The sequence below is a fragment of the Mesoplodon mirus genome, assembly GCF_964341445.2.
Source record: "Mesoplodon mirus genome assembly, chromosome: 4".
Taxonomy (NCBI): domain Eukaryota; kingdom Metazoa; phylum Chordata; class Mammalia; order Artiodactyla; family Ziphiidae; genus Mesoplodon; species Mesoplodon mirus.
Genome location: NC_138979.1, coordinates 39,147,219 through 39,291,397, shown reverse-complemented (window position 1 = coordinate 39,291,397; position 144,179 = coordinate 39,147,219).

Below are 144,179 nucleotides of genomic sequence, written 5' to 3'. Positions count from 1 at the left end.
CAAAAGTCTACAAAGAATAAATGCCGAAGGGGTTTTAGAGAACTGTGTACCCTTTAGCTGCTGGTGGGATGTAACCTGGTAAGAGCCAGTAGTGAGAACAGAATGGAGGTGCGTTTAAAGGTAAAAATTGAGCTACCATGTGATCTGGTAGGCCCACTGCTGGGCCTATCACCTGGGTAGACCAGAATCAAAAAGACACAGGCTGGCAATCCTGCACTGCAACAACATGTACCATAGCCAAGACCTGGAAGAAACCAAAATGTCCATCAACAGAAAAATGCACCAAGAAGAAGTCGTCCATGTACCCAGTGGAGTATTAACCATGAAGAAGCATGGAACAGTGCCGCTGGCAACACCATAGAAGGATCTAGAGATAATCACCCAACTTGAAGTAAGAAAGAAACCGAAAGACAGATATCCTATGACATCACTTATAGGTGTTACCTAAAAATTGATACCCATAAAATAATTTCCAAGAGAAGGACACGCATAGATTCAGAAAACCAAATTATGTTTAACCAAATGGAAAGGTGTAAGGAATATGTGAATTAGGATATGGGGGTTAGCAGACATGTACTAATACATATGAAATATATAATCACAAAATACCTATGGAATACGAAGAGAGGTCTACTCCACACTCTATAATAACATACACGGGATAGGATCCAAAGAGGAATAGACAGATACATTGATATGATGAAGCAGAATCTGTACACCTAGGAGAATCTACAATTTTATCAAATTTGCTCTGATAATGAATAAAAATTAAAGTTAAAAAACAAACAAAAATGTAGGAGCTAGAAGTTCTTGGGGGTTTGCACTGGCACATTCCACTCTAATTTGCAGCTTACTAACACGACTTCCAGGAAAGCTCTGTTGCCCAAAACCCAGAGTTAGAAATGCAGAAATGCTGCCGCCTTGTGGCCAGTTCCTGCAAGAGCGGCTTTAAACCCACAGCTAATGGTCACTTAACACTCACAAGGACTCAGGGCTGTAAAGGACACCTCCCGTCAAAAAGTGTCCTGAGGTAGGGAATGGCCAAAAAAAAATTCAAAACTGGCAAATTTTTCAAGGAGGTCGTATGGAGAGGTAAGTTTTACTCACTCTTTTTCAAAAAAGAGGAAAATGGATAAAAGCTCAACATCAGGAATTATTAGCCTCATGCAAATCTAACCTACAGAAAGGTTTCAACTCACACATGTCAAGTACCATCAGCAAAAAGTCTACAAACAATTAATGCCGAAGGGGTTTTAGAGAAATGGGTACCCTCTAGCTGCTGGTGAGATGTAAAGGGGTAACAGCCAATAATGAGCAGAGAAAGGAGCTGCGTTTATAAGTAAAAATTAGCCACCATTCCATTCAGCAGGCCCACTGCTGAGCCTCTCACCTGAGAAGACCAGAGTCGAGAAGGCACAGGCTTCAACAGCTGCACTGCAGCAATTTTCATAATAGCCAAGACACAGAAGCAACCATAATGTCCATCACCAGATGAATGGATAAAGAAGAAGTGGTCCATGTACACGATGGAATATTAGCCATGGAAAACAATGAAGCACTGCTCTTTGAGGCACCATAGATGAGCCTAGAGATAATCACAGAACATGAGGTAAATCGGAAAGCAAAAGACATATCTTCTGATATCACTTATAGGCATTATCTAACAACTGACACAAATGAACATATTTCCACAGAGAAAGAAACTCACAGACATAGAAAACACACTATGCTTATCTAAAAGGAAAGGTGCGGGGAATGGAAAAATTAAGATTAGGGTTACCATACATGTACAAATACCTATTAAATACATCTATCAAAACGACCGACCATATAACAAGAGAGGTCTACGGAACACCCTGAAATAATTTACATGGGAGGAGGATGTGTATATGATTATACATACATACATACATATATATATATATATATATATATATATATATATATGTAGTGTACAAATGAACCAGATTGTGTGCACCTAGGACAAACAATATTCTAATCATTACCCCGATGAAAAACATTCAAACAATGAACAAGAAGTAATGTGACATAAACTTATGGGGGTTTTTCCTGGCACATTCCATTGTAATTTTCAACCTAGGAACAGGACTTCCAGAAAGGCTCAGCTGTCCTAGTAACCAGATTGGGGAATGGAGAAATGCTGCCGCCTTGTGGCCGTTTCCCTCAACAGCAGCTTTAAACCCAGTGCTAAAGGTCACTAAATATTCACACTCATTGCAGGCCTGTAAATGACACCTGCCCTCAAAAAAATTCCTGGGGTCAAAAATCGAGCAAAAAATTCAAAAGAGGGCAACCTTCAAAGATAAGAATTTCAAGAGGTTTATTGTACCCACCGTTTTTTTCCTGTTTTTGTTTCACAGAAATTTTAAAAGGCGTGGGAAAATGATGAACATTAGGAATAATTAAAGACATGCAAATCCAACTTACAAAAACCTATCAGCTCACACCAGTCACAATGGCCATCAGCAAAAATTCTGCAAACAATAAATGCTGAAGGGGTTGTAGAGACATGCCTACCCTTGGTTCAACATGGGACATGGTAAGAGCCAGTAATGAAAACACAAAGGAGGTGCCTTGAAAAGGTAAATATTGAGCTACCATTCAATCAGGAATACCCACTGCTGGACCTATCACCTGAGAGGATGAGAATCAAAAGGCCACAGGCTGGACTTCACTGGTGGCGCAGTGGTTGAGAGCCCGCCTGCCGATGCAGGGGACACGGGTTCGTGCCCCGGTCCGGGAAGATCCCACATGCCGTGGAGCGGCTGGTCCCGTGAGCTATAGCTGCTGGGCCTGCGTGTCCGGAGGCTGTGCTCCGCAACGGGAGAGGCCACCGCAGTGAGAGGCCTGCGTACCACAAAAAAAAAGACACAGGCTGGCAATCCTGCACTCCGGCAATATTTACCATAGCCAACACTTGGAAGCAACGAACATGTCCATCAACAGAGGAATGCACAAAGAAGAAATGGTCCATGTACACAATGGAATATGACTCCAATAAAAAAATATAAATGCAATTTAGAAAAGCAACATAAGTAAGGAGACATCAGCTTTTGGGGATTTATCCGGGCACATTCCACTCTAATTTATAACCGAGGAACACCACTGGCAGGTAGGTCACTTTCCCACATTACCAGATTGGGAAAGCCGAAATGCAGCCACCCTCTGGCCGTTACCTGCAACAGCAGCTTTAAAACCTGTGCTAAGGGTCACTTCATATGCACCAGTACTAGAGGGCTGTAAATGAAACCTGCCCTCAAAATGTCTTGAGGGAGGTAATGGCCAAAATAATTCAAAATGTCACACATAGTTCAAGAAAACAATTTGAAGGGGTAAGCTGTACTCACAGTTATAAGGAAAAAAGGACATGCCAGAAAGCTCAATTTCAAGGGATTATGAGATGCATGCAAATCTAACCACAAATAGGTATCAGCTCACACTAGTCAGAATAAACCTCAGCAAAAAAACTACAAACAATAAATGCTGAAGGTGTTATGGAGAAGTGCATACCCTCAACTTTAAGTGGGACGTAACCTGGTAAGAGCCATAATGAGAACAGAATGGAGGTGCCTTTACAAGGTAAACATTTTGCTACCATATGATGCACAAGGCCCAATCCTGGGCCTATAACCTAAGAAGGCAGAATTGGAAAGTCACAGGCAGGCAAATGTGCATTGCCGCAGTATTAAAATAGCCAAGACGTGGAAGCAACCAAAAAGTCCATCAACAGATGAGTGGACAAAGAAGAACTGGTACATGTACAGATGGAATATTAGCCAAGGAGAAAAAGGACACAATGCCATTTGCAGCACCGTAGATGAGTCTAGAGGTAATCACACAACCTGTAGTAAGTCACAAAGAGAAAGACACATATCGTATGATATCACTTATAGGTGTTACCTAAAAATTGATATCAGTGAAGGTATTTCCACACAGAAGGGGAATCACAGATTCATTAAACAAACTTATGGTTCACCAATGGAAAGGTGTGAGAATTGGATCCATTTGGATATTGGGGTTAACAGACATATACAAACATAGGTGAAATATATAATCACCCAAATCCTACAGAATACCAAGAGAAGACTACTCAACATTCTGTCATAACGTACATGGGAAAAGGATCCCAGGAGAGTAGACATATGTATATGTGTAAAAGAATCACATCTTGCACACCTAGAACAAGCCAAACATTGTAATCAAAGTGGCTGTGATAAAAAAATAAAAATTAAATTGAAAAAAGGAGCAAGAAGTAGTGAGACATAAACTTAAGGGGCTTTTCCCTGGCACATTCCATTCTAACTTACAACCTAGAACACGACTTCCATTGAGGTCCTGTGGCCCTAGTTACCAGATTTGGTAAAGGAGAACTGCTGCCACCTCGTGGCCGTTTCACAGAACAGCAGCTTTAAACCCAGCACTAATGGTCAGTTGATATTCAAAATACTTCCGGGCCTGTAAATGACACCTGCCCTGCAAACAAATGCTGGGGTCCAATACCGACCAAAAAATTCAAAAGACCTCCACATTTCAAAAAGACAGTTTCAAGAGGCATATTTTACACACATTTGTGTTCTGTTTCTTTTTTTTCTTTTATTTTGTTAAAAAAAACGGGAAGGGAAAAAGGCTGAACATCAGGAATTAATAAAGCCACGCAAATCCAGTGTACAAAAGCGTTCACCTCACAGCCGTCAGAATGATCATCAGCAAACAAAAGTCTACAAAGAATAAATGCCGAAGGGGTTTTAGAGAACTGTGTACCCTTTAGCTGCTGGTGGGATGTAACCTGGTAAGAGCCAGTAGTGAGAACAGAATGGAGGTGCGTTTAAAGGTAAAAATTGAGCTACCATGTGATCTGGTAGGCCCACTGATGGGCCTATCACCTGGGTAGACCAGAATCAAAAAGACACAGGCTGGCAATCCTGCACTGCAACAACATGTACCATAGCCAAGACCTGGAAGAAACCAAAATGTCCATCAACAGAAAAATGCACCAAGAAGAAGTCGTCCATGTACCCAGTGGAGTATTAACCATGAAGAAGCATGGAACAGTGCCGCTGGCAACACCATAGAAGGATCTAGAGATAATCACCCAACTTGAAGTAAGAAAGAAACCGAAAGACAGATATCCTATGACATCACTTATAGGTGTTACCTAAAAATTGATACCCATAAAATAATTTCCAAGAGAAGGACACGCATAGATTCAGAAAACCAAATTATGTTTAACCAAATGGAAAGGTGTAAGGAATATGTGAATTAGGATATGGGGGTTAGCAGACATGTACTAATACATATGAAATATATAATCACAAAATACCTATGGAATACGAAGAGAGGTCTACTCCACACTCTATAATAACATACACGGGATAGGATCCAAAGAGGAATAGACAGATACATTGATATGATGAAGCAGAATCTGTACACCTAGGAGAATCTACAATTTTATCAAATTTGCTCTGATAATGAATAAAAATTAAAGTTAAAAAACAAACAAAAATGTAGGAGCTAGAAGTTCTTGGGGGTTTGCACTGGCACATTCCACTCTAATTTGCAGCTTACTAACACGACTTCCAGGAAAGCTCTGTTGCCCAAAACCCAGAGTTAGAAATGTAGAAATGCTGCCGCCTTGTGGCCAGTTCCTGCAAGAGCGGCTTTAAACCCACAGCTAATGGTCACTTAACACTCACAAGGACTCAGGGCTGTAAAGGACACCTCCCATCAAAAAGTGTCCTGAGGTAGGGAATGGCCAAAAAAAAATTCAAAACTGGCAAATTTTTCAAGGAGGTCGTATGGAGAGTAAGTTTTACTCACTCTTTTTCAAAAAAGAGGAAAATGGATAAAAGCTCAACATCAGGAATTATTAGCCTCATGCAAATCTAACCTACAGAAAGGTTTCAACTCACACATGTCAAGTACCATCAGCAAAAAGTCTACAAACAATTAATGCCGCAGGGGTTTTAGAGAACTGGGTACCCTCTAGCTGCTGGTGAGATGTAAAGGGGTAACAGCCAATAATGAGCAGAGAAAGGAGCTGCGTTTATAAGTAAAAATTAGCCACCATTCCATTCAGCAGGCCCACTGCTGAGCCTCTCACCTGAGAAGACCAGAGTCGAGAAGGCACAGGCTTCAACAGCTGCACTGCAGCAATTTTCATAATAGCCAAGACACAGAAGCAACCATAATGTCCATCACCAGATGAATGGATAAAGAAGCAGTGGTCCATGTACACGATGGAATATTAGCCATGGAAAACAATGAAGCACTGCTCTTTGAGGCACCATAGATGAGCCTAGAGATAATCACAGAACATGAGGTAAGTCGGAAAGCAAAAGACATATCTTCTGATATCACTTATAGGCATTATCTAACAACTGACACAAATGAACATACTTCCACAGAGAAAGAAACTCACAGACATAGAAAACACACTATGCTTATCTAAAAGGAAAGGTGCGGGGAATGGAAAAATTAAGATTAGGGTTACCATACATGTACAAATACCTATTAAATACATCTATCAAAACGACCGACCATATAACAAGAGAGGTCTACGGAACACCCTGAAATAATTTACATGGGAGGAGGATGTGTATATGATTATACATACATACATACATACATATATATATATATATATATATATATATATATATACATATGTAGTGTACAAATGAACCAGATTGTGTGCACCTAGGACAAACAATATTCTAATCATTACCCCGATGAAAAACATTCAAACAATGAACAAGAAGTAATGTGACATAAACTTATGGGGGTTTTTCCTGGCACATTCCATTGTAATTTTCAACCTAGGAACAGGACTTCCAGAAAGGCTCAGCTGTCCTAGTAACCAGATTGGGGAATGGAGAAATGCTGCCGCCTTGTGGCCGTTTCCCTCAACAGCAGCTTTAAACCCAGTGCTAAAGGTCACTAAATATTCACACTCATTGCAGGCCTGTAAATGACACCTGCCCTCAAAAAAATTCCTGGGGTCAAAAATCGAGCAAAAAATTCAAAAGAGGGCAACCTTCAAAGATAAGAATTTCAAGAGGTTTATTGTACCCACCGTTTTTTTCCAGTTTTTGTTTCACAGAAATTTTAAAAGGCGTGGGAAAATGATGAACATTAGGAATAATTAAAGACATGCAAATCCAACTTACAAAAACCTATCAGCTCACACCAGTCACAATGGCCATCAGCAAAAATTCTGCAAACAATAAATGCTGAAGGGGTTGTAGAGACATGCCTACCCTTGGTTCAACATGGGACATGGTAAGAGCCAGTAATGAAAACACAAAGGAGGTGCCTTGAAAAGGTAAATATTGAGCTACCATTCAATCAGGAATACCCACTGCTGGACCTATCACCTGAGAGGATGAGAATCAAAAGGCCACAGGCTGGACTTCACTGGTGGCGCAGTGGTTGAGAGCCCGCCTGCCGATGCAGGGGACACGGGTTCGTGCCCCGGTCCGGGAAGATCCCACATGCCGTGGAGCGGCTGGTCCCGTGAGCTATAGCTGCTGGGCCTGCGTGTCCGGAGGCTGTGCTCCGCAACGGGAGAGGCCACGGCAGTGAGAGGCCTGCGTACCACAAAAAAAAAAGACACAGGCTGGCAATCCTGCACTCCGGCAATATTTACCATAGCCAACACTTGGAAGCAACGAACATGTCCATCAACAGAGGAATGCACAAAGAAGAAATGGTCCATGTACACAATGGAATATGACTCCAATAAAAAAATATAAATGCAATTTAGAAAAGCAACATAAGTAAGGAGACATCAGTTTTGGGGATTTATCCGGGCACATTCCACTCTAATTTATAACCGAGGAACACCACTGGCAGGTAGGTCACTTTCCCACGTTACCAGATTGGGAAAGCCGAAATGCAGCCACCCTCTGGCCGTTACCTGCAACAGCAGCTTTAAAACCTGTGCTAAGGGTCACTTCATATGCACCAGTACTAGAGGGCTGTAAATGAAACCTGCCCTCAAAATGTCTTGAGGGAGGTAATGGCCAAAATAATTCAAAATGTCACACATAGTTCAAGAAAACAATTTGAAGGGGTAAGCTGTACTCACAGTTATAAGGAAAAAAGGACATGCCAGAAAGCTCAATTTCAAGGGATTATGAGATGCATGCAAATCTAACCACAAATAGGTATCAGCTCACACTAGTCAGAATAAACCTCAGCAAAAAAACTACAAACAATAAATGCTGAAGGTGTTATGGAGAAGTGCATACCCTCAACTTTAAGTGGGACGTAACCTGGTAAGAGCCATAATGAGAACAGAATGGAGGTGCCTTTACAAGGTAAACATTTTGCTACCATATGATGCACAAGGCCCAATCCTGGGCCTATAACCTAAGAAGGCAGAATTGGAAAGTCACAGGCAGGCAAATGTGCATTGCCGCAGTATTAAAATAGCCAAGACGTGGAAGCAACCAAAAAGTCCATCAACAGATGAGTGGACAAAGAAGAACTGGTACATGTACAGATGGAATATTAGCCAAGGAGAAAAAGGACACAATGCCATTTGCAGCACCGTAGATGAGTCTAGAGGTAATCACACAACCTGTAGTAAATCACAAAGAGAAAGACACATATCGTATGATATCACTTATAGGTGTTACCTAAAAATTGATATCAGTGAAGGTATTTCCACACAGAAGGGCAATCACAGATGCATTAAACAAACTTATGGTTCACCAATGGAAAGGTGTGAGAATTGGATCCATTTGGATATTGGGGTTAACAGACATATACAAACATAGGTGAAATATATAATCACCCAAATCCTACAGAATACCAAGAGAAGACTACTCAACATTCTGTCATAACGTACATGGGAAAAGGATCCCAGGAGAGTAGACATATGTATATGTGTAAAAGAATCACATCTTGCACACCTAGAACAAGCCAAACATTGTAATCAAAGTGGCTGTGATAAAAAAATAAAAATTAAATTGAAAAAAGGAGCAAGAAGTAGTGAGACATAAACTTAAGGGGCTTTTCCCTGGCACATTCCATTCTAACTTACAACCTAGAACACGACTTCCATTGAGGTCCTGTGGCCCTAGTTACCAGATTTGGTAAAGGAGAACTGCTGCCACCTCGTGGCCGTTTCACAGAACAGCAGCTTTAAACCCAGCACTAATTGTCAGTTGATATTCAAAATACTTCCGGGCCTGTAAATGACACCTGCCCTGCAAACAAATGCTGGGGTCCAATACCGACCAAAAAATTCAAAAGACCTCCACATTTCAAAAAGACAGTTTCAAGAGGCATATTTTACACACATTTGTGTTCTGTTTCTTTTTTTTCTTTTATTTTGTTAAAAAAAACGGGAAGGGAAAAAGGCTGAACATCAGGAATTAATAAAGCCACGCAAATCCAGTGTACAAAAGCGTTCACCTCACAGCCGTCAGAATGATCATCAGCAAACAAAAGTCTACAAAGAATAAATGCCGAAGGGGTTTTAGAGAACTGTGTACCCTTTAGCTGCTGGTGGGATGTAACCTGGTAAGAGCCAGTAGTGAGAACAGAATGGAGGTGCGTTTAAAGGTAAAAATTGAGCTACCATGTGATCTGGTAGGCCCACTGATGGGCCTATCACCTGGGTAGACCAGAATCAAAAAGACACAGGCTGGCAATCCTGCACTGCAACAACATGTACCATAGCCAAGACCTGGAAGAAACCAAAATGTCCATCAACAGAAAAATGCACCAAGAAGAAGTCGTCCATGTACCCAGTGGAGTATTAACCATGAAGAAGCATGGAACAGTGCCGCTGGCAACACCATAGAAGGATCTAGAGATAATCACCCAACTTGAAGTAAGAAAGAAACCGAAAGACAGATATCCTATGACATCACTTATAGGTGTTACCTAAAAATTGATACCCATAAAATAATTTCCAAGAGAAGGACACGCATAGATTCAGAAAACCAAATTATGTTTAACCAAATGGAAAGGTGTAAGGAATATGTGAATTAGGATATGGGGGTTAGCAGACATGTACTAATACATATGAAATATATAATCACAAAATACCTATGGAATACGAAGAGAGGTCTACTCCACACTCTATAATAACATACACGGGATAGGATCCAAAGAGGAATAGACAGATACATTGATATGATGAAGCAGAATCTGTACACCTAGGAGAATCTACAATTTTATCAAATTTGCTCTGATAATGAATAAAAATTAAAGTTAAAAAACAAACAAAAATGTAGGAGCTAGAAGTTCTTGGGGGTTTGCACTGGCACATTCCACTCTAATTTGCAGCTTACTAACACGACTTCCAGGAAAGCTCTGTTGCCCAAAACCCAGAGTTAGAAATGCAGAAATGCTGCCGCCTTGTGGCCAGTTCCTGCAAGAGCGGCTTTAAACCCACAGCTAATGGTCACTTAACACTCACAAGGACTCAGGGCTGTAAAGGACACCTCCCGTCAAAAAGTGTCCTGAGGTAGGGAATGGCCAAAAAAAAATTCAAAACTGGCAAATTTTTCAAGGAGGTCGTATGGAGAGGTAAGTTTTACTCACTCTTTTTCATAAAAGAGGAAAATGGATAAAAGCTCAACATCAGGAATTATTAGCCTCATGCAAATCTAACCTACAGAAAGGTTTCAACTCACACATGTCAAGTACCATCAGCAAAAAGTCTACAAACAATTAATGCCGCAGGGGTTTTAGAGAACTGGGTACCCTCTAGCTGCTGGTGAGATGTAAAGGGGTAACAGCCAATAATGAGCAGAGAAAGGAGCTGCGTTTATAAGTAAAAATTAGCCACCATTCCATTCAGCAGGCCCACTGCTGAGCCTCTCACCTGAGAAGACCAGAGTCGAGAAGGCACAGGCTTCAACAGCTGCACTGCAGCAATTTTCATAATAGCCAAGACACAGAAGCAACCATAATGTCCATCACCAGATGAATGGATAAAGAAGAAGTGGTCCATGTACACGATGGAATATTAGCCATGGAAAACAATGAAGCACTGCTCTTTGAGGCACCATAGATGAGCCTAGAGATAATCACAGAACATGAGGTAAGTCGGAAAGCAAAAGACATATCTTCTGATATCACTTATAGGCATTATCTAACAACTGACACAAATGAACATATTTCCACAGAGAAAGAAACTCACAGACATAGAAAACACACTATGCTTATCTAAAAGGAAAGGTGCGGGGAATGGAAAAATTAAGATTAGGGTTACCATACATGTACAAATACCTATTAAATACATCTATCAAAACGACCGACCATATAACAAGAGAGGTCTACGGAACACCCTGAAATAATTTACATGGGAGGAGGATGTGTATATGATTATACATACATACATACATACATATATATATATATATATATATATATATATATGTAGTGTACAAATGAACCAGATTGTGTGCACCTAGGACAAACAATATTCTAATCATTACCCCGATGAAAAACATTCAAACAATGAACAAGAAGTAATGTGACATAAACTTATGGGGGTTTTTCCTGGCACATTCCATTGTAATTTTCAACCTAGGAACAGGACTTCCAGAAAGGCTCAGCTGTCCTAGTAACCAGATTGGGGAATGGAGAAATGCTGCCGCCTTGTGGCCGTTTCCCTCAACAGCAGCTTTAAACCCAGTGCTAAAGGTCACTAAATATTCACACTCATTGCAGGCCTGTAAATGACACCTGCCCTCAAAAAAATTCCTGGGGTCAAAAATCGAGCAAAAAATTCAAAAGAGGGCAACCTTCAAAGATAAGAATTTCAAGAGGTTTATTGTACCCACCGTTTTTTTCCAGTTTTTGTTTCACAGAAATTTTAAAAGGCGTGGGAAAATGATGACCATTAGGAATAATTAAAGACATGCAAATCCAACTTACAAAAACCTATCAGCTCACACCAGTCACAATGGCCATCAGCAAAAATTCTGCAAACAATAAATGCTGAAGGGGTTGTAGAGACATGCCTACCCTTGGTTCAACATGGGACATGGTAAGAGCCAGTAATGAAAACACAAAGGAGGTGCCTTGAAAAGGTAAATATTGAGCTACCATTCAATCAGGAATACCCACTGCTGGACCTATCACCTGAGAGGATGAGAATCAAAAGGCCACAGGCTGGACTTCACTGGTGGCGCAGTGGTTGAGAGCCCGCCTGCCGATGCAGGGGACACGGGTTCGTGCCCCGGTCCGGGAAGATCCCACATGCCGTGGAGCGGCTGGTCCCGTGAGCTATAGCTGCTGGGCCTGCGTGTCCGGAGGCTGTGCTCCGCAACGGGAGAGGCCACCGCAGTGAGAGGCCTGCGTACCACAAAAAAAAAGACACAGGCTGGCAATCCTGCACTCCGGCAATATTTACCATAGCCAACACTTGGAAGCAACGAACATGTCCATCAACAGAGGAATGCACAAAGAAGAAATGGTCCATGTACACAATGGAATATGACTCCAATAAAAAAATATAAATGCAATTTAGAAAAGCAACATAAGTAAGGAGACATCAGCTTTTGGGGATTTATCCGGGCACATTCCACTCTAATTTATAACCGAGGAACACCACTGGCAGGTAGGTCACTTTCCCACGTTACCAGATTGGGAAAGCAGAAATGCAGCCACCCTCTGGCCGTTACCTGCAACAGCAGCTTTAAAACCTGTGCTAAGGGTCACTTCATATGCACCAGTACTAGAGGGCTGTAAATGAAACCTGCCCTCAAAATGTCTTGAGGGAGGTAATGGCCAAAATAATTCAAAATGTCACACATAGTTCAAGAAAACAATTTGAAGGGGTAAGCTGTACTCACAGTTATAAGGAAAAAAGGACATGCCAGAAAGCTCAATTTCAAGGGATTATGAGATGCATGCAAATCTAACCACAAATAGGTATCAGCTCACACTAGTCAGAATAAACCTCAGCAAAAAAAACTACAAACAATAAATGCTGAAGGTGTTATGGAGAAGTGCATACCCTCAACTTTAAGTGGGACGTAACCTGGTAAGAGCCATAATGAGAACAGAATGGAGGTGCCTTTACAAGGTAAACATTTTGCTACCATATGATGCACAAGGCCCAATCCTGGGCCTATAACCTAAGAAGGCAGAATTGGAAAGTCACAGGCAGGCAAATGTGCATTGCCGCAGTATTAAAATAGCCAAGACGTGGAAGCAACCAAAAAGTCCATCAACAGATGAGTGGACAAAGAAGAACTGGTACATGTACAGATGGAATATTAGCCAAGGAGAAAAAGGACACAATGCCATTTGCAGCACCGTAGATGAGTCTAGAGGTAATCACACAACCTGTAGTAAGTCAGAAAGAGAAAGACACATATCGTATGATATCACTTATAGGTGTTACCTAAAAATTGATATCAGTGAAGGTATTTCCACACAGAAGGGCAATCACAGATGCATTAAACAAACTTATGGTTCACCAATGGAAAGGTGTGAGAATTGGATCCATTTGGATATTGGGGTTAACAGACATATACAAACATAGGTGAAATATATAATCACCCAAATCCTACAGAATACCAAGAGAAGACTACTCAACATTCTGTCATAACGTACATGGGAAAAGGATCCCAGGAGAGTAGACATATGTATATGTGTAAAAGAATCACATCTTGCACACCTAGAACAAGCCAAACATTGTAATCAAAGTGGCTGTGATAAAAAAATAAAAATTAAATTGAAAAAGGGAGCAAGAAGTAGTGAGACATAAACTTAAGGGGCTTTTCCCTGGCACATTCCATTCTAACTTACAACCTAGAACACGACTTCCATTGAGGTCCTGTGGCCCTAGTTACCAGATTTGGTAAAGGAGAACTGCTGCCGCCTCGTGGCCGTTTCACAGAACAGCAGCTTTAAACCCAGCACTAATGGTCAGTTGATATTCAAAATACTTCCAGGCCTGTAAATGACACCTGCCCTGCAAACAAATGCTGGGGTCCAATACCGACCAAAAAATTCAAAAGACCTCCACATTTCAAAAAGACAGTTTCAAGAGGCATATTTTACACACATTTGTGTTCTGTTTCTTTTTTTTCTTTTATTTTGTTAAAAAAAACGGGAAGGGAAAAAGGCTGAACATCAGGAATTAATAAAGCCACGCAAATCCAGTGTACAAAAGCGTTCACCTCACAGCCGTCAGAATGATCATCAGCAAACAAAAGTCTACAAAGAATAAATGCTGAAGGGGTTTTAGAGAACTGTGTACCCTTTAGCTGCTGGTGGGATGTAACCTGGTAAGAGCCAGTAGTGAGAACAGAATGGAGGTGCGTTTAAAGGTAAAAATTGAGCTACCATGTGATCTGGTAGGCCCACTGATGGGCCTATCACCTGGGTAGACCAGAATCAAAAAGACACAGGCTGGCAATCCTGCACTGCAACAACATGTACCATAGCCAAGACCTGGAAGAAACCAAAATGTCCATCAACAGAAAAATGCACCAAGAAGAAGTCGTCCATGTACCCAATGGAATATTAACCATGAAGAAGCATGGAACAGTGCCGCTGGCAACGCCATAGAAGGATCTAGAGATAATCACCCAACTTGAAGTAAGAAAGAAACCGAAAGACAGATATCCTATGACATCACTTATAGGTGTTACCTAAAAATTGATACCCATAAAATAATTTCCAAGAGAAGGACACGCATAGATTCAGAAAACCAAATTATGTTTAACCAAATGGAAAGGTGTAAGGAATATGTGAATTAGGATATGGGGGTTAGCAGACACGTACTAATACATATGAAATATATAATCATAAAATACCTATTGAATACGAAGAGAGGTCTACTCCACACTCTATAATAACATACACGGGATAGGATCCAAAGAGGAATAGACAGATACATTGATATGATGAAGCAGAATCTGTACACCTAGGAGAATCTACAATTTTATCAAATTTGCTCTGATAATGAATAAAAATTAAAGTTAAAAAACAAACAAAAATGTAGGAGCTAGAAGTTCTTGGGGGTCTGCACTGGCACATTCCACTCTAATTTGCAGCTTACTAACACGACTTCCAGGAAAGCTCTGTTGCCCAAAACCCAGAGTTAGAAATGTAGAAATGCTGCCGCCTTGTGGCCAGTTCCTGCAAGAGCGGCTTTAAACCCACAGCTAATGGTCACTTAACACTCACAAGGACTCAGGGCTGTAAAGGACACCTCCCGTCAAAAAGTGTCCTGAGGTAGGGAATGGCCAAAAAAAATTCAAAACTGGCAAATTTTTCAAGGAGATCGTATGGAGAGGTAAGTTTTACTCACTCTTTTTCAAAAAAAGAGGAAAATGGATAAAAGCTCAACATCAGGAATTATTAGCCTCATGCAAATCTAACCTACAGAAAGGTTTCAACTCACACATGTCAAGTACCATCAGCAAAAAGTCTACAAACAATTAATGCCGCAGGGGTTTTAGAGAACTGGGTACCCTCTAGCTGCTGGTGAGATGTAAAGGGGTAACAGCCAATAATGAGCAGAGAAAGGAGCTGCGTTTATAAGTAAAAATTGAGCCACCATTCCATTCAGCAGGCCCACTGCTGAGCCTCTCACCTGAGAAGACCAGAGTCGAGAAGGCACAGGCTTCAACAGCTGCACTGCAGCAATTTTCATAATAGCCAAGACACGGAAGCAACCATTATGTCCATCACCAGATGAATGGATAAAGAAGAAGTGGTCCATGTACACGATGGAATATTAGCCATGGAAAACAATGAAGCACTGCTCTTTGAGGCACCATAGATGAGCCTAGAGATAATCACAGAACATGAGGTAAGTCGGAAAGCAAAAGACATATCTTCTGATATCACTTATAGGCATTATCTAACCACTGACACAAATGAACATATTTCCACAGAGAAAGAAACTCACAGACATAGAAAACACACTATGCTTATCTAAAAGGAAAGGTGCGGGGAATGGAAAAATTAAGATTAGGGTTACCATACATGTACAAATACCTATTAAATACATCTATCAAAACGACCGACCATATAACAAGAGAGGTCTACGGAACACCCTGAAATAATTTACATGGGAGGAGGATGTGTATATGATTATACATATATATATATATATATATATATATATATATATATATATATATGTAGTGTACAAATGAACCAGATTGTGTACACCTAGGACAAACAATATTCTAATCATTACCCCGATGAAAAACATTCAAACAATGAACAAGAAGTAATGTGACATAAACTTATGGGGGTTTTTCCTGGCACATTCCATTGTAATTTTCAACCTAGGAACAGGACTTCCAGAAAGGCTCAGCTGTCCTAGTAACCAGATTGGGGAATGGAGAAATGCTGCCGCCTTGTGGCCGTTTCCCTCAACAGCAGCTTTAAACCCAGTGCTAAAGGTCACTAAATATTCACACTCATTGCAGGCCTGTAAATGACACCTGCCCTCAAAAAAATTCCTGGGGTCAAAAATCGAGCAAAAAATTCAAAAGAGGGCAACCTTCAAAGATAAGAATTTCAAGAGGTTTATTGTACCCACCGTTTTTTTCCTGTTTTTGTTTCACAGAAATTTTAAAAGGCGTGGGAAAATGATGAACATTAGGAATAATTAAAGACATGCAAATCCAAATTACAAAAACCTATCAGCTCACACCAGTCACAATGGCCATCAGCAAAAATTCTGCAAACAATAAATGCTGAAGGGGTTGTAGAGACATGCCTACCCTTGGTTCAACATGGGACATGGTAAGAGCCAGTAATGAAAACACAAAGGAGGTGCCTTGAAAAGGTAAATATTGAGCTACCATTCAATCAGGGATACCCACTGCTGGACCTATCACCTGAGAGGATGAGAATCAAAAGGCCACAGGCTGGACTTCACTGGTGGCGCAGTGGTTGAGAGCCCGCCTGCCGATGCAGGGGACACGGGTTCGTGCCCCGGTCCGGGAAGATCCCACATGCCGTGGAGCGGCTGGTCCCGTGAGCTATAGCTGCTGGGCCTGCGTGTCCGGAGTCTGTGCTCCGCAACGGGAGAGGCCACCGCAGTGAGAGGCCTGCGTACCACAAAAAAAAAGACACAGGCTGGCAATCCTGCACTCCGGCAATATTTACCATAGCCAACACTTGGAAGCAACGAACATGTCCATCAACAGAGGAATGCACAAAGAAGAAATGGTCCATGTACACAATGGAATATGACTCCAATAAAAAAATATAAATGCAATTTAGAAAAGCAACATAAGTAAGGAGACATCAGCTTTTGGGGATTTATCCGGGCACATTCCACTCTAATTTATAACCGAGGAACACCACTGGCAGGTAGGTCACTTTCCCACGTTACCAGATTGGGAAAGCAGAAATGCAGCCACCCTCTGGCCGTTACCTGCAACAGCAGCTTTAAAACCTGTGCTAAGGGTCACTTCATATGCACCAGTACTAGAGGGCTGTAAATGAAACCTGCCCTCAAAATGTCTTGAGGGAGGTAATGGCCAAAATAATTCAAAATGTCACACCTAGTTCAAGAAAACAATTTGAAGGGGTAAGCTGTACTCACAGTTATAAGGAAAAAAGGACATGCCAGAAAGCTCAATTTCAAGGGATTATGAGATGCATGCAAATCCAGCCACAAATAGGTATCAGCTCACACTAGTCAGAATAAACCTCAGCAAAAAAACTACAAACAATAAATGCTGAAGGTGTTATGGAGAAGTGCATACCCTCAACTTTAAGTGGGACGTAACCTGGTAAGAGCCATAATGAGAACAGAATGGAGGTGCCTTTACAAGGTAAACATTTTGCTACCATATGATGCACAAGGCCCAATCCTGGGCCTATAACCTAAGAAGGCAGAATTGGAAAGTCACAGGCAGGCAAATGTGCATTGCCGCAGTATTAAAATAGCCAAGACGTGGAAGCAACCAAAAAGTCCATCAACAGATGAGTGGACAAAGAAGAACTGGTACATGTACAGATGGAATATTAGCCAAGGAGAAAAAGGACACAATGCCATTTGCAGCACCGTAGATGAGTCTAGAGGTAATCACACAACCTGTAGTAAGTCACAAAGAGAAAGACACATATCGTATGATATCACTTATAGGTGTTACCTAAAAATTGATATCAGTGAAGGTATTTCCACACAGAAGGGCAATCACAGATGCATTAAACAAACTTATGGTTCACCAATGGAAAGGTGTGAGAATTGGATCCATTTGGATATTGGGGTTAACAGACATATACAAACATAGGTGAAATATATAATCACCCAAATCCTACAGAATACCAGGAGAAGACTACTCAACATTCTGTCATAACGTACATGGGAAAAGGATCCCAGGAGAGTAGACATATGTATATGTGTAAAAGAATCACATCTTGCACACCTAGAACAAGCCAAACATTGTAATCAAAGTGGCTGTGATAAAAAAATAAAAATTAAATTGAAAAAGGGAGCAAGAAGTAGTGAGACATAAACTTAAGGGGCTTTTCCCTGGCACATTCCATTCTAACTTACAACCTAGAACACGACTTCCATTGAGGTCCTGTGGCCCTAGTTACCAGATTTGGTAAAGGAGAACTGCTGCCGCCTCGTGGCCGTTTCACAGAACAGCAGCTTTAAACCCAGCACTAATGGTCAGTTGATATTCAAAATACTTCCGGGCCTGTAAATGACACCTGCCCTGCAAACAAATGCTGGGGTCCAATGCCGACCAAAAAATTCAAAAGACCTCCACATTTCAAAAAGACAGTTTCAAGAGGCATATTTTACACACATGTGTGTTCTGTTTCTTTTTTTTCTTTTATTTTGTTAAAAAAAACGGGAAGGGAAAAAGGCTGAACATCAGGAATTAATAAAGCCACGCAAATCCAGTGTACAAAAGCGTTCACCTCACAGCCGTCAGAATGATCATCAGCAAACAAAAGTCTACAAAGAATAAATGCTGAAGGGGTTTTAGAGAACTGTGTACCCTTTAGCTGCTGGTGGGATGTAACCTGGTAAGAGCCAGTAGTGAGAACAGAATGGAGGTGCGTTTAAAGGTAAAAATTGAGCTACCATGTGATCTGGTAGGCCCACTGATGGGCCTATCACCTGGGTAGACCAGAATCAAAAAGACACAGGCTGGCAATCCTGCACTGCAACAACATGTACCATAGCCAAGACCTGGAAGAAACCAAAATGTCCATCAACAGAAAAATGCACCAAGAAGAAGTCGTCCATGTACCCAATGGAATATTAACCATGAAGAAGCATGGAACAGTGCCGCTGGCAACGCCATAGAAGGATCTAGAGATAATCACCCAACTTGAAGTAAGAAAGAAACCGAAAGACAGATATCCTATGACATCACTTATAGGTGTTACCTAAAAATTGATACCCATAAAATAATTTCCAAGAGAAGGACACGCATAGATTCAGAAAACCAAATTATGTTTAACCAAATGGAAAGGTGTAAGGAATATGTGAATTAGGATATGGGGGTTAGCAGACATGTACTAATACATATGAAATATATAATCACAAAATACCTATGGAATACGAAGAGAGGTCTACTCCACACTCTATAATAACATACACGGGATAGGATCCAAAGAGGAATAGACAGATACATTGATATGATGAAGCAGAATCTGTACACCTAGGAGAATCTACAATTTTATCAAATTTGCTCTGATAATGAATAAAAATTAAAGTTAAAAAACAAACAAAAATGTAGGAGCTAGAAGTTCTTGGGGGTCTGCACTGGCACATTCCACTCTAATTTGCAGCTTACTAACACGACTTCCAGGAAAGCTCTGTTGCCCAAAACCCAGAGTTAGAAATGTAGAAATGCTGCCGCCTTGTGGCCAGTTCCTGCAAGAGCGGCTTTAAACCCACAGCTAATGGTCACTTAACACTCACAAGGACTCAGGGCTGTAAAGGACACCTCCCGTCAAAAAGTGTCCTGAGGTAGGGAATGGCCAAAAAAAATTCAAAACTGGCAAATTTTTCAAGGAGATCGTATGGAGAGGTAAGTTTTACTCACTCTTTTTCAAAAAAGAGGAAAATGGATAAAAGCTCAACATCAGGAATTATTAGCCTCATGCAAATCTAACCTACAGAAAGGTTTCAACTCACACATGTCAAGTACCATCAGCAAAAAGTCTACAAACAATTAATGCCGAAGGGGTTTTAGAGAACTGGGTACCCTCTAGCTGCTGGTGAGATGTAAAGGGGTAACAGCCAATAATGAGCAGAGAAAGGAGCTGCGTTTATAAGTAAAAATTGAGCCACCATTCCATTCAGCAGGCCCACTGCTGAGCCTCTCACCTGAGAAGACCAGAGTCGAGAAGGCACAGGCTTCAACAGCTGCACTGCAGCAATTTTCATAATAGCCAAGACACGGAAGCAACCATAATGTCCATCACCAGATGAATGGATAAAGAAGAAGTGGTCCATGTACACGATGGAATATTAGCCATGGAAAACAATGAAGCACTGCTCTTTGAGGCACCATAGATGAGCCTAGAGATAATCACAGAACATGAGGTAAGTCGGAAAGCAAAAGACATATCTTCTGATATCACTTATAGGCATTATCTAACCACTGACACAAATGAACATATTTCCACAGAGAAAGAAACTCACAGACATAGAAAACACACTATGCTTATCTAAAAGGAAAGGTGCGGGGAATGGAAAAATTAAGATTAGGGTTACCATACATGTACAAATACCTATTAAATACATCTATCAAAACGACCGACCATATAACAAGAGAGGTCTACGGAACACCCTGAAATAATTTACATGGGAGGAGGATGTGTATATGATTATACATATATATATATATATATATATATATATATATATATATATATATGTAGTGTACAAATGAACCAGATTGTGTACACCTAGGACAAACAATATTCTAATCATTACCCCGATGAAAAACATTCAAACAATGAACAAGAAGTAATGTGACATAAACTTATGGGGGTTTTTCCTGGCACATTCCATTGTAATTTTCAACCTAGGAACAGGACTTCCAGAAAGGCTCAGCTGTCCTAGTAACCAGATTGGGGAATGGAGAAATGCTGCCGCCTTGTGGCCGTTTCCCTCAACAGCAGCTTTAAACCCAGTGCTAAAGGTCACTAAATATTCACACTCATTGCAGGCCTGTAAATGACACCTGCCCTCAAAAAAATTCCTGGGGTCAAAAATCGAGCAAAAAATTCAAAAGAGGGCAACCTTCAAAGATAAGAATTTCAAGAGGTTTATTGTACCCACCGTTTTTTTCCTGTTTTTGTTTCACAGAAATTTTAAAAGGCGTGGGAAAATGATGAACATTAGGAATAATTAAAGACATGCAAATCCAAATTACAAAAACCTATCAGCTCACACCAGTCACAATGGCCATCAGCAAAAATTCTGCAAACAATAAATGCTGAAGGGGTTGTAGAGACATGCCTACCCTTGGTTCAACATGGGACATGGTAAGAGCCAGTAATGAAAACACAAAGGAGGTGCCTTGAAAAGGTAAATATTGAGCTACCATTCAATCAGGGATACCCACTGCTGGACCTATCACCTGAGAGGATGAGAATCAAAAGGCCACAGGCTGGACTTCACTGGTGGCGCAGTGGTTGAGAGCCCGCCTGCCGATGCAGGGGACACGGGTTCGTGCCCCGGTCCGGGAAGATCCCACATGCCGTGGAGCGGCTGGTCCCGTGAGCTATAGCTGCTGGGCCTGCGTGTCCGGAGTCTGTGCTCCGCAACGGGAGAGGCCACCGCAGTGAGAGGCCTGCGTACCACAAAAAAAAAGACACAGGCTGGCAATCCTGCACTCCGGCAATATTTACCATAGCCAACACTTGGAAGCAACGAACATGTCCATCAACAGAGGAATGCACAAAGAAGAAATGGTCCATGTACACAATGGAATATGACTCCAATAAAAAAATATAAATGCAATTTAGAAAAGCAACATAAGTAAGGAGACATCAGCTTTTGGGGATTTATCCGGGCACATTCCACTCTAATTTATAACCGAGGAACACCACTGGCAGGTAGGTCACTTTCCCACGTTACCAGATTGGGAAAGCCGAAATGCAGCCACCCTCTGGCCGTTACCTGCAACAGCAGCTTTAAAACCTGTGCTAAGGGTCACTTCATATGCACCAGTACTAGAGGGCTGTAAATGAAACCTGCCCTCAAAATGTCTTGAGGGAGGTAATGGCCAAAATAATTCAAAATGTCACACATAGTTCAAGAAAACAATTTGAAGGGGTAAGCTGTACTCACAGTTATAAGGAAAAAAGGACATGCCAGAAAGCTCAATTTCAAGGGATTATGAGATGCATGCAAATCCAGCCACAAATAGGTATCAGCTCACACTAGTCAGAATAAACCTCAGCAAAAAAACTACAAACAATAAATGCTGAAGGTGTTATGGAGAAGTGCATACCCTCAACTTTAAGTGGGACGTAACCTGGTAAGAGCCATAATGAGAACAGAATGGAGGTGCCTTTACAAGGTAAACATTTTGCTACCATATGATGCACAAGGCCCAATCCTGGGCCTATAACCTAAGAAGGCAGAATTGGAAAGTCACAGGCAGGCAAATGTGCATTGCCGCAGTATTAAAATAGCCAAGACGTGGAAGCAACCAAAAAGTCCATCAACAGATGAGTGGACAAAGAAGAACTGGTACATGTACAGATGGAATATTAGCCAAGGAGAAAAAGGACACAATGCCATTTGCAGCACCGTAGATGAGTCTAGAGGTAATCACACAACCTGTAGTAAGTCAGAAAGAGAAAGACACATATCGTATGATATCACTTATAGGTGTTACCTAAAAATTGATATCAGTGAAGGTATTTCCACACAGAAGGGCAATCACAGATTCATTAAACAAACTTATGGTTCACCAATGGAAAGGTGTGAGAATTGGATCCATTTGGATATTGGGGTTAACAGACATATACAAACATAGGTGAAATATATAATCACCCAAATCCTACAGAATACCAGGAGAAGACTACTCAACATTCTGTCATAACATACATGGGAAAAGGATCCCAGGAGAGTAGACATATGTATATGTGTAAAAGAATCACATCTTGCACACCTAGAACAAGCCAAACATTGTAATCAAAGTGGCTGTGATAAAAAAATAAAAATTAAATTGAAAAAAGGAGCAAGAAGTAGTGAGACATAAACTTAAGGGGCTTTTCCCTGGCACATTCCATTCTAACTTACAACCTAGAACACGACTTCCATTGAGGTCCTGTGGCCCTAGTTACCAGATTTGGTAAAGGAGAACTGCTGCCGCCTCGTGGCCGTTTCACAGAACAGCAGCTTTAAACCCAGCACTAATGGTCAGTTGATATTCAAAATACTTCCGGGCCTGTAAATGACACCTGCCCTGCAAACAAATGCTGGGGTCCAATACCGACCAAAAAATTCAAAAGACCTCCACATTTCAAAAAGACAGTTTCAAGAGGCATATTTTACACACATTTGTGTTCTGTTTCTTTTTTTTCTTTTATTTTGTTAAAAAAAACGGGAAGGGAAAAAGGCTGAACATCAGGAATTAATAAAGCCACGCAAATCCAGTGTACAAAAGCGTTCACCTCACAGCCGTCAGAATGATCATCAGCAAACAAAAGTCTACAAAGAATAAATGCTGAAGGGGTTTTAGAGAACTGTGTACCCTTTAGCTGCTGGTGGGATGTAACCTGGTAAGAGCCAGTAGTGAGAACAGAATGGAGGTGCATTTAAAGGTAAAAATTGAGCTACCATGTGATCTGGTAGGCCCACTGATGGGCCTATCACCTGGGTAGACCAGAATCAAAAAGACACAGGCTGGCAATCCTGCACTGCAACAACATGTACCATAGCCAAGACCTGGAAGAAACCAAAATGTCCATCAACAGAAAAATGCACCAAGAAGAAGTCGTCCATGTACCCAATGGAATATTAACCATGAAGAAGCATGGAACAGTGCCGCTGGCAACGCCATAGAAGGATCTAGAGATAATCACCCAACTTGAAGTAAGAAAGAAACCGAAAGACAGATATCCTATGACATCACTTATAGGTGTTACCTAAAAATTGATACCCATAAAATAATTTCCAAGAGAAGGACACGCATAGATTCAGAAAACCAAATTATGTTTAACCAAATGGAAAGGTGTAAGGAATATGTGAATTAGGATATGGGGGTTAGCAGACACGTACTAATACATATGAAATATATAATCACAAAATACCTATGGAATACGAAGAGAGGTCTACTCCACACTCTATAATAACATACACGGGATAGGATCCAAAGAGGAATAGACAGATACATTGATATGATGAAGCAGAATCTGTACACCTAGGAGAATCTACAATTTTATCAAATTTGCTCTGATAATGAATAAAAATTAAAGTTAAAAGACAAACAAAAATGTAGGAGCTAGAAGTTCTTGGGGGTCTGCACTGGCACATTCCACTCTAATTTGCAGCTTACTCACACGACTTCCAGGAAAGCTCTGTTGCCCAAAACCCAGAGTTAGAAATGTAGAAATGCTGCCGCCTTGTGGCCAGTTCCTGCAAGAGCGGCTTTAAACCCACAGCTAATGGTCACTTAACACTCACAAGGACTCAGGGCTGTAAAGGACACCTCCCGTCAAAAAGTGTCCTGAGGTAGGGAATGGCCAAAAAAAATTCAAAACTGGCAAATTTTTCAAGGAGATCGTATGGAGAGGTAAGTTTTACTCACTCTTTTTCAAAAAAAGAGGAAAATGGATAAAAGCTCAACATCAGGAATTATTAGCCTCATGCAAATCTAACCTACAGAAAGGTTTCAACTCACACATGTCAAGTACCATCAGCAAAAAGTCTACAAACAATTAATGCCGAAGGGGTTTTAGAGAACTGGGTACCCTCTAGCTGCTGGTGAGATGTAAAGGGGTAACAGCCAATAATGAGCAGAGAAAGGAGCTGCGTTTATAAGTAAAAATTGAGCCACCATTCCATTCAGCAGGCCCACTGCTGAGCCTCTCACCTGAGAAGACCAGAGTCGAGAAGGCACAGGCTTCAACAGCTGCACTGCAGCAATTTTCATAATAGCCAAGACACGGAAGCAACCATTATGTCCATCACCAGATGAATGGATAAAGAAGAAGTGGTCCATGTACACGATGGAATATTAGCCATGGAAAACAATGAAGCACTGCTCTTTGAGGCACCATAGATGAGCCTAGAGATAATCACAGAACATGAGGTAAGTCGGAAAGCAAAAGACATATCTTCTGATATCACTTATAGGCATTATCTAACCACTGACACAAATGAACATATTTCCACAGAGAAAGAAACTCACAGACATAGAAAACACACTATGCTTATCTAAAAGGAAAGGTGCGGGGAATGGAAAAATTAAGATTAGGGTTACCATACATGTACAAATACCTATTAAATACATCTATCAAAACGACCGACCATATAACAAGAGAGGTCTACGGAACACCCTGAAATAATTTACATGGGAGGAGGATGTGTATATGATTATACATACATATATATATATATATATATATATATATATATATATATATATATATATATGTAGTGTACAAATGAACCAGATTGTGTACACCTAGGACAAACAATATTCTAATCATTACCCCGATGAAAAACATTCAAACAATGAACAAGAAGTAATGTGACATAAACTTATGGGGGTTTTTCCTGGCACATTCCATTGTAATTTTCAACCTAGGAACAGGACTTCCAGAAAGGCTCAGCTGTCCTAGTAACCAGATTGGGGAATGGAGAAATGCTGCCGCCTTGTGGCCGTTTCCCTCAACAGCAGCTTTAAACCCAGTGCTAAAGGTCACTAAATATTCACACTCATTGCAGGCCTGTAAATGACACCTGCCCTCAAAAAAATTCCTGGGGTCAAAAATCGAGCAAAAAATTCAAAAGAGGGCAACCTTCAAAGATAAGAACTTCAAGAGGTTTATTGTACCCACCGTTTTTTTCCTGTTTTTGTTTCACAGAAATTTTAAAAGGCGTGGGAAAATGATGAACATTAGGAATAATTAAAGACATGCAAATCCAAATTACAAAAACCTATCAGCTCACACCAGTCACAATGGCCATCAGCAAAAATTCTGCAAACAATAAATGCTGAAGGGGTTGTAGAGACATGCCTACCCTTGGTTCAACATGGGACATGGTAAGAGCCAGTAATGAAAACACAAAGGAGGTGCCTTGAAAAGGTAAATATTGAGCTACCATTCAATCAGGGATACCCACTGCTGGACCTATCACCTGAGAGGATGAGAATCAAAAGGCCACAGGCTGGACTTCACTGGTGGCGCAGTGGTTGAGAGCCCGCCTGCCGATGCAGGGGACACGGGTTCGTGCCCCGGTCCGGGAAGATCCCACATGCCGTGGAGCGGCTGGTCCCGTGAGCTATAGCTGCTGGGCCTGCGTGTCCGGAGTCTGTGCTCCGCAACGGGAGAGGCCACCGCAGTGAGAGGCCTGCGTACCACAAAAAAAAAGACACAGGCTGGCAATCCTGCACTCCGGCAATATTTACCATAGCCAACACTTGGAAGCAACGAACATGTCCATCAACAGAGGAATGCACAAAGAAGAAATGGTCCATGTACACAATGGAATATGACTCCAATAAAAAAATATAAATGCAATTTAGAAAAGCAACATAAGTAAGGAGACATCAGCTTTTGGGGATTTATCCGGGCACATTCCACTCTAATTTATAACCGAGGAACACCACTGGCAGGTAGGTCACTTTCCCACGTTACCAGATTGGGAAAGCCGAAATGCAGCCACCCTCTGGCCGTTACCTGCAACAGCAGCTTTAAAACCTGTGCTAAGGGTCACTTCATATGCACCAGTACTAGAGGGCTGTAAATGAAACCTGCCCTCAAAATGTCTTGAGGGAGGTAATGGCCAAAATAATTCAAAATGTCACACATAGTTCAAGAAAACAATTTGAAGGGGTAAGCTGTACTCACAGTTATAAGGAAAAAAGGACACGCCAGAAAGCTCAATTTCAAGGGATTATGAGATGCATGCAAATCCAGCCACAAATAGGTATCAGCTCACACTAGTCAGAATAAACCTCAGCAAAAAAACTACAAACAATAAATGCTGAAGGTGTTATGGAGAAGTGCATACCCTCAACTTTAAGTGGGACGTAACCTGGTAAGAGCCATAATGAGAACAGAATGGAGGTGCCTTTACAAGGTAAACATTTTGCTACCATATGATGCACAAGGCCCAATCCTGGGCCTATAACCTAAGAAGGCAGAATTGGAAAGTCACAGGCAGGCAAATGTGCATTGCCGCAGTATTAAAATAGCCAAGACGTGGAAGCAACCAAAAAGTCCATCAACAGATGAGTGGACAAAGAAGAACTGGTACATGTACAGATGGAATATTAGCCAAGGAGAAAAAGGACACAATGCCATTTGCAGCACCGTAGATGAGTCTAGAGGTAATCACACAACCTGTAGTAAGTCAGAAAGAGAAAGACACATATCGTATGATATCACTTATAGGTGTTACCTAAAAATTGATATCAGTGAAGGTATTTCCACACAGAAGGGCAATCACAGATGCATTAAACAAACTTATGGTTCACCAATGGAAAGGTGTGAGAATTGGATCCATTTGGATATTGGGGTTAACAGACATATACAAACATAGGTGAAATATATAATCACCCAAATCCTACAGAATACCAGGAGAAGACTACTCAACATTCTGTCATAACATACATGGGAAAAGGATCCCAGGAGAGTAGACATATGTATATGTGTAAAAGAATCACATCTTGCACACCTAGAACAAGCCAAACATTGTAATCAAAGTGGCTGTGATAAAAAAATAAAAATTAAATTGAAAAAAGGAGCAAGAAGTAGTGAGACATAAACTTAAGGGGCTTTTCCCTGGCACATTCCATTCTAACTTACAACCTAGAACACGACTTCCATTGAGGTCCTGTGGCCCTAGTTACCAGATTTGGTAAAGGAGAACTGCTGCCACCTCGTGGCCGTTTCACAGAACAGCAGCTTTAAACCCAGCACTAATGGTCAGTTGATATTCAAAATACTTCCGGGCCTGTAAATGACACCTGCCCTGCAAACAAATGCTGGGGTCCAATACCGACCAAAAAATTCAAAAGACCTCCACATTTCAAAAAGACAGTTTCAAGAGGCATATTTTACACACATTTGTGTTCTGTTTCTTTTTTTTCTTTTATTTTGTTAAAAAAAACGGGAAGGGAAAAAGGCTGAACATCAGGAATTAATAAAGCCACGCAAATCCAGTGTACAAAAGCGTTCACCTCACAGCCGTCAGAATGATCATCAGCAAACAAAAGTCTACAGAGAATAAATGCTGAAGGGGTTTTAGAGAACTGTGTACCCTTTAGCTGCTGGTGGGATGTAACCTGGTAAGAGCCAGTAGTGAGAACAGAATGGAGGCGCGTTTAAAGGTAAAAATTGAGCTACCATGTGATCTGGTAGGCCCACTGATGGGCCTATCACCTGGGTAGACCAGAATCAAAAAGACACAGGCTGGCAATCCTGCACTGCAACAACATGTACCATAGCCAAGACCTGGAAGAAACCAAAATGTCCATCAACAGAAAAATGCACCAAGAAGAAGTCGTCCATGTACCCAGTGGAATATTAACCATGAAGAAGCATGGAACAGTGCCGCTGGCAACACCATAGAAGGATCTAGAGATAATCACCCAACTTGAAGTAAGAAAGAAACCGAAAGACAGATATCCTATGACATCACTTATAGGTGTTACCTAAAAATTGATACCCATAAAATAATTTCCAAGAAAAGGACACGCATAGATTCAGAAAACAAATTATGTTTAACCAAATGGAAAGGTGTAAGGAATATGTGAATTAGGATATGGGGGTTAGCAGACACGTACTAATACATATGAAATATATAATCACAAAATACCTATGGAATACGAAGAGAGGTCTACTCCACACTCTATAATAACATACACGGGATAGGATCCAAAGAGGAATACACAGATACATTGATATGATGAAGCAGAATCTGTACACCTAGGAGAATCTACAATTTTATCAAATTTGCTCTGATAATGAATAAAAATTAAAGTTAAAAAACAAACAAAAATGTAGGAGCTAGAAGTTCTTGGGGGTTTGCACTGGCACATTCCACTCTAATTTGCAGCTTACTAACACGACTTCCAGGAAAGCTCTGTTGCCCAAAACCCAGAGTTAGAAATGTAGAAATGCTGCCGCCTTGTGGCCAGTTCCTGCAAGAGCGGCTTTAAACCCACAGCTAATGGTCACTTAACACTCACAAGGACTCAGGGCTGTAAAGGACACCTCCCGTCAAAAAGTGTCCTGAGGTAGGGAATGGCCAAAAAAAATTCAAAACTGGCAAATTTTTCAAGGAGATCGTATGGAGAGGTAAGTTTTACTCACTCTTTTTCAAAAAAGAGGAAAATGGATAAAAGCTCAACATCAGGAATTATTAGCCTCATGCAAATCTAACCTACAGAAAGGTTTCAACTCACACATGTCAAGTACCATCAGCAAAAAGTCTACAAACAATTAATGCCGAAGGGGTTTTAGAGAACTGGGTACCCTCTAGCTGCTGGTGAGATGTAAAGGGGTAACAGCCAATAATGAGCAGAGAAAGGAGCTGCGTTTATAAGTAAAAATTGAGCCACCATTCCATTCAGCAGGCCCACTGCTGAGCCTCTCACCTGAGAAGACCAGAGTCGAGAAGGCACAGGCTTCAACAGCTGCACTGCAGCAATTTTCATAATAGCCAAGACACGGAAGCAACCATAATGTCCATCACCAGATGAATGGATAAAGAAGAAGTGGTCCATGTACACGATGGAATATTAGCCATGGAAAACAATGAAGCACTGCTCTTTGAGGCACCATAGATGAGCCTAGAGATAATCACAGAACATGAGGTAAGTCGGAAAGCAAAAGACATATCTTCTGATATCACTTATAGGCATTATCTAACCACTGACACAAATGAACATATTTCCACAGAGAAAGAAACTCACAGACATAGAAAACACACTATGCTTATCTAAAAGGAAAGGTGCGGGGAATGGAAAAATTAAGATTAGGGTTACCATACATGTACAAATACCTATTAAATACATCTATCAAAACGACCGACCATATAACAAGAGAGGTCTACGGAACACCCTGAAATAATTTACATGGGAGGAGGATGTGTATATGATTATACATACATACATACATATATATATATATATATATATATATATATATGTAGTGTACAAATGAACCAGATTTTGTACACCTAGGACAAACAATATTCTAATCATTACCCCGATGAAAAACATTCAAACAATGAACAAGAAGTAATGTGACATAAACTTATGGGGGTTTTTCCTGGCACATTCCATTGTAATTTTCAACCTAGGAACAGGACTTCCAGAAAGGCTCAGCTGTCCTAGTAACCAGATTGGGGAATGGAGAAATGCTGCCGCCTTGTGGCCGTTTCCCTCACAGCAGCTTTAAACCCAGTGCTAAAGGTCACTAAATATTCACACTCATTGCAGGCCTGTAAATGACACCTGCCCTCAAAAAAATTCCTGGGGTCAAAAATCGAGCAAAAAATTCAAAGGGGGCAACCTTCAAAGATAAGAATTTCAAGAGGTTTATTGTACCCACCGTTTTTTTCCTGTTTTTGTTTCACAGAAATTTTAAAAGGCGTGGGAAAATGATGAACATTAGGAATAATTAAAGACATGCAAATCCAAATTACAAAAACCTATCAGCTCACACCAGTCACAATGGCCATCAGCAAAAATTCTGCAAACAATAAATGCTGAAGGGGTTGTAGAGACATGCCTACCCTTGGTTCAACATGGGACATGGTAAGAGCCAGTAATGAAAACACAAAGGAGGTGCCTTGAAAAGGTAAATATTGAGCTACCATTCAATCAGGGATACCCACTGCTGGACCTATCACCTGAGAGGATGAGAATCAAAAGGCCACAGGCTGGACTTCACTGGTGGCGCAGTGGTTGAGAGCCCACCTGCCGATGCAGGGGACACGGGTTCGTGCCCCGGTCCGGGAAGATCCCACATGCCGTGGAGCGGCTGGTCCCGTGAGCTATAGCTGCTGGGCCTGCGTGTCCGGAGTCTGTGCTCCGCAACGGGAGAGGCCACGGCAGTGAGAGGCCTGCGTACCACAAAAAAAAAGACACAGGCTGGCAATCCTGCACTCCGGCAATATTTACCATAGCCAACACTTGGAAGCAACGAACATGTCCATCAACAGAGGAATGCACAAAGAAGAAATGGTCCATGTACACAATGGAATATGACTCCAATAAAAAAATATAAATGCAATTTAGAAAAGCAACATAAGTAAGGAGACATCAGCTTTTGGGGATTTATCCGGGCACATTCCACTCTAATTTATAACCGAGGAACACCACTGGCAGGTAGGTCACTTTCCCACGTTACCAGATTGGGAAAGCCGAAATGCAGCCACCCTCTGGCCGTTACCTGCAACAGCAGCTTTAAAACCTGTGCTAAGGGTCACTTCATATGCACCAGTACTAGAGGGCTGTAAATGAAACCTGCCCTCAAAATGTCTTGAGGGAGGTAATGGCCAAAATAATTCAAAATGTCACACATAGTTCAAGAAAACAATTTGAAGGGGTAAGCTGTACTCACAGTTATAAGGAAAAAAGGACACGCCAGAAAGCTCAATTTCAAGGGATTATGAGATGCATGCAAATCCAGCCACAAATAGGTATAAGCTCACACTAGTCAGAATAAACCTCAGCAAAAAAACTACAAACAATAAATGCTGAAGGTGTTATGGAGAAGTGCATACCCTCAACTTTAAGTGGGACGTAACCTGGTAAGAGCCATAATGAGAACAGAATGGAGGTGCCTTTACAAGGTAAACATTTTGCTACCATATGATGCACAAGGCCCAATCCTGGGCCTATAACCTAAGAAGGCAGAATTGGAAAGTCACAGGCAGGCAAATGTGCATTGCCGCAGTATTAAAATAGCCAAGACGTGGAAGCAACCAAAAAGTCCATCAACAGATGAGTGGACAAAGAAGAACTGGTACATGTACAGATGGAATATTAGCCAAGGAGAAAAAGGACACAATGCCATTTGCAGCACCGTAGATGAGTCTAGAGGTAATCACACAACCTGTAGTAAGTCACAAAGAGAAAGACACATATCGTATGATATCACTTATAGGTGTTACCTAAAAATTGATATCAGTGAAGGTATTTCCACACAGAAGGGCAATCACAGATTCATTAAACAAACTTATGGTTCACCAATGGAAAGGTGTGAGAATTGGATCCATTTGGATATTGGGGTTAACAGACATATACAAACATAGGTGAAATATATAATCACCCAAATCCTACAGAATACCAGGAGAAGACTACTCAACATTCTGTCATAACATACATGGGAAAAGGATCCCAGGAGAGTAGACATATGTATATGTGTAAAAGAATCACATCTTGCACACCTAGAACAAGCCAAACATTGTAATCAAAGTGGCTGTGATAAAAAAATAAAAATTAAATTGAAAAAAGGAGCAAGAAGTAGTGAGACATAAACTTAAGGGGCTTTTCCCTGGCACATTCCATTCTAACTTACAACCTAGAACACGACTTCCATTGAGGTCCTGTGGCCCTAGTTACCAGATTTGGTAAAGGAGAACTGCTGCCACCTCGTGGCCGTTTCACAGAACAGCAGCTTTAAACCCAGCACTAATGGTCAGTTGATATTCAAAATACTTCCGGGCCTGTAAATGACACCTGCCCTGCAAACAAATGCTGGGGTCCAATACCGACCAAAAAATTCAAAAGACCTCCACATTTCAAAAAGACAGTTTCAAGAGGCATATTTTACACACATTTGTGTTCTGTTTCTTTTATTTCTTTTATTTTGTTAAAAAAAACGGAAAGGGAAAAAGGCTGAACATCAGGAATTAATAAAGCCACGCAAATCCAGTGTACAAAAGCGTTCACATCACAGCCGTCAGAATGATCATCAGCAAACAAAAGTCTACAAAGAATAAATGCTGAAGGGGTTTTAGAGAACTGTGTACCCTTTAGCTGCTGGTGGGATGTAACCTGGTAAGAGCCAGTAGTGAGAACAGAATGGAGGTGCGTTTAAAGGTAAAAATTGAGCTACCATGTGATCTGGTAGGCCCACTGCTGGGCCTATCACCTGGGTAGACCAGAATCAAAAAGACACAGGCTGGCAATCCTGCACTGCAACAACATGTACCATAGCCAAGACCTGGAAGAAACCAAAATGTCCATCAACAGAAAAATGCACCAAGAAGAAGTCGTCCATGTACCCAGTGGAGTATTAACCATGAAGAAGCATGGAACAGTGCCGCTGGCAACACCATAGAAGGATCTAGAGATAATCACCCAACTTGAAGTAAGAAAGAAACCGAAAGACAGATATCCTATGACATCACTTATAGGTGTTACCTAAAAATTGATACCCATAAAATAATTTCCAAGAGAAGGACACGCATAGATTCAGAAAACCAAATTATGTTTAACCAAATGGAAAGGTGTAAGGAATATGTGAATTAGGATATGGGGGTTAGCAGACATGTACTAATACATATGAAATATATAATCACAAAATACCTATGGAATACGAAGAGAGGTCTACTCCACACTCTATAATAACATACACGGGATAGGATCCAAAGAGGAATAGACAGATACATTGATATGATGAAGCAGAATCTGTACACCTAGGAGAATCTACAATTTTATCAAATTTGCTCTGATAATGAATAAAAATTAAAGTTAAAAAACAAACAAAAATGTAGGAGCTAGAAGTTCTTGGGGGTTTGCACTGGCACATTCCACTCTAATTTGCAGCTTACTAACACGACTTCCAGGAAAGCTCTGTTGCCCAAAACCCAGAGTTAGAAATGTAGAAATGTTTCCGCCTTGTGGCCAGTTCCTGCAAGAGCGGCTTTAAACCCACAGCTAATGGTCACTTAACACTCACAAGGACTCAGGGCTGTAAAGGACACCTCCCGTCAAAAAGTGTCCTGAGGTAGGGAATGGCCAAAAAAAATTCAAAACTGGCAAATTTTTCAAGGAGATCGTATGGAGAGGTAAGTTTTACTCACTCTTTTTCAAAAAAGAGGAAAATGGATAAAAGCTCAACATCAGGAATTATTAGCCTCATGCAAATCTAACCTACAGAAAGGTTTCAACTCACACATGTCAAGTACCATCAGCAAAAAGTCTACAAACAATTAATGCCGCAGGGGTTTTAGAGAACTGGGTACCCTCTAGCTGCTGGTGAGATGTAAAGGGGTAACAGCCAATAATGAGCAGAGAAAGGAGCTGCGTTTATAAGTAAAAATTAGCCACCATTCCATTCAGCAGGCCCACTGCTGAGCCTCTCACCTGAGAAGACCAGAGTCGAGAAGGCACAGGCTTCAACAGCTGCACTGCAGCAATTTTCATAATAGCCAAGACACAGAAGCAACCATAATGTCCATCACCAGATGAATGGATAAAGAAGAAGTGGTCCATGTACACGATGGAATATTAGCCATGGAAAACAATGAAGCACTGCTCTTTGAGGCACCATAGATGAGCCTAGAGATAATCACAGAACATGAGGTAAGTCGGAAAGCAAAAGACATATCTTCTGATATCACTTATAGGCATTATCTAACAACTGACACAAATGAACATATTTCCACAGAGAAAGAAACTCACAGACATAGAAAACACACTATGCTTATCTAAAAGGAAAGGTGCGGGGAATGGAAAAATTAAGATTAGGGTTACCATACATGTACAAATACCTATTAAATACATCTATCAAAACGACCGACCATATAACAAGAGAGGTCTACGGAACACCCTGAAATAATTTACATGGGAGGAGGATGTGTATATGATTATACATACATACATACATACATACATATATATATATATATATATATATATATATATATATATATATATATATATATATATATATATATATATATATATAGTGTAGTGTACAAATGAACCAGATTTTGTGCACCTAGGACAAACAATATTCTAATCATTACCCCGATGAAAAACATTCAAACAATGAACAAGAAGTAATGTGACATAAACTTATGGGGGTTTTTCCTGGCACATTCCATTGTAATTTTCAACCTAGGAACAGGACTTCCAGAAAGGCTCAGCTGTCCTAGTAACCAGATTGGGGAATGGAGAAATGCTGCCGCCTTGTGGCCGTTTCCCTCAACAGCAGCTTTAAACCCAGTGCTAAAGGTCACTAAATATTCACACTCATTGCAGGCCTGTAAATGACACCTGCCCTCAAAAAAATTCCTGGGGTCAAAAATCGAGCAAAAAATTCAAAAGAGGGCAACCTTCAAAGATAAGAATTTCAAGAGGTTTATTGTACCCACCGTTTTTTTCCTGTTTTTGTTTCACAGAAATTTTAAAAGGCGTGGGAAAATGATGACCATTAGGAATAATTAAAGACATACAAATCCAACTTACAAAAACCTATCAGCTCACACCAGTCACAATGGCCATCAGCAAAAATTCTGCAAACAATAAATGCTGAAGGGGTTGTAGAGACATGCCTACCCTTGGTTCAACATGGGACATGGTAAGAGCCAGTAATGAAAACACAAAGGAGGTGCCTTGAAAAGGTAAATATTGAGCTACCATTCAATCAGGGATACCCACTGCTGGACCTATCACCTGAGAGGATGAGAATCAAAAGGCCACAGGCTGGACTTCACTGGTGGCGCAGTGGTTGAGAGCCCGCCTGCCGATGCAGGGGACACGGGTTCGTGCCCCGGTCCGGGAAGATCCCACATGCCGTGGAGCGGCTGGTCCCGTGAGCTATAGCTGCTGGGCCTGCGTGTCCGGAGGCTGTGCTCCGCAACGGGAGAGGCCATGGCAGTGAGAGGCCTGCGTACCACAAAAAAAAAGACACAGGCTGGCAATCCTGCACTCTGGCAATATTTACCATAGCCAACACTTGGAAGCAACGAACATGTCCATCAACAGAGGAATGCACAAAGAAGAAATGGTCCATGTACACAATGGAATATGACTCCAATAAAAAAATATAAATGCAATTTAGAAAAGCAACATAAGTAAGGAGACATCAGCTTTTGGGGATTTATCCGGGCACATTCCACTCTAATTTATAACCGAGGAACACCACTGGCAGGTAGGTCACTTTCCCAAGTTACCAGATTGGGAAAGCCGAAATGCAGCCACCCTCTGGCCGTTACCTGCAACAGCAGCTTTAAAACCTGTGCTAAGGGTCACTTCATATGCACCAGTACTAGAGGGCTGTAAATGAAACCTGCCCTCAAAATGTCTTGAGGGAGGTAATGGCCAAAATAATTCAAAATGTCACACATAGTTCAAGAAAACAATTTGAAGGGGTAAGCTGTACTCACAGTTATAAGGAAAAAAGGACATGCCAGAAAGCTCAATTTCAAGGGATTATGAGATGCATGCAAATCCAACCACAAATAGGTATCAGCTCACACTAGTCAGAATAAACCTCAGCAAAAAAAACTACAAACAATAAATGCTGAAGGTGTTATGGAGAAGTGCATACCCTCAACTTTAAGTGGGACGTAACCTGGTAAGAGCCATAATGAGAACAGAATGGAGGTGCCTTTACAAGGTAAACATTTTGCTACCATATGATGCACAAGGCCCAATCCTGGGCCTATAACCTAAGAATGCAGAATTGGAAAGTCACAGGCAGGCAAATGTGCATTGCCGCAGTATTAAAATAGCCAAGACGTGGAAGCAACCAAAAAGTCCATCAACAGATGAGTGGACAAAGAAGAACTGGTACATGTACAGATGGAATATTAGCCAAGGAGAAAAAGGACACAATGCCATTTGCAGCACCGTAGATGAGTCTAGAGGTAATCACACAACCTGTAGTAAGTCAGAAAGAGAAAGACACATATCGTATGATATCACTTATAGGTGTTACCTAAAAATTGATATCAGTGAAGGTATTTCCACACAGAAGGGCAATCACAGATTCATTAAACAAACTTATGGTTCACCAATGGAAAGCTGTGAGAATTGGATCCATTTGGATATTGGGGTTAACAGACATATACAAACATAGGTGAAATATATAATCACCCAAATCCTACAGAATACCAAGAGAAGACTACTCAACATTCTGTCATAACGTACATGGGAAAAGGATCCCAGGAGAGTAGACATATGTATATGTGTAAAAGAATCACATCTTGCACACCTAGAACAAGCCAAACATTGTAATCAAAGTGGCTGTGATAAAAAAATAAAAATTAAATTGAAAAAAGGAGCAAGAAGTAGTGAGACATAAACTTAAGGGGCTTTTCCCTGGCACATTCCATTCTAACTTACAACCTAGAACACGACTTCCATTGAGGTCCTGTGGCCCTAGTTACCAGATTTGGTAAAGGAGAACTGCTGCCACCTCGTGGCCGTTTCACAGAACAGCAGCTTTAAACCCAGCACTAATGGTCAGTTGATATTCAAAATACTTCCGGGCCTGTAAATGACACCTGCCCTGCAAACAAATGCTGGGGTCCAATACCGACCAAAAAATTCAAAAGACCTCCACATTTCAAAAAGACAGTTTCAAGAGGCATATTTTACACACATTTGTGTTCTGTTTCTTTTTTTTCTTTTATTTTGTTAAAAAAAACGGGAAGGGAAAAAGGCTGAACATCAGGAATTAATAAAGCCACGCAAATCCAGTGTACAAAAGCGTTCACCTCACAGCCGTCAGAATGATCATCAGCAAACAAAAGTCTACAAAGAATAAATGCCGAAGGGGTTTTAGAGAACTGTGTACCCTTTAGCTGCTGGTGGGATGTAACCTGGTAAGAGCCAGTAGTGAGAACAGAATGGAGGTGCGTTTAAAGGTAAAAATTGAGCTACCATGTGATCTGGTAGGCCCACTGATGGGCCTATCACCTGGGTAGACCAGAATCAAAAAGACACAGGCTGGCAATCCTGCACTGCAACAACATGTACCATAGCCAAGACCTGGAAGAAACCAAAATGTCCATCAACAGAAAAATGCACCAAGAAGAAGTCGTCCATGTACCCAATGGAATATTAACCATGAAGAAGCATGGAACAGTGCCGCTGGCAACGCCATAGAAGGATCTAGAGATAATCACCCAACTTGAAGTAAGAAAGAAACCGAAAGACAGATATCCTATGACATCACTTATAGGTGTTACCTAAAAATTGATACCCATAAAATAATTTCCAAGAGAAGGACACGCATAGATTCAGAAAACCAAATTATGTTTAACCAAATGGAAAGGTGTAAGGAATATGTGAATTAGGATATGGGGGTTAGCAGACACGTACTAATACATATGAAATATATAATCACAAAATACCTATGGAATACGAAGAGAGGTCTACTCCACACTCTATAATAACATACACGGGATAGGATCCAAAGAGGAATAGACAGATACATTGATATGATGAAGCAGAATCTGTACACCTAGGAGAATCTACAATTTTATCAAATTTGCTCTGATAATGAATAAAAATTAAAGTTAAAAGACAAACAAAAATGTAGGAGCTAGAAGTTCTTGGGGGTCTGCACTGGCACATTCCACTCTAATTTGCAGCTTACTCACACGACTTCCAGGAAAGCTCTGTTGCCCAAAACCCAGAGTTAGAAATGTAGAAATGCTGCCGCCTTGTGGCCAGTTCCTGCAAGAGCGGCTTTAAACCCACAGCTAATGGTCACTTAACACTCACAAGGACTCAGGGCTGTAAAGGACACCTCCCGTCAAAAAGTGTCCTGAGGTAGGGAATGGCCAAAAAAAATTCAAAACTGGCAAATTTTTCAAGGAGATCGTATGGAGAGGTAAGTTTTACTCACTCTTTTTCAAAAAAAGAGGAAAATGGATAAAAGCTCAACATCAGGAATTATTAGCCTCATGCAAATCTAACCTACAGAAAGGTTTCAACTCACACATGTCAAGTACCATCAGCAAAAAGTCTACAAACAATTAATGCCGAAGGGGTTTTAGAGAACTGGGTACCCTCTAGCTGCTGGTGAGATGTAAAGGGGTAACAGCCAATAATGAGCAGAGAAAGGAGCTGCGTTTATAAGTAAAAATTGAGCCACCATTCCATTCAGCAGGCCCACTGCTGAGCCTCTCACCTGAGAAGACCAGAGTCGAGAAGGCACAGGCTTCAACAGCTGCACTGCAGCAATTTTCATAATAGCCAAGACACGGAAGCAACCATTATGTCCATCACCAGATGAATGGATAAAGAAGAAGTGGTCCATGTACACGATGGAATATTAGCCATGGAAAACAATGAAGCACTGCTCTTTGAGGCACCATAGATGAGCCTAGAGATAATCACAGAACATGAGGTAAGTCGGAAAGCAAAAGACATATCTTCTGATATCACTTATAGGCATTATCTAACCACTGACACAAATGAACATATTTCCACAGAGAAAGAAACTCACAGACATAGAAAACACACTATGCTTATCTAAAAGGAAAGGTGCGGGGAATGGAAAAATTAAGATTAGGGTTACCATACATGTACAAATACCTATTAAATACATCTATCAAAACGACCGACCATATAACAAGAGAGGTCTACGGAACACCCTGAAATAATTTACATGGGAGGAGGATGTGTATATGATTATACATACATATATATATATATATATATATATATATATATATATATATATATATATATATGTAGTGTACAAATGAACCAGATTGTGTACACCTAGGACAAACAATATTCTAATCATTACCCCGATGAAAAACATTCAAACAATGAACAAGAAGTAATGTGACATAAACTTATGGGGGTTTTTCCTGGCACATTCCATTGTAATTTTCAACCTAGGAACAGGACTTCCAGAAAGGCTCAGCTGTCCTAGTAACCAGATTGGGGAATGGAGAAATGCTGCCGCCTTGTGGCCGTTTCCCTCAACAGCAGCTTTAAACCCAGTGCTAAAGGTCACTAAATATTCACACTCATTGCAGGCCTGTAAATGACACCTGCCCTCAAAAAAATTCCTGGGGTCAAAAATCGAGCAAAAAATTCAAAAGAGGGCAACCTTCAAAGATAAGAACTTCAAGAGGTTTATTGTACCCACCGTTTTTTTCCTGTTTTTGTTTCACAGAAATTTTAAAAGGCGTGGGAAAATGATGAACATTAGGAATAATTAAAGACATGCAAATCCAAATTACAAAAACCTATCAGCTCACACCAGTCACAATGGCCATCAGCAAAAATTCTGCAAACAATAAATGCTGAAGGGGTTGTAGAGACATGCCTACCCTTGGTTCAACATGGGACATGGTAAGAGCCAGTAATGAAAACACAAAGGAGGTGCCTTGAAAAGGTAAATATTGAGCTACCATTCAATCAGGGATACCCACTGCTGGACCTATCACCTGAGAGGATGAGAATCAAAAGGCCACAGGCTGGACTTCACTGGTGGCGCAGTGGTTGAGAGCCCGCCTGCCGATGCAGGGGACACGGGTTCGTGCCCCGGTCCGGGAAGATCCCACATGCCGTGGAGCGGCTGGTCCCGTGAGCTATAGCTGCTGGGCCTGCGTGTCCGGAGTCTGTGCTCCGCAACGGGAGAGGCCACCGCAGTGAGAGGCCTGCGTACCACAAAAAAAAAGACACAGGCTGGCAATCCTGCACTCCGGCAATATTTACCATAGCCAACACTTGGAAGCAACGAACATGTCCATCAACAGAGGAATGCACAAAGAAGAAATGGTCCATGTACACAATGGAATATGACTCCAATAAAAAAATATAAATGCAATTTAGAAAAGCAACATAAGTAAGGAGACATCAGCTTTTGGGGATTTATCCGGGCACATTCCACTCTAATTTATAACCGAGGAACACCACTGGCAGGTAGGTCACTTTCCCACGTTACCAGATTGGGAAAGCCGAAATGCAGCCACCCTCTGGCCGTTACCTGCAACAGCAGCTTTAAAACCTGTGCTAAGGGTCACTTCATATGCACCAGTACTAGAGGGCTGTAAATGAAACCTGCCCTCAAAATGTCTTGAGGGAGGTAATGGCCAAAATAATTCAAAATGTCACACATAGTTCAAGAAAACAATTTGAAGGGGTAAGCTGTACTCACAGTTATAAGGAAAAAAGGACACGCCAGAAAGCTCAATTTCAAGGGATTATGAGATGCATGCAAATCCAGCCACAAATAGGTATCAGCTCACACTAGTCAGAATAAACCTCAGCAAAAAAACTACAAACAATAAATGCTGAAGGTGTTATGGAGAAGTGCATACCCTCAACTTTAAGTGGGACGTAACCTGGTAAGAGCCATAATGAGAACAGAATGGAGGTGCCTTTACAAGGTAAACATTTTGCTACCATATGATGCACAAGGCCCAATCCTGGGCCTATAACCTAAGAAGGCAGAATTGGAAAGTCACAGGCAGGCAAATGTGCATTGCCGCAGTATTAAAATAGCCAAGACGTGGAAGCAACCAAAAAGTCCATCAACAGATGAGTGGACAAAGAAGAACTGGTACATGTACAGATGGAATATTAGCCAAGGAGAAAAAGGACACAATGCCATTTGCAGCACCGTAGATGAGTCTAGAGGTAATCACACAACCTGTAGTAAGTCAGAAAGAGAAAGACACATATCGTATGATATCACTTATAGGTGTTACCTAAAAATTGATATCAGTGAAGGTATTTCCACACAGAAGGGCAATCACAGATGCATTAAACAAACTTATGGTTCACCAATGGAAAGGTGTGAGAATTGGATCCATTTGGATATTGGGGTTAACAGACATATACAAACATAGGTGAAATATATAATCACCCAAATCCTACAGAATACCAGGAGAAGACTACTCAACATTCTGTCATAACATACATGGGAAAAGGATCCCAGGAGAGTAGACATATGTATATGTGTAAAAGAATCACATCTTGCACACCTAGAACAAGCCAAACATTGTAATCAAAGTGGCTGTGATAAAAAAATAAAAATTAAATTGAAAAAAGGAGCAAGAAGTAGTGAGACATAAACTTAAGGGGCTTTTCCCTGGCACATTCCATTCTAACTTACAACCTAGAACACGACTTCCATTGAGGTCCTGTGGCCCTAGTTACCAGATTTGGTAAAGGAGAACTGCTGCCACCTCGTGGCCGTTTCACAGAACAGCAGCTTTAAACCCAGCACTAATGGTCAGTTGATATTCAAAATACTTCCGGGCCTGTAAATGACACCTGCCCTGCAAACAAATGCTGGGGTCCAATACCGACCAAAAAATTCAAAAGACCTCCACATTTCAAAAAGACAGTTTCAAGAGGCATATTTTACACACATTTGTGTTCTGTTTCTTTTTTTTCTTTTATTTTGTTAAAAAAAACGGGAAGGGAAAAAGGCTGAACATCAGGAATTAATAAAGCCACGCAAATCCAGTGTACAAAAGCGTTCACCTCACAGCCGTCAGAATGATCATCAGCAAACAAAAGTCTACAGAGAATAAATGCTGAAGGGGTTTTAGAGAACTGTGTACCCTTTAGCTGCTGGTGGGATGTAACCTGGTAAGAGCCAGTAGTGAGAACAGAATGGAGGCGTGTTTAAAGGTAAAAATTGAGCTACCATGTGATCTGGTAGGCCCACTGATGGGCCTATCACCTGGGTAGACCAGAATCAAAAAGACACAGGCTGGCAATCCTGCACTGCAACAACATGTACCATAGCCAAGACCTGGAAGAAACCAAAATGTCCATCAACAGAAAAATGCACCAAGAAGAAGTCGTCCATGTACCCAGTGGAATATTAACCATGAAGAAGCATGGAACAGTGCCGCTGGCAACACCATAGAAGGATCTAGAGATAATCACCCAACTTGAAGTAAGAAAGAAACCGAAAGACAGATATCCTATGACATCACTTATAGGTGTTACCTAAAAATTGATACCCATAAAATAATTTCCAAGAAAAGGACACGCATAGATTCAGAAAACAAATTATGTTTAACCAAATGGAAAGGTGTAAGGAATATGTGAATTAGGATATGGGGGTTAGCAGACACGTACTAATACATATGAAATATATAATCACAAAATACCTATGGAATACGAAGAGAGGTCTACTCCACACTCTATAATAACATACACGGGATAGGATCCAAAGAGGAATAGACAGATACATTGATATGATGAAGCAGAATCTGTACACCTAGGAGAATCTACAATTTTATCAAATTTGCTCTGATAATGAATAAAAATTAAAGTTAAAAAACAAACAAAAATGTAGGAGCTAGAAGTTCTTGGGGGTTTGCACTGGCACATTCCACTCTAATTTGCAGCTTACTAACACGACTTCCAGGAAAGCTCTGTTGCCCAAAACCCAGAGTTAGAAATGTAGAAATGCTGCCGCCTTGTGGCCAGTTCCTGCAAGAGCGGCTTTAAACCCACAGCTAATGGTCACTTAACACTCACAAGGACTCAGGGCTGTAAAGGACACCTCCCGTCAAAAAGTGTCCTGAGGTAGGGAATGGCCAAAAAAAATTCAAAACTGGCAAATTTTTCAAGGAGATCGTATGGAGAGGTAAGTTTTACTCACTCTTTTTCAAAAAAGAGGAAAATGGATAAAAGCTCAACATCAGGAATTATTAGCCTCATGCAAATCTAACCTACAGAAAGGTTTCAACTCACACATGTCAAGTACCATCAGCAAAAAGTCTACAAACAATTAATGCCGAAGGGGTTTTAGAGAACTGGGTACCCTCTAGCTGCTGGTGAGATGTAAAGGGGTAACAGCCAATAATGAGCAGAGAAAGGAGCTGCGTTTATAAGTAAAAATTGAGCCACCATTCCATTCAGCAGGCCCACTGCTGAGCCTCTCACCTGAGAAGACCAGAGTCGAGAAGGCACAGGCTTCAACAGCTGCACTGCAGCAATTTTCATAATAGCCAAGACACGGAAGCAACCATAATGTCCATCACCAGATGAATGGATAAAGAAGAAGTGGTCCATGTACACGATGGAATATTAGCCATGGAAAACAATGAAGCACTGCTCTTTGAGGCACCATAGATGAGCCTAGAGATAATCACAGAACATGAGGTAAGTCGGAAAGCAAAAGACATATCTTCTGATATCACTTATAGGCATTATCTAACCACTGACACAAATGAACATATTTCCACAGAGAAAGAAACTCACAGACATAGAAAACACACTATGCTTATCTAAAAGGAAAGGTGCGGGGAATGGAAAAATTAAGATTAGGGTTACCATACATGTACAAATACCTATTAAATACATCTATCAAAACGACCGACCATATAACAAGAGAGGTCTACGGAACACCCTGAAATAATTTACATGGGAGGAGGATGTGTATATGATTATACATACATACATACATATATATATATATATATATATATATATATGTAGTGTACAAATGAACCAGATTTTGTACACCTAGGACAAACAATATTCTAATCATTACCCCGATGAAAAACATTCAAACAATGAACAAGAAGTAATGTGACATAAACTTATGGGGGTTTTTCCTGGCACATTCCATTGTAATTTTCAACCTAGGAACAGGACTTCCAGAAAGGCTCAGCTGTCCTAGTAACCAGATTGGGGAATGGAGAAATGCTGCCGCCTTGTGGCCGTTTCCCTCACAGCAGCTTTAAACCCAGTGCTAAAGGTCACTAAATATTCACACTCATTGCAGGCCTGTAAATGACACCTGCCCTCAAAAAAATTCCTGGGGTCAAAAATCGAGCAAAAAATTCAAAGGGGGCAACCTTCAAAGATAAGAATTTCAAGAGGTTTATTGTACCCACCGTTTTTTTCCTGTTTTTGTTTCACAGAAATTTTAAAAGGCGTGGGAAAATGATGAACATTAGGAATAATTAAAGACATGCAAATCCAAATTACAAAAACCTATCAGCTCACACCAGTCACAATGGCCATCAGCAAAAATTCTGCAAACAATAAATGCTGAAGGGGTTGTAGAGACATGCCTACCCTTGGTTCAACATGGGACATGGTAAGAGCCAGTAATGAAAACACAAAGGAGGTGCCTTGAAAAGGTAAATATTGAGCTACCATTCAATCAGGGATACCCACTGCTGGACCTATCACCTGAGAGGATGAGAATCAAAAGGCCACAGGCTGGACTTCACTGGTGGCGCAGTGGTTGAGAGCCCACCTGCCGATGCAGGGGACACGGGTTCGTGCCCCGGTCCGGGAAGATCCCACATGCCGTGGAGCGGCTGGTCCCGTGAGCTATAGCTGCTGGGCCTGCGTGTCCGGAGTCTGTGCTCCGCAACGGGAGAGGCCACGGCAGTGAGAGGCCTGCGTACCACAAAAAAAAAGACACAGGCTGGCAATCCTGCACTCCGGCAATATTTACCATAGCCAACACTTGGAAGCAACGAACATGTCCATCAACAGAGGAATGCACAAAGAAGAAATGGTCCATGTACACAATGGAATATGACTCCAATAAAAAAATATAAATGCAATTTAGAAAAGCAACATAAGTAAGGAGACATCAGCTTTTGGGGATTTATCCGGGCACATTCCACTCTAATTTATAACCGAGGAACACCACTGGCAGGTAGGTCACTTTCCCACGTTACCAGATTGGGAAAGCCGAAATGCAGCCACCCTCTGGCCGTTACCTGCAACAGCAGCTTTAAAACCTGTGCTAAGGGTCACTTCATATGCACCAGTACTAGAGGGCTGTAAATGAAACCTGCCCTCAAAATGTCTTGAGGGAGGTAATGGCCAAAATAATTCAAAATGTCACACATAGTTCAAGAAAACAATTTGAAGGGGTAAGCTGTACTCACAGTTATAAGGAAAAAAGGACACGCCAGAAAGCTCAATTTCAAGGGATTATGAGATGCATGCAAATCCAGCCACAAATAGGTATAAGCTCACACTAGTCAGAATAAACCTCAGCAAAAAAACTACAAACAATAAATGCTGAAGGTGTTATGGAGAAGTGCATACCCTCAACTTTAAGTGGGACGTAACCTGGTAAGAGCCATAATGAGAACAGAATGGAGGTGCCTTTACAAGGTAAACATTTTGCTACCATATGATGCACAAGGCCCAATCCTGGGCCTATAACCTAAGAAGGCAGAATTGGAAAGTCACAGGCAGGCAAATGTGCATTGCCGCAGTATTAAAATAGCCAAGACGTGGAAGCAACCAAAAAGTCCATCAACAGATGAGTGGACAAAGAAGAACTGGTACATGTACAGATGGAATATTAGCCAAGGAGAAAAAGGACACAATGCCATTTGCAGCACCGTAGATGAGTCTAGAGGTAATCACACAACCTGTAGTAAGTCAGAAAGAGAAAGACACATATCGTATGATATCACTTATAGGTGTTACCTAAAAATTGATATCAGTGAAGGTATTTCCACACAGAAGGGCAATCACAGATGCATTAAACAAACTTATGGTTCACCAATGGAAAGGTGTGAGAATTGGATCCATTTGGATATTGGGGTTAACAGACATATACAAACATAGGTGAAATATATAATCACCCAAATCCTACAGAATACCAGGAGAAGACTACTCAACATTCTGTCATAACATACATGGGAAAAGGATCCCAGGAGAGTAGACATATGTATATGTGTAAAAGAATCACATCTTGCACACCTAGAACAAGCCAAACATTGTAATCAAAGTGGCTGTGATAAAAAAATAAAAATTAAATTGAAAAAAGGAGCAAGAAGTAGTGAGACATAAACTTAAGGGGCTTTTCCCTGGCACATTCCATTCTAACTTACAACCTAGAACACGACTTCCATTGAGGTCCTGTGGCCCTAGTTACCAGATTTGGTAAAGGAGAACTGCTGCCACCTCGTGGCCGTTTCACAGAACAGCAGCTTTAAACCCAGCACTAATGGTCAGTTGATATTCAAAATACTTCCGGGCCTGTAAATGACACCTGCCCTGCAAACAAATGCTGGGGTCCAATACCGACCAAAAAATTCAAAAGACCTCCACATTTCAAAAAGACAGTTTCAAGAGGCATATTTTACACACATTTGTGTTCTGTTTCTTTTATTTCTTTTATTTTGTTAAAAAAAACGGAAAGGGAAAAAGGCTGAACATCAGGAATTAATAAAGCCACGCAAATCCAGTGTACAAAAGCGTTCACCTCACAGCCGTCAGAATGATCATCAGCAAACAAAAGTCTACAAAGAATAAATGCTGAAGGGGTTTTAGAGAACTGTGTACCCTTTAGCTGCTGGTGGGATGTAACCTGGTAAGAGCCAGTAGTGAGAACAGAATGGAGGTGCGTTTAAAGGTAAAAATTGAGCTACCATGTGATCTGGTAGGCCCACTGATGGGCCTATCACCTGGGTAGACCAGAATCAAAAAGACACAGGCTGGCAATCCTGCACTGCAACAACATGTACCATAGCCAAGACCTGGAAGAAACCAAAATGTCCATCAACAGAAAAATGCACCAAGAAGAAGTCGTCCATGTACCCAGTGGAGTATTAACCATGAAGAAGCATGGAACAGTGCCGCTGGCAACACCATAGAAGGATCTAGAGATAATCACCCAACTTGAAGTAAGAAAGAAACCGAAAGACAGATATCCTATGACATCACTTATAGGTGTTACCTAAAAATTGATACCCATAAAATAATTTCCAAGAGAAGGACACGCATAGATTCAGAAAACCAAATTATGTTTAACCAAATGGAAAGGTGTAAGGAATATGTGAATTAGGATATGGGGGTTAGCAGACATGTACTAATACATATGAAATATATAATCACAAAATACCTATGGAATACGAAGAGAGGTCTACTCCACACTCTATAATAACATACACGGGATAGGATCCAAAGAGGAATAGACAGATACATTGATATGATGAAGCAGAATCTGTACACCTAGGAGAATCTACAATTTTATCAAATTTGCTCTGATAATGAATAAAAATTAAAGTTAAAAAACAAACAAAAATGTAGGAGCTAGAAGTTCTTGGGGGTTTGCACTGGCACATTCCACTCTAATTTGCAGCTTACTAACACGACTTCCAGGAAAGCTCTGTTGCCCAAAACCCAGAGTTAGAAATGTAGAAATGTTTCCGCCTTGTGGCCAGTTCCTGCAAGAGCGGCTTTAAACCCACAGCTAATGGTCACTTAACACTCACAAGGACTCAGGGCTGTAAAGGACACCTCCCGTCAAAAAGTGTCCTGAGGTAGGGAATGGCCAAAAAAAATTCAAAACTGGCAAATTTTTCAAGGAGATCGTATGGAGAGGTAAGTTTTACTCACTCTTTTTCAAAAAAGAGGAAAATGGATAAAAGCTCAACATCAGGAATTATTAGCCTCATGCAAATCTAACCTACAGAAAGGTTTCAACTCACACATGTCAAGTACCATCAGCAAAAAGTCTACAAACAATTAATGCCGCAGGGGTTTTAGAGAACTGGGTACCCTCTAGCTGCTGGTGAGATGTAAAGGGGTAACAGCCAATAATGAGCAGAGAAAGGAGCTGCGTTTATAAGTAAAAATTAGCCACCATTCCATTCAGCAGGCCCACTGCTGAGCCTCTCACCTGAGAAGACCAGAGTCGAGAAGGCACAGGCTTCAACAGCTGCACTGCAGCAATTTTCATAATAGCCAAGACACAGAAGCAACCATAATGTCCATCACCAGATGAATGGATAAAGAAGAAGTGGTCCATGTACACGATGGAATATTAGCCATGGAAAACAATGAAGCACTGCTCTTTGAGGCACCATAGATGAGCCTAGAGATAATCACAGAACATGAGGTAAGTCGGAAAGCAAAAGACATATCTTCTGATATCACTTATAGGCATTATCTAACAACTGACACAAATGAACATATTTCCACAGAGAAAGAAACTCACAGACATAGAAAACACACTATGCTTATCTAAAAGGAAAGGTGCGGGGAATGGAAAAATTAAGATTAGGGTTACCATACATGTACAAATACCTATTAAATACATCTATCAAAACGACCGACCATATAACAAGAGAGGTCTACGGAACACCCTGAAATAATTTACATGGGAGGAGGATGTGTATATGATTATACATACATACATACATACATACATACATATATATATATATATATATATATATATATATATATATATATATATATATATATATATATAGTGTAGTGTACAAATGAACCAGATTGTGTACACCTAGGACAAACAATATTCTAATCATTACCCCGATGAAAAACATTCAAACAATGAACAAGAAGTAATGTGACATAAACTTATGGGGGTTTTTCCTGGCACATTCCATTGTAATTTTCAACCTAGGAACAGGACTTCCAGAAAGGCTCAGCTGTCCTAGTAACCAGATTGGGGAATGGAGAAATGCTGCCGCCTTGTGGCCGTTTCCCTCAACAGCAGCTTTAAACCCAGTGCTAAAGGTCACTAAATATTCACACTCATTGCAGGCCTGTAAATGACACCTGCCCTCAAAAAAATTCCTGGGGTCAAAAATCGAGCAAAAAATTCAAAAGAGGGCAACCTTCAAAGATAAGAATTTCAAGAGGTTTATTGTACCCACCGTTTTTTTCCTGTTTTTGTTTCACAGAAATTTTAAAAGGCGTGGGAAAATGATGACCATTAGGAATAATTAAAGACATACAAATCCAACTTACAAAAACCTATCAGCTCACACCAGTCACAATGGCCATCAGCAAAAATTCTGCAAACAATAAATGCTGAAGGGGTTGTAGAGACATGCCTACCCTTGGTTCAACATGGGACATGGTAAGAGCCAGTAATGAAAACACAAAGGAGGTGCCTTGAAAAGGTAAATATTGAGCTACCATTCAATCAGGGATACCCACTGCTGGACCTATCACCTGAGAGGATGAGAATCAAAAGGCCACAGGCTGGACTTCACTGGTGGCGCAGTGGTTGAGAGCCCGCCTGCCGATGCAGGGGACACGGGTTCGTGCCCCGGTCCGGGAAGATCCCACATGCCGTGGAGCGGCTGGTCCCGTGAGCTATAGCTGCTGGGCCTGCGTGTCCGGAGGCTGTGCTCCGCAACGGGAGAGCCCATGGCAGTGAGAGGCCTGCGTACCACAAAAAAAAAGACACAGGCTGGCAATCCTGCACTCTGGCAATATTTACCATAGCCAACACTTGGAAGCAACGAACATGTCCATCAACAGAGGAATGCACAAAGAAGAAATGGTCCATGTACACAATGGAATATGACTCCAATAAAAAAATATAAATGCAATTTAGAAAAGCAACATAAGTAAGGAGACATCAGCTTTTGGGGATTTATCCGGGCACATTCCACTCTAATTTATAACCGAGGAACACCACTGGCAGGTAGGTCACTTTCCCAAGTTACCAGATTGGGAAAGCCGAAATGCAGCCACCCTCTGGCCGTTACCTGCAACAGCAGCTTTAAAACCTGTGCTAAGGGTCACTTCATATGCACCAGTACTAGAGGGCTGTAAATGAAACCTGCCCTCAAAATGTCTTGAGGGAGGTAATGGCCAAAATAATTCAAAATGTCACACATAGTTCAAGAAAACAATTTGAAGGGGTAAGCTGTACTCACAGTTATAAGGAAAAAAGGACATGCCAGAAAGCTCAATTTCAAGGGATTATGAGATGCATGCAAATCCAACCACAAATAGGTATCAGCTCACACTAGTCAGAATAAACCTCAGCAAAAAAAACTACAAACAATAAATGCTGAAGGTGTTATGGAGAAGTGCATACCCTCAACTTTAAGTGGGACGTAACCTGGTAAGAGCCATAATGAGAACAGAATGGAGGTGCCTTTACAAGGTAAACATTTTGCTACCATATGATGCACAAGGCCCAATCCTGGGCCTATAACCTAAGAATGCAGAATTGGAAAGTCACAGGCAGGCAAATGTGCATTGCCGCAGTATTAAAATAGCCAAGACGTGGAAGCAACCAAAAAGTCCATCAACAGATGAGTGGACAAAGAAGAACTGGTACATGTACAGATGGAATATTAGCCAAGGAGAAAAAGGACACAATGCCATTTGCAGCACCGTAGATGAGTCTAGAGGTAATCACACAACCTGTAGTAAGTCAGAAAGAGAAAGACACATATCGTATGATATCACTTATAGGTGTTACCTAAAAATTGATATCAGTGAAGGTATTTCCACACAGAAGGGCAATCACAGATTCATTAAACAAACTTATGGTTCACCAATGGAAAGCTGTGAGAATTGGATCCATTTGGATATTGGGGTTAACAGACATATACAAACATAGGTGAAATATATAATCACCCAAATCCTACAGAATACCAAGAGAAGACTACTCAACATTCTGTCATAACGTACATGGGAAAAGGATCCCAGGAGAGTAGACATATGTATATGTGTAAAAGAATCACATCTTGCACACCTAGAACAAGCCAAACATTGTAATCAAAGTGGCTGTGATAAAAAAATAAAAATTAAATTGAAAAAAGGAGCAAGAAGTAGTGAGACATAAACTTAAGGGGCTTTTCCCTGGCACATTCCATTCTAACTTACAACCTAGAACACGACTTCCATTGAGGTCCTGTGGCCCTAGTTACCAGATTTGGTAAAGGAGAACTGCTGCCACCTCGTGGCCGTTTCACAGAACAGCAGCTTTAAACCCAGCACTAATGGTCAGTTGATATTCAAAATACTTCCGGGCCTGTAAATGACACCTGCCCTGCAAACAAATGCTGGGGTCCAATACCGACCAAAAAATTCAAAAGACCTCCACATTTCAAAAAGACAGTTTCAAGAGGCATATTTTACACACATTTGTGTTCTGTTTCTTTTTTTTCTTTTATTTTGTTAAAAAAAACGGGAAGGGAAAAAGGCTGAACATCAGGAATTAATAAAGCCACGCAAATCCAGTGTACAAAAGCGTTCACCTCACAGCCGTCAGAATGATCATCAGCAAACAAAAGTCTACAAAGAATAAATGCCGAAGGGGTTTTAGAGAACTGTGTACCCTTTAGCTGCTGGTGGGATGTAACCTGGTAAGAGCCAGTAGTGAGAACAGAATGGAGGTGCGTTTAAAGGTAAAAATTGAGCTACCATGTGATCTGGTAGGCCCACTGATGGGCCTATCACCTGGGTAGACCAGAATCAAAAAGACACAGGCTGGCAATCCTGCACTGCAACAACATGTACCATAGCCAAGACCTGGAAGAAACCAAAATGTCCATCAACAGAAAAATGCACCAAGAAGAAGTCGTCCATGTACCCAGTGGAGTATTAACCATGAAGAAGCATGGAACAGTGCCGCTGGCAACACCATAGAAGGATCTAGAGATAATCACCCAACTTGAAGTAAGAAAGAAACCGAAAGACAGATATCCTATGACATCACTTATAGGTGTTACCTAAAAATTGATACCCATAAAATAATTTCCAAGAGAAGGACACGCATAGATTCAGAAAACCAAATTATGTTTAACCAAATGGAAAGGTGTAAGGAATATGTGAATTAGGATATGGGGGTTAGCAGACATGTACTAATACATATGAAATATATAATCACAAAATACCTATGGAATACGAAGAGAGGTCTACTCCACACTCTATAATAACATACACGGGATAGGATCCAAAGAGGAATAGACAGATACATTGATATGATGAAGCAGAATCTGTACACCTAGGAGAATCTACAATTTTATCAAATTTGCTCTGATAATGAATAAAAATTAAAGTTAAAAAACAAACAAAAATGTAGGAGCTAGAAGTTCTTGGGGGTTTGCACTGGCACATTCCACTCTAATTTGCAGCTTACTAACACGACTTCCAGGAAAGCTCTGTTGCCCAAAACCCAGAGTTAGAAATGCAGAAATGCTGCCGCCTTGTGGCCAGTTCCTGCAAGAGCGGCTTTAAACCCACAGCTAATGGTCACTTAACACTCACAAGGACTCAGGGCTGTAAAGGACACCTCCCGTCAAAAAGTGTCCTGAGGTAGGGAATGGCCAAAAAAAAATTCAAAACTGGCAAATTTTTCAAGGAGGTCGTATGGAGAGGTAAGTTTTACTCACTCTTTTTCAAAAAAGAGGAAAATGGATAAAAGCTCAACATCAGGAATTATTAGCCTCATGCAAATCTAACCTACAGAAAGGTTTCAACTCACACATGTCAAGTACCATCAGCAAAAAGTCTACAAACAATTAATGCCGCAGGGGTTTTAGAGAACTGGGTACCCTCTAGCTGCTGGTGAGATGTAAAGGGGTAACAGCCAATAATGAGCAGAGAAAGGAGCTGCGTTTATAAGTAAAAATTAGCCACCATTCCATTCAGCAGGCCCACTGCTGAGCCTCTCACCTGAGAAGACCAGAGTCGAGAAGGCACAGGCTTCAACAGCTGCACTGCAGCAATTTTCATAATAGCCAAGACACAGAAGCAACCATAATGTCCATCACCAGATGAATGGATAAAGAAGAAGTGGTCCATGTACACGATGGAATATTAGCCATGGAAAACAATGAAGCACTGCTCTTTGAGGCACCATAGATGAGCCTAGAGATAATCACAGAACATGAGGTAAGTCGGAAAGCAAAAGACATATCTTCTGATATCACTTATAGGCATTATCTAACAACTGACACAAATGAACATATTTCCACAGAGAAAGAAACTCACAGACATAGAAAACACACTATGCTTATCTAAAAGGAACGGTGCGGGGAATGGAAAAATTAAGATTAGGGTTACCATACATGTACAAATACCTATTAAATACATCTATCAAAACGACCGACCATATAACAAGAGAGGTCTACGGAACACCCTGAAATAATTTACATGGGAGGAGGATGTGTATATGATTATACATACATACATACATATATATATATATATATATATATATATATATATATGTAGTGTACAAATGAACCAGATTGTGTGCACCTAGGACAAACAATATTCTAATCATTACCCCGATGAAAAACATTCAAACAATGAACAAGAAGTAATGTGACATAAACTTATGGGGGTTTTTCCTGGCACATTCCATTGTAATTTTCAACCTAGGAACAGGACTTCCAGAAAGGCTCAGCTGTCCTAGTAACCAGATTGGGGAATGGAGAAATGCTGCCGCCTTGTGGCCGTTTCCCTCAACAGCAGCTTTAAACCCAGTGCTAAAGGTCACTAAATATTCACACTCATTGCAGGCCTGTAAATGACACCTGCCCTCAAAAAAATTCCTGGGGTCAAAAATCGAGCAAAAAATTCAAAAGAGGGCAACCTTCAAAGATAAGAATTTCAAGAGGTTTATTGTACCCACCGTTTTTTTCCAGTTTTTGTTTCACAGAAATTTGAAAAGGCGTGGGAAAATGATGAACATTAGGAATAATTAAAGACATGCAAATCCAACTTACAAAAACCTATCAGCTCACACCAGTCACAATGGCCATCAGCAAAAATTCTGCAAACAATAAATGCTGAAGGGGTTGTAGAGACATGCCTACCCTTGGTTCAACATGGGACATGGTAAGAGCCAGTAATGAAAACACAAAGGAGGTGCCTTGAAAAGGTAAATATTGAGCTACCATTCAATCAGGAATACCCACTGCTGGACCTATCACCTGAGAGGATGAGAATCAAAAGGCCACAGGCTGGACTTCACTGGTGGCGCAGTGGTTGAGAGCCCGCCTGCCGATGCAGGGGACACGGGTTCGTGCCCCGGTCCGGGAAGATCCCACATGCCGTGGAGCGGCTGGTCCCGTGAGCTATAGCTGCTGGGCCTGCGTGTCCGGAGGCTGTGCTCCGCAACGGGAGAGGCCACGGCAGTGAGAGGCCTGCGTACCACAAAAAAAAAGACACAGGCTGGCAATCCTGCACTCCGGCAATATTTACCATAGCCAACACTTGGAAGCAACGAACATGTCCATCAACAGAGGAATGCACAAAGAAGAAATGGTCCATGTACACAATGGAATATGACTCCAATAAAAAAATATAAATGCAATTTAGAAAAGCAACATAAGTAAGGAGACATCAGCTTTTGGGGATTTATCCGGGCACATTCCACTCTAATTTATAACCGAGGAACACCACTGGCAGGTAGGTCACTTTGCCACGTTACCAGATTGGGAAAGCCGAAATGCAGCCACCCTCTGGCCGTTACCTGCAACAGCAGCTTTAAAACCTGTGCTAAGGGTCACTTCATATGCACCAGTACTAGAGGGCTGTAAATGAAACCTGCCCTCAAAATGTCTTGAGGGAGGTAATGGCCAAAATAATTCAAAATGTCACACATAGTTCAAGAAAACAATTTGAAGGGGTAAGCTGTACTCACAGTTATAAGGAAAAAAGGACATGCCAGAAAGCTCAATTTCAAGGGATTATGAGATGCATGCAAATCTAACCACAAATAGGTATCAGCTCACACTAGTCAGAATAAACCTCAGCAAAAAAAACTACAAACAATAAATGCTGAAGGTGTTATGGAGAAGTGCATACCCTCAACTTTAAGTGGGACGTAACCTGGTAAGAGCCATAATGAGAACAGAATGGAGGTGCCTTTACAAGGTAAACATTTTGCTACCATATGATGCACAAGGCCCAATCCTGGGCCTATAACCTAAGAAGGCAGAATTGGAAAGTCACAGGCAGGCAAATGTGCATTGCCGCAGTATTAAAATAGCCAAGACGTGGAAGCAACCAAAAAGTCCATCAACAGATGAGTGGACAAAGAAGAACTGGTACATGTACAGATGGAATATTAGCCAAGGAGAAAAAGGACACAATGCCATTTGCAGCACCGTAGATGAGTCTAGAGGTAATCACACAACCTGTAGTAAGTCACAAAGAGAAAGACACATATCGTATGATATCACTTATAGGTGTTACCTAAAAATTGATATCAGTGAAGGTATTTCCACACAGAAGGGCAATCACAGATTCATTAAACAAACTTATGGTTCACCAATGGAAAGGTGTGAGAATTGGATCCATTTGGATATTGGGGTTAACAGACATATACAAACATAGGTGAAATATATAATCACCCAAATCCCACAGAATACCAAGAGAAGACTACTCAACATTCTGTCATAACGTACATGGGAAAAGGATCCCAGGAGAGTAGACATATGTATATGTGTAAAAGAATCACATCTTGCACACCTAGAACAAGCCAAACATTGTATTCAAAGTGGCTGTGATAAAAAAATAAAAATTAAATTGAAAAAAGGAGCAAGAAGTAGTGAGACATAAACTTAAGGGGCTTTTCCCTGGCACATTCCATTCTAACTTACAACCTAGAACACGACTTCCATTGAGGTCCTGTGGCCCTAGTTACCAGATTTGGTAAAGGAGAACTGCTGCCACCTCGTGGCCGTTTCACAGAACAGCAGCTTTAAACCCAGCACTAATGGTCAGTTGATATTCAAAATACTTCCGGGCCTGTAAATGACACCTGCCCTGCAAACAAATGCTGGGGTCCAATACCGACCAAAAAATTCAAAAGACCTCCACATTTCAAAAAGACAGTTTCAAGAGGCATATTTTACACACATTTGTGTTCTGTTTCTTTTTTTTCTTTTATTTTGTTAAAAAAAACGGGAAGGGAAAAAGGCTGAACATCAGGAATTAATAAAGCCACGCAAATCCAGTGTACAAAAGCGTTCACCTCACAGCCGTCAGAATGATCATCAGCAAACAAAAGTCTACAGAGAATAAATGCTGAAGGGGTTTTAGAGAACTGTGTACCCTTTAGCTGCTGGTGGGATGTAACCTGGTAAGAGCCAGTAGTGAGAACAGAATGGAGGTGCGTTTAAAGGTAAAAATTGAGCTACCATGTGATCTGGTAGGCCCACTGCTGGGCCTATCACCTGGGTAGACCAGAATCAAAAAGACACAGGCTGGCAATCCTGCACTGCAACAACATGTACCATAGCCAAGACCTGGAAGAAACCAAAATGTCCATCAACAGAAAAATGCACCAAGAAGAAGTCGTCCATGTACCCAGTGGAGTATTAACCATGAAGAAGCATGGAACAGTGCCGCTGGCAACACCATAGAAGGATCTAGAGATAATCACCCAACTTGAAGTAAGAAAGAAACTGAAAGACAGATATCCTATGACATCACTTATAGGTGTTACCTAAAAATTGATACCCATAAAATAATTTCCAAGAGAAGGACACGCATAGATTCAGAAAACCAAATTATGTTTAACCAAATGGAAAGGTGTAAGGAATATGTGAATTAGGATATGGGGGTTAGCAGACATGTACTAATACATATGAAATATATAATCACAAAATACCTATGGAATACGAAGAGAGGTCTACTCCACACTCTATAATAACATACACGGGATAGGATCCAAAGAGGAATACACAGATACATTGATATGATGAAGCAGAATCTGTACACCTAGGAGAATCTACAATTTTATCAAATTTGCTCTGATAATGAATAAAAATTAAAGTTAAAAAACAAACAAAAATGTAGGAGCTAGAAGTTCTTGGGGGTTTGCACTGGCACATTCCACTCTAATTTGCAGCTTACTAACACGACTTCCAGGAAAGCTCTGTTGCCCAAAACCCAGAGTTAGAAATGTAGAAATGTTGCCGCCTTGTGGCCAGTTCCTGCAAGAGCGGCTTTAAACCCACAGCTAATGGTCACTTAACACTCACAAGGACTCAGGGCTGTAAAGGACACCTCCCGTCAAAAAGTGTCCTGAGGTAGGGAATGGCCAAAAAAAATTCAAAACTGGCAAATTTTTCAAGGAGATCGTATGGAGAGGTAAGTTTTACTCACTCTTTTTCAAAAAAGAGGAAAATGGATAAAAGCTCAACATCAGGAATTATTAGCCTCATGCAAATCTAACCTACAGAAAGGTTTCAACTCACACATGTCAAGTGCCATCAGCAAAAAGTCTACAAACAATTAATGCCGCAGGGGTTTTAGAGAACTGGGTACCCTCTAGCTGCTGGTGAGATGTAAAGGGGTAACAGCCAATAATGAGCAGAGAAAGGAGCTGCGTTTATAAGTAAAAATTAGCCACCATTCCATTCAGCAGGCCCACTGCTGAGCCTCTCACCTGAGAAGACCAGAGTCGAGAAGGCACAGGCTTCAACAGCTGCACTGCAGCAATTTTCATAATAGCCAAGACACAGAAGCAACCATAATGTCCATCACCAGATGAATGGATAAAGAAGAAGTGGTCCATGTACACGATGGAATATTAGCCATGGAAAACAATGAAGCACTGCTCTTTGAGGCACCATAGATGAGCCTAGAGATAATCACAGAACATGAGGTAAGTCGGAAAGCAAAAGACATATCTTCTGATATCACTTATAGGCATTATCTAACAACTGACACAAATGAACATATTTCCACAGAGAAAGAAACTCACAGACATAGAAAACACACTATGCTTATCTAAAAGGAAAGGTGCGGGGAATGGAAAAATTAAGATTAGGGTTACCATACATGTACAAATACCTATTAAATACATCTATCAAAACGACCGACCATATAACAAGAGAGGTCTACGGAACACCCTGAAATAATTTACATGGGAGGAGGATGTGTATATGATTATACATACATACATATATATATATATATATATATATATATATATATATATATATATATATGTAGTGTACAAATGAACCAGATTGTGTGCACCTAGGACAAACAATATTCTAATCATTACCCCGATGAAAAACATTCAAACAATGAACAAGAAGTAATGTGACATAAACTTATGGGGGTTTTTCCTGGCACATTCCATTGTAATTTTCAACCTAGGAACAGGACTTCCAGAAAGGCTCAGCTGTCCTAGTAACCAGATTGGGGAATGGAGAAATGCTGCCGCCTTGTGGCCGTTTCCCTCAACAGCAGCTTTAAACCCAGTGCTAAAGGTCACTAAATATTCACACTCATTGCAGGCCTGTAAATGACACCTGCCCTCAAAAAAATTCCTGGGGTCAAAAATCGAGCAAAAAATTCAAAAGAGGGCAACCTTCAAAGATAAGAATTTCAAGAGGTTTATTGTACCCACCGTTTTTTTCCTGTTTTTGTTTCACAGAAATTTTAAAAGGCGTGGGAAAATGATGACCATTAGGAATAATTAAAGACATGCAAATCCAACTTACAAAAACCTATCAGCTCACACCAGTCACAATGGCCATCAGCAAAAATTCTGCAAACAATAAATGCTGAAGGGGTTGTAGAGACATGCCTACCCTTGGTTCAACATGGGACATGGTAAGAGCCAGTAATGAAAACACAAAGGAGGTGCCTTGAAAAGGTAAATATTGAGCTACCATTCAATCAGGGATACCCACTGCTGGACCTATCACCTGAGAGGATGAGAATCAAAAGGCCACAGGCTGGACTTCACTGGTGGCGCAGTGGTTGAGAGCCCGCCTGCCGATGCAGGGGACACGGGTTCGTGCCCCGGTCCGGGAAGATCCCACATGCCGTGGAGCGGCTGGTCCCGTGAGCTATAGCTGCTGGGCCTGCGTGTCCGGAGGCTGTGCTCCGCAACGGGAGAGGCCACGGCAGTGAGAGGCCTGCGTACCACAAAAAAAAAAGACACAGGCTGGCAATCCTGCACTCCGGCAATATTTACCATAGCCAACACTTGGAAGCAACGAACATGTCCATCAACAGAGGAATGCACAAAGAAGAAATGGTCCATGTACACAATGGAATATGACTCCAATAAAAAAATATAAATGCAATTTAGAAAAGCAACATAAGTAAGGAGACATCAGCTTTTGGGGATTTATCCGGGCACATTCCACTCTAATTTATAACCGAGGAACACCACTGGCAGGTAGGTCACTTTGCCACGTTACCAGATTGGGAAAGCCGAAATGCAGCCACCCTCTGGCCGTTACCTGCAACAGCAGCTTTAAAACCTGTGCTAAGGGTCACTTCATATGCACCAGTACTAGAGGGCTGTAAATGAAACCTGCCCTCAAAATGTCTTGAGGGAGGTAATGGCCAAAATAATTCAAAATGTCACACATAGTTCAAGAAAACAATTTGAAGGGGTAAGCTGTACTCACAGTTATAAGGAAAAAAGGACATGCCAGAAAGCTCAATTTCAAGGGATTATGAGATGCATGCAAATCTAACCACAAATAGGTATCAGCTCACACTAGTCAGAATAAACCTCAGCAAAAAAAACTACAAACAATAAATGCTGAAGGTGTTATGGAGAAGTGCATACCCTCAACTTTAAGTGGGACGTAACCTGGTAAGAGCCATAATGAGAACAGAATGGAGGTGCCTTTACAAGGTAAACATTTTGCTACCATATGATGCACAAGGCCCAATCCTGGGCCTATAACCTAAGAAGGCAGAATTGGAAAGTCACAGGCAGGCAAATGTGCATTGCCGCAGTATTAAAATAGCCAAGACGTGGAAGCAACCAAAAAGTCCATCAACAGATGAGTGGACAAAGAAGAACTGGTACATGTACAGATGGAATATTAGCCAAGGAGAAAAAGGACACAATGCCATTTGCAGCACCGTAGATGAGTCTAGAGGTAATCACACAACCTGTAGTAAGTCACAAAGAGAAAGACACATATCGTATGATATCACTTATAGGTGTTACCTAAAAATTGATATCAGTGAAGGTATTTCCACACAGAAGGGCAATCACAGATTCATTAAACAAACTTATGGTTCACCAATGGAAAGGTGTGAGAATTGGATCCATTTGGATATTGGGGTTAACAGACATATACAAACATAGGTGAAATATATAATCACCCAAATCCCACAGAATACCAAGAGAAGACTACTCAACATTCTGTCATAACGTACATGGGAAAAGGATCCCAGGAGAGTAGACATATGTATATGTGTAAAAGAATCACATCTTGCACACCTAGAACAAGCCAAACATTGTATTCAAAGTGGCTGTGATAAAAAAATAAAAATTAAATTGAAAAAAGGAGCAAGAAGTAGTGAGACATAAACTTAAGGGGCTTTTCCCTGGCACATTCCATTCTAACTTACAACCTAGAACACGACTTCCATTGAGGTCCTGTGGCCCTAGTTACCAGATTTGGTAAAGGAGAACTGCTGCCACCTCGTGGCCGTTTCACAGGACAGCAGCTTTAAACCCAGCACTAATGGTCAGTTGATATTCAAAATACTTCCGGGCCTGTAAATGACACCTGCCCTGCAAACAAATGCTGGGGTCCAATACCGACCAAAAAATTCAAAAGACCTCCACATTTCAAAAAGACAGTTTCAAGAGGCATATTTTACACACATTTGTGTTCTGTTTCTTTTTTTTCTTTTATTTTGTTAAAAAAAACGGGAAGGGAAAAAGGCTGAACATCAGGAATTAATAAAGCCACGCAAATCCAGTGTACAAAAGCGTTCACCTCACAGCCGTCAGAATGATCATCAGCAAACAAAAGTCTACAGAGAATAAATGCTGAAGGGGTTTTAGAGAACTGTGTACCCTTTAGCTGCTGGTGGGATGTAACCTGGTAAGAGCCAGTAGTGAGAACAGAATGGAGGTGCGTTTAAAGGTAAAAATTGAGCTACCATGTGATCTGGTAGGCCCACTGCTGGGCCTATCACCTGGGTAGACCAGAATCAAAAAGACACAGGCTGGCAATCCTGCACTGCAACAACATGTACCATAGCCAAGACCTGGAAGAAACCAAAATGTCCATCAACAGAAAAATGCACCAAGAAGAAGTCGTCCATGTACCCAGTGGAGTATTAACCATGAAGAAGCATGGAACAGTGCCGCTGGCAACACCATAGAAGGATCTAGAGATAATCACCCAACTTGAAGTAAGAAAGAAACTGAAAGACAGATATCCTATGACATCACTTATAGGTGTTACCTAAAAATTGATACCCATAAAATAATTTCCAAGAGAAGGACACGCATAGATTCAGAAAACCAAATTATGTTTAACCAAATGGAAAGGTGTAAGGAATATGTGAATTAGGATATGGGGGTTAGCAGACATGTACTAATACATATGAAATATATAATCACAAAATACCTATGGAATACGAAGAGAGGTCTACTCCACACTCTATAATAACATACACGGGATAGGATCCAAAGAGGAATAGACAGATACATTGATATGATGAAGCAGAATCTGTACACCTAGGAGAATCTACAATTTTATCAAATTTGCTCTGATAATGAATAAAAATTAAAGTTAAAAAACAAACAAAAATGTAGGAGCTAGAAGTTCTTGGGGGTTTGCACTGGCACATTCCACTCTAATTTGCAGCTTACTAACACGACTTCCAGGAAAGCTCTGTTGCCCAAAACCCAGAGTTAGAAATGTAGAAATGTTGCCGCCTTGTGGCCAGTTCCTGCAAGAGCGGCTTTAAACCCACAGCTAATGGTCACTTAACACTCACAAGGACTCAGGGCTGTAAAGGACACCTCCCGTCAAAAAGTGTCCTGAGGTAGGGAATGGCCAAAAAAAATTCAAAACTGGCAAATTTTTCAAGGAGATCGTATGGAGAGGTAAGTTTTACTCACTCTTTTTCAAAAAAGAGGAAAATGGATAAAAGCTCAACATCAGGAATTATTAGCCTCATGCAAATCTAACCTACAGAAAGGTTTCAACTCACACATGTCAAGTGCCATCAGCAAAAAGTCTACAAACAATTAATGCCGCAGGGGTTTTAGAGAACTGGGTACCCTCTAGCTGCTGGTGAGATGTAAAGGGGTAACAGCCAATAATGAGCAGAGAAAGGAGCTGCGTTTATAAGTAAAAATTAGCCACCATTCCATTCAGCAGGCCCACTGCTGAGCCTCTCACCTGAGAAGACCAGAGTCGAGAAGGCACAGGCTTCAACAGCTGCACTGCAGCAATTTTCATAATAGCCAAGACACAGAAGCAACCATAATGTCCATCACCAGATGAATGGATAAAGAAGAAGTGGTCCATGTACACGATGGAATATTAGCCATGGAAAACAATGAAGCACTGCTCTTTGAGGCACCATAGATGAGCCTAGAGATAATCACAGAACATGAGGTAAGTCGGAAAGCAAAAGACATATCTTCTGATATCACTTATAGGCATTATCTAACAACTGACACAAATGAACATATTTCCACAGAGAAAGAAACTCACAGACATAGAAAACACACTATGCTTATCTAAAAGGAAAGGTGCGGGGAATGGAAAAATTAAGATTAGGGTTACCATACATGTACAAATACCTATTAAATACATCTATCAAAACGACCGACCATATAACAAGAGAGGTCTACGGAACACCCTGAAATAATTTACATGGGAGGAGGATGTGTATATGATTATACATACATACATATATATATATATATATATATATATATATATATATATATGTAGTGTACAAATGAACCAGATTGTGTGCACCTAGGACAAACAATATTCTAATCATTACCCCGATGAAAAACATTCAAACAATGAACAAGAAGTAATGTGACATAAACTTATGGGGGTTTTTCCTGGCACATTCCATTGTAATTTTCAACCTAGGAACAGGACTTCCAGAAAGGCTCAGCTGTCCTAGTAACCAGATTGGGGAATGGAGAAATGCTGCCGCCTTGTGGCCGTTTCCCTCAACAGCAGCTTTAAACCCAGTGCTAAAGGTCACTAAATATTCACACTCATTGCAGGCCTGTAAATGACACCTGCCCTCAAAAAAATTCCTGGGGTCAAAAATCGAGCAAAAAATTCAAAAGAGGGCAACCTTCAAAGATAAGAATTTCAAGAGGTTTATTGTACCCACCGTTTTTTTCCTGTTTTTGTTTCACAGAAATTTTAAAAGGCGTGGGAAAATGATGACCATTAGGAATAATTAAAGACATGCAAATCCAACTTACAAAAACCTATCAGCTCACACCAGTCACAATGGCCATCAGCAAAAATTCTGCAAACAATAAATGCTGAAGGGGTTGTAGAGACATGCCTACCCTTGGTTCAACATGGGACATGGTAAGAGCCAGTAATGAAAACACAAAGGAGGTGCCTTGAAAAGGTAAATATTGAGCTACCATTCAATCAGGGATACCCACTGCTGGACCTATCACCTGAGAGGATGAGAATCAAAAGGCCACAGGCTGGACTTCACTGGTGGCGCAGTGGTTGAGAGCCCGCCTGCCGATGCAGGGGACACGGGTTCGTGCCCCGGTCCGGGAAGATCCCACATGCCGTGGAGCGGCTGGTCCCGTGAGCTATAGCTGCTGGGCCTGCGTGTCCGGAGGCTGTGCTCCGCAACGGGAGAGGCCACGGCAGTGAGAGGCCTGCGTACCACAAAAAAAAAAGACACAGGCTGGCAATCCTGCACTCCGGCAATATTTACCATAGCCAACACTTGGAAGCAACGAACATGTCCATCAACAGAGGAATGCACAAAGAAGAAATGGTCCATGTACACAATGGAATATGACTCCAATAAAAAAATATAAATGCAATTTAGAAAAGCAACATAAGTAAGGAGACATCAGCTTTTGGGGATTTATCCGGGCACATTCCACTCTAATTTATAACCGAGGAACACCACTGGCAGGTAGGTCACTTTGCCACGTTACCAGATTGGGAAAGCCGAAATGCAGCCACCCTCTGGCCGTTACCTGCAACAGCAGCTTTAAAACCTGTGCTAAGGGTCACTTCATATGCACCAGTACTAGAGGGCTGTAAATGAAACCTGCCCTCAAAATGTCTTGAGGGAGGTAATGGCCAAAATAATTCAAAATGTCACACATAGTTCAAGAAAACAATTTGAAGGGGTAAGCTGTACTCACAGTTATAAGGAAAAAAGGACATGCCAGAAAGCTCAATTTCAAGGGATTATGAGATGCATGCAAATCCAACCACAAATAGGTATCAGCTCACACTAGTCAGAATAAAGCTCAGCAAAAAAAACTACAAACAATAAATGCTGAAGGTGTTATGGAGAAGTGCATACCCTCAACTTTAAGTGGGACGTAACCTGGTAAGAGCCATAATGAGAACAGAATGGAGGTGCCTTTACAAGGTAAACATTTTGCTACCATATGATGCACAAGGCCCAATCCTGGGCCTATAACCTAAGAAGGCAGAATTGGAAAGTCACAGGCAGGCAAATGTGCATTGCCGCAGTATTAAAATAGCCAAGACATGGAAGCAACCAAAAAGTCCATCAACAGATGAGTGGACAAAGAAGAACTGGTACATGTACAGATGGAATATTAGCCAAGGAGAAAAAGGACACAATGCCATTTGCAGCACCGTAGATGAGTCTAGAGGTAATCACACAACCTGTAGTAAGTCACAAAGAGAAAGACACATATCGTATGATATCACTTATAGGTGTTACCTAAAAATTGATATCAGTGAAGGTATTTCCACACAGAAGGGGAATCACAGATTCATTAAACAAACTTATGGTTCACCAATGGAAAGCTGTGAGAATTGGATCCATTTGGATATTGGGGTTAACAGACATATACAAACATAGGTGAAATATATAATCACCCAAATCCCACAGAATACCAAGAGAAGACTACTCAACATTCTGTCATAATGTACATGGGAAAAGGATCCCAGGAGAGTAGACATATGTATATGTGTAAAAGAATCACATCTTGCACACCTAGAACAAGCCAAACATTGTAATGAAAGTGGCTGTGATAAAAAAATAAAAATTAAATTGAAAAAAGGAGCAAGAAGTAGTGAGACATAAACTTAAGGGGCTTTTCCCTGGCACATTCCATTCTAACTTACAACCTAGAACACGACTTCCATTGAGGTCCTGTGGCCCTAGTTACCAGATTTGGTAAAGGAGAACTGCTGCCACCTCGTGGCCGTTTCACAGAACAGCAGCTTTAAACCCAGCACTAATGGTCAGTTGATATTCAAAATACTTCCGGGCCTGTAAATGACACCTGCCCTGCAAACAAATGCTGGGGTCCAATACCGACCAAAAAATTCAAAAGACCTCCACATTTCAAAAAGACAGTTTCAAGAGGCATATTTTACACACATTTGTGTTCTGTTTCTTTTTTTTCTTTTATTTTGTTAAAAAAAACGGGAAGGGAAAAAGGCTGAACATCAGGAATTAATAAAGCCACGCAAATCCAGTGTACAAAAGCGTTCACCTCACAGCCGTCAGAATGATCATCAGCAAACAAAAGTCTACAGAGAATAAATGCTGAAGGGGTTTTAGAGAACTGTGTACCCTTTAGCTGCTGGTGGGATGTAACCTGGTAAGAGCCAGTAGTGAGAACAGAATGGAGGTGCGTTTAAAGGTAAAAATTGAGCTACCATGTGATCTGGTAGGCCCACTGATGGGCCTATCACCTGGGTAGACCAGAATCAAAAAGACACAGGCTGGCAATCCTGCACTGCAACAACATGTACCATAGCCAAGACCTGGAAGAAACCAAAATGTCCATCAACAGAAAAATGCACCAAGAAGAAGTCGTCCATGTACCCAGTGGAGTATTAACCATGAAGAAGCATGGAACAGTGCCGCTGGCAACACCATAGAAGGATCTAGAGATAATCACCCAACTTGAAGTAAGAAAGAAACCGAAAGACAGATATCCTATGACATCACTTATAGGTGTTACCTAAAAATTGATACCCATAAAATAATTTCCAAGAGAAGGACACGCATAGATTCAGAAAACCAAATTATGTTTAACCAAATGGAAAGGTGTAAGGAATATGTGAATTAGGATATGGGGGTTAGCAGACATGTACTAATACATATGAAATATATAATCACAAAATACCTATGGAATACGAAGAGAGGTCTACTCCACACTCTATAATAACATACACGGGATAGGATCCAAAGAGGAATAGACAGATACATTGATATGATGAAGCAGAATCTGTACACCTAGGAGAATCTACAATTTTATCAAATTTGCTCTGATAATGAATAAAAATTAAAGTTAAAAAACAAACAAAAATGTAGGAGCTAGAAGTTCTTGGGGGTTTGCACTGGCACATTCCACTCTAATTTGCAGCTTACTAACACGACTTCCAGGAAAGCTCTGTTGCCCAAAACCCAGAGTTAGAAATGCAGAAATGGTGCCGCCTTGTGGCCAGTTCCTGCAAGAGCGGCTTTAAACCCACAGCTAATGGTCACTTAACACTCACAAGGACTCAGGGCTGTAAAGGACACCTCCCGTCAAAAAGTGTCCTGAGGTAGGGAATGGCCAAAAAAAAATTCAAAACTGGCAAATTTTTCAAGGAGGTCGTATGGAGAGGTAAGTTTTACTCACTCTTTTTCAAAAAAGAGGAAAATGGATAAAAGCTCAACATCAGGAATTATTAGCCTCATGCAAATCTAACCTACAGAAAGGTTTCAACTCACACATGTCAAGTACCATCAGCAAAAAGTCTACAAACAATTAATGCCGCAGGGGTTTTAGAGAACTGGGTACCCTCTAGCTGCTGGTGAGATGTAAAGGGGTAACAGCCAATAATGAGCAGAGAAAGGAGCTGCGTTTATAAGTAAAAATTAGCCACCATTCCATTCAGCAGGCCCACTGCTGAGCCTCTCACCTGAGAAGACCAGAGTCGAGAAGGCACAGGCTTCAACAGCTGCACTGCAGCAATTTTCATAATAGCCAAGACACAGAAGCAACCATAATGTCCATCACCAGATGAATGGATAAAGAAGAAGTGGTCCATGTACACGATGGAATATTAGCCATGGAAAACAATGAAGCACTGCTCTTTGAGGCACCATAGATGAGCCTAGAGATAATCACAGAACATGAGGTAAGTCGGAAAGCAAAAGACATATCTTCTGATATCACTTATAGGCATTATCTAACAACTGACACAAATGAACATATTTCCACAGAGAAAGAAACTCACAGACATAGAAAACACACTATGCTTATCTAAAAGGAAAGGTGCGGGGAATGGAAAAATTAAGATTAGGGTTACCATACATGTACAAATACCTATTAAATACATCTATCAAAACGACCGACCATATAACAAGAGAGGTCTACGGAACACCCTGAAATAATTTACATGGGAGGAGGATGTGTATATGATTATACATACATACATATATATATATATATATATATATATATATATATATATATATATATGTAGTGTACAAATGAACCAGATTGTGTGCACCTAGGACAAACAATATTCTAATCATTACCCCGATGAAAAACATTCAAACAATGAACAAGAAGTAATGTGACATAAACTTATGGGGGTTTTTCCTGGCACATTCCATTGTAATTTTCAACCTAGGAACAGGACTTCCAGAAAGGCTCAGCTGTCCTAGTAACCAGATTGGGGAATGGAGAAATGCTGCCGCCTTGTGGCCGTTTCCCTCAACAGCAGCTTTAAACCCAGTGCTAAAGGTCACTAAATATTCACACTCATTGCAGGCCTGTAAATGACACCTGCCCTCAAAAAAATTCCTGGGGTCAAAAATCGAGCAAAAAATTCAAAAGAGGGCAACCTTCAAAGATAAGAATTTCAAGAGGTTTATTGTACCCACCGTTTTTTTCCTGTTTTTGTTTCACAGAAATTTTAAAAGGCGTGGGAAAATGATGAACATTAGGAATAATTAAAGACATGCAAATCCAACTTACAAAAACCTATCAGCTCACACCAGTCACAATGGCCATCAGCAAAAATTCTGCAAACAATAAATGCTGAAGGGGTTGTAGAGACATGCCTACCCTTGGTTCAACATGGGACATGGTAAGAGCCAGTAATGAAAACACAAAGGAGGTGCCTTGAAAAGGTAAATATTGAGCTACCATTCAATCAGGGATACCCACTGCTGGACCTATCACCTGAGAGGATGAGAATCAAAAGGCCACAGGCTGGACTTCACTGGTGGCGCAGTGGTTGAGAGCCCGCCTGCCGATGCAGGGGACACGGGTTCGTGCCCCGGTCCGGGAAGATCCCACATGCCGTGGAGCGGCTGGTCCCGTGAGCTATAGCTGCTGGGCCTGCGTGTCCGGAGTCTGTGCTCCGCAACGGGAGAGGCCACGGCAGTGAGAGGCCTGCGTACCACAAAAAAAAAAGACACAGGCTGGCAATCCTGCACTCCGGCAATATTTACCATAGCCAACACTTGGAAGCAACGAACATGTCCATCAACAGAGGAATGCACAAAGAAGAAATGGTCCATGTACACAATGGAATATGACTCCAATAAAAAAATATAAATGCAATTTAGAAAAGCAACATAAGTAAGGAGACATCAGCTTTTGGGGATTTATCCGGGCACATTCCACTCTAATTTATAACCGAGGAACACCACTGGCAGGTAGGTCACTTTCCCACGTTACCAGATTGGGAAAGCCGAAATGCAGCCACCCTCTGGCCGTTACCTGCAACAGCAGCTTTAAAACCTGTGCTAAGGGTCACTTCATATGCACCAGTACTAGAGGGCTGTAAATGAAACCTGCCCTCAAAATGTCTTGAGGGAGGTAATGGCCAAAATAATTCAAAATGTCACACATAGTTCAAGAAAACAATTTGAAGGGGTAAGCTGTACTCACAGTTATAAGGAAAAAAGGACATGCCAGAAAGCTCAATTTCAAGGGATTATGAGATGCATGCAAATCCAACCACAAATAGGTATCAGCTCACACTAGTCAGAATAAACCTCAGCAAAAAAAACTACAAACAATAAATGCTGAAGGTGTTATGGAGAAGTGCATACCCTCAACTTTAAGTGGGACGTAACCTGGTAAGAGCCATAATGAGAACAGAATGGAGGTGCCTTTACAAGGTAAACATTTTGCTACCATATGATGCACAAGGCCCAATCCTGGGCCTATAACCTAAGAAGGCAGAATTGGAAAGTCACAGGCAGGCAAATGTGCATTGCCGCAGTATTAAAATAGCCAAGACGTGGAAGCAACCAAAAAGTCCATCAACAGATGAGTGGACAAAGAAGAACTGGTACATGTACAGATGGAATATTAGCCAAGGAGAAAAAGGACACAATGCCATTTGCAGCACCGTAGATGAGTCTAGAGGTAATCACACAACCTGTAGTAAGTCACAAAGAGAAAGACACATATCGTATGATATCACTTATAGGTGTTACCTAAAAATTGATATCAGTGAAGGTATTTCCACACAGAAGGGCAATTACAGATTCATTAAACAAACTTATGGTTCACCAATGGAAAGGTGTGAGAATTGGATCCATTTGGATATTGGGGTTAACAGACATATACAAACATAGGTGAAATATATAATTACCCAAATCCCACAGAATACCAAGAGAAGACTACTCAACATTCTGTCATAACGTACATGGGAAAAGGATCCCAGGAGAGTAGACATATGTATATGTGTAAAAGAATCACATCTTGCACACCTAGAACAAGCCAAACATTGTATTCAAAGTGGCTGTGATAAAAAAAATAAAAATTAAATTGAAAAAAGGAGCAAGAAGTAGTGAGACATAAACTTAAGGGGCTTTTCCCTGGCACATTCCATTCTAACTTACAACCTAGAACACGACTTCCATTGAGGTCCTGTGGCCCTAGTTACCAGATTTGGTAAAGGAGAACTGCTGCCACCTCGTGGCCGTTTCACAGAACAGCAGCTTTAAACCCAGCACTAATGGTCAGTTGATATTCAAAATACTTCCGGGCCTGTAAATGACACCTGCCCTGCAAACAAATGCTGGGGTCCAATACCGACCAAAAAATTCAAAAGACCTCCACATTTCAAAAAGACAGTTTCAAGAGGCATATTTTACACACATTTGTGTTCTGTTTCTTTTTTTTCTTTTATTTTGTTAAAAAAAACGGGAAGGGAAAAAGGCTGAACATCAGGAATTAATAAAGCCACGCAAATCCAGTGTACAAAAGCGTTCACCTCACAGCCGTCAGAATGATCATCAGCAAACAAAAGTCTACAGAGAATAAATGCCGAAGGGGTTTTAGAGAACTGTGTACCCTTTAGCTGCTGGTGGGATGTAACCTGGTAAGAGCCAGTAGTGAGAACAGAATGGAGGTGCGTTTAAAGGTAAAAATTGAGCTACCATGTGATCTGGTAGGCCCACTGATGGGCCTATCACCTGGGTAGACCAGAATCAAAAAGACACAGGCTGGCAATCCTGCACTGCAACAACATGTACCATAGCCAAGACCTGGAAGAAACCAAAATGTCCATCAACAGAAAAATGCACCGAGAAGAAGTCGTCCATGTACCCAGTGGAGTATTAACCATGAAGAAGCATGGAACAGTGCCGCTGGCAACACCATAGAAGGATCTAGAGATAATCACCCAACTTGAAGTAAGAAAGAAACCGAAAGACAGATATCCTATGACATCACTTATAGGTGTTACCTAAAAATTGATACCCATAAAATAATTTCCAAGAGAAGGACACGCATAGATTCAGAAAACCAAATTATGTTTAACCAAATGGAAAGGTGTAAGGAATATGTGAATTAGGATATGGGGGTTAGCAGACATGTACTAATACATATGAAATATATAATCACAAAATACCTATGGAATACGAAGAGAGGTCTACTCCACACTCTATAATAACATACACGGGATAGGATCCAAAGAGGAATAGACAGATACATTGATATGATGAAGCAGAATCTGTACACCTAGGAGAATCTACAATTTTATCAAATTTGCTCTGATAATGAATAAAAATTAAAGTTAAAAAACAAACAAAAATGTAGGAGCTAGAAGTTCTTGGGGGTTTGCACTGGCACATTCCACTCTAATTTGCAGCTTACTAACACGACTTCCAGGAAAGCTCTGTTGCCCAAAACCCAGAGTTAGAAATGTAGAAATGCTGCTGCCTTGTGGCCAGTTCCTGCAAGAGCGGCTTTAAACCCACAGCTAATGGTCACTTAACACTCACAAGGACTCAGGGCTGTAAAGGACACCTCCCGTCAAAAAGTGTCCTGAGGTAGGGAATGGCCAAAAAAAAATTCAAAACTGGCAAATTTTTCAAGGAGATCGTATGGAGAGGTAAGTTTTACTCACTCTTTTTCAAAAAAGAGGAAAATGGATAAAAGCTCAACATCAGGAATTATTAGCCTCATGCAAATCTAACCTACAGAAAGGTTTCAACTCACACATGTCAAGTACCATCAGCAAAAAGTCTACAAACAATTAATGCCGCAGGGGTTTTAGAGAACTGGGTACCCTCTAGCTGCTGGTGAGATGTAAAGGGGTAACAGCCAATAATGAGCAGAGAAAGGAGCTGCGTTTATAAGTAAAAATTAGCCACCATTCCATTCAGCAGGCCCACTGCTGAGCCTCTCACCTGAGAAGACCAGAGTCGAGAAGGCACAGGCTTCAACAGCTGCACTGCAGCAATTTTCATAATAGCCAAGACACAGAAGCAACCATAATGTCCATCACCAGATGAATGGATAAAGAAGAAGTGGTCCATGTACACGATGGAATATTAGCCATGGAAAACAATGAAGCACTGCTCTTTGAGGCACCATAGATGAGCCTAGAGATAATCACAGAACATGAGGTAAGTCGGAAAGCAAAAGACATATCTTCTGATATCACTTATAGGCATTATCTAACAACTGACACAAATGAACATATTTCCACAGAGAAAGAAACTCACAGACATAGAAAACACACTATGCTTATCTAAAAGGAAAGGTGCGGGGAATGGAAAAATTAAGATTAGGGTTACCATACATGTACAAATACCTATTAAATACATCTATCAAAACGACCGACCATATAACAAGAGAGGTCTACGGAACACCCTGAAATAATTTACATGGGAGGAGGATGTGTATATGATTATACATACATACATATATATATATATATATATATATATATATATATATATATATATGTAGTGTACAAATGAACCAGATTGTGTGCACCTAGGACAAACAATATTCTAATCATTACCCCGATGAAAAACATTCAAACAATGAACAAGAAGTAATGTGACATAAACTTATGGGGGTTTTTCCTGGCACATTCCATTGTAATTTTCAACCTAGGAACAGGACTTCCAGAAAGGCTCAGCTGTCCTAGTAACCAGATTGGGGAATGGAGAAATGCTGCCGCCTTGTGGCCGTTTCCCTCAACAGCAGCTTTAAACCCAGTGCTAAAGGTCACTAAATATTCACACTCATTGCAGGCCTGTAAATGACACCTGCCCTCAAAAAAATTCCTGGGGTCAAAAATCGAGCAAAAAATTCAAAAGAGGGCAACCTTCAAAGATAAGAATTTCAAGAGGTTTATTGTACCCACCGTTTTTTTCCTGTTTTTGTTTCACAGAAATTTTAAAAGGCGTGGGAAAATGATGACCATTAGGAATAATTAAAGACATGCAAATCCAACTTACAAAAACCTATCAGCTCACACCAGTCACAATGGCCATCAGCAAAAATTCTGCAAACAATAAATGCTGAAGGGGTTGTAGAGACATGCCTACCCTTGGTTCAACATGGGACATGGTAAGAGCCAGTAATGAAAACACAAAGGAGGTGCCTTGAAAAGGTAAATATTGAGCTACCATTCAATCAGGGATACCCACTGCTGGACCTATCACCTGAGAGGATGAGAATCAAAAGGCCACAGGCTGGACTTCACTGGTGGCGCAGTGGTTGAGAGCCCGCCTGCCGATGCAGGGGACACGGGTTCGTGCCCCGGTCCGGGAAGATCCCACATGCCGTGGAGCGGCTGGTCCCGTGAGCTATAGCTGCTGGGCCTGCGTGTCCGGAGTCTGTGCTCCGCAACGGGAGAGGCCACGGCAGTGAGAGGCCTGCGTACCACAAAAAAAAAAGACACAGGCTGGCAATCCTGCACTCCGGCAATATTTACCATAGCCAACACTTGGAAGCAACGAACATGTCCATCAACAGAGGAATGCACAAAGAAGAAATGGTCCATGTACACAATGGAATATGACTCCAATAAAAAAATATAAATGCAATTTAGAAAAGCAACATAAGTAAGGAGACATCAGCTTTTGGGGATTTATCCGGGCACATTCCACTCTAATTTATAACCGAGGAACACCACTGGCAGGTAGGTCACTTTCCCACGTTACCAGATTGGGAAAGCCGAAATGCAGCCACCCTCTGGCCGTTACCTGCAACAGCAGCTTTAAAACCTGTGCTAAGGGTCACTTCATATGCACCAGTACTAGAGGGCTGTAAATGAAACCTGCCCTCAAAATGTCTTGAGGGAGGTAATGGCCAAAATAATTCAAAATGTCACACATAGTTCAAGAAAACAATTTGAAGGGGTAAGCTGTACTCACAGTTATAAGGAAAAAAGGACATGCCAGAAAGCTCAATTTCAAGGGATTATGAGATGCATGCAAATCCAACCACAAATAGGTATCAGCTCACACTAGTCAGAATAAAGCTCAGCAAAAAAACTACAAACAATAAATGCTGAAGGTGTTATGGAGAAGTGCATACCCTCAACTTTAAGTGGGACGTAACCTGGTAAGAGCCATAATGAGAACAGAATGGAGGTGCCTTTACAAGGTAAACATTTTGCTACCATATGATGCACAAGGCCCAATCCTGGGCCTATAACCTAAGAAGGCAGAATTGGAAAGTCACAGGCAGGCAAATGTGCATTGCCGCAGTATTAAAATAGCCAAGACGTGGAAGCAACCAAAAAGTCCATCAACAGATGAGTGGACAAAGAAGAACTGGTACATGTACAGATGGAATATTAGCCAAGGAGAAAAAGGACACAATGCCATTTGCAGCACCGTAGATGAGTCTAGAGGTAATCACACAACCTGTAGTAAGTCACAAAGAGAAAGACACATATCGTATGATATCACTTATAGGTGTTACCTAAAAATTGATATCAGTGAAGGTATTTCCACACAGAAGGGCAATCACAGATTCATTAAACAAACTTATGGTTCACCAATGGAAAGGTGTGAGAATTGGATCCATTTGGATATTGGGGTTAACAGACATATACAAACATAGGTGAAATATATAATTACCCAAATCCCACAGAATACCAAGAGAAGACTACTCAACATTCTGTCATAACGTACATGGGAAAAGGATCCCAGGAGAGTAGACATATGTATATGTGTAAAAGAATCACATCTTGCACACCTAGAACAAGCCAAACATTGTAATCAAAGTGGCTGTGATAAAAAAATAAAAATTAAATTGAAAAAAGGAGCAAGAAGTAGTGAGACATAAACTTAAGGGGCTTTTCCCTGGCACATTCCATTCTAACTTACAACCTAGAACACGACTTCCATTGAGGTCCTGTGGCCCTAGTTACCAGATTTGGTAAAGGAGAACTGCTGCCACCTCGTGGCCGTTTCACAGAACAGCAGCTTTAAACCCAGCACTAATGGTCAGTTGATATTCAAAATACTTCCGGGCCTGTAAATGACACCTGCCCTGCAAACAAATGCTGGGGTCCAATACCGACCAAAAAATTCAAAAGACCTCCACATTTCAAAAAGACAGTTTCAAGAGGCATATTTTACACACATTTGTGTTCTGTTTCTTTTTTTTCTTTTATTTTGTTAAAAAAAACGGGAAGGGAAAAAGGCTGAACATCAGGAATTAATAAAGCCACGCAAATCCAGTGTACAAAAGCGTTCACCTCACAGCCGTCAGAATGATCATCAGCAAACAAAAGTCTACAGAGAATAAATGCTGAAGGGGTTTTAGAGAACTGTGTACCCTTTAGCTGCTGGTGGGATGTAACCTGGTAAGAGCCAGTAGTGAGAACAGAATGGAGGTGCGTTTAAAGGTAAAAATTGAGCTACCATGTGATCTGGTAGGCCCACTGATGGGCCTATCACCTGGGTAGACCAGAATCAAAAAGACACAGGCTGGCAATCCTGCACTGCAACAACATGTACCATAGCCAAGACCTGGAAGAAACCAAAATGTCCATCAACAGAAAAATGCACCAAGAAGAAGTCGTCCATGTACCCAATGGAATATTAACCATGAAGAAGCATGGAACAGTGCCGCTGGCAACACCATAAAAGGATCTAGAGATAATCACCCAACTTGAAGTAAGAAAGAAACCGAAAGACAGATATCCTATGACATCACTTATAGGTGTTACCTAAAAATTGATACCCATAAAATAATTTCCAAGAGAAGGACACGCATAGATTCAGAAAACCAAATTATGTTTAACCAAATGGAAAGGTGTAAGGAATATGTGAATTAGGATATGGGGGTTAGCAGACATGTACTAATACATATGAAATATATAATCACAAAATACCTATGGAATACGAAGAGAGGTCTACTCCACACTCTATAATAACATACACGGGATAGGATCCAAAGAGGAATAGACAGATACATTGATATGATGAAGCAGAATCTGTACACCTAGGAGAATCTACAATTTTATCAAATTTGCTCTGATAATGAATAAAAATTAAAGTTAAAAAGCAAACAAAAATGTAGGAGCTAGAAGTTCTTGGGGGTTTGCACTGGCACATTCCACTCTAATTTGCAGCTTACTAACACGACTTCCAGGAAAGCTCTGTTGCCCAAAACCCAGAGTTAGAAATGTAGAAATGCTGCTGCCTTGTGGCCAGTTCCTGCAAGAGCGGCTTTAAACCCACAGCTAATGGTCACTTAACACTCACAAGGACTCAGGGCTGTAAAGGACACCTCCCGTCAAAAAGTGTCCTGAGGTAGGGAATGGCCAAAAAAAAATTCAAAACTGGCAAATTTTTCAAGGAGATCGTATGGAGAGGTAAGTTTTACTCACTCTTTTTCAAAAAAGAGGAAAATGGATAAAAGCTCAACATCAGGAATTATTAGCCTCATGCAAATCTAACCTACAGAAAGGTTTCAACTCACACATGTCAAGTACCATCAGCAAAAAGTCTACAAACAATTAATGCCGCAGGGGTTTTAGAGAACTGGGTACCCTCTAGCTGCTGGTGAGATGTAAAGGGGTAACAGCCAATAATGAGCAGAGAAAGGAGCTGCGTTTATAAGTAAAAATTAGCCACCATTCCATTCAGCAGGCCCACTGCTGAGCCTCTCACCTGAGAAGACCAGAGTCGAGAAGGCACAGGCTTCAACAGCTGCACTGCAGCAATTTTCATAATAGCCAAGACACAGAAGCAACCATAATGTCCATCACCAGATGAATGGATAAAGAAGAAGTGGTCCATGTACACGATGGAATATTAGCCATGGAAAACAATGAAGCACTGCTCTTTGAGGCACCATAGATGAGCCTAGAGATAATCACAGAACATGAGGTAAGTCGGAAAGCAAAAGACATATCTTCTGATATCACTTATAGGCATTATCTAACAACTGACACAAATGAACATATTTCCACAGAGAAAGAAACTCACAGACATAGAAAACACACTATGCTTATCTAAAAGGAAAGGTGCGGGGAATGGAAAAATTAAGATTAGGGTTACCATACATGTACAAATACCTATTAAATACATCTATCAAAACGACCGACCATATAACAAGAGAGGTCTACGGAACACCCTGAAATAATTTACATGGGAGGAGGATGTGTATATGATTATACATACATACATATATATATATATATATATATATATATTTATATATATATACATATGTAGTGTACAAATGAACCAGATTGTGTGCACCTAGGACAAACAATATTCTAATCATTACCCCGATGAAAAACATTCAAACAATGAACAAGAAGTAATGTGACATAAACTTATGGGGGTTTTTCCTGGCACATTCCATTGTAATTTTCAACCTAGGAACAGGACTTCCAGAAAGGCTCAGCTGTCCTAGTAACCAGATTGGGGAATGGAGAAATGCTGCCGCCTTGTGGCCGTTTCCCTCAACAGCAGCTTTAAACCCAGTGCTAAAGGTCACTAAATATTCACACTCATTGCAGGCCTGTAAATGACACCTGCCCTCAAAAAAATTCCTGGGGTCAAAAATCGAGCAAAAAATTCAAAAGAGGGCAACCTTCAAAGATAAGAATTTCAAGAGGTTTATTGTACCCACCGTTTTTTTCCTGTTTTTGTTTCACAGAAATTTTAAAAGGCGTGGGAAAATGATGAACATTAGGAATAATTAAAGACATGCAAATCCAACTTACAAAAACCTATCAGCTCACACCAGTCACAATGGCCATCAGCAAAAATTCTGCAAACAATAAATGCTGAAGGGGTTGTAGAGACATGCCTACCCTTGGTTCAACATGGGACATGGTAAGAGCCAGTAATGAAAACACAAAGGAGGTGCCTTGAAAAGGTAAATATTGAGCTACCATTCAATCAGGGATACCCACTGCTGGACCTATCACCTGAGAGGATGAGAATCAAAAGGCCACAGGCTGGACTTCACTGGTGGCGCAGTGGTTGAGAGCCCGCCTGCCGATGCAGGGGACACGGGTTCGTGCCCCGGTCCGGGAAGATCCCACATGCCGTGGAGCGGCTGGTCCCGTGAGCTATAGCTGCTGGGCCTGCGTGTCCGGAGTCTGTGCTCCGCAACGGGAGAGGCCACGGCAGTGAGAGGCCTGCGTACCACAAAAAAAAAAGACACAGGCTGGCAATCCTGCACTCCGGCAATATTTACCATAGCCAACACTTGGAAGCAACGAACATGTCCATCAACAGAGGAATGCACAAAGAAGAAATGGTCCATGTACACAATGGAATATGACTCCAATAAAAAAATATAAATGCAATTTAGAAAAGCAACATAAGTAAGGAGACATCAGCTTTTGGGGATTTATCCGGGCACATTCCACTCTAATTTATAACCGAGGAACACCACTGGCAGGTAGGTCACTTTCCCACGTTACCAGATTGGGAAAGCCGAAATGCAGCCACCCTCTGGCCGTTACCTGCAACAGCAGCTTTAAAACCTGTGCTAAGGGTCACTTCATATGCACCAGTACTAGAGGGCTGTAAATGAAACCTGCCCTCAAAATGTCTTGAGGGAGGTAATGGCCAAAATAATTCAAAATGTCACACATAGTTCAAGAAAACAATTTGAAGGGGTAAGCTGTACTCACAGTTATAAGGAAAAAAGGACATGCCAGAAAGCTCAATTTCAAGGGATTATGAGATGCATGCAAATCCAACCACAAATAGGTATCAGCTCACACTAGTCAGAATAAACCTCAGCAAAAAAAACTACAAACAATAAATGCTGAAGGTGTTATGGAGAAGTGCATACCCTCAACTTTAAGTGGGACGTAACCTGGTAAGAGCCATAATGAGAACAGAATGGAGGTGCCTTTACAAGGTAAACATTTTGCTACCATATGATGCACAAGGCCCAATCCTGGGCCTATAACCTAAGAAGGCAGAATTGGAAAGTCACAGGCAGGCAAATGTGCATTGCCGCAGTATTAAAATAGCCAAGACGTGGAAGCAACCAAAAAGTCCATCAACAGATGAGTGGACAAAGAAGAACTGGTACATGTACAGATGGAATATTAGCCAAGGAGAAAAAGGACACAATGCCATTTGCAGCACCGTAGATGAGTCTAGAGGTAATCACACAACCTGTAGTAAGTCACAAAGAGAAAGACACATATCGTATGATATCACTTATAGGTGTTACCTAAAAATTGATATCAGTGAAGGTATTTCCACACAGAAGGGCAATCACAGATTCATTAAACAAACTTATGGTTCACCAATGGAAAGGTGTGAGAATTGGATCCATTTGGATATTGGGGTTAACAGACATATACAAACATAGGTGAAATATATAATTACCCAAATCCCACAGAATACCAAGAGAAGACTACTCAACATTCTGTCATAACGTACATGGGAAAAGGATCCCAGGAGAGTAGACATATGTATATGTGTAAAAGAATCACATCTTGCACACCTAGAACAAGCCAAACATTGTATTCAAAGTGGCTGTGATAAAAAAAATAAAAATTAAATTGAAAAAAGGAGCAAGAAGTAGTGAGACATAAACTTAAGGGGCTTTTCCCTGGCACATTCCATTCTAACTTACAACCTAGAACACGACTTCCATTGAGGTCCTGTGGCCCTAGTTACCAGATTTGGTAAAGGAGAACTGCTGCCACCTCGTGGCCGTTTCACAGAACAGCAGCTTTAAACCCAGCACTAATGGTCAGTTGATATTCAAAATACTTCCGGGCCTGTAAATGACACCTGCCCTGCAAACAAATGCTGGGGTCCAATACCGACCAAAAAATTCAAAAGACCTCCACATTTCAAAAAGACAGTTTCAAGAGGCATATTTTACACACATTTGTGTTCTGTTTCTTTTTTTTCTTTTATTTTGTTAAAAAAAACGGGAAGGGAAAAAGGCTGAACATCAGGAATTAATAAAGCCACGCAAATCCAGTGTACAAAAGCGTTCACCTCACAGCCGTCAGAATGATCATCAGCAAACAAAAGTCTACAGAGAATAAATGCTGAAGGGGTTTTAGAGAACTGTGTACCCTTTAGCTGCTGGTGGGATGTAACCTGGTAAGAGCCAGTAGTGAGAACAGAATGGAGGTGCGTTTAAAGGTAAAAATTGAGCTACCATGTGATCTGGTAGGCCCACTGATGGGCCTATCACCTGGGTAGACCAGAATCAAAAAGACACAGGCTGGCAATCCTGCACTGCAACAACATGTACCATAGCCAAGACCTGGAAGAAACCAAAATGTCCATCAACAGAAAAATGCACCGAGAAGAAGTCGTCCATGTACCCAGTGGAGTATTAACCATGAAGAAGCATGGAACAGTGCCGCTGGCAACACCATAGAAGGATCTAGAGATAATCACCCAACTTGAAGTAAGAAAGAAACCGAAAGACAGATATCCTATGACATCACTTATAGGTGTTACCTAAAAATTGATACCCATAAAATAATTTCCAAGAGAAGGACACGCATAGATTCAGAAAACCAAATTATGTTTAACCAAATGGAAAGGTGTAAGGAATATGTGAATTAGGATATGGGGGTTAGCAGACATGTACTAATACATATGAAATATATAATCACAAAATACCTATGGAATACGAAGAGAGGTCTACTCCACACTCTATAATAACATACACGGGATAGGATCCAAAGAGGAATAGACAGATACATTGATATGATGAAGCAGAATCTGTACACCTAGGAGAATCTACAATTTTATCAAATTTGCTCTGATAATGAATAAAAATTAAAGTTAAAAAACAAACAAAAATGTAGGAGCTAGAAGTTCTTGGGGGTTTGCACTGGCACATTCCACTCTAATTTGCAGCTTACTAACACGACTTCCAGGAAAGCTCTGTTGCCCAAAACCCAGAGTTAGAAATGTAGAAATGCTGCTGCCTTGTGGCCAGTTCCTGCAAGAGCGGCTTTAAACCCACAGCTAATGGTCACTTAACACTCACAAGGACTCAGGGCTGTAAAGGACACCTCCCGTCAAAAAGTGTCCTGAGGTAGGGAATGGCCAAAAAAAAATTCAAAACTGGCAAATTTTTCAAGGAGATCGTATGGAGAGGTAAGTTTTACTCACTCTTTTTCAAAAAAGAGGAAAATGGATAAAAGCTCAACATCAGGAATTATTAGCCTCATGCAAATCTAACCTACAGAAAGGTTTCAACTCACACATGTCAAGTACCATCAGCAAAAAGTCTACAAACAATTAATGCCGCAGGGGTTTTAGAGAACTGGGTACCCTCTAGCTGCTGGTGAGATGTAAAGGGGTAACAGCCAATAATGAGCAGAGAAAGGAGCTGCGTTTATAAGTAAAAATTAGCCACCATTCCATTCAGCAGGCCCACTGCTGAGCCTCTCACCTGAGAAGACCAGAGTCGAGAAGGCACAGGCTTCAACAGCTGCACTGCAGCAATTTTCATAATAGCCAAGACACAGAAGCAACCATAATGTCCATCACCAGATGAATGGATAAAGAAGAAGTGGTCCATGTACACGATGGAATATTAGCCATGGAAAACAATGAAGCACTGCTCTTTGAGGCACCATAGATGAGCCTAGAGATAATCACAGAACATGAGGTAAGTCGGAAAGCAAAAGACATATCTTCTGATATCACTTATAGGCATTATCTAACAACTGACACAAATGAACATATTTCCACAGAGAAAGAAACTCACAGACATAGAAAACACACTATGCTTATCTAAAAGGAAAGGTGCGGGGAATGGAAAAATTAAGATTAGGGTTACCATACATGTACAAATACCTATTAAATACATCTATCAAAACGACCGACCATATAACAAGAGAGGTCTACGGAACACCCTGAAATAATTTACATGGGAGGAGGATGTGTATATGATTATACATACATACATATATATATATATATATATATATATATATATATATATATATGTAGTGTACAAATGAACCAGATTGTGTGCACCTAGGACAAACAATATTCTAATCATTACCCCGATGAAAAACATTCAAACAATGAACAAGAAGTAATGTGACATAAACTTATGGGGGTTTTTCCTGGCACATTCCATTGTAATTTTCAACCTAGGAACAGGACTTCCAGAAAGGCTCAGCTGTCCTAGTAACCAGATTGGGGAATGGAGAAATGCTGCCGCCTTGTGGCCGTTTCCCTCAACAGCAGCTTTAAACCCAGTGCTAAAGGTCACTAAATATTCACACTCATTGCAGGCCTGTAAATGACACCTGCCCTCAAAAAAATTCCTGGGGTCAAAAATCGAGCAAAAAATTCAAAAGAGGGCAACCTTCAAAGATAAGAATTTCAAGAGGTTTATTGTACCCACCGTTTTTTTCCTGTTTTTGTTTCACAGAAATTTTAAAAGGCGTGGGAAAATGATGAACATTAGGAATAATTAAAGACATGCAAATCCAACTTACAAAAACCTATCAGCTCACACCAGTCACAATGGCCATCAGCAAAAATTCTGCAAACAATAAATGCTGAAGGGGTTGTAGAGACATGCCTACCCTTGGTTCAACATGGGACATGGTAAGAGCCAGTAATGAAAACACAAAGGAGGTGCCTTGAAAAGGTAAATATTGAGCTACCATTCAATCAGGGATACCCACTGCTGGACCTATCACCTGAGAGGATGAGAATCAAAAGGCCACAGGCTGGACTTCACTGGTGGCGCAGTGGTTGAGAGCCCGCCTGCCGATGCAGGGGACACGGGTTCGTGCCCCGGTCCGGGAAGATCCCACATGCCGTGGAGCGGCTGGTCCCGTGAGCTATAGCTGCTGGGCCTGCGTGTCCGGAGTCTGTGCTCCGCAACGGGAGAGGCCACGGCAGTGAGAGGCCTGCGTACCACAAAAAAAAAAGACACAGGCTGGCAATCCTGCACTCCGGCAATATTTACCATAGCCAACACTTGGAAGCAACGAACATGTCCATCAACAGAGGAATGCACAAAGAAGAAATGGTCCATGTACACAATGGAATATGACTCCAATAAAAAAATATAAATGCAATTTAGAAAAGCAACATAAGTAAGGAGACATCAGCTTTTGGGGATTTATCCGGGCACATTCCACTCTAATTTATAACCGAGGAACACCACTGGCAGGTAGGTCACTTTCCCACGTTACCAGATTGGGAAAGCCGAAATGCAGCCACCCTCTGGCCGTTACCTGCAACAGCAGCTTTAAAACCTGTGCTAAGGGTCACTTCATATGCACCAGTACTAGAGGGCTGTAAATGAAACCTGCCCTCAAAATGTCTTGAGGGAGGTAATGGCCAAAATAATTCAAAATGTCACACATAGTTCAAGAAAACAATTTGAAGGGGTAAGCTGTACTCACAGTTATAAGGAAAAAAGGACATGCCAGAAAGCTCAATTTCAAGGGATTATGAGATGCATGCAAATCCAACCACAAATAGGTATCAGCTCACACTAGTCAGAATAAAGCTCAGCAAAAAAACTACAAACAATAAATGCTGAAGGTGTTATGGAGAAGTGCATACCCTCAACTTTAAGTGGGACGTAACCTGGTAAGAGCCATAATGAGAACAGAATGGAGGTGCCTTTACAAGGTAAACATTTTGCTACCATATGATGCACAAGGCCCAATCCTGGGCCTATAACCTAAGAAGGCAGAATTGGAAAGTCACAGGCAGGCAAATGTGCATTGCCGCAGTATTAAAATAGCCAAGACGTGGAAGCAACCAAAAAGTCCATCAACAGATGAGTGGACAAAGAAGAACTGGTACATGTACAGATGGAATATTAGCCAAGGAGAAAAAGGACACAATGCCATTTGCAGCACCGTAGATGAGTCTAGAGGTAATCACACAACCTGTAGTAAGTCACAAAGAGAAAGACACATATCGTATGATATCACTTATAGGTGTTACCTAAAAATTGATATCAGTGAAGGTATTTCCACACAGAAGGGCAATCACAGATTCATTAAACAAACTTATGGTTCACCAATGGAAAGGTGTGAGAATTGGATCCATTTGGATATTGGGGTTAACAGACATATACAAACATAGGTGAAATATATAATTACCCAAATCCCACAGAATACCAAGAGAAGACTACTCAACATTCTGTCATAACGTACATGGGAAAAGGATCCCAGGAGAGTAGACATATGTATATGTGTAAAAGAATCACATCTTGCACACCTAGAACAAGCCAAACATTGTATTCAAAGTGGCTGTGATAAAAAAATAAAAATTAAATTGAAAAAAGGAGCAAGAAGTAGTGAGACATAAACTTAAGGGGCTTTTCCCTGGCACATTCCATTCTAACTTACAACCTAGAACACGACTTCCATTGAGGTCCTGTGGCCCTAGTTACCAGATTTGGTAAAGGAGAACTGCTGCCACCTCGTGGCCGTTTCACAGAACAGCAGCTTTAAACCCAGCACTAATGGTCAGTTGATATTCAAAATACTTCCGGGCCTGTAAATGACACCTGCCCTGCAAACAAATGCTGGGGTCCAATACCGACCAAAAAATTCAAAAGACCTCCACATTTCAAAAAGACAGTTTCAAGAGGCATATTTTACACACATTTGTGTTCTGTTTCTTTTTTTTCTTTTATTTTGTTAAAAAAAACGGGAAGGGAAAAAGGCTGAACATCAGGAATTAATAAAGCCACGCAAATCCAGTGTACAAAAGCGTTCACCTCACAGCCGTCAGAATGATCATCAGCAAACAAAAGTCTACAAAGAATAAATGCCGAAGGGGTTTTAGAGAACTGTCTACCCTTTAGCTGCTGGTGGGATGTAACCTGGTAAGAGCCAGTAGTGAGAACAGAATGGAGGTGCGTTTAAAGGTAAAAATTGAGCTACCATGTGATCTGGTAGGCCCACTGATGGGCCTATCACCTGGGTAGACCAGAATCAAAAAGACACAGGCTGGCAATCCTGCACTGCAACAACATGTACCATAGCCAAGACCTGGAAGAAACCAAAATGTCCATCAACAGAAAAATGCACCAAGAAGAAGTCGTCCATGTACCCAGTGGAGTATTAACCATGAAGAAGCATGGAACAGTGCCGCTGGCAACACCATAAAAGGATCTAGAGATAATCACCCAACTTGAAGTAAGAAAGAAACCGAAAGACAGATATCCTATGACATCACTTATAGGTGTTACCTAAAAATTGATACCCATAAAATAATTTCCAAGAGAAGGACACGCATAGATTCAGAAAACCAAATTATGTTTAACCAAATGGAAAGGTGTAAGGAATATGTGAATTAGGATATGGGGGTTAGCAGACATGTACTAATACATATGAAATATATAATCACAAAATACCTATGGAATACGAAGAGAGGTCTACTCCACACTCTATAATAACATACACGGGATAGGATCCAAAGAGGAATAGACAGATACATTGATATGATGAAGCAGAATCTGTACACCTAGGAGAATCTACAATTTTATCAAATTTGCTCTGATAATGAATAAAAATTAAAGTTAAAAAACAAACAAAAATGTAGGAGCTAGAAGTTCTTGGGGGTTTGCACTGGCACATTCCACTCTAATTTGCAGCTTACTAACACGACTTCCAGGAAAGCTCTGTTGCCCAAAACCCAGAGTTAGAAATGTAGAAATGCTGCTGCCTTGTGGCCAGTTCCTGCAAGAGCGGCTTTAAACCCACAGCTAATGGTCACTTAACACTCACAAGGACTCAGGGCTGTAAAGGACACCTCCCGTCAAAAAGTGTCCTGAGGTAGGGAATGGCCAAAAAAAAATTCAAAACTGGCAAATTTTTCAAGGAGATCGTATGGAGAGGTAAGTTTTACTCACTCTTTTTCAAAAAAGAGGAAAATGGATAAAAGCTCAACATCAGGAATTATTAGCCTCATGCAAATCTAACCTACAGAAAGGTTTCAACTCACACATGTCAAGTACCATCAGCAAAAAGTCTACAAACAATTAATGCCGCAGGGGTTTTAGAGAACTGGGTACCCTCTAGCTGCTGGTGAGATGTAAAGGGGTAACAGCCAATAATGAGCAGAGAAAGGAGCTGCGTTTATAAGTAAAAATTAGCCACCATTCCATTCAGCAGGCCCACTGCTGAGCCTCTCACCTGAGAAGACCAGAGTCGAGAAGGCACAGGCTTCAACAGCTGCACTGCAGCAATTTTCATAATAGCCAAGACACAGAAGCAACCATAATGTCCATCACCAGATGAATGGATAAAGAAGAAGTGGTCCATGTACACGATGGAATATTAGCCATGGAAAACAATGAAGCACTGCTCTTTGAGGCACCATAGATGAGCCTAGAGATAATCACAGAACATGAGGTAAGTCGGAAAGCAAAAGACATATCTTCTGATATCACTTATAGGCATTATCTAACAACTGACACAAATGAACATATTTCCACAGAGAAAGAAACTCACAGACATAGAAAACACACTATGCTTATCTAAAAGGAAAGGTGCGGGGAATGGAAAAATTAAGATTAGGGTTACCATACATGTACAAATACCTATTAAATACATCTATCAAAACGACCGACCATATAACAAGAGAGGTCTACGGAACACCCTGAAATAATTTACATGGGAGGAGGATGTGTATATGATTATACATACATACATATATATATATATATATATATATATATATATATATATATATATATTTATATATATATATATATGTAGTGTACAAATGAACCAGATTGTGTGCACCTAGGACAAACAATATTCTAATCATTACCCCGATGAAAAACATTCAAACAATGAACAAGAAGTAATGTGACATAAACTTATGGGGGTTTTTCCTGGCACATTCCATTGTAATTTTCAACCTAGGAACAGGACTTCCAGAAAGGCTCAGCTGTCCTAGTAACCAGATTGGGGAATGGAGAAATGCTGCCGCCTTGTGGCCGTTTCCCTCAACAGCAGCTTTAAACCCAGTGCTAAAGGTCACTAAATATTCACACTCATTGCAGGCCTGTAAATGACACCTGCCCTCAAAAAAATTCCTGGGGTCAAAAATCGAGCAAAAAATTCAAAAGAGGGCAACCTTCAAAGATAAGAATTTCAAGAGGTTTATTGTACCCACCGTTTTTTTCCTGTTTTTGTTTCACAGAAATTTTAAAAGGCGTGGGAAAATGATGAACATTAGGAATAATTAAAGACATGCAAATCCAACTTACAAAAACCTATCAGCTCACACCAGTCACAATGGCCATCAGCAAAAATTCTGCAAACAATAAATGCTGAAGGGGTTGTAGAGACATGCCTACCCTTGGTTCAACATGGGACATGGTAAGAGCCAGTAATGAAAACACAAAGGAGGTGCCTTGAAAAGGTAAATATTGAGCTACCATTCAATCAGGGATACCCACTGCTGGACCTATCACCTGAGAGGATGAGAATCAAAAGGCCACAGGCTGGACTTCACTGGTGGCGCAGTGGTTGAGAGCCCGCCTGCCGATGCAGGGGACACGGGTTCGTGCCCCGGTCCGGGAAGATCCCACATGCCGTGGAGCGGCTGGTCCCGTGAGCTATAGCTGCTGGGCCTGCGTGTCCGGAGTCTGTGCTCCGCAACGGGAGAGGCCACGGCAGTGAGAGGCCTGCGTACCACAAAAAAAAAAGACACAGGCTGGCAATCCTGCACTCCGGCAATATTTACCATAGCCAACACTTGGAAGCAACGAACATGTCCATCAACAGAGGAATGCACAAAGAAGAAATGGTCCATGTACACAATGGAATATGACTCCAATAAAAAAATATAAATGCAATTTAGAAAAGCAACATAAGTAAGGAGACATCAGCTTTTGGGGATTTATCCGGGCACATTCCACTCTAATTTATAACCGAGGAACACCACTGGCAGGTAGGTCACTTTCCCACGTTACCAGATTGGGAAAGCCGAAATGCAGCCACCCTCTGGCCGTTACCTGCAACAGCAGCTTTAAAACCTGTGCTAAGGGTCACTTCATATGCACCAGTACTAGAGGGCTGTAAATGAAACCTGCCCTCAAAATGTCTTGAGGGAGGTAATGGCCAAAATAATTCAAAATGTCACACATAGTTCAAGAAAACAATTTGAAGGGGTAAGCTGTACTCACAGTTATAAGGAAAAAAGGACATGCCAGAAAGCTCAATTTCAAGGGATTATGAGATGCATGCAAATCCAACCACAAATAGGTATCAGCTCACACTAGTCAGAATAAAGCTCAGCAAAAAAACTACAAACAATAAATGCTGAAGGTGTTATGGAGAAGTGCATACCCTCAACTTTAAGTGGGACGTAACCTGGTAAGAGCCATAATGAGAACAGAATGGAGGTGCCTTTACAAGGTAAACATTTTGCTACCATATGATGCACAAGGCCCAATCCTGGGCCTATAACCTAAGAAGGCAGAATTGGAAAGTCACAGGCAGGCAAATGTGCATTGCCGCAGTATTAAAATAGCCAAGACGTGGAAGCAACCAAAAAGTCCATCAACAGATGAGTGGACAAAGAAGAACTGGTACATGTACAGATGGAATATTAGCCAAGGAGAAAAAGGACACAATGCCATTTGCAGCACCGTAGATGAGTCTAGAGGTAATCACACAACCTGTAGTAAGTCACAAAGAGAAAGACACATATCGTATGATATCACTTATAGGTGTTACCTAAAAATTGATATCAGTGAAGGTATTTCCACACAGAAGGGCAATCACAGATTCATTAAACAAACTTATGGTTCACCAATGGAAAGGTGTGAGAATTGGATCCATTTGGATATTGGGGTTAACAGACATATACAAACATAGGTGAAATATATAATTACCCAAATCCCACAGAATACCAAGAGAAGACTACTCAACATTCTGTCATAACGTACATGGGAAAAGGATCCCAGGAGAGTAGACATATGTATATGTGTAAAAGAATCACATCTTGCACACCTAGAACAAGCCAAACATTGTATTCAAAGTGGCTGTGATAAAAAAATAAAAATTAAATTGAAAAAAGGAGCAAGAAGTAGTGAGACATAAACTTAAGGGGCTTTTCCCTGGCACATTCCATTCTAACTTACAACCTAGAACACGACTTCCATTGAGGTCCTGTGGCCCTAGTTACCAGATTTGGTAAAGGAGAACTGCTGCCACCTCGTGGCCGTTTCACAGAACAGCAGCTTTAAACCCAGCACTAATGGTCAGTTGATATTCAAAATACTTCCGGGCCTGTAAATGACACCTGCCCTGCAAACAAATGCTGGGGTCCAATACCGACCAAAAAATTCAAAAGACCTCCACATTTCAAAAAGACAGTTTCAAGAGGCATATTTTACACACATTTGTGTTCTGTTTCTTTTTTTTCTTTTATTTTGTTAAAAAAAACGGGAAGGGAAAAAGGCTGAACATCAGGAATTAATAAAGCCACGCAAATCCAGTGTACAAAAGCGTTCACCTCACAGCCGTCAGAATGATCATCAGCAAACAAAAGTCTACAAAGAATAAATGCCGAAGGGGTTTTAGAGAACTGTGTACCCTTTAGCTGCTGGTGGGATGTAACCTGGTAAGAGCCAGTAGTGAGAACAGAATGGAGGTGCGTTTAAAGGTAAAAATTGAGCTACCATGTGATCTGGTAGGCCCACTGATGGGCCTATCACCTGGGTAGACCAGAATCAAAAAGACACAGGCTGGCAATCCTGCACTGCAACAACATGTACCATAGCCAAGACCTGGAAGAAACCAAAATGTCCATCAACAGAAAAATGCACCAAGAAGAAGTCGTCCATGTACCCAGTGGAGTATTAACCATGAAGAAGCATGGAACAGTGCCGCTGGCAACACCATAAAAGGATCTAGAGATAATCACCCAACTTGAAGTAAGAAAGAAACCGAAAGACAGATATCCTATGACATCACTTATAGGTGTTACCTAAAAATTGATACCCATAAAATAATTTCCAAGAGAAGGACACGCATAGATTCAGAAAACCAAATTATGTTTAACCAAATGGAAAGGTGTAAGGAATATGTGAATTAGGATATGGGGGTTAGCAGACATGTACTAATACATATGAAATATATAATCACAAAATACCTATGGAATACGAAGAGAGGTCTACTCCACACTCTATAATAACATACACGGGATAGGATCCAAAGAGGAATAGACAGATACATTGATATGATGAAGCAGAATCTGTACACCTAGGAGAATCTACAATTTTATCAAATTTGCTCTGATAATGAATAAAAATTAAAGTTAAAAAACAAACAAAAATGTAGGAGCTAGAAGTTCTTGGGGGTTTGCACTGGCACATTCCACTCTAATTTGCAGCTTACTAACACGACTTCCAGGAAAGCTCTGTTGCCCAAAACCCAGAGTTAGAAATGTAGAAATGCTGCTGCCTTGTGGCCAGTTCCTGCAAGAGCGGCTTTAAACCCACAGCTAATGGTCACTTAACACTCACAAGGACTCAGGGCTGTAAAGGACACCTCCCGTCAAAAAGTGTCCTGAGGTAGGGAATGGCCAAAAAAAAATTCAAAACTGGCAAATTTTTCAAGGAGATCGTATGGAGAGGTAAGTTTTACTCACTCTTTTTCAAAAAAGAGGAAAATGGATAAAAGCTCAACATCAGGAATTATTAGCCTCATGCAAATCTAACCTACAGAAAGGTTTCAACTCACACATGTCAAGTACCATCAGCAAAAAGTCTACAAACAATTAATGCCGCAGGGGTTTTAGAGAACTGGGTACCCTCTAGCTGCTGGTGAGATGTAAAGGGGTAACAGCCAATAATGAGCAGAGAAAGGAGCTGCGTTTATAAGTAAAAATTAGCCACCATTCCATTCAGCAGGCCCACTGCTGAGCCTCTCACCTGAGAAGACCAGAGTCGAGAAGGCACAGGCTTCAACAGCTGCACTGCAGCAATTTTCATAATAGCCAAGACACAGAAGCAACCATAATGTCCATCACCAGATGAATGGATAAAGAAGAAGTGGTCCATGTACACGATGGAATATTAGCCATGGAAAACAATGAAGCACTGCTCTTTGAGGCACCATAGATGAGCCTAGAGATAATCACAGAACATGAGGTAAGTCGGAAAGCAAAAGACATATCTTCTGATATCACTTATAGGCATTATCTAACAACTGACACAAATGAACATATTTCCACAGAGAAAGAAACTCACAGACATAGAAAACACACTATGCTTATCTAAAAGGAAAGGTGCGGGGAATGGAAAAATTAAGATTAGGGTTACCATACATGTACAAATACCTATTAAATACATCTATCAAAACGACCGACCATATAACAAGAGAGGTCTACGGAACACCCTGAAATAATTTACATGGGAGGAGGATGTGTATATGATTATACATACATACATATATATATATATATATATATATATATATATATATATATATATATTTATATATATATATATATGTAGTGTACAAATGAACCAGATTGTGTGCACCTAGGACAAACAATATTCTAATCATTACCCCGATGAAAAACATTCAAACAATGAACAAGAAGTAATGTGACATAAACTTATGGGGGTTTTTCCTGGCACATTCCATTGTAATTTTCAACCTAGGAACAGGACTTCCAGAAAGGCTCAGCTGTCCTAGTAACCAGATTGGGGAATGGAGAAATGCTGCCGCCTTGTGGCCGTTTCCCTCAACAGCAGCTTTAAACCCAGTGCTAAAGGTCACTAAATATTCACACTCATTGCAGGCCTGTAAATGACACCTGCCCTCAAAAAAATTCCTGGGGTCAAAAATCGAGCAAAAAATTCAAAAGAGGGCAACCTTCAAAGATAAGAATTTCAAGAGGTTTATTGTACCCACCGTTTTTTTCCTGTTTTTGTTTCACAGAAATTTTAAAAGGCGTGGGAAAATGATGAACATTAGGAATAATTAAAGACATGCAAATCCAACTTACAAAAACCTATCAGCTCACACCAGTCACAATGGCCATCAGCAAAAATTCTGCAAACAATAAATGCTGAAGGGGTTGTAGAGACATGCCTACCCTTGGTTCAACATGGGACATGGTAAGAGCCAGTAATGAAAACACAAAGGAGGTGCCTTGAAAAGGTAAATATTGAGCTACCATTCAATCAGGGATACCCACTGCTGGACCTATCACCTGAGAGGATGAGAATCAAAAGGCCACAGGCTGGACTTCACTGGTGGCGCAGTGGTTGAGAGCCCGCCTGCCGATGCAGGGGACACGGGTTCGTGCCCCGGTCCGGGAAGATCCCACATGCCGTGGAGCGGCTGGTCCCGTGAGCTATAGCTGCTGGGCCTGCGTGTCCGGAGTCTGTGCTCCGCAACGGGAGAGGCCACGGCAGTGAGAGGCCTGCGTACCACAAAAAAAAAAGACACAGGCTGGCAATCCTGCACTCCGGCAATATTTACCATAGCCAACACTTGGAAGCAACGAACATGTCCATCAACAGAGGAATGCACAAAGAAGAAATGGTCCATGTACACAATGGAATATGACTCCAATAAAAAAATATAAATGCAATTTAGAAAAGCAACATAAGTAAGGAGACATCAGCTTTTGGGGATTTATCCGGGCACATTCCACTCTAATTTATAACCGAGGAACACCACTGGCAGGTAGGTCACTTTCCCACGTTACCAGATTGGGAAAGCCGAAATGCAGCCACCCTCTGGCCGTTACCTGCAACAGCAGCTTTAAAACCTGTGCTAAGGGTCACTTCATATGCACCAGTACTAGAGGGCTGTAAATGAAACCTGCCCTCAAAATGTCTTGAGGGAGGTAATGGCCAAAATAATTCAAAATGTCACACATAGTTCAAGAAAACAATTTGAAGGGGTAAGCTGTACTCACAGTTATAAGGAAAAAAGGACATGCCAGAAAGCTCAATTTCAAGGGATTATGAGATGCATGCAAATCCAACCACAAATAGGTATCAGCTCACACTAGTCAGAATAAAGCTCAGCAAAAAAACTACAAACAATAAATGCTGAAGGTGTTATGGAGAAGTGCATACCCTCAACTTTAAGTGGGACGTAACCTGGTAAGAGCCATAATGAGAACAGAATGGAGGTGCCTTTACAAGGTAAACATTTTGCTACCATATGATGCACAAGGCCCAATCCTGGGCCTATAACCTAAGAAGGCAGAATTGGAAAGTCACAGGCAGGCAAATGTGCATTGCCGCAGTATTAAAATAGCCAAGACGTGGAAGCAACCAAAAAGTCCATCAACAGATGAGTGGACAAAGAAGAACTGGTACATGTACAGATGGAATATTAGCCAAGGAGAAAAAGGACACAATGCCATTTGCAGCACCGTAGATGAGTCTAGAGGTAATCACACAACCTGTAGTAAGTCACAAAGAGAAAGACACATATCGTATGATATCACTTATAGGTGTTACCTAAAAATTGATATCAGTGAAGGTATTTCCACACAGAAGGGCAATCACAGATTCATTAAACAAACTTATGGTTCACCAATGGAAAGGTGTGAGAATTGGATCCATTTGGATATTGGGGTTAACAGACATATACAAACATAGGTGAAATATATAATTACCCAAATCCCACAGAATACCAAGAGAAGACTACTCAACATTCTGTCATAACGTACATGGGAAAAGGATCCCAGGAGAGTAGACATATGTATATGTGTAAAAGAATCACATCTTGCACACCTAGAACAAGCCAAACATTGTATTCAAAGTGGCTGTGATAAAAAAATAAAAATTAAATTGAAAAAAGGAGCAAGAAGTAGTGAGACATAAACTTAAGGGGCTTTTCCCTGGCACATTCCATTCTAACTTACAACCTAGAACACGACTTCCATTGAGGTCCTGTGGCCCTAGTTACCAGATTTGGTAAAGGAGAACTGCTGCCACCTCGTGGCCGTTTCACAGAACAGCAGCTTTAAACCCAGCACTAATGGTCAGTTGATATTCAAAATACTTCCGGGCCTGTAAATGACACCTGCCCTGCAAACAAATGCTGGGGTCCAATACCGACCAAAAAATTCAAAAGACCTCCACATTTCAAAAAGACAGTTTCAAGAGGCATATTTTACACACATTTGTGTTCTGTTTCTTTTTTTTCTTTTATTTTGTTAAAAAAAACGGGAAGGGAAAAAGGCTGAACATCAGGAATTAATAAAGCCACGCAAATCCAGTGTACAAAAGCGTTCACCTCACAGCCGTCAGAATGATCATCAGCAAACAAAAGTCTACAAAGAATAAATGCCGAAGGGGTTTTAGAGAACTGTGTACCCTTTAGCTGCTGGTGGGATGTAACCTGGTAAGAGCCAGTAGTGAGAACAGAATGGAGGTGCGTTTAAAGGTAAAAATTGAGCTACCATGTGATCTGGTAGGCCCACTGATGGGCCTATCACCTGGGTAGACCAGAATCAAAAAGACACAGGCTGGCAATCCTGCACTGCAACAACATGTACCATAGCCAAGACCTGGAAGAAACCAAAATGTCCATCAACAGAAAAATGCACCAAGAAGAAGTCGTCCATGTACCCAGTGGAGTATTAACCATGAAGAAGCATGGAACAGTGCCGCTGGCAACACCATAAAAGGATCTAGAGATAATCACCCAACTTGAAGTAAGAAAGAAACCGAAAGACAGATATCCTATGACATCACTTATAGGTGTTACCTAAAAATTGATACCCATAAAATAATTTCCAAGAGAAGGACACGCATAGATTCAGAAAACCAAATTATGTTTAACCAAATGGAAAGGTGTAAGGAATATGTGAATTAGGATATGGGGGTTAGCAGACATGTACTAATACATATGAAATATATAATCACAAAATACCTATGGAATACGAAGAGAGGTCTACTCCACACTCTATAATAACATACACGGGATAGGATCCAAAGAGGAATAGACAGATACATTGATATGATGAAGCAGAATCTGTACACCTAGGAGAATCTACAATTTTATCAAATTTGCTCTGATAATGAATAAAAATTAAAGTTAAAAAACAAACAAAAATGTAGGAGCTAGAAGTTCTTGGGGGTTTGCACTGGCACATTCCACTCTAATTTGCAGCTTACTAACACGACTTCCAGGAAAGCTCTGTTGCCCAAAACCCAGAGTTAGAAATGTAGAAATGCTGCTGCCTTGTGGCCAGTTCCTGCAAGAGCGGCTTTAAACCCACAGCTAATGGTCACTTAACACTCACAAGGACTCAGGGCTGTAAAGGACACCTCCCGTCAAAAAGTGTCCTGAGGTAGGGAATGGCCAAAAAAAAATTCAAAACTGGCAAATTTTTCAAGGAGATCGTATGGAGAGGTAAGTTTTACTCACTCTTTTTCAAAAAAGAGGAAAATGGATAAAAGCTCAACATCAGGAATTATTAGCCTCATGCAAATCTAACCTACAGAAAGGTTTCAACTCACACATGTCAAGTACCATCAGCAAAAAGTCTACAAACAATTAATGCCGCAGGGGTTTTAGAGAACTGGGTACCCTCTAGCTGCTGGTGAGATGTAAAGGGGGTAACAGCCAATAATGAGCAGAGAAAGGAGCTGCGTTTATAAGTAAAAATTAGCCACCATTCCATTCAGCAGGCCCACTGCTGAGCCTCTCACCTGAGAAGACCAGAGTCGAGAAGGCACAGGCTTCAACAGCTGCACTGCAGCAATTTTCATAATAGCCAAGACACAGAAGCAACCATAATGTCCATCACCAGATGAATGGATAAAGAAGAAGTGGTCCATGTACACGATGGAATATTAGCCATGGAAAACAATGAAGCACTGCTCTTTGAGGCACCATAGATGAGCCTAGAGATAATCACAGAACATGAGGTAAGTCGGAAAGCAAAAGACATATCTTCTGATATCACTTATAGGCATTATCTAACAACTGACACAAATGAACATATTTCCACAGAGAAAGAAACTCACAGACATAGAAAACACACTATGCTTATCTAAAAGGAAAGGTGCGGGGAATGGAAAAATTAAGATTAGGGTTACCATACATGTACAAATACCTATTAAATACATCTATCAAAACGACCGACCATATAACAAGAGAGGTCTACGGAACACCCTGAAATAATTTACATGGGAGGAGGATGTGTATATGATTATACATACATACATATATATATATATATATATATATATATATATATATATATATTTATATATATATATATATGTAGTGTACAAATGAACCAGATTGTGTGCACCTAGGACAAACAATATTCTAATCATTACCCCGATGAAAAACATTCAAACAATGAACAAGAAGTAATGTGACATAAACTTATGGGGGTTTTTCCTGGCACATTCCATTGTAATTTTCAACCTAGGAACAGGACTTCCAGAAAGGCTCAGCTGTCCTAGTAACCAGATTGGGGAATGGAGAAATGCTGCCGCCTTGTGGCCGTTTCCCTCAACAGCAGCTTTAAACCCAGTGCTAAAGGTCACTAAATATTCACACTCATTGCAGGCCTGTAAATGACACCTGCCCTCAAAAAAATTCCTGGGGTCAAAAATCGAGCAAAAAATTCAAAAGAGGGCAACCTTCAAAGATAAGAATTTCAAGAGGTTTATTGTACCCACCGTTTTTTTCCTGTTTTTGTTTCACAGAAATTTTAAAAGGCGTGGGAAAATGATGAACATTAGGAATAATTAAAGACATGCAAATCCAACTTACAAAAACCTATCAGCTCACACCAGTCACAATGGCCATCAGCAAAAATTCTGCAAACAATAAATGCTGAAGGGGTTGTAGAGACATGCCTACCCTTGGTTCAACATGGGACATGGTAAGAGCCAGTAATGAAAACACAAAGGAGGTGCCTTGAAAAGGTAAATATTGAGCTACCATTCAATCAGGGATACCCACTGCTGGACCTATCACCTGAGAGGATGAGAATCAAAAGGCCACAGGCTGGACTTCACTGGTGGCGCAGTGGTTGAGAGCCCGCCTGCCGATGCAGGGGACACGGGTTCGTGCCCCGGTCCGGGAAGATCCCACATGCCGTGGAGCGGCTGGTCCCGTGAGCTATAGCTGCTGGGCCTGCGTGTCCGGAGTCTGTGCTCCGCAACGGGAGAGGCCACGGCAGTGAGAGGCCTGCGTACCACAAAAAAAAAAGACACAGGCTGGCAATCCTGCACTCCGGCAATATTTACCATAGCCAACACTTGGAAGCAACGAACATGTCCATCAACAGAGGAATGCACAAAGAAGAAATGGTCCATGTACACAATGGAATATGACTCCAATAAAAAAATATAAATGCAATTTAGAAAAGCAACATAAGTAAGGAGACATCAGCTTTTGGGGATTTATCCGGGCACATTCCACTCTAATTTATAACCGAGGAACACCACTGGCAGGTAGGTCACTTTCCCACGTTACCAGATTGGGAAAGCCGAAATGCAGCCACCCTCTGGCCGTTACCTGCAACAGCAGCTTTAAAACCTGTGCTAAGGGTCACTTCATATGCACCAGTACTAGAGGGCTGTAAATGAAACCTGCCCTCAAAATGTCTTGAGGGAGGTAATGGCCAAAATAATTCAAAATGTCACACATAGTTCAAGAAAACAATTTGAAGGGGTAAGCTGTACTCACAGTTATAAGGAAAAAAGGACATGCCAGAAAGCTCAATTTCAAGGGATTATGAGATGCATGCAAATCCAACCACAAATAGGTATCAGCTCACACTAGTCAGAATAAAGCTCAGCAAAAAAACTACAAACAATAAATGCTGAAGGTGTTATGGAGAAGTGCATACCCTCAACTTTAAGTGGGACGTAACCTGGTAAGAGCCATAATGAGAACAGAATGGAGGTGCCTTTACAAGGTAAACATTTTGCTACCATATGATGCACAAGGCCCAATCCTGGGCCTATAACCTAAGAAGGCAGAATTGGAAAGTCACAGGCAGGCAAATGTGCATTGCCGCAGTATTAAAATAGCCAAGACGTGGAAGCAACCAAAAAGTCCATCAACAGATGAGTGGACAAAGAAGAACTGGTACATGTACAGATGGAATATTAGCCAAGGAGAAAAAGGACACAATGCCATTTGCAGCACCGTAGATGAGTCTAGAGGTAATCACACAACCTGTAGTAAGTCACAAAGAGAAAGACACATATCGTATGATATCACTTATAGGTGTTACCTAAAAATTGATATCAGTGAAGGTATTTCCACACAGAAGGGCAATCACAGATTCATTAAACAAACTTATGGTTCACCAATGGAAAGGTGTGAGAATTGGATCCATTTGGATATTGGGGTTAACAGACATATACAAACATAGGTGAAATATATAATTACCCAAATCCCACAGAATACCAAGAGAAGACTACTCAACATTCTGTCATAACGTACATGGGAAAAGGATCCCAGGAGAGTAGACATATGTATATGTGTAAAAGAATCACATCTTGCACACCTAGAACAAGCCAAACATTGTATTCAAAGTGGCTGTGATAAAAAAATAAAAATTAAATTGAAAAAAGGAGCAAGAAGTAGTGAGACATAAACTTAAGGGGCTTTTCCCTGGCACATTCCATTCTAACTTACAACCTAGAACACGACTTCCATTGAGGTCCTGTGGCCCTAGTTACCAGATTTGGTAAAGGAGAACTGCTGCCACCTCGTGGCCGTTTCACAGAACAGCAGCTTTAAACCCAGCACTAATGGTCAGTTGATATTCAAAATACTTCCGGGCCTGTAAATGACACCTGCCCTGCAAACAAATGCTGGGGTCCAATACCGACCAAAAAATTCAAAAGACCTCCACATTTCAAAAAGACAGTTTCAAGAGGCATATTTTACACACATTTGTGTTCTGTTTCTTTTTTTTCTTTTATTTTGTTAAAAAAAACGGGAAGGGAAAAAGGCTGAACATCAGGAATTAATAAAGCCACGCAAATCCAGTGTACAAAAGCGTTCACCTCACAGCCGTCAGAATGATCATCAGCAAACAAAAGTCTACAAAGAATAAATGCCGAAGGGGTTTTAGAGAACTGTGTACCCTTTAGCTGCTGGTGGGATGTAACCTGGTAAGAGCCAGTAGTGAGAACAGAATGGAGGTGCGTTTAAAGGTAAAAATTGAGCTACCATGTGATCTGGTAGGCCCACTGATGGGCCTATCACCTGGGTAGACCAGAATCAAAAAGACACAGGCTGGCAATCCTGCACTGCAACAACATGTACCATAGCCAAGACCTGGAAGAAACCAAAATGTCCATCAACAGAAAAATGCACCAAGAAGAAGTCGTCCATGTACCCAGTGGAGTATTAACCATGAAGAAGCATGGAACAGTGCCGCTGGCAACACCATAAAAGGATCTAGAGATAATCACCCAACTTGAAGTAAGAAAGAAACCGAAAGACAGATATCCTATGACATCACTTATAGGTGTTACCTAAAAATTGATACCCATAAAATAATTTCCAAGAGAAGGACACGCATAGATTCAGAAAACCAAATTATGTTTAACCAAATGGAAAGGTGTAAGGAATATGTGAATTAGGATATGGGGGTTAGCAGACATGTACTAATACATATGAAATATATAATCACAAAATACCTATGGAATACGAAGAGAGGTCTACTCCACACTCTATAATAACATACACGGGATAGGATCCAAAGAGGAATAGACAGATACATTGATATGATGAAGCAGAATCTGTACACCTAGGAGAATCTACAATTTTATCAAATTTGCTCTGATAATGAATAAAAATTAAAGTTAAAAAACAAACAAAAATGTAGGAGCTAGAAGTTCTTGGGGGTTTGCACTGGCACATTCCACTCTAATTTGCAGCTTACTAACACGACTTCCAGGAAAGCTCTGTTGCCCAAAACCCAGAGTTAGAAATGTAGAAATGCTGCTGCCTTGTGGCCAGTTCCTGCAAGAGCGGCTTTAAACCCACAGCTAATGGTCACTTAACACTCACAAGGACTCAGGGCTGTAAAGGACACCTCCCGTCAAAAAGTGTCCTGAGGTAGGGAATGGCCAAAAAAAAATTCAAAACTGGCAAATTTTTCAAGGAGATCGTATGGAGAGGTAAGTTTTACTCACTCTTTTTCAAAAAAGAGGAAAATGGATAAAAGCTCAACATCAGGAATTATTAGCCTCATGCAAATCTAACCTACAGAAAGGTTTCAACTCACACATGTCAAGTACCATCAGCAAAAAGTCTACAAACAATTAATGCCGCAGGGGTTTTAGAGAACTGGGTACCCTCTAGCTGCTGGTGAGATGTAAAGGGGTAACAGCCAATAATGAGCAGAGAAAGGAGCTGCGTTTATAAGTAAAAATTAGCCACCATTCCATTCAGCAGGCCCACTGCTGAGCCTCTCACCTGAGAAGACCAGAGTCGAGAAGGCACAGGCTTCAACAGCTGCACTGCAGCAATTTTCATAATAGCCAAGACACAGAAGCAACCATAATGTCCATCACCAGATGAATGGATAAAGAAGAAGTGGTCCATGTACACGATGGAATATTAGCCATGGAAAACAATGAAGCACTGCTCTTTGAGGCACCATAGATGAGCCTAGAGATAATCACAGAACATGAGGTAAGTCGGAAAGCAAAAGACATATCTTCTGATATCACTTATAGGCATTATCTAACAACTGACACAAATGAACATATTTCCACAGAGAAAGAAACTCACAGACATAGAAAACACACTATGCTTATCTAAAAGGAAAGGTGCGGGGAATGGAAAAATTAAGATTAGGGTTACCATACATGTACAAATACCTATTAAATACATCTATCAAAACGACCGACCATATAACAAGAGAGGTCTACGGAACACCCTGAAATAATTTACATGGGAGGAGGATGTGTATATGATTATACATACATATATATATATATATATATATATATATATATATATATTTATATATATATATATATGTAGTGTACAAATGAACCAGATTGTGTGCACCTAGGACAAACAATATTCTAATCATTACCCCGATGAAAAACATTCAAACAATGAACAAGAAGTAATGTGACATAAACTTATGGGGGTTTTTCCTGGCACATTCCATTGTAATTTTCAACCTAGGAACAGGACTTCCAGAAAGGCTCAGCTGTCCTAGTAACCAGATTGGGGAATGGAGAAATGCTGCCGCCTTGTGGCCGTTTCCCTCAACAGCAGCTTTAAACCCAGTGCTAAAGGTCACTAAATATTCACACTCATTGCAGGCCTGTAAATGACACCTGCCCTCAAAAAAATTCCTGGGGTCAAAAATCGAGCAAAAAATTCAAAAGAGGGCAACCTTCAAAGATAAGAATTTCAAGAGGTTTATTGTACCCACCGTTTTTTTCCTGTTTTTGTTTCACAGAAATTTTAAAAGGCGTGGGAAAATGATGACCATTAGGAATAATTAAAGACATGCAAATCCAACTTACAAAAACCTATCAGCTCACACCAGTCACAATGGCCATCAGCAAAAATTCTGCAAACAATAAATGCTGAAGGGGTTGTAGAGACATGCCTACCCTTGGTTCAACATGGGACATGGTAAGAGCCAGTAATGAAAACACAAAGGAGGTGCCTTGAAAAGGTAAATATTGAGCTACCATTCAATCAGGGATACCCACTGCTGGACCTATCACCTGAGAGGATGAGAATCAAAAGGCCACAGGCTGGACTTCACTGGTGGCGCAGTGGTTGAGAGCCCGCCTGCCGATGCAGGGGACACGGGTTCGTGCCCCGGTCCGGGAAGATCCCACATGCCGTGGAGCGGCTGGTCCCGTGAGCTATAGCTGCTGGGCCTGCGTGTCCGGAGTCTGTGCTCCGCAACGGGAGAGGCCACGGCAGTGAGAGGCCTGCGTACCACAAAAAAAAAAGACACAGGCTGGCAATCCTGCACTCCGGCAATATTTACCATAGCCAACACTTGGAAGCAACGAACATGTCCATCAACAGAGGAATGCACAAAGAAGAAATGGTCCATGTACACAATGGAATATGACTCCAATAAAAAAATATAAATGCAATTTAGAAAAGCAACATAAGTAAGGAGACATCAGCTTTTGGGGATTTATCCGGGCACATTCCACTCTAATTTATAACCGAGGAACACCACTGGCAGGTAGGTCACTTTCCCACGTTACCAGATTGGGAAAGCCGAAATGCAGCCACCCTCTGGCCGTTACCTGCAACAGCAGCTTTAAAACCTGTGCTAAGGGTCACTTCATATGCACCAGTACTAGAGGGCTGTAAATGAAACCTGCCCTCAAAATGTCTTGAGGGAGGTAATGGCCAAAATAATTCAAAATGTCACACATAGTTCAAGAAAACAATTTGAAGGGGTAAGCTGTACTCACAGTTATAAGGAAAAAAGGACATGCCAGAAAGCTCAATTTCAAGGGATTATGAGATGCATGCAAATCCAACCACAAATAGGTATCAGCTCACACTAGTCAGAATAAAGCTCAGCAAAAAAACTACAAACAATAAATGCTGAAGGTGTTATGGAGAAGTGCATACCCTCAACTTTAAGTGGGACGTAACCTGGTAAGAGCCATAATGAGAACAGAATGGAGGTGCCTTTACAAGGTAAACATTTTGCTACCATATGATGCACAAGGCCCAATCCTGGGCCTATAACCTAAGAAGGCAGAATTGGAAAGTCACAGGCAGGCAAATGTGCATTGCCGCAGTATTAAAATAGCCAAGACGTGGAAGCAACCAAAAAGTCCATCAACAGATGAGTGGACAAAGAAGAACTGGTACATGTACAGATGGAATATTAGCCAAGGAGAAAAAGGACACAATGCCATTTGCAGCACCGTAGATGAGTCTAGAGGTAATCACACAACCTGTAGTAAGTCACAAAGAGAAAGACACATATCGTATGATATCACTTATAGGTGTTACCTAAAAATTGATATCAGTGAAGGTATTTCCACACAGAAGGGCAATCACAGATTCATTAAACAAACTTATGGTTCACCAATGGAAAGGTGTGAGAATTGGATCCATTTGGATATTGGGGTTAACAGACATATACAAACATAGGTGAAATATATAATTACCCAAATCCCACAGAATACCAAGAGAAGACTACTCAACATTCTGTCATAACGTACATGGGAAAAGGATCCCAGGAGAGTAGACATATGTATATGTGTAAAAGAATCACATCTTGCACACCTAGAACAAGCCAAACATTGTATTCAAAGTGGCTGTGATAAAAAAATAAAAATTAAATTGAAAAAAGGAGCAAGAAGTAGTGAGACATAAACTTAAGGGGCTTTTCCCTGGCACATTCCATTCTAACTTACAACCTAGAACACGACTTCCATTGAGGTCCTGTGGCCCTAGTTACCAGATTTGGTAAAGGAGAACTGCTGCCACCTCGTGGCCGTTTCACAGAACAGCAGCTTTAAACCCAGCACTAATGGTCAGTTGATATTCAAAATACTTCCGGGCCTGTAAATGACACCTGCCCTGCAAACAAATGCTGGGGTCCAATACCGACCAAAAAATTCAAAAGACCTCCACATTTCAAAAAGACAGTTTCAAGAGGCATATTTTACACACATTTGTGTTCTGTTTCTTTTTTTTCTTTTATTTTGTTAAAAAAAACGGGAAGGGAAAAAGGCTGAACATCAGGAATTAATAAAGCCACGCAAATCCAGTGTACAAAAGCGTTCACCTCACAGCCGTCAGAATGATCATCAGCAAACAAAAGTCTACAGAGAATAAATGCTGAAGGGGTTTTAGAGAACTGTGTACCCTTTAGCTGCTGGTGGGATGTAACCTGGTAAGAGCCAGTAGTGAGAACAGAATGGAGGTGCGTTTAAAGGTAAAAATTGAGCTACCATGTGATCTGGTAGGCCCACTGATGGGCCTATCACCTGGGTAGACCAGAATCAAAAAGACACAGGCTGGCAATCCTGCACTGCAACAACATGTACCATAGCCAAGACCTGGAAGAAACCAAAATGTCCATCAACAGAAAAATGCACCGAGAAGAAGTCGTCCATGTACCCAGTGGAGTATTAACCATGAAGAAGCATGGAACAGTGCCGCTGGCAACACCATAGAAGGATCTAGAGATAATCACCCAACTTGAAGTAAGAAAGAAACCGAAAGACAGATATCCTATGACATCACTTATAGGTGTTACCTAAAAATTGATACCCATAAAATAATTTCCAAGAGAAGGACACGCATAGATTCAGAAAACCAAATTATGTTTAACCAAATGGAAAGGTGTAAGGAATATGTGAATTAGGATATGGGGGTTAGCAGACATGTACTAATACATATGAAATATATAATCACAAAATACCTATGGAATACGAAGAGAGGTCTACTCCACACTCTATAATAACATACACGGGATAGGATCCAAAGAGGAATAGACAGATACATTGATATGATGAAGCAGAATCTGTACACCTAGGAGAATCTACAATTTTATCAAATTTGCTCTGATAATGAATAAAAATTAAAGTTAAAAAACAAACAAAAATGTAGGAGCTAGAAGTTCTTGGGGGTTTGCACTGGCACATTCCACTCTAATTTGCAGCTTACTAACACGACTTCCAGGAAAGCTCTGTTGCCCAAAACCCAGAGTTAGAAATGTAGAAATGCTGCTGCCTTGTGGCCAGTTCCTGCAAGAGCGGCTTTAAACCCACAGCTAATGGTCACTTAACACTCACAAGGACTCAGGGCTGTAAAGGACACCTCCCGTCAAAAAGTGTCCTGAGGTAGGGAATGGCCAAAAAAAAATTCAAAACTGGCAAATTTTTCAAGGAGATCGTATGGAGAGGTAAGTTTTACTCACTCTTTTTCAAAAAAGAGGAAAATGGATAAAAGCTCAACATCAGGAATTATTAGCCTCATGCAAATCTAACCTACAGAAAGGTTTCAACTCACACATGTCAAGTACCATCAGCAAAAAGTCTACAAACAATTAATGCCGCAGGGGTTTTAGAGAACTGGGTACCCTCTAGCTGCTGGTGAGATGTAAAGGGGTAACAGCCAATAATGAGCAGAGAAAGGAGCTGCGTTTATAAGTAAAAATTAGCCACCATTCCATTCAGCAGGCCCACTGCTGAGCCTCTCACCTGAGAAGACCAGAGTCGAGAAGGCACAGGCTTCAACAGCTGCACTGCAGCAATTTTCATAATAGCCAAGACACAGAAGCAACCATAATGTCCATCACCAGATGAATGGATAAAGAAGAAGTGGTCCATGTACACGATGGAATATTAGCCATGGAAAACAATGAAGCACTGCTCTTTGAGGCACCATAGATGAGCCTAGAGATAATCACAGAACATGAGGTAAGTCGGAAAGCAAAAGACATATCTTCTGATATCACTTATAGGCATTATCTAACAACTGACACAAATGAACATATTTCCACAGAGAAAGAAACTCACAGACATAGAAAACACACTATGCTTATCTAAAAGGAAAGGTGCGGGGAATGGAAAAATTAAGATTAGGGTTACCATACATGTACAAATACCTATTAAATACATCTATCAAAACGACCGACCATATAACAAGAGAGGTCTACGGAACACCCTGAAATAATTTACATGGGAGGAGGATGTGTATATGATTATACATACATACATATATATATATATATATATATATATATATATATATATTTATATATATATATATATGTAGTGTACAAATGAACCAGATTGTGTGCACCTAGGACAAACAATATTCTAATCATTACCCCGATGAAAAACATTCAAACAATGAACAAGAAGTAATGTGACATAAACTTATGGGGGTTTTTCCTGGCACATTCCATTGTAATTTTCAACCTAGGAACAGGACTTCCAGAAAGGCTCAGCTGTCCTAGTAACCAGATTGGGGAATGGAGAAATGCTGCCGCCTTGTGGCCGTTTCCCTCAACAGCAGCTTTAAACCCAGTGCTAAAGGTCACTAAATATTCACACTCATTGCAGGCCTGTAAATGACACCTGCCCTCAAAAAAATTCCTGGGGTCAAAAATCGAGCAAAAAATTCAAAAGAGGGCAACCTTCAAAGATAAGAATTTCAAGAGGTTTATTGTACCCACCGTTTTTTTCCTGTTTTTGTTTCACAGAAATTTTAAAAGGCGTGGGAAAATGATGACCATTAGGAATAATTAAAGACATGCAAATCCAACTTACAAAAACCTATCAGCTCACACCAGTCACAATGGCCATCAGCAAAAATTCTGCAAACAATAAATGCTGAAGGGGTTGTAGAGACATGCCTACCCTTGGTTCAACATGGGACATGGTAAGAGCCAGTAATGAAAACACAAAGGAGGTGCCTTGAAAAGGTAAATATTGAGCTACCATTCAATCAGGGATACCCACTGCTGGACCTATCACCTGAGAGGATGAGAATCAAAAGGCCACAGGCTGGACTTCACTGGTGGCGCAGTGGTTGAGAGCCCGCCTGCCGATGCAGGGGACACGGGTTCGTGCCCCGGTCCGGGAAGATCCCACATGCCGTGGAGCGGCTGGTCCCGTGAGCTATAGCTGCTGGGCCTGCGTGTCCGGAGTCTGTGCTCCGCAACGGGAGAGGCCACGGCAGTGAGAGGCCTGCGTACCACAAAAAAAAAAAGACACAGGCTGGCAATCCTGCACTCCGGCAATATTTACCATAGCCAACACTTGGAAGCAACGAACATGTCCATCAACAGAGGAATGCACAAAGAAGAAATGGTCCATGTACACAATGGAATATGACTCCAATAAAAAAATATAAATGCAATTTAGAAAAGCAACATAAGTAAGGAGACATCAGCTTTTGGGGATTTATCCGGGCACATTCCACTCTAATTTATAACCGAGGAACACCACTGGCAGGTAGGTCACTTTCCCACGTTACCAGATTGGGAAAGCCGAAATGCAGCCACCCTCTGGCCGTTACCTGCAACAGCAGCTTTAAAACCTGTGCTAAGGGTCACTTCATATGCACCAGTACTAGAGGGCTGTAAATGAAACCTGCCCTCAAAATGTCTTGAGGGAGGTAATGGCCAAAATAATTCAAAATGTCACACATAGTTCAAGAAAACAATTTGAAGGGGTAAGCTGTACTCACAGTTATAAGGAAAAAAGGACATGCCAGAAAGCTCAATTTCAAGGGATTATGAGATGCATGCAAATCCAACCACAAATAGGTATCAGCTCACACTAGTCAGAATAAAGCTCAGCAAAAAAACTACAAACAATAAATGCTGAAGGTGTTATGGAGAAGTGCATACCCTCAACTTTAAGTGGGACGTAACCTGGTAAGAGCCATAATGAGAACAGAATGGAGGTGCCTTTACAAGGTAAACATTTTGCTACCATATGATGCACAAGGCCCAATCCTGGGCCTATAACCTAAGAAGGCAGAATTGGAAAGTCACAGGCAGGCAAATGTGCATTGCCGCAGTATTAAAATAGCCAAGACGTGGAAGCAACCAAAAAGTCCATCAACAGATGAGTGGACAAAGAAGAACTGGTACATGTACAGATGGAATATTAGCCAAGGAGAAAAAGGACACAATGCCATTTGCAGCACCGTAGATGAGTCTAGAGGTAATCACACAACCTGTAGTAAGTCACAAAGAGAAAGACACATATCGTATGATATCACTTATAGGTGTTACCTAAAAATTGATATCAGTGAAGGTATTTCCACACAGAAGGGCAATCACAGATTCATTAAACAAACTTATGGTTCACCAATGGAAAGGTGTGAGAATTGGATCCATTTGGATATTGGGGTTAACAGACATATACAAACATAGGTGAAATATATAATTACCCAAATCCCACAGAATACCAAGAGAAGACTACTCAACATTCTGTCATAACGTACATGGGAAAAGGATCCCAGGAGAGTAGACATATGTATATGTGTAAAAGAATCACATCTTGCACACCTAGAACAAGCCAAACATTGTATTCAAAGTGGCTGTGATAAAAAAATAAAAATTAAATTGAAAAAAGGAGCAAGAAGTAGTGAGACATAAACTTAAGGGGCTTTTCCCTGGCACATTCCATTCTAACTTACAACCTAGAACACGACTTCCATTGAGGTCCTGTGGCCCTAGTTACCAGATTTGGTAAAGGAGAACTGCTGCCACCTCGTGGCCGTTTCACAGAACAGCAGCTTTAAACCCAGCACTAATGGTCAGTTGATATTCAAAATACTTCCGGGCCTGTAAATGACACCTGCCCTGCAAACAAATGCTGGGGTCCAATACCGACCAAAAAATTCAAAAGACCTCCACATTTCAAAAAGACAGTTTCAAGAGGCATATTTTACACACATTTGTGTTCTGTTTCTTTTTTTTCTTTTATTTTGTTAAAAAAAACGGGAAGGGAAAAAGGCTGAACATCAGGAATTAATAAAGCCACGCAAATCCAGTGTACAAAAGCGTTCACCTCACAGCCGTCAGAATGATCATCAGCAAACAAAAGTCTACAGAGAATAAATGCTGAAGGGGTTTTAGAGAACTGTGTACCCTTTAGCTGCTGGTGGGATGTAACCTGGTAAGAGCCAGTAGTGAGAACAGAATGGAGGTGCGTTTAAAGGTAAAAATTGAGCTACCATGTGATCTGGTAGGCCCACTGATGGGCCTATCACCTGGGTAGACCAGAATCAAAAAGACACAGGCTGGCAATCCTGCACTGCAACAACATGTACCATAGCCAAGACCTGGAAGAAACCAAAATGTCCATCAACAGAAAAATGCACCAAGAAGAAGTCGTCCATGTACCCAGTGGAGTATTAACCATGAAGAAGCATGGAACAGTGCCGCTGGCAACACCATAGAAGGATCTAGAGATAATCACCCAACTTGAAGTAAGAAAGAAACCGAAAGACAGATATCCTATGACATCACTTATAGGTGTTACCTAAAAATTGATACCCATAAAATAATTTCCAAGAGAAGGACACGCATAGATTCAGAAAACCAAATTATGTTTAACCAAATGGAAAGGTGTAAGGAATATGTGAATTAGGATATGGGGGTTAGCAGACATGTACTAATACATATGAAATATATAATCACAAAATACCTATGGAATACGAAGAGAGGTCTACTCCACACTCTATAATAACATACACGGGATAGGATCCAAAGAGGAATAGACAGATACATTGATATGATGAAGCAGAATCTGTACACCTAGGAGAATCTACAATTTTATCAAATTTGCTCTGATAATGAATAAAAATTAAAGTTAAAAAACAAACAAAAATGTAGGAGCTAGAAGTTCTTGGGGGTTTGCACTGGCACATTCCACTCTAATTTGCAGCTTACTAACACGACTTCCAGGAAAGCTCTGTTGCCCAAAACCCAGAGTTAGAAATGTAGAAATGCTGCCGCCTTGTGGCCAGTTCCTGCAAGAGCGGCTTTAAACCCACAGCTAATGGTCACTTAACACTCACAAGGACTCAGGGCTGTAAAGGACACCTCCCGTCAAAAAGTGTCCTGAGGTAGGGAATGGCCAAAAAAAAATTCAAAACTGGCAAATTTTTCAAGGAGATCGTATGGAGAGGTAAGTTTTACTCACTCTTTTTCAAAAAAGAGGAAAATGGATAAAAGCTCAACATCAGGAATTATTAGCCTCATGCAAATCTAACCTACAGAAAGGTTTCAACTCACACATGTCAAGTACCATCAGCAAAAAGTCTACAAACAATTAATGCCGCAGGGGTTTTAGAGAACTGGGTACCCTCTAGCTGCTGGTGAGATGTAAAGGGGTAACAGCCAATAATGAGCAGAGAAAGGAGCTGCGTTTATAAGTAAAAATTAGCCACCATTCCATTCAGCAGGCCCACTGCTGAGCCTCTCACCTGAGAAGACCAGAGTCGAGAAGGCACAGGCTTCAACAGCTGCACTGCAGCAATTTTCATAATAGCCAAGACACAGAAGCAACCATAATGTCCATCACCAGATGAATGAATAAAGAAGAAGTGGTCCATGTACACGATGGAATATTAGCCATGGAAAACAATGAAGCACTGCTCTTTGAGGCACCATAGATGAGCCTAGAGATAATCACAGAACATGAGGTAAGTCGGAAAGCAAAAGACATATCTTCTGATATCACTTATAGGCATTATCTAACAACTGACACAAATGAACATATTTCCACAGAGAAAGAAACTCACAGACATAGAAAACACACTATGCTTATCTAAAAGGAAAGGTGCGGGGAATGGAAAAATTAAGATTAGGGTTACCATACATGTACAAATACCTATTAAATACATCTATCAAAACGACCGACCATATAACAAGAGAGGTCTACGGAACACCCTGAAATAATTTACATGGGAGGAGGATGTGTATATGATTATACATACATACATATATATATATATATATATATATATATATATATATATATATATATATTTATATATATATATATATGTAGTGTACAAATGAACCAGATTGTGTGCACCTAGGACAAACAATATTCTAATCATTACCCCGATGAAAAACATTCAAACAATGAACAAGAAGTAATGTGACATAAACTTATGGGGGTTTTTCCTGGCACATTCCATTGTAATTTTCAACCTAGGAACAGGACTTCCAGAAAGGCTCAGCTGTCCTAGTAACCAGATTGGGGAATGGAGAAATGCTGCCGCCTTGTGGCCGTTTCCCTCAACAGCAGCTTTAAACCCAGTGCTAAAGGTCACTAAATATTCACACTCATTGCAGGCCTGTAAATGACACCTGCCCTCAAAAAAATTCCTGGGGTCAAAAATCGAGCAAAAAATTCAAAAGAGGGCAACCTTCAAAGATAAGAATTTCAAGAGGTTTATTGTACCCACCGTTTTTTTCCTGTTTTTGTTTCACAGAAATTTTAAAAGGCGTGGGAAAATGATGAACATTAGGAATAATTAAAGACATGCAAATCCAACTTACAAAAACCTATCTGCTCACACCAGTCACAATGGCCATCAGCAAAAGTTCTGCAAACAATAAATGCTGAAGGGGTTGTAGAGACATGCCTACCCTTGGTTCAACATGGGACATGGTAAGAGCCAGTAATGAAAACACAAAGGAGGTGCCTTGAAAAGGTAAATATTGAGCTACCATTCAATCAGGGATACCCACTGCTGGACCTATCACCTGAGAGGATGAGAATCAAAAGGCCACAGGCTGGACTTCACTGGTGGCGCAGTGGTTGAGAGCCCGCCTGCCGATTTAGGGGACACGGGTTCGTGCCCCGGTCCGGGAAGATCCCACATGCCGTGGAGCGGCTGGTCCCGTGAGCTATAGCTGCTGGGCCTGCGTGTCCGGAGTCTGTGCTCCGCAACGGGAGAGGCCACGGCAGTGAGAGGCCTGCGTACCACAAAAAAAAAAAGACACAGGCTGGCAATCCTGCACTCCGGCAATATTTACCATAGCCAACACTTGGAAGCAACGAACATGTCCATCAACAGAGGAATGCACAAAGAAGAAATGGTCCATGTACACAATGGAATATGACTCCAATAAAAAAATATAAATGCAATTTAGAAAAGCAACATAAGTAAGGAGACATCAGCTTTTGGGGATTTATCCGGGCACATTCCACTCTAATTTATAACCGAGGAACACCACTGGCAGGTAGGTCACTTTCCCACGTTACCAGATTGGGAAAGCCGAAATGCAGCCACCCTCTGGCCGTTACCTGCAACAGCAGCTTTAAAACCTGTGCTAAGGGTCACTTCATATGCACCAGTACTAGAGGGCTGTAAATGAAACCTGCCCTCAAAATGTCTTGAGGGAGGTAATGGCCAAAATAATTCAAAATGTCACACATAGTTCAAGAAAACAATTTGAAGTGGTAAGCTGTACTCACAGTTATAAGGAAAAAAGGACATGCCAGAAAGCTCAATTTCAAGGGATTATGAGATGCATGCAAATCCAGCCACAAATAGGTATCAGCTCACACTAGTCAGAATAAACCTCAGCAAAAAAACTACAAACAATAAATGCTGAAGGTGTTATGGAGAAGTGCATACCCTCAACTTTAAGTGGGACGTAACCTGGTAAGAGCCATAATGAGAACAGAATGGAGGTGCCTTTACAAGGTAAACATTTTGCTACCATATGATGCACAAGGCCCAATCCTGGGCCTATAACCTAAGAAGGCAGAATTGGAAAGTCACAGGCAGGCAAATGTGCATTGCCGCAGTATTAAAATAGCCAAGACGTGGAAGCAACCAAAAAGTCCATCAACAGATGAGTGGACAAAGAAGAACTGGTACATGTACAGATGGAATATTAGCCAAGGAGAAAAAGGACACAATGCCATTTGCAGCACCGTAGATGAGTCTAGAGGTAATCACACAACCTGTAGTAAGTCACAAAGAGAAAGACACATATCGTATGATATCACTTATAGGTGTTACCTAAAAATTGATATCAGTGAAGGTATTTCCACACAGAAGGGCAATCACAGATTCATTAAACAAACTTATGGTTCACCAATGGAAAGGTGTGAGAATTGGATCCATTTGGATATTGGGGTTAACAGACATATACAAATATAGGTGAAATATATAATCACCCAAATCCTACAGAATACCAGGAGAAGACTACTCAACATTCTGTCATAACATACATGGGAAAAGGATCCCAGGAGAGTAGACATATGTATATGTGTAAAAGAATCACATCTTGCACACCTAGAACAAGCCAAACATTGTAATCAAAGTGGCTGTGATAAAAAAATAAAAATTAAATTGAAAAAAGGAGCAAGAAGTAGTGAGACATAAACTTAAGGGGCTTTTCCCTGGCACATTCCATTCTAACTTACAACCTAGAACACGACTTCCATTGAGGTCCTGTGGCCCTAGTTACCAGATTTGGTAAAGGAGAACTGCTGCCACCTCGTGGCCGTTTCACAGAACAGCAGCTTTAAACCCAGCACTAATGGTCACTTGATATTCAAAATACTTCCGGGCCTGTAAATGACACCTGCCCTGCAAACAAATGCTGGGGTCCAATACCGACCAAAAAATTCAAAAGACCTCCACATTTCAAAAAGACAGTTTCAAGAGGCATATTTTACACACATTTGTGTTCTGTTTCTTTTTTTTCTTTTATTTTGTTAAAAAAAACGGGAAGGGAAAAAGGCTGAACATCAGGAATTAATAAAGCCACGCAAATCCAGTGTACAAAAGCGTTCACCTCACAGCCGTCAGAATGATCATCAGCAAACAAAAGTCTACAGAGAATAAATGCTGAAGGGGTTTTAGAGAACTGTGTACCCTTTAGCTGCTGGTGGGATGTAACCTGGTAAGAGCCAGTAGTGAGAACAGAATGGAGGTGCGTTTAAAGGTAAAAATTGAGCTACCATGTGATCTGGTAGGCCCACTGATGGGCCTATCACCTGGGTAGACCAGAATCAAAAAGACACAGGCTGGCAATCCTGCACTGCAACAACATGTACCATAGCCAAGACCTGGAAGAAACCAAAATGTCCATCAACAGAAAAATGCACCAAGAAGAAGTCGTCCATGTACCCAGTGGAGTATTAACCATGAAGAAGCATGGAACAGTGCCGCTGGCAACACCATAGAAGGATCTAGAGATAATCACCCAACTTGAAGTAAGAAAGAAACCGAAAGACAGATATCCTATGACATCACTTATAGGTGTTACCTAAAAATTGATACCCATAAAATAATTTCCAAGAGAAGGACACGCATAGATTCAGAAAACCAAATTATGTTTAACCAAATGGAAAGGTGTAAGGAATATGTGAATTAGGATATGGGGGTTAGCAGACATGTACTAATACATATGAAATATATAATCACAAAATACCTATGGAATACGAAGAGAGGTCTACTCCACACTCTATAATAACATACACGGGATAGGATCCAAAGAGGAATAGACAGATACATTGATATGATGAAGCAGAATCTGTACACCTAGGAGAATCTACAATTTTATCAAATTTGCTCTGATAATGAATAAAAATTAAAGTTAAAAAACAAACAAAAATGTAGGAGCTAGAAGTTCTTGGGGGTTTGCACTGGCACATTCCACTCTAATTTGCAGCTTACTAACACGACTTCCAGGAAAGCTCTGTTGCCCAAAACCCAGAGTTAGAAATGTAGAAATGCTGCCGCCTTGTGGCCAGTTCCTGCAAGAGCGGCTTTAAACCCACAGCTAATGGTCACTTAACACTCACAAGGACTCAGGGCTGTAAAGGACACCTCCCGTCAAAAAGTGTCCTGAGGTAGGGAATGGCCAAAAAAAATTCAAAACTGGCAAATTTTTCAAGGAGATCGTATGGAGAGGTAAGTTTTACTCACTCTTTTTCAAAAAAGAGGAAAATGGATAAAAGCTCAACATCAGGAATTATTAGCCTCATGCAAATCTAACCTACAGAAAGGTTTCAACTCACACATGTCAAGTACCATCAGCAAAAAGTCTACAAACAATTAATGCCGCAGGGGTTTTAGAGAACTGGGTACCCTCTAGCTGCTGGTGAGATGTAAAGGGGTAACAGCCAATAATGAGCAGAGAAAGGAGCTGCGTTTATAAGTAAAAATTAGCCACCATTCCATTCAGCAGGCCCACTGCTGAGCCTCTCACCTGAGAAGACCAGAGTCGAGAAGGCACAGGCTTCAACAGCTGCACTGCAGCAATTTTCATAATAGCCAAGACACAGAAGCAACCATAATGTCCATCACCAGATGAATGGATAAAGAAGAAGTGGTCCATGTACACGATGGAATATTAGCCATGGAAAACAATGAAGCACTGCTCTTTGAGGCACCATAGATGAGCCTAGAGATAATCACAGAACATGAGGTAAGTCGGAAAGCAAAAGACATATCTTCTGATATCACTTATAGGCATTATCTAACAACTGACACAAATGAACATATTTCCACAGAGAAAGAAACTCACAGACATAGAAAACACACTATGCTTATCTAAAAGGAAAGGTGCGGGGAATGGAAAAATTAAGATTAGGGTTACCATACATGTACAAATACCTATTAAATACATCTATCAAAACGACCGACCATATAACAAGAGAGGTCTACGGAACACCCTGAAATAATTTACATGGGAGGAGGATGTGTATATGATTATACATACATACATACATACATATATATATATATATATATATATATATATATATATATATATAGTGTAGTGTACAAATGAACCAGATTTTGTGCACCTAGGACAAACAATATTCTAATCATTACCCCGATGAAAAACATTCAAACAATGAACAAGAAGTAATGTGACATAAACTTATGGGGGTTTTTCCTGGCACATTCCATTGTAATTTTCAACCTAGGAACAGGACTTCCAGAAAGGCTCAGCTGTCCTAGTAACCAGATTGGGGTATGGAGAAATGCTGCCGCCTTGTGGCCGTTTCCCTCAACAGCAGCTTTAAACCCAGTGCTAAAGGTCACTAAATAGTCACACTCATTGCAGGCCTGTAAATGACACCTGCCCTCAAAAAAATTCCTGGGGTCAAAAATCGAGCAAAAAATTCAAAAGAGGGCAACCTTCAAAGATAAGAATTTCAAGAGGTTTATTGTACCCACCGTTTTTTTCCTGTTTTTGTTTCACAGAAATTTTAAAAGGCGTGGGAAAATGATGACCATTAGGAATAATTAAAGACATGCAAATCCAACTTACAAAAACCTATCAGCTCACACCAGTCACAATGGCCATCAGCAAAAATTCTGCAAACAATAAATGCTGAAGGGGTTGTAGAGACATGCCTACCCTTGGTTCAACATGGGACATGGTAAGAGCCAGTAATGAAAACACAAAGGAGGTGCCTTGAAAAGGTAAATATTGAGCTACCATTCAATCAGGGATACCCACTGCTGGACCTATCACCTGAGAGGATGAGAATCAAAAGGCCACAGGCTGGACTTCACTGGTGGCGCAGTGGTTGAGAGCCCGCCTGCCGATGCAGGGGACACGGGTTCGTGCCCCGGTCCGGGAAGATCCCACATGCCGTGGAGCGGCTGGTCCCGTGAGCTATAGCTGCTGGGCCTGCGTGTCCGGAGTCTGTGCTCCGCAACGGGAGAGGCCACGGCAGTGAGAGGCCTGCGTACCACAAAAAAAAAGACACAGGCTGGCAATCCTGCACTCCGGCAATATTTACCATAGCCAACACTTGGAAGCAACGAACATGTCCATCAACAGAGGAATGCACAAAGAAGAAATGGTCCATGTACACAATGGAATATGACTCCAATAAAAAAATATAAATGCAATTTAGAAAAGCAACATAAGTAAGGAGACATCAGCTTTTGGGGATTTATCCGGGCACATTCCACTCTAATTTATAACCGAGGAACACCACTGGCAGGTAGGTCACTTTCCCACGTTACCAGATTGGGAAAGCCGAAATGCAGCCACCCTCTGGCCGTTACCTGCAACAGCAGCTTTAAAACCTGTGCTAAGGGTCACTTCATATGCACCAGTACTAGAGGGCTGTAAATGAAACCTGCCCTCAAAATGTCTTGAGGGAGGTAATGGCCAAAATAATTCAAAATGTCACACATAGTTCAAGAAAACAATTTGAAGGGGTAAGCTGTACTCACAGTTATAAGGAAAAAAGGACATGCCAGAAAGCTCAATTTCAAGGGATTATGAGATGCATGCAAATCCAACCACAAATAGGTATCAGCTCACACTAGTCAGAATAAACCTCAGCAAAAAAAACTACAAACAATAAATGCTGAAGGTGTTATGGAGAAGTGCATACCCTCAACTTTAAGTGGGACGTAACCTGGTAAGAGCCATAATGAGAACAGAATGGAGGTGCCTTTACAAGGTAAACATTTTGCTACCATATGATGCACAAGGCCCAATCCTGGGCCTATAACCTAAGAAGGCAGAATTGGAAAGTCACAGGCAGGCAAATGTGCATTGCCGCAGTATTAAAATAGCCAAGACGTGGAAGCAACCAAAAAGTCCATCAACAGATGAGTGGACAAAGAAGAACTGGTACATGTACAGATGGAATATTAGCCAAGGAGAAAAAGGACACAATGCCATTTGCAGCACCGTAGATGAGTCTAGAGGTAATCACACAACCTGTAGTAAGTCACAAAGAGAAAGACACATATCGTATGATATCACTTATAGGTGTTACCTAAAAATTGATATCAGTGAAGGTATTTCCACACAGAAGGGCAATCACAGATTCATTAAACAAACTTATGGTTCACCAATGGAAAGGTGTGAGAATTGGATCCATTTGGATATTGGGGTTAACAGACATATACAAACATAGGTGAAATATATAATCACCCAAATCCTACAGAATACCAAGAGAAGACTACTCAACATTCTGTCATAACGTACATGGGAAAAGGATCCCAGGAGAGTAGACATATGTATATGTGTAAAAGAATCACATCTTGCACACCTAGAACAAGCCAAACATTGTAATCAAAGTGGCTGTGATAAAAAAATAAAAATTAAATTGAAAAAAGGAGCAAGAAGTAGTGAGACATAAACTTAAGGGGCTTTTCCCTGGCACATTCCATTCTAACTTACAACCTAGAACACGACTTCCATTGAGGTCCTGTGGCCCTAGTTACCAGATTTGGTAAAGGAGAACTGCTGCCACCTCGTGGCCGTTTCACAGAACAGCAGCTTTAAACCCAGCACTAATGGTCACTTGATATTCAAAATACTTCCGGGCCTGTAAATGACACCTGCCCTGCAAACAAATGCTGGGGTCCAATACCGACCAAAAAATTCAAAAGACCTCCACATTTCAAAAAGACAGTTTCAAGAGGCATATTTTACACACATTTGTGTTCTGTTTCTTTTTTTTCTTTTATTTTGTTAAAAAAAACGGGAAGGGAAAAAGGCTGAACATCAGGAATTAATAAAGCCACGCAAATCCAGTGTACAAAAGCGTTCACCTCACAGCCGTCAGAATGATCATCAGCAAACAAAAGTCTACAGAGAATAAATGCTGAAGGGGTTTTAGAGAACTGTGTACCCTTTAGCTGCTGGTGGGATGTAACCTGGTAAGAGCCAGTAGTGAGAACAGAATGGAGGTGCGTTTAAAGGTAAAAATTGAGCTACCATGTGATCTGGTAGGCCCACTGATGGGCCTATCACCTGGGTAGACCAGAATCAAAAAGACACAGGCTGGCAATCCTGCACTGCAACAACATGTACCATAGCCAAGACCTGGAAGAAACCAAAATGTCCATCAACAGAAAAATGCACCAAGAAGAAGTCGTCCATGTACCCAGTGGAGTATTAACCATGAAGAAGCATGGAACAGTGCCGCTGGCAACACCATAGAAGGATCTAGAGATAATCACCCAACTTGAAGTAAGAAAGAAACCGAAAGACAGATATCCTATGACATCACTTATAGGTGTTACCTAAAAATTGATACCCATAAAATAATTTCCAAGAGAAGGACACGCATAGATTCAGAAAACCAAATTATGTTTAACCAAATGGAAAGGTGTAAGGAATATGTGAATTAGGATATGGGGGTTAGCAGACATGTACTAATACATATGAAATATATAATCACAAAATACCTATGGAATACGAAGAGAGGTCTACTCCACACTCTATAATAACATACACGGGATAGGATCCAAAGAGGAATAGACAGATACATTGATATGATGAAGCAGAATCTGTACACCTAGGAGAATCTACAATTTTATCAAATTTGCTCTGATAATGAATAAAAATTAAAGTTAAAAAACAAACAAAAATGTAGGAGCTAGAAGTTCTTGGGGGTTTGCACTGGCACATTCCACTCTAATTTGCAGCTTACTAACACGACTTCCAGGAAAGCTCTGTTGCCCAAAACCCAGAGTTAGAAATGTAGAAATGCTGCCGCCTTGTGGCCAGTTCCTGCAAGAGCGGCTTTAAACCCACAGCTAATGGTCACTTAACACTCACAAGGACTCAGGGCTGTAAAGGACACCTCCCGTCAAAAAGTGTCCTGAGGTAGGGAATGGCCAAAAAAAATTCAAAACTGGCAAATTTTTCAAGGAGATCGTATGGAGAGGTAAGTTTTACTCACTCTTTTTCAAAAAAGAGGAAAATGGATAAAAGCTCAACATCAGGAATTATTAGCCTCATGCAAATCTAACCTACAGAAAGGTTTCAACTCACACATGTCAAGTACCATCAGCAAAAAGTCTACAAACAATTAATGCCGCAGGGGTTTTAGAGAACTGGGTACCCTCTAGCTGCTGGTGAGATGTAAAGGGGTAACAGCCAATAATGAGCAGAGAAAGGAGCTGCGTTTATAAGTAAAAATTAGCCACCATTCCATTCAGCAGGCCCACTGCTGAGCCTCTCACCTGAGAAGACCAGAGTCGAGAAGGCACAGGCTTCAACAGCTGCACTGCAGCAATTTTCATAATAGCCAAGACACAGAAGCAACCATAATGTCCATCACCAGATGAATGGATAAAGAAGAAGTGGTCCATGTACACGATGGAATATTAGCCATGGAAAACAATGAAGCACTGCTCTTTGAGGCACCATAGATGAGCCTAGAGATAATCACAGAACATGAGGTAAGTCGGAAAGCAAAAGACATATCTTCTGATATCACTTATAGGCATTATCTAACAACTGACACAAATGAACATATTTCCACAGAGAAAGAAACTCACAGACATAGAAAACACACTATGCTTATCTAAAAGGAAAGGTGCGGGGAATGGAAAAATTAAGATTAGGGTTACCATACATGTACAAATACCTATTAAATACATCTATCAAAACGACCGACCATATAACAAGAGAGGTCTACGGAACACCCTGAAATAATTTACATGGGAGGAGGATGTGTATATGATTATACATACATATATATATATATATATATATATATATATATATGTAGTGTACAAATGAACCAGATTGTGTGCACCTAGGACAAACAATATTCTAATCATTACCCCGATTAAAAACATTCAAACAATGAACAAGAAGTAATGTGACATAAACTTATGGGGGTTTTTCCTGGCACATTCCATTGTAATTTTCAACCTAGGAACAGGACTTCCAGAAAGGCTCAGCTGTCCTAGTAACCAGATTGGGGAATGGAGAAATGCTGCCGCCTTGTGGCCGTTTCCCTCAACAGCAGCTTTAAACCCAGTGCTAAAGGTCACTAAATATTCACACTCATTGCAGGCCTGTAAATGACACCTGCCCTCAAAAAAATTCCTGGGGTCAAAAATCGAGCAAAAAATTCAAAAGAGGGCAACCTTCAAAGATAAGAATTTCAAGAGGTTTATTGTACCCACCGTTTTTTTCCTGTTTTTGTTTCACAGAAATTTTAAAAGGCGTGGGAAAATGATGACCATTAGGAATAATTAAAGACATGCAAATCCAACTTACAAAAACCTATCAGCTCACACCAGTCACAATGGCCATCAGCAAAAATTCTGCAAACAATAAATGCTGAAGGGGTTGTAGAGACATGCCTACCCTTGGTTCAACATGGGACATGGTAAGAGCCAGTAATGAAAACACAAAGGAGGTGCCTTGAAAAGGTAAATATTGAGCTACCATTCAATCAGGGATACCCACTGCTGGACCTATCACCTGAGAGGATGAGAATCAAAAGGCCACAGGCTGGACTTCACTGGTGGCGCAGTGGTTGAGAGCCCGCCTGCCGATGCAGGGGACACGGGTTCGTGCCCCGGTCCGGGAAGATCCCACATGCCGTGGAGCGGCTGGTCCCGTGAGCTATAGCTGCTGGGCCTGCGTGTCCGGAGTCTGTGCTCCGCAACGGGAGAGGCCACGGCAGTGAGAGGCCTGCGTACCACAAAAAAAAAAGACACAGGCTGGCAATCCTGCACTCCGGCAATATTTACCATAGCCAACACTTGGAAGCAACGAACATGTCCATCAACAGAGGAATGCACAAAGAAGAAATGGTCCATGTACACAATGGAATATGACTCCAATAAAAAAATATAAATGCAATTTAGAAAAGCAACATAAGTAAGGAGACATCAGCTTTTGGGGATTTATCCGGGCACATTCCACTCTAATTTATAACCGAGGAACACCACTGGCAGGTAGGTCACTTTCCCACGTTACCAGATTGGGAAAGCCGAAATGCAGCCACCCTCTGGCCGTTACCTGCAACAGCAGCTTTAAAACCTGTGCTAAGGGTCACTTCATATGCACCAGTACTAGAGGGCTGTAAATGAAACCTGCCCTCAAAATGTCTTGAGGGAGGTAATGGCCAAAATAATTCAAAATGTCACACATAGTTCAAGAAAACAATTTGAAGCGGTAAGCTGTACTCACAGTTATAAGGAAAAAAGGACATGCCAGAAAGCTCAATTTCAAGGGATTATGAGATGCATGCAAATCCAGCCACAAATAGGTATCAGCTCACACTAGTCAGAATAAACCTCAGCAAAAAAACTACAAACAATAAATGCTGAAGGTGTTATGGAGAAGTGCATACCCTCAACTTTAAGTGGGACGTAACCTGGTAAGAGCCATAATGAGAACAGAATGGAGGTGCCTTTACAAGGTAAACATTTTGCTACCATATGATGCACAAGGCCCAATCCTGGGCCTATAACCTAAGAAGGCAGAATTGGAAAGTCACAGGCAGGCAAATGTGCATTGCCGCAGTATTAAAATAGCCAAGACGTGGAAGCAACCAAAAAGTCCATCAACAGATGAGTGGACAAAGAAGAACTGGTACATGTACAGATGGAATATTAGCCAAGGAGAAAAAGGACACAATGCCATTTGCAGCACCGTAGATGAGTCTAGAGGTAATCACACAACCTGTAGTAAGTCACAAAGAGAAAGACACATATCGTATGATATCACTTATAGGTGTTACCTAAAAATTGATATCAGTGAAGGTATTTCCACACAGAAGGGCAATCACAGATTCATTAAACAAACTTATGGTTCACCAATGGAAAGGTGTGAGAATTGGATCCATTTGGATATTGGGGTTAACAGACATATACAAATATAGGTGAAATATATAATCACCCAAATCCTACAGAATACCAGGAGAAGACTACTCAACATTCTGTCATAACATACATGGGAAAAGGATCCCAGGAGAGTAGACATATGTATATGTGTAAAAGAATCACATCTTGCACACCTAGAACAAGCCAAACATTGTAATCAAAGTGGCTGTGATAAAAAAATAAAAATTAAATTGAAAAAAGGAGCAAGAAGTAGTGAGACATAAACTTAAGGGGCTTTTCCCTGGCACATTCCATTCTAACTTACAACCTAGAACACGACTTCCATTGAGGTCCTGTGGCCCTAGTTACCAGATTTGGTAAAGGAGAACTGCTGCCACCTCGTGGCCGTTTCACAGAACAGCAGCTTTAAACCCAGCACTAATGGTCAGTTGATATTCAAAATACTTCCGGGCCTGTAAATGACACCTGCCCTGCAAACAAATGCTGGGGTCCAATACCGACCAAAAAATTCAAAAGACCTCCACATTTCAAAAAGACAGTTTCAAGAGGCATATTTTACACACATTTGTGTTCTGTTTCTTTTTTTTCTTTTATTTTGTTAAAAAAAACGGGAAGGGAAAAAGGCTGAACATCAGGAATTAATAAAGCCACGCAAATCCAGTGTACAAAAGCGTTCACCTCACAGCCGTCAGAATGATCATCAGCAAACAAAAGTCTACAAAGAATAAATGCTGAAGGGGTTTTAGAGAACTGTGTACCCTTTAGCTGCTGGTGGGATGTAACCTGGTAAGAGCCAGTAGTGAGAACATAATGGAGGTGCGTTTAAAGGTAAAAATTGAGCTACCATGTGATCTGGTAGGCCCACTGATGGGCCTATCACCTGGGTAGACCAGAATCAAAAAGACACAGGCTGGCAATCCTGCACTGCAACAACATGTACCATAGCCAAGACCTGGAAGAAACCAAAATGTCCATCAACAGAAAAATGCACCAAGAAGAAGTCGTCCATGTACCCAGTGGAGTATTAACCATGAAGAAGCATGGAACAGTGCCGCTGGCAACACCATAGAAGGATCTAGAGATAATCACCCAACTTGAAGTAAGAAAGAAACCGAAAGACAGATATCCTATGACATCACTTATAGGTGTTACCTAAAAATTGATACCCATAAAATAATTTCCAAGAGAAGGACACGCATAGATTTAGAAAACCAAATTATGTTTAACCAAATGGAAAGGTGTAAGGAATATGTGAATTAGGATATGGGGGTTAGCAGACATGTACTAATACATATGAAATATATAATCACAAAATACCTATGGAATACGAAGAGAGGTCTACTCCACACTCTATAATAACATACACGGGATAGGATCCAAAGAGGAATAGACAGATACATTGATATGATGAAGCAGAATCTGTACACCTAGGAGAATCTACAATTTTATCAAATTTGCTCTGATAATGAATAAAAATTAAAGTTAAAAAACAAACAAAAGTGTAGGAGCTAGAAGTTCTTGGGGGTTTGCACTGGCACATTCCACTCTAATTTGCAGCTTACTAACACGACTTCCAGGAAAGCTCTGTTGCCCAAAACCCAGAGTTAGAAATGTAGAAATGCTGCCGCCTTGTGGCCAGTTCCTGCAAGAGCGGCTTTAAACCCACAGCTAATGGTCACTTAACACTCACAAGGACTCAGGGCTGTAAAGGACACCTCCCGTCAAAAAGTGTCCTGAGGTAGGGAATGGCCAAAAAAAATTCAAAACTGGCAAATTTTTCAAGGAGATCGTATGGAGAGGTAAGTTTTACTCACTCTTTTTCAAAAAAGAGGAAAATGGATAAAAGCTCAACATCAAGAATTATTAGCCTCATGCAAATCTAACCTACAGAAAGGTTTCAACTCACACATGTCAAGTACCATCAGCAAAAAGTCTACAAACAATTAATGCCGAAGGGGTTTTAGAGAACTGGGTACCCTCTAGCTGCTGGTGAGATGTAAAGGGGTAACAGCCAATAATGAGCAGAGAAAGGAGCTGCGTTTATAAGTAAAAATTGAGCCACCATTCCATTCAGCAGGCCCACTGCTGAGCCTCTCACCTGAGAAGACCAGAGTTGAGAAGGCACAGGCTTCAACAGCTGCACTGCAGCAATTTTCATAATAGCCAAGACACGGAAGCAACCATAATGTCCATCACCAGATGAATGGATAAAGAAGAAGTGGTCCATGTACACGATGGAATATTAGCCATGGAAAACAATGAAGCACTGCTCTTTGAGGCACCATACATGAGCCTAGAGATAATCACAGAACATGAGGTAAGTCGGAAAGCAAAAGACATATCTTCTGATATCACTTATAGGCATTATCTAACCACTGACACAAATGAACATATTTCCACAGAGAAAGAAACTCACAGACATAGAAAACACACTATGCTTATCTAAAAGGAAAGGTGCGGGGAATGGAAAAATTAAGATTAGGGTTACCATACATGTACAAACACCTATTAAATACATCTATCAAAACGACCGACCATATAACAAGAGAGGTCTACGGAACACCCTGAAATAATTTACATGGGAGGAGGATGTGTATATGATTATACATACATATATATATATATATATATATATATATATATATATATATATGTAGTGTACAAATGAACCAGATTTTGTACCCCTAGGACAAACAATATTCTAATCATTACCCCGATGAAAAACATTCAAACAATGAACAAGAAGTAATGTGACATAAACTTATGGGGGTTTTTCCTGGCACATTCCATTGTAATTTTCAACCTAGGAACAGGACTTCCAGAAAGGCTCAGCTGTCCTAGTAACCAGATTGGGGAATGGAGAAATGCTGCCGCCTTGTGGCCGTTTCCCTCAACAGCAGCTTTAAACCCAGTGCTAAAGGTCACTAAATATTCACATTCATTGCAGGCCTGTAAATGACACCTGCCCTCAAAAAAATTCCTGGGGTCAAAAATCGAGCAAAAAATTCAAAAGAGGGCAACCTTCAAAGATAAGAACTTCAAGAGGTTTATTGTACCCACCGTTTTTTTCCAGTTTTTGTTTCACAGAAATTTTAAAAGGCGTGGGAAAATGATGACCATTAGGAATAATTAAAGACATGCAAATCCAACTTACAAAAACCTATCAGCTCACACCAGTCACAATGGCCATCAGCAAAAATTCTGCAAACAATAAATGCTGAAGGGGTTGTAGAGACATGCCTACCCTTGGTTCAACATGGGACATGGTAAGAGCCAGTAATGAAAACACAAAGGAGGTGCCTTGAAAAGGTAAATATTGAGCTACCATTCAATCAGGGATACCCACTGCTGGACCTATCACCTGAGAGGATGAGAATCAAAAGGCCACAGGCTGGACTTCACTGGTGGCGCAGTGGTTGAGAGCCCGCCTGCCGATGCAGGGGACACGGGTTCGTGCCCCGGTCCGGGAAGATCCCACATGCCGTGGAGCGGCTGGTCCCGTGAGCTATAGCTGCTGGGCCTGCGTGTCCGGAGTCTGTGCTCCGCAACGGGAGAGGCCACGGCAGTGAGAGGCCTGCGTACCACAAAAAAAAAGACACAGGCTGGCAATCCTGCACTCCGGCAATATTTACCATAGCCAACACTTGGAAGCAACGAACATGTCCATCAACAGAGGAATGCACAAAGAAGAAATGGTCCATGTACACAATGGAATATGACTCCAATAAAAAAATATAAATGCAATTTAGAAAAGCAACATAAGTAAGGAGACATCAGCTTTTGGGGATTTATCCGGGCACATTCCACTCTAATTTATAACCAAGGAACACCACTGGCAGGTAGGTCACTTTCCCACGTTACCAGATTGGGAAAGCCGAAATGCAGCCACCCTCTGGCCGTTACCTGCAACAGCAGCTTTAAAACCTGTGCTAAGGGTCACTTCATATGCACCAGTACTAGAGGGCTGTAAATGAAACCTGCCCTCAAAATGTCTTGAGGGAGGTAATGGCCAAAATAATTCAAAATGTCACACATAGTTCAAGAAAACAATTTGAAGGGGTAAGCTGTACTCACAGTTATAAGGAAAAAAGGACACGCCAGAAAGCTCAATTTCAAGGGATTATGAGATGCATGCAAATCCAGCCACAAATAAGTATCAGCTCACACTAGTCAGAATAAACCTCAGCAAAAAAACTACAAACAATAAATGCTGAAGGTGTTATGGAGAAGTGCATACCCTCAACTTTAAGTGGGACGTAACCTGGTAAGAGCCATAATGAGAACAGAATGGAGGTGCCTTTACAAGGTAAACATTTTGCTACCATATGATGCACAAGGCCCAATCCTGGGCCTATAACCTAAGAAGGCAGAATTGGAAAGTCACAGGCAGGCAAATGTGCATTGCCGCAGTATTAAAATAGCCAAGACATGGAAGCAACCAAAAAGTCCATCAACAGATGAGTGGACAAAGAAGAACTGGTACATGTACAGATGGAATATTAGCCAAGGAGAAAAAGGACACAATGCCATTTGCAGCACCGTAGATGAGTCTAGAGGTAATCACACAACCTGTAGTAAGTCACAAAGAGAAAGACACATATCGTATGATATCACTTATAGGTGTTACCTAAAAATTGATATCAGTGAAGGTATTTCCACACAGAAGGGCAATCACAGATTCATTAAACAAACTTATGGTTCACCAATGGAAAGGTGTGAGAATTGGATCCATTTGGATATTGGGGTTAACAGACATATACAAACATAGGTGAAATATATAATCACCCAAATCCTACAGAATACCAGGAGAAGACTACTCAACATTCTGTCATAACATACATGGGAAAAGGATCCCAGGAGAGTAGACATATGTATATGTGTAAAAGAATCACATCTTGCACACCTAGAACAAGCCAAACATTGTAATCAAAGTGGCTGTGATAAAAAAATAAAAATTAAATTGAAAAAAGGAGCAAGAAGTAGTGAGACATAAACTTAAGGGGCTTTTCCCTGGCACATTCCATTCTAACTTACAACCTAGAACACGACTTCCATTGAGGTCCTGTGGCCCTAGTTACCAGATTTGGTAAAGGAGAACTGCTGCCACCTCGTGGCCGTTTCACAGAACAGCAGCTTTAAACCCAGCACTAATGGTCAGTTGATATTCAAAATACTTCCGGGCCTGTAAATGACACCTGCCCTGCAAACAAATGCTGGGGTCCAATACCGACCAAAAAATTCAAAAGACCTCCACATTTCAAAAAGACAGTTTCAAGAGGCATATTTTACACACATTTGTGTTCTGTTTCTTTTTTTTCTTTTATTTTGTTAAAAAAAACGGGAAGGGAAAAAGGCTGAACATCAGGAATTAATAAAGCCACGCCAATCCAGTGTACAAAAGCGTTCACCTCACAGCCGTCAGAATGATCATCAGCAAACAAAAGTCTACAAAGAATAAATGCTGAAGGGGTTTTAGAGAACTGTGTACCCTTTAGCTGCTGGTGGGATGTAACCTGGTAAGAGCCAGTAGTGAGAACAGAATGGAGGTGCGTTTAAAGGTAAAAATTGAGCTACCATGTGATCTGGTAGGCCCACTGATGGGCCTATCACCTGGGTAGACCAGAATCAAAAAGACACAGGCTGGCAATCCTGCACTGCAACAACATGTACCATAGCCAAGACCTGGAAGAAACCAAAATGTCCATCAACAGAAAAATGCACCAAGAAGAAGTCGTCCATGTACCCAGTGGAGTATTAACCATGAAGAAGCATGGAACAGTGCCGCTGGCAACACCATAGAAGGATCTAGAGATAATCACCCAACTTGAAGTAAGAAAGAAACCGAAAGACAGATATCCTATGACATCACTTATAGGTGTTACCTAAAAATTGATACCCATAAAATAATTTCCAAGAGAAGGACACGCATAGATTCAGAAAACCAAATTATGTTTAACCAAATGGAAAGGTGTAAGGAATATGTGAATTAGGATATGGGGATTAGCAGACACGTACTAATACATATGAAATATATAATCACAAAATACCTATGGAATACGAAGAGAGGTCTACTCCACACTCTATAATAACATACACGGGATAGGATCCAAAGAGGAATAGACAGATACATTGATATGATGAAGCAGAATCTGTACACCTAGGAGAATCTACAATTTTATCAAATTTGCTCTGATAATGAATAAAAATTAAAGTTAAAAAACAAACAAAAATGTAGGAGCTAGAAGTTCTTGGGGGTTTGCACTGGCACATTCCACTCTAATTTGCAGCTTACTAACACGACTTCCAGGAAAGCTCTGTTGCCCAAAACCCAGAGTTAGAAATGTAGAAATGTTGCCGCCTTGTGGCCAGTTCCTGCAAGAGCGGCTTTAAACCCACAGCTAATGGTCACTTAACACTCACATGGACTCAAGGCTGTAAAGGACACCTCCCGTCAAAAAGTGTCCTGAGGTAGGGAATGGCCAAAAAAAATTCAAAACTGGCAAATTTTTCAAGGAGATCGTATGGAGAGGTAAGTTTTACTCACTCTTTTTCAAAAAAGAGGAAAATGGATAAAAGCTCAACATCAGGAATTATTAGCCTCATGCAAATCTAACCTACAGAAAGGTTTCAACTCACACATGTCAAGTACCATCAGCAAAAAGTCTACAAACAATTAATGCCGCAGGGGTTTTAGAGAACTGGGTACCCTCTAGCTGCTGGTGAGATGTAAAGGGGTAACAGCCAATAATGAGCAGAGAAAGGAGCTGCGTTTATAAGTAAAAATTAGCCACCATTCCATTCAGCAGGCCCACTGCTGAGCCTCTCACCTGAGAAGACCAGAGTCGAGAAGGCACAGGCTTCAACAGCTGCACTGCAGCAATTTTCATAATAGCCAAGACACGGAAGCAACCATAATGTCCATCACCAGATGAATGGATAAAGAAGAAGTGGTCCATGTACACGATGGAATATTAGCCATGGAAAACAATGAAGCACTGCTCTTTGAGGCACCATAGATGAGCCTAGAGATAATCACAGAACATGAGGTAAGTCGGAAAGCAAAAGACATATCTTCTGATATCACTTATAGGCATTATCTAACCACTGACACAAATGAACATATTTCCACAGAGAAAGAAACTCACAGACATAGAAAACACACTATGCTTATCTAAAAGGAAAGGTGCGGGGAATGGAAAAATTAAGATTAGGGTTACCATACATGTACAAATACCTATTAAATACATCTATCAAAACGACCGACCATATAACAAGAGAGGTCTACGGAACAACCTGAAATAACTTACATGGGAGGAGGATGTGTATATGATTATACATACATACATATATATATATATATATATATATATATATATATATATATATATATATATATGTAGTGTACAAATGAACCAGATTGTGTACACCTAGGACAAACAATATTCTAATCATTACCCCGATTAAAAACATTCAAACAATGAACAAGAAGTAATGTGACATAAACTTATGGGGGTTTTTCCTGGCACATTCCATTGTAATTTTCAACCTAGGAACAGGACTTCCAGAAAGGCTCAGCTGTCCTAGTAACCAGATTGGGGAATGGAGAAATGCTGCCGCCTTGTGGCCGTTTCCCTCAACAGCAGCTTTAAACCCAGTGCTAAAGGTCACTAAATATTCACACTCATTGCAGGCCTGTAAATGACACCTGCCCTCAAAAAAATTCCTGGGGTCAAAAATCGAGCAAAAAATTCAAAAGAGGGCAACCTTCAAAGATAAGAATTTCAAGAGGTTTATTGTACCCACCGTTTTTTTCCTGTTTTTGTTTCACAGAAATTTTAAAAGGCGTGGGAAAATGATGAACATTAGGAATAATTAAAGACATGCAAATCCAAATTACAAAAACCTATCAGCTCACACCAGTCACAATGGCCATCAGCAAAAATTCTGCAAACAATAAATGCTGAAGGCGTTGTAGAGACATGCCTACCGTTGGTTCAACATGGGACATGGTAAGAGCCAGTAATGAAAACTCAAAGGAGGTGCCTTGAAAAGGTAAATATTGAGCTACCATTCAATCAGGGATACCCACTGCTGGACCTATCACCTGAGAGGATGAGAATCAAAAGGCCACAGGCTGGACTTCACTGGTGGCGCAGTGGTTGAGAGCCCGCCTGCCGATGCAGGGGACACGGGTCCGTGCCCCGGTCCGGGAAGATCCCACATGCCGTGGAGCGGCTGGTCCCGTGAGCTATAGCTGCTGGGCCTGCGTGTCCGGAGTCTGTGCTCCGCAACGGGAGAGGCCACCGCAGTGAGAGGCCTGCGTACCACAAAAAAAAAGACACAGGCTGGCAATCCTGCACTCCGGCAATATTTACCATAGCCAACACTTGGAAGCAACGAACATGTCCATCAACAGAGGAATGCACAAAGAAGAAATGGTCCATGTACACAATGGAATATGACTCCAATAAAAAAATATAAATGCAATTTAGAAAAGCAACATAAGTAAGGAGACATCAGCTTTTGGGGATTTATCCGGCCCATTCCACTCTAATTTATAACCGAGGAACACCACTGGCAGGTAGGTCACTTTCCCACGTTACCAGATTGGGAAAGCAGAAATGCAGCCACCCTCTGGCCGTTACCTGCAACAGCAGCTTTAAAACCTGTGCTAAGGGTCACTTCATATGCACCAGTACTAGAGGGCTGTAAATGAAACCTGCCCTCAAAATGTCTTGAGGGAGGTAATGGCCAAAATAATTCAAAATGTCACACATAGTTCAAGAAAACAATTTGAAGGGGTAAGCTGTACTCACAGTTATAAGGAAAAAAGGACATGCCAGAAAGCTCAATTTCAAGGGATTATGAGATGCATGCAAATCCAGCCACAAATAGGTATCAGCTCACACTAGTCAGAATAAACCTCAGCAAAACAACTACAAACAATAAATGCTGAAGGTGTTATGGAGAAGTGCATACCCTCAACTTTAAGTGGGACGTAACCTGGTAAGAGCCATAATGAGAACAGAATGGAGGTGCCTTTACAAGGTAAACATTTTGCTACCATATGATGCACAAGGCCCAATCCTGGGCCTATAACCTAAGAATGCAGAATTGGAAAGTCACAGGCAGGCAAATGTGCATTGCTGCAGTATTAAAATAGCCAAGACGTGGAAGCAACCAAAAAGTCCATCAACAGATGAGTGGACAAAGAAGAACTGGTACATGTACAGATGGAATATTAGCCAAGGAGAAAAAGGACACAATGCCATTTGCAGCACCGTAGATGAGTCTAGAGGTAATCACACAACCTGTAGTAAGTCAGAAAGAGAAAGACACATATCGTATGATATCACTTATAGGTGTTACCTAAAAATTGATATCAGTGAAGGTATTTCCACACAGAAGGGCAATCACAGATGCATTAAACAAACTTATGCTTCACCAATGGAAAGGTGTGAGAATTGGATCCATTTGGATATTGGGGTTAACAGACATATACAAACATAGGTGAAATATATAATCACCCAAATCCTACAGAATACCAAGAGAAGACTACTCAACATTCTGTCATAACGTACATGGGAAAAGGATCCCAGGAGAGTAGACATATGTATATGTGTAAAAGAATCACATCTTGCACACCTAGAACAAGCCAAACATTGTAATCAAAGTGGCTGTGATAAAAAAATAAAAATTAAATTGAAAAAGGGAGCAAGAAGTAGTGAGACATAAACTTAAGGGGCTTTTCCCTGGCACATTCCATTCTAACTTACAACCTAGAACACGACTTCCATTGAGGTCCTGTGGCCCTAGTTACCAGATTTGGTAAAGGAGAACTGCTGCCGCCTCGTGGCCGTTTCACAGAACAGCAGCTTTAAACCCAGCACTAATGGTCAGTTGATATTCAAAATACTTCCGGGCCTGTAAATGACACCTGCCCTGCAAACAAATGCTGGGGTCCAATACCGACCAAAAAATTCAAAAGGCCTCCACATTTCAAAAAGACAGTTTCAAGAGGCATATTTTACACACATTTGTGTTCTGTTTCTTTTTTTTTCTTTTATTTTGTTAAAAAAAACGGGAAGGGAAAAAGGCTGAACATCAGGAATTAATAAAGCCACGCAAATCCAGTGTACAAAAGCGTTCACCTCACAGCCGTCAGAATGATCATCAGCAAACAAAAGTCTACAAAGAATAAATGCTGAAGGGGTTTTAGAGAACTGTGTACCCTTTAGCTGCTGGTGGGATGTAACCTGGTAAGAGCCAGTAGTGAGAACAGAATGGAGGTGCGTTTAAAGGTAAAAATTGAGCTACCATGTGATCTGGTAGGCCCACTGATGGGCCTATCACCTGGGTAGACCAGAATCAAAAAGACACAGGCTGGCAATCCTGCACTGCAACAACATGTACCATAGCCAAGACCTGGAAGAAACCAAAATGTCCATCAACAGAAAAATGCACCAAGAAGAAGTCGTCCATGTACCCAATGGAATATTAACCATGAAGAAGCATGGAACAGTGCCGCTGGCAACGCCATAGAAGGATCTAGAGATAATCACCCAACTTGAAGTAAGAAAGAAACCGAAAGACAGATATCCTATGACATCACTTATAGGTGTTACCTAAAAATTGATACCCATAAAATAATTTCCAAGAGAAGGACACGCATAGATTCAGAAAACCAAATTATGTTTAACCAAATGGAAAGGTGTAAGGAATATGTGAATTAGGATATGGGGGTTAGCAGACATGTACTAATACATATGAAATATATAATCACAAAATACCTATGGAATACGAAGAGAGGTCTACTCCACACTCTATAATAACATACACGGGATAGGATCCAAAGAGGAATAGACAGATACATTGATATGATGAAGCAGAATCTGTACACCTAGGAGAATCTACAATTTTATCAAATTTGCTCTGATAATGAATAAAAATTAAAGTTAAAAAACAAACAAAAGTGTAGGAGCTAGAAGTTCTTGGGGGTTTGCACTGGCACATTCCACTCTAATTTGCAGCTTACTAACACGACTTCCAGGAAAGCTCTGTTGCCCAAAACCCAGAGTTAGAAATGTAGAAATGCTGCCACCTTGTGGCCAGTTCCTGCAAGAGCGGCTTTAAACCCACAGCTAATGGTCACTTAACACTCACAAGGACTCAGGGCTGTAAAGGACACCTCCCGTCAAAAAGTGTCCTGAGGTAGGGAATGGCCAAAAAAAATTCAAAACTGGCAAATTTTTCAAGGAGATCGTATGGAGAGGTAAGTTTTACTCACTCTTTTTCAAAAAAGAGGAAAATGGATAAAAGCTCAACATCAGGAATTATTAGCCTCATGCAAATCTAACCTACAGAAAGGTTTCAACTCACACATGTCAAGTACCATCAGCAAAAAGTCTACAAACAATTAATGCCGAAGGGGTTTTAGAGAACTGGGTACCCTCTAGCTGCTGGTGAGATGTAAAGGGGTAACAGCCAATAATGAGCAGAGAAAGGAGCTGCGTTTATAAGTAAAAATTGAGCCACCATTCCATTCAGCAGGCCCACTGCTGAGCCTCTCACCTGAGAAGACCAGAGTCGAGAAGGCACAGGCTTCAACAGCTGCACTGCAGCAATTTTCATAATAGCCAAGACACGGAAGCAACCATAATGTCCATCACCAGATGAATGGATAAAGAAGAAGTGGTCCATGTACACGATGGAATATTAGCCATGGAAAACAATGAAGCACTGCTCTTTGAGGCACCATAGATGAGCCTAGAGATAATCACAGAACATGAGGTAAGTCGGAAAGCAAAAGACATATCTTCTGATATCACTTATAGGCATTATCTAACAACTGACACAAATGAACATATTTCCACAGAGAAAGAAACTCACAGACATAGAAAACACACTATGCTTATCTAAAAGGAAAGGTGCGGGGAATGGAAAAATTAAGATTAGGGTTACCATACATGTACAAATACCTATTAAATACATCTATCAAAACGACCGACCATATAACAAGAGAGGTCTACGGAACACCCTGAAATAATTTACATGGGAGGAGGATGTGTATATGATTATACATACATACATATATATATATATATATATATATATATATATATATGTAGTGTACAAATGAACCAGATTGTGTGCACCTAGGACAAACAATATTCTAATCATTACCCCGATGAAAAACATTCAAACAATGAACAAGAAGTAATGTGACATAAACTTATGGGGGTTTTTCCTGGCACATTCCATTGTAATTTTCAACCTAGGAACAGGACTTCCAGAAAGGCTCAGCTGTCCTAGTAACCAGATTGGGGAATGGAGAAATGCTGCCGCCTTGTGGCCGTTTCCCTCAACAGCAGCTTTAAACCCAGTGCTAAAGGTCACTAAATATTCACACTCATTGCAGGCCTGTAAATGACACCTGCCCTCAAAAAAATTCCTGGGGTCAAAAATCGAGCAAAAAATTCAAAAGAGGGCAACCTTCAAAGATAAGAATTTCAAGAGGTTTATTGTACCCACCGTTTTTTTCCTGTTTTTGTTTCACAGAAATTTTAAAAGGCGTGGGAAAATGATGAACATTAGGAATAATTAAAGACATGCAAATGAAAATTACAAAAACCTATCAGCTCACACCAGTCACAATGGCCATCAGCAAAAATTCTGCAAACAATAAATGCTGAAGGGGTTGTAGAGACATGCCTACCGTTGGTTCAACATGGGACATGGTAAGAGCCAGTAATGAAAACACAAAGGAGGTGCCTTGAAAAGGTAAATATTGAGCTACCATTCAATCAGGAATACCCACTGCTGGACCTATCACCTGAGAGGATGAGAATCAAAAGGCCACAGGCTGGACTTCACTGGTGGCGCAGTGGTTGAGAGCCCGCCTGCCGATGCAGGGGACACGGGTTCGTGCCCCGGTCCGGGAAGATCCCACATGCCGTGGAGCGGCTGGTCCCGTGAGCTATAGCTGCTGGGCCTGCGTGTCCGGAGTCTGTGCTCCGCAACGGGAGAGGCCACGGCAGTGAGAGGCCTGCGTACCACAAAAAAAAAGACACAGGCTGGCAATCCTGCACTCCGGCAATATTTACCATAGCCAACACTTGGAAGCAAGGAACATGTCCATCAACAGAGGAATGCACAAAGAAGAAATGGTCCATGTACACAATGGAATATGACTCCAATAAAAAAATATAAATGCAATTTACAAAAGCAACATAAGTAAGGAGACATCAGCTTTTGGGGATTTATCCGGGCACATTCCACTCTAATTTATAACCGAGGAACACCACTGGCAGGTAGGTCACTTTCCCACGTTACCAGATTGGGAAAGCCGAAATGCAGCCACCCTCTGGCCGTTACCTGCAACAGCAGCTTTAAAACCTGTGCTAAGGGTCACTTCATATGCACCAGTACTAGAGGGATGTAAATGAAACCTGCCCTCAAAATGTCTTGAGGGAGGTAATGGCCAAAATAATTCAAAATGTCACACATAGTTCAAGAAAACAATTTGAAGGGGTAAGCTGTACTCACAGTTATAAGGAAAAAAGGACATGCCAGAAAGCTCAATTTCAAGGGATTATGAGATGCATGCAAATCCAACCACAAATAGGTATCAGCTCACACTAGTCAGAATAAACCTCAGCAAAAAAAACTACAAACAATAAATGCTGAAGGTGTTATGGAGAAGTGCATACCCTCAACTTTAAGTGGGACGTAACCTGGTAAGAGCCATAATGAGAACAGAATGGAGGTGCCTTTACAAGGTAAACATTTTGCTACCATATGATGCACAAGGCCCAATCCTGGGCCTATAACCTAAGAAGGCAGAATTGGAAAGTCACAGGCAGGCAAATGTGCATTGCCGCAGTATTAAAATAGCCAAGACGTGGAAGCAACCAAAAAGTCCATCAACAGATGAGTGGACAAAGAAGAACTGGTACATGTACAGATGGAATATTAGCCAAGGAGAAAAAGGACACAATGCCATTTGCAGCACCGTAGATGAGTCTAGAGGTAATCACACAACCTGTAGTAAGTCAGAAAGAGAAAGACACATATCGTATGATATCACTTATAGGTGTTACCTAAAAATTGATATCAGTGAAGGTATTTCCACACAGAAGGGCTATCACAGATTCATTAAACAAACTTATGGTTCACCAATGGAAAGGTGTGAGAATTGGATCCATTTGGATATTGGGGTTAACAGACATATACAAACATAGGTGAAATATATAATCACCCAAATCCCACAGAATACCAAGAGAAGACTACTCAACATTCTGTCATAACGTACATGGGAAAAGGATCCCAGGAGAGTAGACATATGTATATGTGTAAAAGAATCACATCTTGCACACCTAGAACAAGCCAAACATTGTATTCAAAGTGGCTGTGATAAAAAAATAAAAATTAAATTGAAAAAAGGAGCAAGAAGTAGTGAGACATAAACTTAAGGGGCTTTTCCCTGGCACATTCCATTCTAACTTACAACCTAGAACACGACTTCCATTGAGGTCCTGTGGCCCTAGTTACCAGATTTGGTAAAGGAGAACTGCTGCCACCTCGTGGCCATTTCACAGAACAGCAGCTTTAAACCCAGCACTAATGGTCAGTTGATATTCAAAATACTTCCGGGCCTGTAAATGACACCTGCCCTGCAAACAAATGCTGGGGTCCAATACCGACCAAAAAATTCAAAAGACCTCCACATTTCAAAAAGACAGTTTCAAGAGGCATATTTTACACACATTTGTGTTCTGTTTCTTTTTTTTCTTTTATTTTGTTAAAAAAAACGGGAAGGGAAAAAGGCTGAACATCAGGAATTAATAAAGCCACGCAAATCCAGTGTACAAAAGCGTTCACCTCACAGCCGTCAGAATGATCATCAGCAAACAAAAGTCTACAGAGAATAAATGCTGAAGGGGTTTTAGAGAACTGTGTACCCTTTAGCTGCTGGTGGGATGTAACCTGGTAAGAGCCAGTAGTGAGAACAGAATGGAGGTGCGTTTAAAGGTAAAAATTGAGCTACCATGTGATCTGGTAGGCCCACTGATGGGCCTATCACCTGGGTAGACCAGAATCAAAAAGACACAGGCTGGCAATCCTGCACTGCAACAACATGTACCATAGCCAAGACCTGGAAGAAACCAAAATGTCCATCAACAGAAAAATGCACCAAGAAGAAGTCGTCCATGTACCCAGTGGAGTATTAACCATGAAGAAGCATGGAACAGTGCCGCTGGCAACACCATAGAAGGATCTAGAGATAATCACCCAACTTGAAGTAAGAAAGAAACCGAAAGACAGATATCCTATGACATCACTTATAGGTGTTACCTAAAAATTGATACCCATAAAATAATTTCCAAGAGAAGGACACGCATAGATTCAGAAAACCAAATTATGTTTAACCAAATGGAAAGGTGTAAGGAATATGTGAATTAGGATATGGGGGTTAGCAGACATGTACTAATACATATGAAATATATAATCACAAAATACCTATGGAATACGAAGAGAGGTCTACTCCACACTCTATAATAACATACACGGGATAGGATCCAAAGAGGAATAGACAGATACATTGATATGATGAAGCAGAATCTGTACACCTAGGAGAATCTACAATTTTATCAAATTTGCTCTGATAATGAATAAAAATTAAAGTTAAAAAACAAACAAAAATGTAGGAGCTAGAAGTTCTTGGGGGTTTGCACTGGCACATTCCACTCTAATTTGCAGCTTACTAACACGACTTCCAGGAAAGCTCTGTTGCCCAAAACCCAGAGTTAGAAATGTAGAAATGTTGCCGCCTTGTGGCCAGTTCCTGCAAGAGCGGCTTTAAACCCACAGCTAATGGTCACTTAACACTCACAAGGACTCAAGGCTGTAAAGGACACCTCCCGTCAAAAAGTGTCCTGAGGTAGGGAATGGCCAAAAAAAATTCAAAACTGGCAAATTTTTCAAGGAGATCGTATGGAGAGGTAAGTTTTACTCACTCTTTTTCAAAAAAGAGGAAAATGGATAAAAGCTCAACATCAGGAATTATTAGCCTCATGCAAATCTAACCTACAGAAAGGTTTCAACTCACACATGTCAAGTACCATCAGCAAAAAGTCTACAAACAATTAATGCCGCAGGGGTTTTAGAGAACTGGGTACCCTCTAGCTGCTGGTGAGATGTAAAGGGGTAACAGCCAATAATGAGCAGAGAAAGGAGCTGCGTTTATAAGTAAAAATTAGCCACCATTCCATTCAGCAGGCCCACTGCTGAGCCTCTCACCTGAGAAGACCAGAGTCGAGAAGGCACAGGCTTCAACAGCTGCACTGCAGCAATTTTCATAATAGCCAAGACACGGAAGCAACCATAATGTCCATCACCAGATGAATGGATAAAGAAGAAGTGGTCCATGTACACGATGGAATATTAGCCATGGAAAACAATGAAGCACTGCTCTTTGAGGCACCATAGATGAGCCTAGAGATAATCACAGAACATGAGGTAAGTCGGAAAGCAAAAGACATATCTTCTGATATCACTTATAGGCATTATCTAACAACTGACACAAATGAACATATTTCCACAGAGAAAGAAACTCACAGACATAGAAAACACACTATGCTTATCTAAAAGGAAAGGTGCGGGGAATGGAAAAATTAAGATTAGGGTTACCATACATGTACAAATACCTATTAAATACATCTATCAAAACGACCGACCATATAACAAGAGAGGTCTACGGAACACCCTGAAATAATTTACATGGGAGGAGGATGTGTATATGATTATACATACATACATATATATATATATATATATATATATATATATATATATATATATATATATATATATATATGTATATATATATACATATGTAGTGTACAAATGAACCAGATTGTGTGCACCTAGGACAAACAATATTCTAATCATTACCCCGATGAAAAACATTCAAACAATGAACAAGAAGTAATGTGACATAAACTTATGGGGGTTTTTCCTGGCACATTCCATTGTAATTTTCAACCTAGGAACAGGACTTCCAGAAAGGCTCAGCTGTCCTAGTAACCAGATTGGGGAATGGAGAAATGCTGCCGCCTTGTGGCCGTTTCCCTCAACAGCAGCTTTAAACCCAGTGCTAAAGGTCACTAAATATTCACACTCATTGCAGGCCTGTAAATGACACCTGCCCTCAAAAAAATTCCTGGGGTCAAAAATCGAGCAAAAAATTCAAAAGAGGGCAACATTCAAAGATAAGAATTTCAAGAGGTTTATTGTACCCACCGTTTTTTTCCAGTTTTTGTTTCACAGAAATTTTAAAAGGCGTGGGAAAATGATGACCATTAGGAATAATTAAAGACATGCAAATCCAACTTACAAAAACCTATCAGCTCACACCAGTCACAATGGCCATCAGCAAAAATTCTGCAAACAATAAATGCTGAAGGGGTTGTAGAGACATGCCTACCCTTGGTTCAACATGGGACATGGTAAGAGCCAGTAATGAAAACACAAAGGAGGTGCCTTGAAAAGGTAAATATTGAGCTACCATTCAATCAGGAATACCCACTGCTGGACCTATCACCTGAGAGGATGAGAATCAAAAGGCCACAGGCTGGACTTCACTGGTGGCGCAGTGGTTGAGAGCCCGCCTGCCGATGCAGGGGACACGGGTTCGTGCCCCGGTCCGGGAAGATCCCACATGCCGTGGAGCGGCTGGTCCCGTGAGCTATAGCTGCTGGGCCTGCGTGTCCGGAGTCTGTGCTCCGCAACGGGAGAGGCCACGGCAGTGAGAGGCCTGCGTACCACAAAAAAAAAGACACAGGCTGGCAATCCTGCACTCCGGCAATATTTACCATAGCCAACACTTGGAAGCAACGAACATGTCCATCAACAGAGGAATGCACAAAGAAGAAATGGTCCATGTACACAATGGAATATGACTCCAATAAAAAAATATAAATGCAATTTAGAAAAGCAACATAAGTAAGGAGACATCAGCTTTTGGGGATTTATCCGGGCACATTCCACTCTAATTTATAACCAAGGAACACCACTGGCAGGTAGGTCACTTTCCCACGTTACCAGATTGGGAAAGCCGAAATGCAGCCACCCTCTGGCCGTTACCTGCAACAGCAGCTTTAAAACGTGTGCTAAGGGTCACTTCATATGCACCAGTACTAGAGGGCTGTAAATGAAACCTGCCCTCAAAATGTCTTGAGGGAGGTAATGGCCAAAATAATTCAAAATGTCACACATAGTTCAAGAAAACAATTTGAAGGGGTAAGCTGTACTCACAGTTATAAGGAAAAAAGGACATGCCAGAAAGCTCAATTTCAAGGGATTATGAGATGCATGCAAATCCAGCCACAAATAGGTATCAGCTCACACTAGTCAGAATAAACCTCAGCAAAAAAACTACAAACAATAAATGCTGAAGGTGTTATGGAGAAGTGCATACCCTCAACTTTAAGTGGGACGTAACCTGGTAAGAGCCATAATGAGAACAGAATGGAGGTGCCTTTACAAGGTAAACATTTTGCTACCATATGATGCACAAGGCCCAATCCTGGGCCTATAACCTAAGAAGGCAGAATTGGAAAGTCACAGGCAGGCAAATGTGCATTGCCGCAGTATTAAAATAGCCAAGACGTGGAAGCAACCAAAAAGTCCATCAACAGATGAGTGGACAAAGAAGAACTGGTACATGTACAGATGGAATATTAGCCAAGGAGAAAAAGGACACAATGCCATTTGCAGCACCGTAGATGAGTCTAGAGGTAATCACACAACCTGTAGTAAGTCAGAAAGAGAAAGACACATATCGTATGATATCACTTATAGGTGTTACCTAAAAATTGATATCAGTGAAGGTATTTCCACACAGAAGGGCAATCACAGATGCATTAAACAAACTTATGGTTCACCAATGGAAAGGTGTGAGAATTGGATCCATTTGGATATTGGGGTTAACAGACATATACAAACATAGGTGAAATATATAATCACCCAAATCCTACAGAATACCAGGAGAAGACTACTCAACATTCTGTCATAACATACATGGGAAAAGGATCCCAGGAGAGTAGACATATGTATATGTGTAAAAGAATCACATCTTGCACACCTAGAACAAGCCAAACATTGTAATCAAAGTGGCTGTGATAAAAAAATAAAAATTAAATTGAAAAAAGGAGCAAGAAGTAGTGAGACATAAACTTAAGGGGCTTTTCCCTGGCACATTCCATTCTAACTTACAACCTAGAACACGACTTCCATTGAGGTCCTGTGGCCCTAGTTACCAGATTTGGTAAAGGAGAACTGCTGCCACCTCGTGGCCGTTTCACAGAACAGCAGCTTTAAACCCAGCACTAATGGTCAGTTGATATTCAAAATACTTCCGGGCCTGTAAATGACACCTGCCCTGCAAACAAATGCTGGGGTCCAATACCGGCCAAAAAATTCAAAAGACCTCCACATTTCAAAAAGACAGTTTCAAGAGGCATATTTTACACACATTTGTGTTCTGTTTCTTTTTTTTCTTTTATTTTGTTAAAAAAAACGGGAAGGGAAAAAGGCTGAACATCAGGAATTAATAAAGCCACGCCAATCCAGTGTACAAAAGCGTTCACCTCACAGCCGTCAGAATGATCATCAGCAAACAAAAGTCTACAGAGAATAAATGCTGAAGGGGTTTTAGAGAACTGTGTACCCTTTAGCTGCTGGTGGGATGTAACCTGGTAAGAGCCAGTAGTGAGAACAGAATGGAGGTGCGTTTAAAGGTAAAAATTGAGCTACCATGTGATCTGGTAGGCCCACTGATGGGCCTATCACCTGGGTAGACCAGAATCAAAAAGACACAGGCTGGCAATCCTGCACTGCAACAACATGTACCATAGCCAAGACCTGGAAGAAACCAAAATGTCCATCAACAGAAAAATGCACCAAGAAGAAGTCGTCCATGTACCCAGTGGAGTATTAACCATGAAGAAGCATGGAACAGTGCCGCTGGCAACACCATAGAAGGATCTAGAGATAATCACCCAACTTGAAGTAAGAAAGAAACCGAAAGACAGATATCCTATGACATCACTTATAGGTGTTACCTAAAAATTGATACCCATAAAATAATTTCCAAGAGAAGGACACGCATAGATTCAGAAAACCAAATTATGTTTAACCAAATGGAAAGGTGTAAGGAATATGTGAATTAGGATATGGGGGTTAGCAGACATGTACTAATACATACGAAATATATAATCACAAAATACCTATGGAATACGAAGAGAGGTCTACTCCACACTCTATAATAACATACACGGGATAGGATCCAAAGAGGAATAGACAGATACATTGATATGATGAAGCAGAATCTGTACACCTAGGAGAATCTACAATTTTATCAAATTTGCTCTGATAATGAATAAAAATTAAAGTTAAAAAACAAACAAAAATGTAGGAGCTAGAAGTTCTTGGGGGTTTGCACTGGCACATTCCACTCTAATTTGCAGCTTACTAACACGACTTCCAGGAAAGCTCTGTTGCCCAAAACCCAGAGTTAGAAATGTAGAAATGCTGCCGCCTTGTGGCCAGTTACTGCAAGAGCGGCTTTAAACCCACAGCTAATGGTCACTTAACACTCACAAGGACTCAGGGCTGTAAAGGACACCTCCCGTCAAAAAGTGTCCTGAGGTAGGGAATGGCCAAAAAAAATTCAAAACTGGCAAATTTTTCAAGGAGATCGTATGGAGAGGTAAGTTTTACTCACTCTTTTTCAATAAAGAGGAAAATGGATAAAAGCTCAACATCAGGAATTATTAGCCTCATGCAAATCTAACCTACAGAAAGGTTTCAACTCACACATGTCAAGTACCATCAGCAAAAAGTCTACAAACAATTAATGCCGCAGGGGTTTTAGAGAACTGGGTACCCTCTAGCTGCTGGTGAGATGTAAAGGGGTAACAGCCAATAATGAGCAGAGAAAGGAGCTGCGTTTATAAGTAAAAATTGAGCCACCATTCCATTCAGCAGGCCCACTGCTGAGCCTCTCACCTGAGAAGACCAGAGTCGAGAAGGCACAGGCTTCAACAGCTGCACTGCAGCAATTTTCATAATAGCCAAGACACGGAAGCAACCATAATGTCCATCACCAGATGAATGGATAAAGAAGAAGTGGAGTCCATGTACACGATGGAATATTAGCCATGGAAAACAATGAAGCACTGCTCTTTGAGGCACCATAGATGAGCCTAGAGATAATCACAGAACATGAGGTAAGTCGGAAAGCAAAAGACATATCTTCTGATATCACTTATAGGCATTATCTAACAACTGACACAAATGAACATATTTCCACAGAGAAAGAAACTCACAGACATAGAAAACACACTATGCTTATCTAAAAGGAAAGGTGCGGGGAATGGAAAAATTAAGATTAGGGTTACCATACATGTACAAATACCTATTAAATACATCTATCAAAACGACCGACCATATAACAAGAGAGGTCTACGGAACACCCTGAAATAATTTACATGGGAGGAGGATGTGTATATGATTATACATACATATATATATA